Source organism: Oryctolagus cuniculus, chromosome 10, assembly GCF_051225735.1.
Source record: "Oryctolagus cuniculus isolate XC-2025 breed Fujian yellow rabbit chromosome 10, ASM5122573v1, whole genome shotgun sequence".
In the NCBI taxonomy this organism is placed as follows: domain Eukaryota; kingdom Metazoa; phylum Chordata; class Mammalia; order Lagomorpha; family Leporidae; genus Oryctolagus; species Oryctolagus cuniculus.
The window spans coordinates 77,271,590-77,415,478 of record NC_142876.1 but is presented as its reverse complement, the minus strand read 5'-3'; the positions used below and the strand labels follow the sequence as shown (position 1 = coordinate 77,415,478).

Genomic DNA, 143,889 nt, shown 5'->3' with positions numbered 1-143,889 from the left:
GGAGCTGGGCCATCTTCTACTGCTTTCCTAGGCCATAGCAGAGAGCTGGATCGTGAGAGAAGTAGCCAGGACATAAACCAGTATCCATATGGGATGCTAGTGTCTCAGGCAGAGGCTTAGCCCACTATGCCACAGCGCCAGCCCGCATCAGTTTGCTTCTGGTTTTATCACTTAGTCCTCCCATTCTGGTACAGCAGGCTGATTTTACAGGTGAGGAAACTGAGGCTGGGGGTCAGGGGGAGGGATGAAGGGCTTTGGAGAAAATCTCATTATTGAAGGAGATTTGGGTCCATATTCAGCCAACGCACGTGCAGCCTGAGTACCTCTCAGTCAGTCAGTACGAGTCGAGCTCGCCCAGTCTGCTGCTGAATGTGCAGTCTTGTCGCTGCTGTGGCTTCTTAGGCCACAGAACACTGGCCTTTGAGTCAGAGTGCTGTGGACTTCCGGCTCTCACGCTGCCCTCGTGTGTGATCCTCCTCAAGTCACTGGACTTCCCCGTCTCATATTATTAAAACCTACACACTGGCTCAGTCAATCTCACTACACAGGACTAGATGAACACACTAGAGGCTTTTAGTAAGGGACAGACACCATGCAGATGACGCGTAAACTCTCCCGATTGCTATGATCTGCCTATATTTGCAGAGTAAACATTAAACTCCGCGTGATCGCCAGTCCTAACAACCTCCATGGAGTCATGATGTCACAACAGGGCTATTGTGGTGGCAGCACTGATTTGCTTAGGAGTTCTGTGGGGCCAGGAACTGTTTCCTTCTTGGGACCCCAGGAAGTTTGGGGTGTCATCCTGTTGACAGGAGTCACTGAACAATTAATCCATCATTAATAGCTTGTGACTAACCTCATTGCTTTGCTCATGTGTGGCCCTGAGCATCTCAATTCCCCATTGTTCCTCCCTGGTCTCTTGTGAAAGGATTTGCTGTGCTCTGTGGCAGTTCTGTCCCGGAGGAAGACGTTTTCCTTATTAAAAATGAAAAGCGCCTCTCAGATGTGCTTTCCAAACACAGCCCCTTCTCTTGCTCAAGATCTGTAGGCCTTAGGTGCCAGGTACAGCAGAATGCTTCTTCTGTCGTGCTCTGTTACTGTCTGCATAACGAGAAGCATTGTTTACGTAACTGACTGTTTCCCTCACCAACCTGAGCTGCCAGAGGTCAAGGGTCCCTCTCTTCTTTACGGGATTGCCCACACCACCTTGCAGTAAAGTTTGTTCGAAATGAATTTTACTATTGATTTGCTTTGTCCAAAAGAAAGACTGGTGGATTGTGATGCTCAGTTGGTAATCACTGGGAAGTTTCGTTTGTCAGATCAATTGGTTGTTTAATGGCATGGGGTGAGTGCAAGGGACTTAGCTCTTGCTACGTAGGATGGTACCAATCCGTAAGCACAAGTGGGTGAAATCGCGGTGTTGAAAGGTCCCAATACTTTATGACCACAGTTACCAAAATGCCTCTGAGATGATTTTGGAAATCACCTTGAATTGGCTTTGGATTTAGGAAGGTCCTGGAAGCAGAATCTTTATGTATTGAGTATGAGGGAATTTTTTAAAAAGATTTACTTATTTATTTAAAAAAATAAAGTCAGAGTTACACAGAGAGAGGAGACGTAGAGAGAGAGAGAGAGAGAGAGAGAAAGGTCTTCCATTTGATGGCCCACTCCCCAGTTGGCCTCAATGGCCGAAGCTGCGCTGATCTGAAGCCAGGAGCCAGGACCTTCCTTCCGGGTCTCCCACGTGAGTGCAGGGGCCCAAGGACTTGGGCCATCTTCTACTGCTTTCCCAGGCCACATCAGAGAGCTGTATTGGAAGTGGAGCAACCGGGTTTTGAACTGGCGCCCATATGGAATGCTGGCACTTCAGACCAGAGCATTAACCCACTGTGCCACTGCACTGGCCCTAAGTACGAGGGAATTTTTAAAAACACAGACAGTCCTTGATTTAGGATGATTTGCCTTAAGGTCTTTTTGCTTTTACTATGATGTGAAGATGACAGCATTTGGCGGAAACCATCTTGCAGATTTTGAACTTGGATCCTTTCCTGGGCTCGTGCTGATCCTCTCTGGCGACCCCGGTGGCAGCAGCAGTGAGTGCAGCTCCCAGTCAGTGCAGTCACCAGGGGACTCCACCAAGGCTCTACAGTGTGCTGTGCAGCTAAGCTCTGCTGTGTGGGAGCTTAGGTGTCTTAAATGCATGTCCAACGTACAATATTTTCAACCTTACGAGGGGCTTAAGGGGACATGACCTCATGGTAGGTTGAGGGACTTCTGTGCAGGTTTCTGGGCCCTACCCTTGGAGATCAGTTTTCAGTGGGTTTGAAGCAAAGCCCAGGAATCTGCCTGTTGAACACTCCAGGCATTCAGATGATTGCAGCTTGAGAAACACTGAGATTGCCTCCTAATTCAGTAACAAAAGGGAAGCTGAGCATAGGAGTTGGTGGAGGCATTGAGATTTCTGAGGAAGTACTAACAAGTCTCCTGACTCAGGTAAGAGTAAAAACCTGCAACCTGAACTTGGGCAAAATGCGTGTTTTCCCAGTGTTCTAGTTATCTACTGCCTACTAAACTACTCTGTTTGTAAATTAAAATAATAGTTTTATTTTGCTTTTGATTTTGTGGGGCAGGAATTTGGGAGGGGCTTGGTTGGGCAAATTTGAGTCTGATCTGCAAGTCATCAGCTGGGTTCATAGGGCTAGAAGATTCCCTTCCAGGGTGGCCGTTTCAGTCACAAGTCTGGGGCCACATCGTTCCTTGGCACCTATCTATCTATCTATCTACCTACCTATCTATCTACTATCAATCTATCATCTATCTAATCTATCTTCTATCATTTCGCTGCCTATCTACCCATTATCATCTATCTACCCATCTATCATCTTTCTCTTTACCTATCTACTCATCTTTCATCTATAGTCATCATCATCATTCTCTTTTTTTAAATTTTTTTTTTTTTTATTTTTTTGACGGGCAGAGTAGACAGTGAGAGAGACAGAGAGAAAGGTCTTCCTTTTGCCGTTGGTTCACCCTCCAATGGCCACCACGGCCGACGCGCTGCGGGCGGCGCACCGCGCTGATCCAATGGCAGGAGCCAGGTGTTTCTCCTGATCTCCCATGGGGTGCAGGGCCCAAGGACTTGGGCCATCCTCCACTGTACTCCTTGGCCACAGCAGAGAGCTGGCCTGGAAGAGGGGCAACTGGGACAGAATCCGGCGCCCCGACTGGGGACTAGAACCCGGTGTGCCGGCGCCGCAAGGCAGAGGATTAGCCTAGTGAGCCGCAGCGCCGGCCTCATTCTTCTCTATCCAGCTATCATCTACCTTCATAATCATCATCATCCTTTATGTGTCTATCTACCAAATCTAAGACTTTCCATGGGGCTCTGTTTCTCAGACTAAGATGGTCTCTGGGTATTTGTATTGTGTGCATTGCGGCTAACTTTCAGAAGCAGGAATTAGAAGCTGTGAGCCAGTCAAGGGCATTGTGTGCATCTAACACCGTGTTGGTTTTGTTGTGTTCCCTGGTTGAAGCCATAGTGGGTCTGCTGAGATTCAAGGGAGTATAGACATCGATTCTACTACTTGTGCTGCAAGAGCATATGGGCCTGGGAGTGTTTTTGAAGCCATCTTTGGCAAATAGAATCTGCTGCTTGTGGCACATCTAAGATTAAGCAAAGAAGCCTCATGAGAACCTGTGTGCCTAGGTGGGAGAGTCCCATTATATGTGTCATTTAGAAATAAAAGCATTTACTTGGAATGAGAATGTGGGTGGCTGACTACTGTAGCATGTCCATGTTTACACCACGCGCACACTCAAGTTTCTTTGTGGATTTTCTTGTCATTGGTGGGAGCAGTGAGCCCATGCCCCACACATGTTTCCATGCTTGTCTTTGTCCTCTGCACATTGTTCCGAGTGCGTCCCGCACCATGACGTGTGTCTCCTAATTATTGCATGCTCTTGTAATGTTCACATGTCCTCTTGGGTCAGTGTTAAATTTATGTATCCACTGACTTTCCTTGAGTTTTAAAAAATTCATACATCCTTGTCTTAGCTCCTCCGTGGTGCTTCCTCTTTTCCAATAATACTTTAAAATCCAATTTCTTGGCTCCCTCAGATGTGGTCCTTCCATTCTGATTCCTGCGTTTTCACCCTTCCGCAATTGGTGCTATCATAGCGGTGACACTAACTAGTGGTTTTATTACACCACAGCGTGAAAGAATTGCATTTCCTCTACATATTTAAATGTCTTACCCACATTGAGGCTGTGCATACATTTCTCTGAAATGCCCTGAACTTGTTAGTTGATCCACAAATAGCTCCTCTCTATATTTATGGTAATACTTTATGCCGAACAACAATTTCACACTCAGAAATGTCCCTGTTGGCTTGTCTGTTTTAAATGTCATCTGCTCATATTTATAAATGTGGAATGAGCTGACTTAAATTGGATTTCTTGGGTCCAAGACACTTCTGATTTTCCTAATGACCAAATAACCAAAAAGCAGAACAGATTAAGAAGAGAAAAAGAAATCTTAGGCATACACAATTTCCAAGCAGTTTCCAAGGGTTTGTTTAAAGCTGCTTTGTTCGGCAGCAATGGCTAATAAAAGAAACATTTCCCCAAAGAATTGTTGTGGTCTTTAATTAAACTCCTTTTCCATAGGTTTGTAATATAGCCTCGAACAATATTTGGTCAGTTTCTCTCCCTGGCTTTCGTAGTCACATGCTGGACTTTATTGGATCCTGGGTCCTAAGGGAACATTAGGAGCGGGGAGAGGCAGGCCGCATCAAATGAAAACTTAATTGTGTTTAAGCCACGTTGGAAACCAGCCTCCCGTGCGCCTTTGCCAAGCTAAACACGCAGGTGCCTGGTTGTCAGGCTGAGTCCACAGCAGAGAGTTTATCTGACGCAGAGGAAGGCACAGCAGCCCAAAGACGGGTGACCACGAGAGAGGCCAGCCCTGGGCCTCTTGGGCTCAAGGACAGCGGACAATGGGGCATTCATTCTGCTGGGGATGGCGGTGGGGGTGGGAGTGGGGGTGGGGTGGGAGAGCTGGAAGTTGGACTTTTTCTTCGGGAAAGGAGAGCTGCTGGCGTCGCAGTTCATTAAGACCCAGAACTGTCTTGTGGAAAAGCCGTGATGAATTGCTCTAAATGACCCAGGAGCTAAGCCCTGGTGGAGTTGTTGAGGAAGTGCTTCATCCGGCTTTCTGCCTGCCTGCGAGTTGGCAGTGGCTATGTCTGAGCAGACACAAGCACTGGTGAGCCTGGCACAGCTGACGTCTAATGTGGATCGTTTGTGGGCTGGAGTTGTGACGTGGAGGGTTAAGCTGCTGCCTGCAATATTGGCATTCTGTCTGTACGAGTGTGGTTTCGAGTCCTGTCTGCTCTACTTCCCATCTGGTTCCCTGCTAATGTGCCTGAGAAAGCAGAAGATTGTTCAAATGCTTGGGTGCCTGCCATCCATGTGGGAGACCTGGATAGAGTTCTAGACTTCTGGCTTCGGCGTAGCCCAGCTCTGGCCGTTGTGGCCATCTGGGGAGTGAACCAGCAGATGGAAGATCTCTCTCTTCTCTGTCTTCATCTTCCTTTTTCTTCCTATAATTCTGTCTTCCAAATAAATAATCAATCTTAAAATAGTAAGTAAAGGGGATAATTTTCCGCAGAAATACCCTCATTCATCTTGTCTGCGTCAAGGGCATCCCCCCTGCCTGTGGCATACCCCTGGGCCCACGTTGTTGGGAAGGGAATTTGGGGATCTTTGGGAGCATTGATAACACTGATTTCTTCATTTGGGTGGTAGTGACATATCTGTTCATTTTATAATTATTTATTCAGCCGTTCATGTGTTTTAGTCACATGACTCTGTGATTTAGGTTAAAACATGAAGCTGCTAATAGTGGGCCGTTTCTCCAATGATAAAAGTCGCAGTTTGCTGTGATTCAGTATATATTACACAAGGATGTCATAAAATTAGGTAGCGGAAATGTCATCAGATATATCAGCCATCACAGAAGTATTTAGGTCCCGAAGAGGCATTTGTGTGATTTAGGCATTGCTGGTAATTATAGTAGCTACTCCACTAAATAATGATCTTTATTTTTTAAAGAGTCTTCAAAAAGTTCATAAAAACATATTCTGACAAAACTAGGCATGGATTGCAAAATTTTTGCACCAAAATAAATTTCCCTCTTTCTGCAAACATTTTGAAGGGTCCTGCTAAAGTGTGGTGGTCAGTGCTTTCTCTCCACAACCAGCCAGGCATGGCTTTCACCTTCTACCCTCGCAGGTACCAGCTGGATGGCCTTGAGATCCCTGTTTCTCCATGGGAAAATGAGGCTGGTAAAAGAATCTGCAGCCCGGGATGGCTGGGGAGACCGTGTTTGCTAGTATCTTCCTTTCCAGCTGCGTCTCCCACAGCTGGCAATCCTTGGGATTCGATGTGCTGCATATTCAGGACTTCTTTTCCCTTCTCTGGGTGAGCAGGTGCTCCCTTGTGTCACTGTGTCTCTGTGTATGCTGCTTTCCCTTTCCAGAATGTTCTTCCCCCATGCATTTGTCTCCCCGCGGTGGAGATCTCCTGTGTCTTGATTTCTTACTTGCCCTTGACATCTTGAAAGGGAGTCACAACTGTGGACCCTTTCACACTCTTGTGGAGCCCTGGCGCTTCCCTTTGTCACATAGCTGTAAGTCAGAGGAAGTGGCAGGATGGCCTGAGCTGGGCAGGAAATGTTCCACCTGGGCAGGAAACGAGAATGTTTTTGCCCATCATGGGCCCAGCTCATAGTTGGTGCTCCAGGAATATTGACGAAGGAAGAGTCTTGCAATCTGGTAGTTCTTACATTTTAAGGCTTTAGTGAGAGACCCGTATTTCTCATAAAGTAATGAAGTGGGAGGGCAGCACTGTGGCTCCATCGGTGAAGCTGCTGCTCGTAGCACTGTTACCCATATCAGAGTTCCAGTCCCAGCTGCTCTGCTTTCTTCCCATCTCCCTGCTACTGCGCCTAGGGAAGCTGCAGAAAGTAGCCCACACACTTGAGCCCCTGCTTCCTGTGTGGCGGACACGGATAGAGTTTCTGGTTCCTGGTACCAGGCCCAGCCCTGGCCATTGTGGGCATTTGGGAAGTGAAACAGTGGATCAGTGGCTGGAAACCTCTCTCTCATTCTCTCTTTCTCTTCCACACAAATAAAATAAGCCTTAAAAAACATGTGTGCACATATGTTGCATGAGAGTCATTGACAAGCCCATCAATTTTTGAAAACTTTCCCCTGAGTATTTTGTGCAAACTACTGGTTAGAGAGTGTGGTACAAAGATTAAGAGCAAAAATCCTGTCATATGTCTCAATTCATGCTCAACTTGTCATGTGTCTGCTCTGTGATCTTGGAAATGCTACTTTTTCTTTTTTTTTATAAAGATTTTATTATTTATTATTTGAAAGTCAGAGGTACACAGAGAGAGGAGAGCTAGAAAGAGAGAGAGAGAAGTCTTCTATCCGCTGGTTCACTCCCTAATTGGCCACAACGGCTGGAGCTGCGCCGATCCGAAGCCAGGAGCCAGGAGCTTTTTCTGGTTCTCCCACAGGGGTGCGGGGGCCCAAGGACTTGGGGCATCTTCTACTGCTTTCCCAGGGCACAGCAGAGAGTTGGATCAGAAGTGGAGCAGCCGGGACTTGAACCGGCGTCCATGTGGGATGCCAGCACTGCAGGCCAGGGCATTAACCTGCTGCACCACAGCCCCGGCCCCGGAAATGCTACTTTTTCTGAACTTCAATTTCTACACTGTAAGCTATACATTAAAAATAATACCTGACTGCCATGGAATTATGTCCTCCCAAAATTTATATGCTGAAATCCTGACTCCCTGAACCTCAGAATGTGACCTCCTTTGGAGATTCTTTACAGAGATGATCAAGTTCAAGTGATGGTCTTAGAGTGGGTCCTCACCCAGTTGTTCTGGTGCTCTTGGAAAGAGGGGCGAGCTGGACACAGGCAAACAGTAAAAGGGAAGACAACTGAAGAGACACAGGGAGCAGATGACATTTCATCTCTGAGCCCAGGAGAGAAACGTCCAAGAGCTCCTTCTCCTGGAGCCCAGGAAAGAACCAAGCCTTCCTCCACCCTGACTGCACTTCTGGCCTCCAGCACTGTGACGGGGAAATTTCTGTTGCTTACACCACCCAGTCTGTGACATGTTGTTTCTGCTGGATTAGTCAGCTTAATATACAATGACGCTATGTCTTGCATCATCCCATAGGCTCAGTGACTTACAGCAGAAAGAAAGTATTTCTGTTTCTTGCTCATGGGCTTGTGGGTTGGCTGCGGTTCTTATAGACTCTATGCCAATCGAGTTCAGATCTACTCCTGTGTTTCTGTCATTCTGGGAATGGCAGCCATTTGGGGCATGGACCCCTCTTGGAAGAAGGCAGAACAAGAGGCCAAGGTACATGAGGCAAGCCCACTGCAAATTTCTCATGGCGTTATGCCTGCCAAGTTAAATCTCCTAGCCAAGCCTGCTACAAGTAGGAACACACACACTCTCAACTCTAGTGGGAGATGTGGAAAATCCCAGAAAACAAAGGGGATGACAATAATCCAATTGACCACAGCATGTAACCACCACAGGACTGTCTTGGTTACATTAGATTTTCCACATGGAGCTCTTAGCAAAGTACCTGACACTTGATAAATGGTTGTGGCTATTATTATTGTTGTTGTTTTTATTCTTGAACAAATTCTGGTGTTTATCTTCCATTGCAAGTCTACATGGATATTTTCTTTCCAAACAAGCAGAATTAGCTGAGCGAATTGCATTAATATCTGGTTAAGTAAAAGTCTCTGTAGACCGCGTTCTTGCAGCTGTGATTAATTCTTTTAAATTCTTTTAAATTGCATGTCTGCTTCACTGGATTGGAACAGAGATATGATTTCAGGCTTATGTTTCTCGTTAGGACATTGAGGCCACAATTAAATGTCTTTTTTTTTCCTTTGAAAAAAAAATCAAAGACTCTTAAAATGGATTGTTGTGAAAGGACACATAAATATGTTTTAATCGATATTTGAATTCTCCAAAGCACCATCAAGACAGAGTGTTAACTGTTCTGATTAAATTTGTGATTGGTTAAGCTAGAAATCCATGCAGTTGCATGTCACATGTATTTAATAGATAGCATGTAAGGTATCTTAATTGTACTCATCTATCACTTCCCTCCATTTCTAGATGTATAAAGTTATCAAAATCTGGAAACTCAAACATTTTCATTTCCACAGGCTTGGGTAGGCTTTGTTCTCTGGCTCTCTTGCTGCATTGGGTCTGGTTTTGAGTTAAATATTTCTGACACAACCTTCGTGACTCATTTACATTTAAATAGTAACAGGAAATCTCTTTGCCAAGAAGGCTATTGAAATCAAATTTTAGACCAGATCTCATTTTTTTAAAAAAGGCTTTATTACTTATTATTTTGTACATAAAAATACTCTTTGCTTTCTTCTTTGCAAATCTAAGCATTATAGGCAGTGTACAAGTTTTCCATTTTTCATCTTGGCCACTTATTGCTTCTGATGCTCATAATTTATAACAGTTGCCATAATCTCAAAAATTAGAAATGGTGTTCTGAGATGTTCATTGCTTCAGCTATTGAAATTTTGTGAAAGGGAGCTTGAAGTGTAATGCATGCCCTTGAACTTGTTGTTGCAAGTTGAATAGAATCTCCTCGTAGGAGAGTCTATAATTATAGGAAAGGTGATAAAATCAAGTAGATTCCTAATCAGCAAAGTGAAGTGTGGCTTATAAACAGCCGGATGATGAGATGATCAAGAGCAAGTCTTTATAGCTGGGAAGACAAGAATCTTCAAGAGAGGCTCAGAAGGCAAAAATTCCCAGGCCTCCAGTTGGATTTCACCCGACCACACTGCCTCATATCCCCAGGAATTCTTTTGGAAAGGAATTAGAATCAGAAGGCATCTTCCCAGCTTGTAAACCAACGTCAGTGGCATCAGTTTAGTTAGACGTTGTTATTCTAGATGTCTGTGGGAGGAAGAACAAACTCATTGTGTGCTGAGATCTCGTCATGATTCTCCCTGGATTAGATTTTTAGAAAATGCTTGATAAGATCTTGCTTAGTAACTTGAATTTATTGAATATTTCGTCTGTAGCAGGCATTCAGTGCCTGCACCATTTAGTTCATTGTATTCTTTTTTTTTTATTTATTTATTTATTTATTTATTTTTTTGACAGGCAGAGTGGACAGTGAGAGAGAGAGACAGAGAGAAAGGTCTTCCTTTGCCGTTGGTTCACCCTCCAATGGCCGCCGCGGCCGGCGCGCTGCGGCCGGCGCACCGCGCTGATCCGATGGCAGGAGCCAGGAGCCAGGTGCTTTTCCTGGTCTCCCATGGGGTGCAGGGCCCAAGCACCTGGGCCATCCTCCACTGCACTCCCTGGCCACAGCAGAGGGCTGGCTTGGAAGAGGGACAACCGGGACAGAATCCGGCGCCCCGACCGGGACTAGAACCTGGTGTGCCGGCGCCGCTAGGCGGAGGATTAGCCTAGTGAGCCGCGGCGCCGGCCCTCATTGTATTCTTTCCAGAAGCCATTGGAAGTAGATCATATTATTCCCATTTTCAGAAGACAAAACTGAGGCCTGAGGAGGCTGGCCGCTATGCCAGGAGAGGGAGCTGAGAGGAAAACCTTGGCCGCCACCCTAGAGAGCCCACGTTCTTAATTACTACGCTTGTTCTCAACCATCTCCTGTCTGTCCTTCCCGCAGCACCCCTTATTTTTTCCCTCAGGTGTTTATGTAGACATCAGGGAGGGCTGCAGAGTCCTAGGCTCGGGGGATAAAGCCGGTTTACTACAGAGAGGGTGGACGCTTGTCTTCAACAAGCTGATCATCTCTTGTAGGACACAGACAATAAGCAAGTAGGCAAATCCTGATGGTGTGACATACTATCACAGTGAAGCCAAATGAGGGGCTAAAGATCCAGGAGAACACTGGTGGCAGAAATACTTTCAACGAAGAATACCAAGGTCTTTAAAATCTCATAGACTCACTTGCTGGGAAGCCAGTAAGTGTGTTCTACCCATGTCTAAGCTCTAATCTGGAATGTTCCAGAATGTTCTAGGTCTTTTTACCCTAGCGGATACAGATGTAGAAAGTGTCAGCCAGTAGACAGCATCTCTAAGGACCACAGGACCAACCCTGGAACTTTTTTGCTTTGTTCCTGTTCTCCCCCTCCTCCCACCCTCCCTTTGAAAGTCCTGGCTGCAAGATGCAGTGAATCAGTGGCTTTCTCCCTGATTGGAAAGGCTCTGTCCTGGGGTTGCTCCTCGAAATACTGACCAGGAACAGCTGCCATTGAGAAGATTAGGTAGGGGACTGGAAAAAAAAGACTGTTGGGTGAGAGAAACTTAATATCAGCCCCTTAATACTGAAAAAAATATATATAAGATGCAAACTGCGCCACTCACTTATTACTTCCTTTTCTCATCTGCCCGGGTCAATGCCATCGGCCCAGGTCAACTCCAGTCAAGGCTGAGCGTTGTTAGGGTGGGAATTTAGCCGGGGAGGGGAGTGACTGGTAGTAGACGCTACCCCAAGTGCAGGCTCTGAGCCTCCTTAGAGGCTGCTCTGAGCACGGTTCGAGGATTCTGAGGTCTCAATGGGGCTTGGAGGCAAGAACGCTGTAGTCAGTGAGCACCAGGCAGGCAGAGGGCTCTGGGAAACGTGTGGTGGAAATGACTACACTCTGACTCCTGTGGCGTGATGGAAGCACAGTCAAGCGGTATCACTAATGGACTTAAAGTAACGACCTTTTTTTCCCTTCCTCCCTCTCTCCCTTTCTCCTCTTCCATTTCCTCCTTACCTCCCTTGTCCCTCCACCCCAGGCAGTACAATACGACATGGAGAGTACAAGTTCCGGAGTGGGACTCCCTGGCTGCCGATTCTGGCTGTCACATTCTGCGTATGTGATTCCTGTGCTCTTCTGTCTTTGGCTTCCTTCTGTGCCGTGTGTACAGTGATGCTTTCTCGAGCCTCTCAGATTTGATCTCCAAGAATGTTCCCTTGAGGACTATCTCTCAGTATGTGACACACATGCCACCGGTGGTAAGTTTAGTGACATTAGGTGTTGTGCCAATGAAGCATTACATCACACTACCCTCCAGAGAAATATGTTCGTCGTCTTTTGTTGTTTCTGTTGGAATCCTTCTAAGAACTCAAGGGGAAATCCTGAATGTAGAATTCTTCCCTCTACCACCTCTTAACCCTTGCTTATCTACTGTAGTAGGCTCAGCGCTAATAGGCTATTAGGCTCAGACCCTCAGTCTGGTAGGGCCACCTCTAGCCTGAAATGAATGATGTCATTTGCACCTCATTGCGTTTTGGAATTACTTTCCTTTATGGCAAGCAGGACTAGTTTTATAGTGAGGGAGACAGAGCCAAGTTTCCTTTCACGTTCCTGTATAAACACAAAGAGTGAGTCTATTTAAGGAAAACATTCCCAGTACAAGCAGAAGAGGAAACTGTGGCCACTTTGAAATGCGACACACAAATTGGCAGTGTTCTGGTGTGTGCGACAGGTGGATGGGGAAGGACACCAGAGATGGGGCGACAGCTCAGGAGCAGGTCAGGACAGGGTTGTCTCTGTGCAAGCCACATTGGGCCTTCCGTCCCTGCCACTAGTGAGGCACTCTGTCCCACCTGAAACTTTCCCCTGGCTCTAGTTCTCGGTCCCATTTCCATGTCCCTTCACCCCTTCAACCAACTGTGTCCGTGTTTTTCTTATTGGTTCTCCTAGGGTGGTATTCGATGTCCGCTGAGCTCATATCGCAGGCTGATATTGGCTGGATTGTGTGAGTGGCGGCTGCGTACCTGTGGGACCACAGGCCCCACACCACAACACAAGCCCCTGTATATGTGATTTGGTGTCACTCTTTGCCTTTCAAATAAATAAAGTAAATCTTTTTTTAAAAATAACATTATAATACTTATCTCAGAGTGAGCCTTCCATGCAAAGTGCTTTATAAAGTACTGAAAAAGACTGGGAATAGAGATTTGGCTTTAGTAGAGGCCAGATGTTTTGATTCTCTAGGGGTCTGTGTGCTCACAAAGAGGGGTAGATGTGCTAGAATTCCATGGAGACCTGCTGTCATTGTTACACACCTGGGTGGAGGAGCCATGAGACCTGTAGCTCTCAGTCACCTCTCCACACTGAAAGAGCTTAATGGCTGTTAATGGCCAGTTGCCTTCGATTATCTCACAGCAAGAGAGCAATAAACACGATGGTTGAAGAAGGACCTGAATGGAAGAGGCGGTGATGAGTTAAAGAATACTGAGATGCCGTCAGCAGTTCTTGGTGATTGATTTATTTGGATGTGAAGGAGGAGGCCAAGACGACCTAGGTGTGGGTCCTGGGAACAGGTTTTGAGGTGTGGGTTAGTTGAAGGAGGCTTATTATTCCGTCTTGTAAACCAGGCAAGTCCTTGGATGTATTAGGAAGCAGACAATGTTAGTCTTTGATAACCTCTCACCTGTCTTTCACTGGGTCCCATTGTCTAATCCGCCATCCTCAGGCCTCTTTCTTAAATTACATCCTACCTGTCTGCTGTGCGGTGACCTCTGGCCCCTCATCTTCGTCTTCCAGAAAAGGCACTATGGTGCCGTCTATTTCCCCAAGTTACGTTGGGAAGATGATGGCAGGAAGTCCCACAGCGCCCCAACTCATGTGAATAAATCTGTGGTTTCTAATAAACTTTAACCGTTGACTGAACTTTAGTCCTTATTAGAAATTCACTGACATTTTTCCCTCTACCGACATTTTTCTGTGGGGATCCCACCCAGATTACCTGGGCTGCAGGTAGTGGTCAGTGCTCTTTAGTCTCCTCGCTCTCCGGCAGGTCTTTGGTCTTTTCTTGCTTTCCACGACCTTCACACTTCTGAGGAGTACTGGTCAGTTATTTACAGCCCTAGATTTGGGTTTCTGTAGTATTTTCTTGCAGTGGAACGTGGTTTACATTTTTGGTAAGAACGTCACAAAAACATTGTGTCCTCTGTTGATCTAAAGAAGGTGTTCATGATGATGGGGTGTCATTACAAGAGATGCTTTCCTTGATGGCAAGGTCAAGCTTCTTTGCTTGTAAAGTTGCTCTCCCCTCCCTTTTTTATATTATTTTAGGCGTTATAGGTATTTAAAAAATATATAGCATTTAAGCCTCCAACTTAAAACTTAATTCTGCCACACAATGTTTATCTCTAATCATTTAAGTTACTGAAGAGCTTTCTTTCACTACGGTGAAGGGAAATAGCATGCAGCCCTTGGATTTAATGTTTTGTTTTGTATAGCATATACATGACAATTTACTTACCTCATATCTCTTACTCAATCTTCTCAGTCTCTCCATCAGACCTAAATATTTCTGTTAATATATTTTATTTGAAAATTTAATTTAAATTGGCATAGAAAAATGGGTTGGGACACAGTATTTTAATACATTTTTCCCCAAAGAAACCTTTATTTAATGAGTACAAATTTCGTAAGTACAACTTTAGGAATATAGTGATTCTTCCCAATATACCTGCCCTCCCGCCACACACCCACCCCACCTCCTCTTCCCTCTCCCATTCCCAGTCCCATTCTCCATTGGCATTTATTTTCAATTAACTTTATACACAGAAGACTAGCTCTATACTAAGTAAAGATTTCAGCAACTTGCACACATAAACACATACCCATAAAACTGTTTGAAAACAAGTTTTACAGTCAATTCTCATAGCACAGCTCATTGAGGACAGAGGTCCTGTATGGGAAAAGTTAAATGCATAGTGACTCTGTTGTTAATTTAACAATTAACACTCTTTATGTATGATGTCAGTGATCACCCGAGGCTCTCAACATGAGCTGCCAAGGCTATGGAAGCCTTTTGAATCCACAGTCTCCATCAGTATTTAGACAAGGCCATGACAAAATGGAAGTTCTCCCCTCCCTTCCGAGAAAAGTACATCCTTCTTTGATGGTTACTTCTTTCCACCTGGGCCTCACTCACAGAGTTCCTTCATGTAGGACATTTTTTTTGCCACAGTGTCTTGGCTTTCCATGCCTGAAATGCTCTCATGGACTTTTCAGCCAGACCAGAATGCCTTAAGGGCTGATTCTGAGGTTAGAGTACTATTTAGAGTGATTGTCATTCTGAGTCTGCTGTGTGGACTGCTTCTCATGTTAGAACATTCTCTCCTTTTTAATTCTATCTATTATTATTACCAGACACTTGATCATATTTATATGATCCCCTTTAACACTTAATCCTATCTATATGATTACTTTAACACTTAATAGGATCACCTTAACACTTAAGATGGCATTGTTACCACCCAGCTTAATGGAATTTGGGGTCTCATGGCAAGTTTTTAAACTGTACCCTTAGAAGTAAGACTGTAGGAATGTATGCAGAACTATACAGCTTTAGAGTTACAAACGTCCTCCTCCCTCTCTTATTCCCACTCTTATTTTTTACTGAGATCTAGTTTTAATTGACTTTATGCACATATGATTATCTCTGTATTAAGTAAAGAGTCCCACAAATAGTATTAAGAAGAAAAAAAAACTATTCCTTGACAGTCAAGACTAGGACTATTCAATTAATTGCTTCTCAAAATGTCAATTTCACTTCTACATATTTCCTTTTTAGGTGCTCTATTAGCTATCACAGAACAGGGAGAACATAGGGTATTTGTCCCTTTGGGACTGGCTTATTTTACTAAGTATGATGTTTTCCAGTTTCATCCATTTTTGCTGCAAATGACTAGATTTCATTTTTTGTTTTACCACTGTGTAATATTCCATAGAGTACATATCCCATAATTTCTTTACCCAGTCTTCAGTTGACGGGCATTTAGGTTGATTCCATGTCTTAGCTATTGGAACTGAGCTGCAATAAACACAGGGGTGCAGATAACTTTTTTTTTTTTTTTTTTTTTGCTGATTTCATTTCCCTTGGGAAAATTTCCAGGAGTGGGAAGGCTGGGACATATGTTAGGTCTATATTCAGATTTCTGAGGTATCTCCATACTGTCTTCTATAGTGTTTTACCAGTTTAGGTTCCCACCAGCAGTGGGTTAGGGTACCTTTTCTCCCACATCCTTGCCAGCATTTGATGTTTGTTATTTTCTGTATGAAAGCCATTCTAACTGGGGTGAAGTGAAATCTTATTGTTGTTTTGATTTGCATTTCCCTGATGGCTAGTGATCCTGAACATTTTTTCACATGTCTTTTGGCCATTTGGATTTCCTCTTTTGAAAAATGTCTGTTTAAGTCCATTGTCCATTTCTTAACTAGGTTGTTTGTTTTGTTGATTTGGAGTTTCTTGATCTCTTTATATATTCTGGTTATTAATCCTTTATCAGTTGCATAGTTTGCAAATAATTTCTCCCATTCTGTCAGTTGCTTCTTTACTTCCCTTTGTGTTTCTTTTGCAGTACAGAAGCTTCTCAGTTTGATGTAATCCCATTTGTTGATTTTGGCTTTGATTGCCTGTGCCTCTGGGGTCTTTTCCAAGAACTCTTTGCCTGTGCCAATGTCTTACAGGGTTTCCCCAGTGTTCTCTAATAATTTGATGGTATCAGGTTCTAGAGTTAGGTCTTTAATCCATTTTGAATGGATTTTTGTGTAAGGTGTAAGATAGGGGTCTTGCTTCATACTTCTGCATGTGGACATCCAGTTTTCCCAGAACCATTTATTGAAGAGTCTGTCCTGCTCCAGGGATTGGTTTTAGCTCCTTTGTCAAATATAAGTTGGTTGTAGATGCTTGGATTGATTTTTGGCATTTCTATTATGTCCATTGGTCCATCCATCTATACCAGTACTAGATTGTTTTGATTATAACTGCCTTGTAGTATGTCTTAAAATCTGGTGTTGTTTATGTGATCCCTTTGACACTTAATCCTATCATTATGATCAATTATGAACTGAAACTGATCACTTTGACTAGTAAGATGTCATTGGTACATGCCACCTTGATGGGATTGATTTGGAATCCCCTAGCACATTCATAGAGATCTTTGATATCCTTGGTTAAATTTATTCCAAGGTATTTTTTTTTGTAGCTATTGTAAATGGGATTGATCTTAGAAGTTCTTTCTCAGTCCTGCATTGTCTATGTATACAAAGGCTGTTGTTTTTTGTACTGATTTTATATCCTGCTACTTTACCAAACTCTTCTATGTGTTCCAGTAGTCTCTTGGTGGAATCTTTTGGATCCCCTATATATGGAATCATGTCATCTGCAAATAAGGATAGTTTGACTTTTTCTTTCCCAATTTGAATCCCTTTGATTTCTTTTTCTTGCCTAATGGCTCTGGCTAAAACTTCCAGACTATACTAAATAGCAATGGTGAGGGTGGTCATCCTTGTCTGGTTCTGGATCTCAGTGGGGATGCTTCCAACTTTTCCCCATTCAGTAGGATGCTGGCCATGGGTTTGTCATAAATTGACTTAAGTGTATTTAGGAATGTTCCTCCTATACTCACTTAGCTTAGAGTTTTCATCTAAGGGTGCTGTATTTTATCAGATGCTTTCTCTGTATCTATTTAGATAATCATATGGTTTTTGTTCTTGAATTTGTTAATGTGATGTATCACATTGACTGATTTGTGAATGTTGAAGCATTCCTGCATACCAGGGATAAATCCTACTGGGCTGGGTGAATGATCTTTCTGATGTGATGTTGGATTCGATTGGCCATGATTTTGTTGAGGGTTTTTGTGTCTGTGTTCATCAGGGCAATTGGTTTGTAGTTCTCCTTCTCTGTTTAGGAATTAAGATGATGCTGGCTTCATAGAATTTGGGAGGATTCCTTCCCTTTCAATTGTTTTGAATAACTTGAGAAGAATTGGAGTTAGCTCTTTTTTAAATGTCTGGTAGAATTCAGTAGTGAATCCATCTGGTCCTGGGCTTTCCTTTGTTGGGAGGGTCTTTATTACTGGTTTAATTTCCATCTTGGTAATGGATCTGTTTAGGTTTTCTGTGTCTTCATTGCTCAATTTAGGTAGGTTATATGTGTCCAAGAATCTAACCATTTCTTCTAGGTTTCCTAGTTTGTTGGCATACAGCTCTTTGTATTAATTTCTGATGATTCTTTTAATTTCTGTGGTGTCTGTTGTTACATTTACTTTTCCATCTCTAATTTTATTGATTTGGGTCTTCTCTCTCATTTTTATGGTTAGTTGGGCCAATGGTGTGACAATTTTGTTTATTTTTTCTAAAAACCAGCTCTTCATTTTGCTAGTCTTTTGTACTTTTTTTTAAATTGTGTTAATTTCTTCTCTGATTTTAGTTGTTTCTTTTCTCCTACTAGTTTTGGGTTTGGTTTGCTGTTGTTTTTCTAGATCCTTGAGATGCACTGAAAGCTCATTTATTTGGTGCCTTTCCAGTTTCTTAATGTAGGCACCAATTGCTATAAACTTTCCTCTTAACAGTGATTTTTCTGTATCCCATAAATTTTTTAAAGACTTATTTATTTATTTGAAAGTCAGAGTTACACACAGAGAGAAGGAAAGGCAGAGAGAGAGAGAGAGAGAGAGAGGTCTTCCATCCACTGGTACACTCCCCAGTTGGCTGCAATGGCTGGAGCTGCCATTCAAGTTTTCAATATTCAGGACATCTTGTTTGTACAGATTGCGTGGTGAGGAAGAAATTCTCCTGAAATTTTGTGGTCCTCGTTCCTGGGTGGAGGGTGTGGTGAGGTGGCCCCTGTTATTGATGGGCGCGTGTGCAGGAGGCAGGGTGGCAGTTCCCTGCTTACTTACTTTCTTTTTTATTTTTTTAATAGATTATTTATTTATTTGACAGGCAGAGTTACAGACAGTGAGAGAGAGAGAGAGAGAGAAAGGTCTTCCTTCTGTTGGTTCACTCCCCAGGTGGCTGCAACGGCTGGAGCCGTGCCAATCCGAAGCCAGGAGCCAGGTGCTTCCTCCTGGTCTCCCATGCAGGTGCAGGTGCCCAAGCACTTGGGCCATCCTCCACTGCCTTCCCGGGCCACAGCAGAGAGCTGGACTGGAAGAGAAGCAACCGGGACTAGAACCGGCGCCCACATGAGATGCTGGCACTGCAAGCGGAGGATTAACCTAGTGTGCCACGGTGCCGGCCCCCCTGCTTACTTTCCAAAACATAGACAAACAAACAAAATGGCTTCTCCCATCAGGCTGCCATCCAGCTGGAGCAAGGTGGGGAGGGAGGTGGGCAGGGATGGGAGGTACCTGACCTCTCTGTTCATTCCTCTAATACCTTCTCTTTTCCTGCATGGAACTTCAAAAGCAACTCTCCAAGCTCTTCCTCCCACTGCTATTTGCAGCTCTGTGGTCTGCTGGGGGCTGGCTCCAACCTCCCTGGTCCGATCCTCTGCTGCTTCCATTTCTTATTTTTTCTTTCAGCATGGACCTGTCCAATCTCTGTCAGTCTCCTGGGCTTCCCATCACGAATTTCCCACAGCTCTATCGCTGGAGCATATCTTCTCCCCTTTTTAACTATTTTGCCCCGTGTGACTCGGATTGTCCAGTTGCTGTATCTCCCACTCTTTCCCTTTGCAGCTGGCAGCCAAACCTGTGATTTTTAACCTGGGACCCAGGCAAGGAGGGAATCCACATTTTGTACAGGAGAAGCCTCCTCCTTTTCCCAGTCTCCACTTGTCTGAATCGCGTGGCTTGTCCTTGAAAACCTAAGCACAGTGGTTGGTGTGGCTAAAACAAGGCTGTTTTTTGGCTGCTTGGGTGGCAGTTTTAAACTAATGACATCTCCTTTCTCTACTGCTGCATAGGCAAGACCTTTCTGCGATCACTTGCTTTCCTGATGACAAATGTCTGGTGGGTCACAAGCCACTCTAGGACACGTCCCAGCTTCCTGGTTTGCCGCTTGAAGCTTCTGGTGTAGGACAGCAACCTGCTTTCCCATTGTCTTTCTTTCTCTCTCTGCCCCCAGCCTCCACTCCCAAAAAACCCATGTATCAGCCACAGACACCACAAACCATGGCCTGCATTTCTGTTCTTGCTTATGCTGTTCTCATGGCCAGATCACCTCCTCTGTTCTCACCTCTCCCTTGCTCTGGGGTGGACGTTAGGATGCCTGTGTCCCATATTGGAGTCCCTGGGTTCAATTCTTGGCTCTGGCTCCCGACTTAAGGGTCTTATTAATGTAGACCCAGGGAGGCAGCTGTGATGGCTCAAATAATTGGGCTCTTGACACCCATGTAGGGGAACTGGATTGAATCCCTGGGTCCTGCTTCAGCCCTGGCTGGGCCCCTGCTGTTGCAGGCACTTGGGGAGTGAATTAGCAGATAGGTGCTCCCTGTCTGTCCAGCAAAAAATAATTTAATCAAGCCTCAGTTAAAGAAACAAACTAAAACACTTGTGGTCTCTGTTAAACAACTGACTAACCAAGCAACCAAACCAAAATCCTTATTGTTTGGAGTAACATAATTACTCCATGCATTCAGTGCCAGTTATTAAGCTGTTGTCTCTATTTCAAAGCCACCCTTCTGTGCTCTGCTCATCACAGTGCCGAGGCTGAGACTCTCCAGCCACACTGCTGCTCTTGCCAGCTGCCGGCTGTAAGTCTCTGCCAATGTTATGGGTAAACAGCAACAAAGAAAATCAACCTTGGTTCTCGTCTCACTTGGAAGGAGAATTTCCACGTGGACAAGGCAGTGAGAAAAGCAAGATTTATTTAAGTCAGAAACCTCCTGCTGTAGCAGCCAGGAGGGGGGCTCCAAGAGAGGCAGATCCGAGAAACTGTGACACTTCAGTCTTTTGAACACAATTTTTTTTTGGGGAAAAAGAAAAAAACAGAACAGCAGCTAGCAATCCATCAGACAAGACCCATCAAAAGGCTAGGATCATAACCCAGTCTAGGTTGCTCGTGATTAAAAAAAAAAGCCATCAGAAGAGTGTGATTGGTAACTTCTTATTCTCCTGATAAACTAAAACGCAGAAGGGTGGAATCATTACTTCCTTGCTATTCTCGTTGTAAAACTGGAAACTTAGAGGAGTGGGATTCAGCACTTTTATCTTGCTAAAGGCAGCTTTTGGGGAGAAGCAAGCATTTTGCAACCTCTTTTTAAAGAGACGTCCCCTTTCCTCATTCCTCCTGGGACCGACCTAACTGCCTATTAGTCCATCTACCTCCTCATACCAATATGGGGGTTAGAGAGGATGCTGGAAGATACTTGATTCCTTTGAGGATCACCCCAGGAATGCTGCTTCATCCCGACCATAGTAGCCCTGCAATTCATCAGCAGGGTCCCCCGCACTAGCAGCACGGTGGCTGTTCAGAGGCACCTGGGCTGGCTGGCTGTTGCTGCCGTATTAGAGCTCTGGGACCCAGCTCTGCGACACTCCCTCCTCTGAGCTCAGAGTTGGCAGCCCCACCCAGGCAGTGCTCTGCTCGACAGGTCTGAGTTTTAGTCTGCAGAGAACCTCTCTGAGTTCTAATCCCAGCCTCTTCCCTGGGTTCCTGCAGCCCCAGGTGAACTTCCTGCAGTTGCTGCCTGTGTGATGACGTAGTGTTCTCTTTTTTGCCCTAGAGAAGCATAAGAACCTTATCCTTAGATGACTCTTATTTGTTATTGAATTCTCTCTTCCCTGGTCTGAGAGAGAGAGAGAGGTCATGAAGTGTGGCTCAGAAAGCAGCTATGGGAATGGGTGATATGGCACAGTGGATTAAGCTGCCTGTTGGGATTGCCTGCATCCCATACTCAAGTGCCCATTTGAGTCCCAGAACCTCTGCTTCTGACCCGGCTTCCTGCTAATGCTCCTGGGAGACAGCAGAGGATGGCTAAAGAACTTAGGCCCCTGCCACCCCTGTGAAGGATCCATATGGAGTTTCTGGCTCCTGACTTCAGCCTGGCACTGCCCTAGCTGTTGCAGGCATTTAGGGAGTGAACCAGCAGATGGATGATCTCTGCGACTGTGTTTCCTTCTCTCTTTATCCCCCTACCCCTCTCTCTGCTGCTAGATAAGATGAAGATAAGTAAATAAACCTTAAAGGAGAGAGAGAGAGAGAGAGAGAGAGAGAGAGAGAGAAGCAATGGCCAGGTGGGTGACATGGCTGCCCAAGTAGACGGTTACTTCCCAAAGATGAGGGTTCTGTTGTTTGAATGTGCCCAAGGGTAGGGACAGTGCCTTGGGGAGGAAATGTAGTGTGTGGCCATCAGGGGGACAGGAGAGGACTGGAGGAATACTTTGCTAGCTCAGTCTCTAGAACAGTCTGCCCCTTAAGCCGAGAGGGCTTCTGGAAGATCTGGGAAGAAGTTGTTTCGTGGGGGTACTCTTGAGTTTCTAGGCCTTGAGAACAGAGCAGGACCCCGCGCCAGGGGAATGGGGGACATCTTTCCTTGCCTGTGTGGAGCTCAAGTGCTCAAGCCCTTTCCTGCGGCAGGGACTTAGGCAGTGGCACGCAGAGCCGTGGGCACTCTGAGGGGCTGTCACCTTGGGGAGAATGAGGGCGATGGCGCCCCAGGCAGGGGAGCCGTTCTGCAGTGCGAGGCTCTGGCTGCAGCAGCAGTGGGGCAGAGGGGCGATGGGGGGGCTCCTCCACCCAGTGGTGCCAGCCAGGACTCCAGAGAAGAAAGACACATCAAAAGGACTCCCCGAAATAATGGGAGCTTTTGAAGTGGGGGCTGCGGGCCGGTGTAATTCCAACGTAAATGTAATTTCATTTGTACTCTCCCTGGTGAGGTCTGTGATGGCTCAGGTTACATTAAAGGCTGCCTCACGACTTTTTTTTTTTTTTTTTTTTTTTTTTAATCAGCATACTTATTCCCTGGCATTTGCTTGTGGAAGGCTCTTTCCCCTTCCTGAAGATGTAGGTATTTGTAACTCAGGCCAAGCAAGTGAGGAAGCAAGCCCCGGCCACAGTTCACCCCCAGGCTGCTTCTGTGACATCTTCTCAGGGTTTCCAGGAGGCTGCCGTTTAGCAACTAGGAGCTTCCCCAGAGGCAAACTTTGGGGTTTGTCCTTGGCAGGCTTGGCCAAGCTCACCGTGAAAAAACTCGTGACTTGCTCTACCTGTTGTTTGAAAAAGGCAGTGTTGAGACACTTTGAATATTTGGCTGTGGGGGTTTTGGCAGAACATATTTCAAATGGGGGAAGGAAGAGAACAAATGAGGGTAGAGCAAATGGCTCTCCCGTGGAGGATGGCCAGCGAGGACTAGGACGGAGGCCTGTGTGGGTGTTTGGAGACCCCATGGTTCTCCTTTGGAAGCCCTTGCTTTACTATTCATGGCTTCATTACATGCAGTTTTATTCACGTGCACATCCCGAGGTGGGGCTGGGGAAGGGGGGCAGGTGCTGGGTTTAGTCTTCAAAATACAACAAACATAAAAGTCATCATATATTTTAGAATTATAGGTGCATGCATCTCCTTTTTTCCCCCATCAAATCTTGCTTTCCATTTAGCCACATAAATGGTTGTCATAGTGACATTTACTTCTCACCTCTGCAGCTTTGCTCAGATGGCATCCGGTAGCCGTAAATTCAGCTCTGGCTGTCCTCTTCACACTCTGAAACCTATCAGCTGTGAGTTTGCCTGGGAGCTGCTCCTGCTGTCACCGAATGCGTGAAAAGTAAGGTGAAATTAGGATAAAACAGACCCTTTATCTGAATGGCTTGCTCAGAATGCTGTTGTTCATTGTTAGAGAAAAGTGTGAGGCTTCAGCATTTTGAAGAGGGGTTCGCCAGTCAAAGCCAGGATTTCTGGAGTCCAGCAGTAAAGCAGGCGTTTAATTCCTTCTAACAGTTTTTGTATGTCTTGGTTCTAGAATAGACTCTTAAAGGTTGTCAGATGATTCAAAAAAATAATTTCGTTAAGTGGACTTTGTAAGGTCACCACAAAACACACCAAACACCGGATTTAAGGGAAAGGGCTTATTGACGGGGAAATTTGACAGCCGGAGGGAAGAGGTGAAGAAGAGCAAGAGAGAGAGAGAGCACCTGTGCGGGAAGCAGGTCCTGGTATACCCTTGCCGGGGTGAGGGGGCAGGGAAGTAGGAGCAGCGAATCCCATTAGGATGGCTGCCCATTAGAGCCAACAGCTATGGTTGGGCCATCTGGTCACCTGGCTTCCAGCAATGGTGGTGGGGGCTAGAGCCTAGGATGGTGTCTGGAACCAAGATCACGCCACAGATAAGACCATGCCATTTTACTAACAGACTTCAAACCCTCTTCTTTTGTAGCATTTTGCTAACGTCACTTTGTAGAACCTTTGTGTATGTTAAGATTGAGCATTGTTGCTAAAGTTTCTTTTTTTAAAAAGGATATTTTTAAAACCTAGATTTAAGGGCTGCTGAGGTGGTGCGTTGGGTTAAGACACCACCTATGCAATGCCAGCATCCCATCTTGGCATATCAGGGCACCAGTTTGAGTCCTGGCTGCTTCACTTTCCATCCAGTTTCCTGCTAATGCACTTGGGAAAGCAGAAGAGAATGACCAAAGTACTTGGAGCCCTCCACCCATGTAAGAGACCCAGATGGAGCTCTCGGCTCCTTGGCTTCAGCTTGGACCAGCCCCAGCTGTTGCAGCCATTTGGAAGTGAACCAGTGGATGGAAGATCTTCCCCCAACCCCAGTAACTCTGTCTTCTAATGAAATAAAGCAGCATTTTATTTTTTTAAAGACTGATTTTTTTATTTGAAAGTCAGAGTTACACACAGAGAGAAGGAGAGGCAGAGAGAGAGAGAGAGAGAGAGAGAGAGAGAGAGAGAGAGGTCTTCTAACCACTGGTTCACTCCTCAGATGGCCACAATGGCTGGAGCTATGCCAATCTGAAGCCAGGAGCCAGGAGCTTCTTCTGGGTCTCCCACGCCTGTGCAGAGGCCCAAGGACTTGGGCCATCTTTTGCTTTCCCAGGCCATAGCAGAGAGCTGGATCAGGAGAGGAGCAGCCAGGACTTGAACCGGCTCCCATATGGGATGCTGGCACTGCAGGTGGCAGCTTAACCCGTTATGCCACAGCACCCGCCCCTAAAGCAGTATTTAAAAAAAAATGGATTTTAGTATATTTCAGAGACAAAGACTTCAGGAGCATCTTGGCTGATGAAGTTTCTGAATCACTGAGAGACTGAGTAAGACCACAGAGCGGAAACTATTTACTGAGGAGGGGGTGGAAAAGTGACTTCCCCATCCTGGGTCTGGTTGCACTCCTGTTGGAGAAGGAGTGGACATCTCCCTCAGGCTTCTCCTGGGAGTCCCGGCCGAAGCCAGTCCAGCATCCATCAGAGAGGCTAGGCAGCTGTCGTGTGTGGCACAAAATATATAGAAAAATAAAGAAGAAAGCCGAAGATGAGCTGTGACAATAAATCATTTTGGATGCTTTGGCTTCAGTAAAAAAAAAAACAGCACTTGAAAGTGTCTCAGTCAGTTTGCAGTCGTGAAGTAGAGAATTGCAGGGTTGGCTCCACAGTGATCTCACCCTTCCCTCCTGGTGTAAACCACTGCAACTCCAAGGCACATCCTAGGGCTGTGGCATCCACGTTGGAAGGAGGAGAGGACAAACACGCTCTGCTTCTCCTTCCTCCCTCTCCCCCTCTCCCTTGCCCATTCCCGCCCTGTCTTTCCTTTCCAATCCCAGCCACCTCCCTACCTCTGCCTGAGTCCACTAATGTGTAGAGCTGCATCACACGACCACCTCGAGATGCAAGGAAGGCTGGGGAAGCAAGTGCCTGGCGTTTTCTGTCTCTCTTGTGGGAGGTGGGGGAGGGAGATGATGCCGCCTGTGGAGTAGAAAGGAGAAGTCAGCGGTTGCTGCTTTCAGTGACCAAAAGCGTCCACCACTGATAAAGTTTGGGAGGCCATAGGACTTATGAATGAACATCACTCTACTGCTCCAGTCAATGACCTGCCCACAGGGCTTGGTGTTAGATCCAAGACCTGTCTAGAGCTTCTACAGGACAGAAATGAGGATGATGGTGGTTGACATTTGACTTTCTTGTGACAGCTGGCATAGTGACGCCTTTGTTCAGCATGTATCACCTCGCTTAAAATTTGCCTTGAGCCCTGGGGGGCTGCCGGCGTCTCAGAGCAGAGGGTGCATATGCCGTGGCTTTCCACCGCTCCCGCTGAAAAGTGGGCACTCATTTCTTCCTAATTAAACATCAAACATTATTTCAGATGGTCCCCTTCCTAGGATGTCACGGGGGATGCTCCTGGAACCTGTCAGCGGTGCTGATCATGTTGTCATTTTGGCAACTGATTCCTGGTCTGAATAATAAAATTATCATAATCTCGCAGCAGAGGGAGGGTGACCAATTTGTAAAGTCCATTAAGAATTGAGTCAAGGATTGTCCTCTAATGAGATGGAGAGCGTCAGGGAGACAGTTCATCAAGCCTCAGTGTCACAGACACACAAAGGCATCCTGGAGGAGGGGCTCCCAGAATGCTGGCAGACGGTGGGGGGTGGGCTGTCTGGGACGCGCATCTGCATATTGTCATTGATCAGCTGCGGGAGAAGCGGGTGACAAACAAGGCATCGCGGGGTCTTCCGTGGTAAGGCCGGGTGTGTTGGTGCCGCCCGTGACTCACTCCCCACGGGGCAAGAAGCATTACTCACCATTTCCCCTAGTGCCAGGAAGAGAAATGGAATCAACGGGCATATCATCTCCTTGTTGGAAAACGACAGCTCCCTTATTATAACCCCCCGTAAATTGATGGAAGAGCTGTTCAGACTTCATGGATATAAATGTTTCCTGGGATTAATGGGAAGTTATTCCGAGAAACGACGTGCAGTTCAGGAACCCATCTGTGGGTTGAGGTGCTATTTGTCTTTGTTCCTTCCAGATGCTGGGGTCACCCTCAAAGCAGCCGAGCACAGATGGCCAAGGCTTCCTATTCCCCCCCTTCCCTGACCCCCAACTCCCCCCCACTTCCGGTGGCCAAGCATTTGTCGTTTTAGAGAGGCTAAATAGCCCCCGCCTTTGGGAAGAACTTTTCTTCCTTAGGGAAGTCCTTTCAAGGGAACTTGAGATTTATAAATCTACTTGTCACGTGTGGGATAAGCCATGGAGATATAACTGTTACCTTGTAGCACAAAAGCAAACTGCTTGCTGTTGTATCTTAAATAATTAAACTAATTTGTTTTCAATAGATGTCTCAGACTTTCAGTTTTCAACATCCTTTGTAAAACAGGATATTGAGCCTCTTGCCTGACACACGGGCAGGGGGTTGGACCAGCAATGGCCTATTTTCTGAATCATCAGAGTCTTCTGTGATGTGGTCTCGAAGGGCCATCTTGGGACTGCCATGTAGTATTTATATTAATGTTGATACTCTTATTGAGTGAGTGCTTTCATAAGTGGAAGTGAATCTTTTGTCCAGCACTAGGAGCGTGTGGACACTTAATAAATACCAATCAATAGCTTTTGCCGATATTGGAATCGAGGCCTCTGTGCTTCCTGGATGGCTCCGTGGGGAAAGATACATTTATAGCTTGTGCTTTATTCTGAAGGAGACACTGAGGGCTGCCGTCTGGATTGCCTTTGTTTGAAGCTGTGCTGGAAGTGACATCCTCCTGTGCAATGCCACTTCTGTCAGCCACTTGCTAGGGGCTGGGCTGTCAGCCGCCCTTCCACTTGATTTGCTATGTTTTTAGTTTATCCCAAGAGTCAGCTGGCCAGGGAGGAGTGGGGTGGAGGGTGTTTCTCAGCTCGCCAGTCTTCTAAATTTCCTCACGCCCACACCCCAGCCTTCCCTGTAGATTTCCAAGAAGTGGCAGTGGGCCATTCTGCACATCCACATTTCGAAGTGGGAAGCATTCTGCAAACTACTACTTTCTCACCATTTCTATGGGAACCGATTCATTTGCCTACCCTGCCCAATGTCCCACTGACACGCTTTGCTGAATCCAAGGACAACTAAGGGAGAAAAGGGCCTGGGGAACATGTTACATCGCACACCAGGCCTTGCTTCTTCTCACAGGGCCTTGGTTTTCCTCACCAAGTGTGTATGCATGTGCGTGGGGGTCATCTCTGGTGGTCACTCCTGCCAGGTTGCCACTTTCTCTTCTCCTCTCTACTTCATCAGTCAACAAATACGGATTGAGTTCTACTGTGCATCAGGCACTGGGCTGATGCCTGGATACGGAGCACCAGACTGAACCCCAGCCCTGATGTTCCAGAGCTTGCAGTCTGTGGCTGAGGGATGCAGAGAGAGGAGACAGCACACAGCACACATGTGTCTGGTGGCTGTGGCGAGGACCAGTGGGTAGAGACCTGGCATCTCTGAGCAAGATGAATGGCTTCCCTAATCTTTCACAGTCCTGCACTCTCCCTCCCCGACAAGCTCACTAGGAAACCCCAAACTCCTGTCTCCGCTTCTTACCCCCCCACCTCTGTAAACATCTTCCATCCTTCCTTCCTTCCTCTCCTTTCCCTCTCTGTGCTTTGACCACTTCCCTCTAGATCCCAGGTTTTGGACCCTCAACCTTTTCAGCCCAAGGCAAGTGCTGTCACCCGCCATATGCAATACTGTGTGTCCTTATGGGGGAACACCTGGCAGATGGCTTTATGTGTGAATTGCAATTATTTCCTCCCTAAACACCATTTCAGCATCTTTTTCTCCCCAAACCATGGGATGTCCACAGTGAAGGTGTGATCGTTGTGTTTCGATGGCCTTGAGAGAACATTAACAGCTCAGTTCCTAGTGATGCAGGTGTCTTCTCTTTATATAGATAATGTCCGTTATGCCTTTTATTTTTCATTATTATTCATGTTCTTCTTCCTACTCACCAGATGGCAAAACTGAATGCTTACCAGTTACATGATTTTTGTGTTAACAAACAATTTTTTTATAGTACTTGTCTTGTTCCAGACACTATTCTAAGCACCAATTATAAATTAATCATCTCAGTTGGGTCAAGGAGAAAAATCTCAATGGGGTGTTGATAGGACTTGGTAATTTTCCCCTTTTATTTTTTTATATTTAACTTAATTTTAAAGGCAGAGAGAGAGAGAGAGAGAACTCCCATCCAGTGTTTCACTCAAATGCCTGCAACAGTTGGGGCTGGGCCATGCTGAAGCCAGCAACTGGGAGCTCAACCCAGGTCTCCCAGATGGGTGATAGAAAGCCACTCTCTTGAGCTATCACCACTGCCTCCAAGGGTCTGCATTTCCAGGAAGCTGCAGTCAGGAGCCAGACCCAGGAATTTAACTCAGCTACTCAGATGTGGGACACTGGTTTCTTAACTACTGTGCTAAACCCCTGCTTCTGTATTTTTCTCCTTTTAGCCTATGGCGAGCAGGACTTGGGTTCAGAAGCTTTGGCTTCTAACTCTTTTGTTTTGTTTTACTATCTTATATTTAAGGTTCTTTTCTATAATAGCAATTGATCCAAAGCTTCTTTTTGAAATCTAAATGACTCTAAGCTTCACCATGATACATAATATAATGAATATGTAGGTGACAATATTTCTAACAATCATGGGAAAAAATGGAATAAAAGATAAGTTTATATTGGTGCAAAATATTTTTTGAGATTTATGCATAGCTTTTTAAAAAATTTTATTTATGGCCGGCGCCGCGGCTCACTAGGCTAATCCTCTGCCTTGTAGCGCCGGCACACCGGGTTCTAGTCCTGGTTGGGGCGCCAGATTCTGTCCCGGTTGCCCCTCTTCCAGGCCAGCTCTCTGCTGTGGCCAGGGAGTGCAGTGGAGGATGGCCCAAGTGCTTGGGCCCTGCACCCCATGGGAGACCAGGAGAAGTACCTGGCTCCTGCCATCGGATCAGCGCAGTGCGCTGGCCGCGGCGGCCATTGGAGGGTTAACCAACGGCAAAAGGAAGATCTTTCTCTCTGTCTCTCTCTCTCACTGTTCACTCTGCCTGTCAAAAAAAAATTTATTTATTTGAGAGGTAGAGTTAGAGACAGTGAGAGGGAGAGACAGGGAAAAAGGTCTTCCAGCCACTGATTCACTCCCCAAATGGCTGCAGCTGTTGGAGCTGTGCCAATCTGAAGCCAGGAGCCAGGAGCTTCTTCCAGGTCTCTCACATGGGTGCAGGGGCCCAAGCACTTGGGCCATCTTCTACTGCTTTCCCAGGGCATAGCAGAGAGCTGGATTGGAAGAGGAGCAGCTGGGACATGAACTGGCACATGTATAGTTTTATAATAAGCATAATCCATGAACTTTTTTTTTTTTAAGATTTGAAAGTCACAGTTACAGAGAGGGAGAGACAGAGAGAGAGGTCTTCCATTCTTGTGTTCACTCCCCAAATGGCTGGAATGGCCAGCACTGGGCCAGGTCGAAGCCAGGAGCCAGGAGCTTAATTTGTGTCTCCCATGTGGGTGGCAGGGGCTCAAGTGCTTGGGCCTCACCCTGCTGCTTTCCCAGGCACGTTAGCAGGGAGCTGGATTGGAAGTGGAACAGCCTGGCCAGGAATAAGCACTGTTATGGGAATTTGGGGTTGCAGTTTGTGGCTTTACCAGATACAGCACAACACTGGCCCCAGTCCCTGAATTTTCTGTAGACTCCTTTGTGTTAGTGTGGATGGTGCCTGGATCTAGCCAAATCACATGGCTGATTGGACTGACTATGCTCAGATGACCTGCTAAGGTGCACCTGGACAGATGCTTAGAGGGGCAGGCCTGCTGCAGGACACCAGGGGCGGGAGCAGGGATTCGGGTCAGAACACCTGGTTGGAATCTGGGTTTTGCTGTAGTACATCCACACAGCCTTGAGAAGTCACTCTTCTCTGAGCCTTGGTTTCCCCTCCCACCAATGATGACAAACACGGGCTGCCGTCCAGATGAAATAAGAAAGAACTGGAATCAGTTCCTGGCCTGGTGTCTGGCTGATGTTTGATTTCAGGTTGAGATTGCACATTTCATTGAATGAAGAGTTGTTGTAACAATAAAAAAGACTGCATGATGAACAGGAGAGCGGGCCCCGGAGCTCCCAGAGCTCCCGATGGCTGGGTGGGAAGTGGAGCAGCCGGGACTCAAACGGGCAGTGCAGACAGCGGCTTTACCTGCTACACGACAGTGCTGGCCCCTAGATTTTTCATAACATGCATTTTTTTTTTTTGACAGGCAGAGTGGACAGTGAGAGAGAGAGACAGAGAGAAAGGTCTTCCTTTGCCGTTGGTTCACCCTCCAATGGCCGCCGCGGCCGGTGAGCTGCAGCCGGCGCACCGCGCTGATCCAATGGCAGGAGCCAGGTACTTCTCCTGGTCTCCCATGGGGTGCAGGGCCCAAGCACTTGGGCCATCCTCCACTCCACTGCACTCCCTGGCCACAGCAGAGAGCTGGCCTGGAAGAGGGGCAACCGGGACAGAATCTGGCGCCCCGACCGGGACTAGAACCTGGGGTGCCGGCGCTGCAAGGCAGAGGATTAGCCTAGTGAGCCACGGAGCCGGCCGCTCCCAGAGCTCTTGTGCTGTGAGACAAAGCCCTGTGAATGGCGATTTCCTGAGAGAGAGCCCTGAGTCTCCCACAGAAGACAGCGGGGGCTGCGGGGGCAGGCGACAAGCTGGCCTCACATGTAGTGTGGCATGAAAAAGATTGACCTGAACGATCACAGCACGAGATGGCCTGAGCTGAGGCCCGCGGAATGTGTAGGTGTCAGGTTGGCAGAAAGGACAGGACGGGGGACAGTGCTGTGGACAAGGAGCCTGTCCTTGCGCTCAGGACTGTCACGCTGAGTGCAGCACGCAGAGCGGCTGAACTCTCCCACCAGGAAACTGAGTTTATGGCCCCCATAAAAAGGTGTCATCCATCCCCGAGTCCCATGGCAGCCCGTTTACAGTGGCGATCCGTCTTCCCGTTTTATAGTACAGCCAAAGCTGTTCCTTTTCCAGATGGCCTGCAGCCTTCACAGCGTTATGGCTCCTCGGGCTTCTAGAAATCAGCCTTGGTTCCTAGCCCTGGAGTTCTCCATCCCCACAGGCCTGATACTCACCGTTCCCTCATCTCCTCCACACGCTTCATTGTCTTGGAAATGAGACCTGTGTTCTGGGATTACTGGTTTTGTTTTCCTCCTGAGTCGTATTTGGTGAGGACCACAAGACCCGGATTAAATGCTCTGGTAGACAGTGTCTCTGTGCGTGCCTTTGGTTTGAAGAGGAGCACCTCCCTCAGCATTCAACATCATGTAGGTACCTGCAGGGAAGAGCATGTCAGAAGCCAGGCCCACATTGGCATGGGGAGTTGAAAAATGTCCCTATGAATGTGCTTTTAATCACTCTATATGTAAAGGCGACTGGACCGGAAGGGATGATTTCACTAGCATCTGCTTCTGACTTGCTGCTTTCTCCATGCCTGGGACTCTTGCTGATTGTGCAGCTTTGTGTTTCTGCTTTTTTGCTCTAAAATACCTCCGGTTCTGCCTGGTCACCTCATCCCTTGCTACCTGCTGGCGCTGAGTAAGATCTGCAGCACACTTCTTTTTGTTGACTGAATAATCCTTTTTTCTGCTCATCTCTTGAATTTGGCATGAAGTGACTGCTCCTGAATATTCTCCTCTGCCACCACCCTGGTTCACCTGCATGGCTCCTTCTGGTCTGAACTGCTGTAAATTTCTGGAAAGTTCTCTGGAAATGCAACACAAGTTGGCGTCTCGTTCTCCTAATGTGCTCATGTAAAATTGTAGTTCTTCTCTCAGGATACTCATTGCAACCGACTATACTTGCCTAATGACTTCTTAGTCTGCCGTCCATTCTGTTGAGTTCGGGGAGCGAGACACCACGTTCACAGCCCTGTACCTAATTAGTGTTCAGTAAACACCTAAGTCAATGGATGAAATAATGAATGGACAATGCCAGTGTCATCTTTTGGGCTTGGTTTTGAGTTCAGAATCATTTAAATCATAGAATTTTCCCAAGTCTTCCACCAGGTTTCCTCATTTTTCACCCAAGAATATGTTAAAGATAAAATACTCGCTTGGTTTCACACGCTCTCCAATGCTCACAGCAGTCCTGCGATGGTGTCGTCTTCCTTCCTGTTTAGATTACAACTGGCCTGATTCAGAATAGCAGAGCAAGTGCTATTTTCTAGAAATAGAAAGATCTCAAACAACTAATTCTGCTACTGAGGCAAGAATGTTGAGAATAGAATATAATTATTCAAGCCCTGATTTACCCCTGGCCAGGAGATTTATGATCCCTAGAATTCTCGGTCCTTCATCTGCAAAATGGGAATTTTAGTAATGCCTACTTCACAGAGTTGATGCGAAGATTAAGTGCTAAGTATTTGAAAGAGCATACATAGACAAAGGGGACTGTAAAATAATCCTCAGAGCAATGGCTGTTCCCGGCAGCTTGTGTGATCCGTACATAAAAAGCTCAAGTTAATCTCAGATAGCTATGAGACGATGCCAGGCATTGGTCGAGTCCTCAATAAAGAGTCGTTGCTTTGTATGAGTTTATGAATCACTTCTAAGCTTGCCTCTGCCTGAGGCACTAGGGAACAAACTGCTGCTCCGAACTTCTGAGGGTGACAGCTACAGGAACAGCACCACCCCCAGCCTGCTGCCTTGAGAAGTCCTTGTCAGAGAAGTTTCTAGCATGTCTCACATCAGCCACCCCGTCACTACTGTCTCTTTTGCTCTCGCTCATGGCAACCCAGGGACTGAACCCACCCAGTAACAGGGAGATGGTGACAGTTGGCAAATGATTGTGAAGAAAAACTCTTGGGAAGAGGTTGAAGATTAACACGTGCTTTACAAATTTCCCTGGAGACACTCATCAGAGAGTTTCAGCCAACTGACATTATTCATGATCTAGCGTGAAAAATCGCTGCTGAAGCCACTTTGAGCTTTGAAGTTAATTTGAGCTTTTTATTTTCTTTCATAGCTTCAAGACACTAGGCCACTTTTAGGGATGTTGTGGAACTTGGAACAAGTCTCTTTGACCCCACGGCAGTATTCACAGCCAATCAGATTTTTTTTTTGATAATTAAATACTGTTGATATCTTTTTGGAAATCACCTTCAGACTTAATAATATGGTTATATGCTCAGTTTTCATGGAAGTGGGCTCACAATAGCATTTGATTCTTCTGCCCTATATGTTCATCTTACTGAAAGTAGAAGATGGTGTACCTTGCGTAACTTCTGTGCCTCTACAGAAGTGAGCATGCCTCGTGTTTCTGAGATTTGACCAGTGTTGTGTTAATACTAAATTCGTGCTTTATATAGCTTATTATAGCAATCACCACAATGGAAATTAAAAGATTAGCATGTGTATTTGTGCATTTGTCTATATGTTCTGAGATATATGTGTGTATATATATACACACACACACACAGGCATCTACAGGTGATATGCATGTGTATATATGAATATAAATACATATCTAGCCAGAATTGCAGTTCAGTGTTTTAAAACAGTTGTCACCTGCCAAGGTATATAAATGACTTAGAACCACCCTTTCGACTTGTAAATTATGCTTGGGACTGACAGTAATGTGAATGTGAGTAGCCATTCTGACCTTTCCCATCCTGCCGCGGTTGATGGATCAGTCTGTCATGACTTCACACTCATAGCCTTACAAATCATTCCATTGCCATACTCTGTGTGTAATTACAATGGGGGTAATTTTAAAATTGAATTATTGGCAGCACTTCCAGGTATAACTGCATAAGCAGGTAAGTGACTCCTTTTCCCAAAAACCACCTATGAAGCTAGAAAAAAAGGGGCAAAATCATCCATTTCAGTGTTCTGGAAAATAGCCAATGTCCTACAATAATCTGAGACACATTTATGCTGGACAGCTGCTGCAGTTTGGGTAGGAACAGTGGGAATCTGTGGTGTTTCAACTGGAACTGCTACCCTTCGTGGCTCAGCTGCAGTGGATTGTGCTGCAACTGTCAAAAAGGGCTGTTTGACCCAGGATTCTCCAGAGAGACAGAACCAATAGGGATATATGCAAGTAGATAGACAGAGTATCAGAGATAGAGATAAAGGTACATGGATGTATATATCAAATATATATAATGGGATTTATTAATAAGGAATTGGTTGATACAATTTTGTTTTTTTTTCTTTAAAATGTAAACAAAATTTATTTGAACTGCAGAGAGAAAAAAAGGGAGAGGGAGAGAAGGAGAGAGAGAGAGAGAGAGAGAAAAACTCCTATCCATGGTTCACTCTCCAGATGCTTTCAATGGCATGGGCTGAGCCATGCTGAAGCCATGAGCTGGGAATGTAATCTTGGTCTCCCATGTGGGTGGCAGGAACCCAATAACTTGCGTCATCATTGCTGCCTCCCAGGTCTACCTTAACAGAAAGCTGGAGTCAGGAGCTGAAGCCAGGAATTGAATGAAGGCATTCCAAGGTAGAATGTAGGTGTCTTAATCACTAGGCTAAATGTTCACTCCAGCTGACACAGTTTTGGAGGCTGAGTCCCACAAGCTACCATCTGCCATTTGGAGAATAATGAAAGCAGATGGTGTAGTTCAAAGGCCTGAAGCCGTGGACTAATGGTGAATAATTTGCTCCTAATCTGAAGACTTGAACATGGGCAGAAGATCCATGTTCCAGCTTAAGAAGTGAAAATTCGCCTGACATATTTTGACCTCCCAAGAAACTTATATTTGTATCAGTATTGAATTTTGGCTAGTGCTTCAATTAGTTATTGTTTTAAAATAAAGCAAACCTTTATTTAAAAAAAAAAAAAAAAAAAAAAAAAAAGAAGTCAGCCAGAGAGAAAATTCAATCTTCTGTTGTTTTGTTCTTTTCAGGACCCCAACTGATTGGATGATGTCCATACACTCTGTGAGGGTCTTTTGTTGAATTAGTTCACCAGTTGAAATGCTAACCTCTTCTGGAAACACTTTCATAGACACATCCGGAAATAATGTTTAACCAGATATATGGATGTCCTATGACCCAGTCACGTTGACACATAAAATTAACCATCACAGGGGCCTCCTTAACTTGAAACAGTAGATGATACAGAGGTGTCATTGGTGGAAGTCACGACCTTGGTGACCAGCAAATTCAGAGGGCTGATAGCTCTACTATCCTAAACTTTCAGTTGTGTTTGAGGCAAACGTGAACCTGGTTGAGGCTCTTCATATGCACAACAGAGACTGGAGAGAGTTTAAACTACCCATATCTGCTCATGGCCAAACCTGCAGCTTTGCACATAGTCACAGAATATATAGAATGGCCTGGCAGGGAGCAAAAGCTGGGATAGATTTGAGAATAGCCTGAAATTTGAATGCCCACTTACACTCTTTAGTATCGTTAGAAGATAGAGACTTACTGGTTCAGGCATTTGAATACAACTTTTTTCCAATCAGGAGCTGACTGTTAAGCCATGATGATACAGGAGCAACCCACAAACTTGCGTAGAGTCATCAGCGGCTACGCACTGTGCAAGAGACAGATTTATAGATTTAGCATCTGCATAAATAGACAAAGTACACTCAGAGGGGAAAAAATCAGAATCCAGAATTATTAGTATATGTTCAGTGTTCAACAACAAAAATATAACGAGATATGCAAAGAAACAGGATAGTATGTGGAAGAAACCAAAGTTAAAAGAAATTGCCTCTGAATTTCTCCAGGTTTTTATAAATATGTTTCAAATTAGTTATTGTAAATATGTTCAAAGGACTAACAGAACCAGTGTTTAAAGAATTAAAGGAAACCATAACAACAGTAAGCCAACAAATAGAGAGCCTTCTAATAATGAAATAGAGGGGCCAGGCTGTGGCTCACCTGGCTAATCCTCTGCCTGCGGTGCTGACATCCCATATGGGCACTGGGTTCTAGTCCTGGTTGCTCCTCTTCCAGTCCGGCTCTCTGCTCTGGCCCAGGAAGGCAGTGGAGGATGGCCCAAGTGCTTGGGCCCTGCATGCATCGGAGACCAGGACGAAGTACCTGGCTCCTAACTTTGGATCAGCGTAGCTTCAGCCGTGGCAGCCATTTGAGGGGTGAACCAATGGAAGGAAGACCTTTCTCTCTGTCTCTCTCACTGTCTCACTCTATCTGTCAAATAAATAATAAAAAAACAAACAAAAATAATGAAATTGAAATTATGACAAAGAACTAAGTGAATATTCTCAGTTGACAAGTACAATAACTGAAATGAATAATTCAATTGAGGGACTCAATAACAGATTGACAATGTTAGAAGAAAGCCTCAGTGAACTTAAACTTCATCAGAAGTTATCCAGTGGGAGAAAAAAAGAGTAAAGAAATATGAACAGAGCACCAGAGAGAACATACGACATTAAACACACCAACATACCTATAAAGACAGTCCCAAAAGAAAGAAGACAAAAAAGGGGGTAGAAAAGATATTTGGTTAAGTAGTGGCTGAAAATTTGCCATACTTGATGAAAAAATTAACAAGCTTAACAAACCCAAAGTAGAATAGAAATAGGGACATTTTCATATAGATACAAGGTGGCCAAACTCTGGAAAGTGAGAGAGAAATCTAAGAGTAGCAAGTTTCTTACTACATAAACAGGAACATCAACATAATTATAACTGATGTCTTATCTGAAATAATGGAGGGCAGAAAACAATGAAATGACAGAGTCAAATTACTAAAAGGGGAAGAAAACCTATAAATTTCAGAATTTTATGCCCCTCACAACTGTCCTTCAAAAATGAAAGCAAATAAAGACATTCCAAGGTAAAGATTCAGAAAATTTGTTGCTAGCAGACTAACTGACAAGAAACATTAAAAGAGTCCTATTGGCTGAACAGACAAGACCCTAGACATAGCTTCAATCCACAGAAGAAATAGAAAACATTAGAAGTGATACATAGGGCCGGCGCCGCGGCTCACTAGGCTAATCCTCTGCCTTGTGGCACTGGCACACCGGGTTCTAGTCCCGGTCGGGGTGCCGGACTCTGTCCCAGTTGCCCCTCTTCCAGGCCAGCTCTCTGCTATGGCCCAGGAGTGCAGTGGAGAATGGTCCAAGTGCTTGGGCCCTGCACCCGCATGGGAGACCAGGAAAAGTACCTGGCTCTTGGCTTCGGATCAGCGCGATGCACCGGCCGTAGCGCGCTGGCCACGGCGGCCATTGGAGGGTGAACCAACGGCAAAAGGAAGACCTTTCTCTCTGTCTCTCTCTCTCTCACTGTCCACTCTGCCTGTCAAAAAAAAAAAAAAAAAAAAAAAAAGTGATACATATAAAGTAATACAAGAAACTCTGTAAATGTATTTTAGATACTCTCTTGGTCTTTCTGAAAGGCAGATAAATGAGTTATGCATAGGTACAGATGTATACATATTATATATATATATATATATATATATATAAAATAGCATTGGTCGTAACAGGCTTATACTGGAAGAACCCCAAACGTCCAGCAGCATGTAAATGGGCTCACAAAAAGTGGTAAATCCTTGCAATGGAAGGCTGCTTGGATATAAATAGGAGCTACAACATCAATGAGCCTCAAAAACATTACACGAAGTGAAAGAATACAAAAGACCACATGTTGTATGATTCCATTTATATGAAGTGTCCAAGAAAGGAAGGCATATTTAACAGAAATACATAGCAGAACAGTGGTTGCCTTGGACTGGAGAAAAAGGTGGAGGGGAGAGAACTTTGGGAGGTAATGAGTGGATTTTATGGTATATAAATTATACCTCATTGATATGGTTTTAAAAAAATATTGTCACAAAATAATTATCACTTAGACGTTTCATTAAACAATTCAGATAAGGTTTCTGAGCAAATGAGCAGATGTGAGTGAAAGCAGTTTGACTTTGGACCCAAGATTCATCCACACTCAGAAGTATATAACAAGGCCCCTGCTCTCTCCACTGCTCATGTTTGTGGGATGTCATTGGTCCCAAGTGTCTTGATGAGTGAGGACCCTCCTTTAAGGACATACCTTGATAAATGCCAACTCATCTTTTAAACAATGATGCTTTTTTGGATGTATTTTCAAAATACACTAATGGAAGGCCTCACTGATGGTACATTGTTAGAATATAAACAAATTCTTGCCTATAATCTGCATGCTATGTCATTTGCTGTCATCCAACTGTGTTTGGCAATTACAGTGCTGAGTGCTGCTGTGTGTATCAGCCAGTGACTGCTCTCCCACATTGTTTTGAGTTGAACGTGTTCTGCAGCATGTGTTGTTTATCATCCATAGCCTCTGTTTCTGCTGTTTTGTGTTATTGAGAAGAGTCGTGACTCAGAATGGAACCCAAGGCACACAAGTGCCAGCACAGGGCCCACTCCAGAGAATCAGTAATCAATGGAATAGCCTCTGGCTGCTGGAGATGTAAAACTTGAATTTAGTTCAGTGTGACCGATGTGCTTGTAGGGAAATGCTTGAGGAAATGCAGTCAAAACCAGCAGGCAGGGGGCAGGCGTTGTGGAGCAGAGAATTGAAGATGTTGCTCGGGATGCCGGAATCCCATATTGGAGAGCCCATTCCAGTCCCAGTTGCTCTGCTTCTGATCCAGCTTCCTACTGAAGCATCCTGGGAAGCAGCAGGTAATGGCTCAAGTGCTTGGGCCCCTGGATGTAGTTCTGGACTCCTGGCCCATCCCTAGATGTTGTAGGTTTCTGGGAAGTGAACCAGCAAAATGGAAGATATTCTCTCTCTCTCTCTCTCTCTCTCTCTCTCTCTCTCAGGTAAATGAAAATAAATAAAAAATAAGCAAATAAGAGATTAGAAGGCACATGGGGACAAGTGGGAGTCTGTTGATCTTATGAGTAACTAAGTTCATTGGCTGGACTAACCAACAGTCATATGATGCATTTCTGGGGGAGAAAACTCCAACTGAAGATTGCAGCATCTTCAAAGACTGAAGAAAATGAGTATCACACGATTCAGGAACTTATCTCCTTGGAGGCATTCTCCCCCCGCCCCTTTTTAAGATTTCTTTATTTGAGAGGCAGAGTTACAGATAGAGAGGGGGACACACAGAGAGATATCTTCCATCCACTGGTTCACTCCCCAAATGCCCACAATGGCCAGAACTGGGCCAATCCAAAGGCAGGAGCCAGGAGCTTCTTTTGGGTCTCCCATGTGTGTACAGGGACCAAAGCACTTGGGCCATGTTCCACCGCTTTCCCAGGCTGTTAGCAGGGAGCTGGATTGGAAGAGGAGCAGCTGGAACATGAACTGGAGCCCATATGGGATGCTGATGCCACAGGTGGTGGCTAACCTACTGCACCAGCCCCATGGAGGTTTTCTAGAACACCTCAGTGTAGCAGAGATTCAGGAAGTGTTGCTCTGTCTCCCAAAGCCTTCTGACTCCCAGTCCTGTTGCATGGCTGAGGTGGGGTCACACGTTTACACTTTATGGAGAGAAGCCCTCGGTCGTTCCATCCTCACTGATAGTGCCCCTGCCTCCTTGCACCAGGACTTGTGGTGCCCTGCATTGCAGTCTCAATGGTGTTTTGAAATGGATGTTCTGACAGTGCTGTTTCCCTGCTTGAAGCAGTAGAGAATCCAACTCACCACGATGAGCTGCAATGTCCCACCTCCCCATCCGGCCTCATTTCCCACTACTTCTGCTTCTCCTATTCCAGCCTTCATGCATCTGGTTCCCTCAGTTTGGATCACTTTGGTATTAGCCCCACACCCAGCCAACTCCCCTTAAATGCACACATACCAGGCGACTCTTCCTCATTTCCCAAGGCCCAGTTTACCTGGCTAGGAAACTCCCCTGACACGCGAGGGTATGTTACTCGCCTCCCTTAGTGCTCCCTCAGTGTCTCGTGCTTCCTGGTTTCTTACACTCACCACACTAATGACAGGCACTGCTGATAACCTTGCCAACATTCTGTTCTACCTTTCTTTGCATTTTTCTCAGAATCACAACGTGCTCTGCTAAAGTATGTACCTACCCAGACTCCTTTGCAGCAGTGTGTGCTCATGTGGCCCCGTGCTAGCCAATGAGATGCAGGGGATGTCTATTGGGCAGAATTCCCAGAAGGTCATTGTTTCCATGTAAAAGGAAGGAAGGTAGACTTAACTGTGCATACGTCATTTTGCCCTTGTCCTTCACTGCCCTCCTCTGTCCATTCCAAATTCACTTCTGAGCCCTAAAAAGCAGCAGGCACTTTGTGAGAACAGAAAGGAGGTCAAAATGCCAAGAGTGGCGGGAAAACAAAGTTCAGGAAAGATCTAGGTGTCTGTGGCTTTAGCAGCACGAGGGAGCTGCCTTGCATGTCTGGGGCTGCCCATTTTTGGGTTTCTTTGTACCCGGAAATGGATCTGGTTAAGTTAAATCCCTATTTGAACTGAACTTATCCTAATCGATGGAGCACAATTCTTCAACTGGGGATTTATTTAACTGCCTTCATTTCTAATGAGTGACTTCCACAAAAGGCAGCAATTTTGTTTTGTTTACTTCTGTATTCCCAGTGACTATTTTAGTACTTGGCACAGATGCTTTAATAAAAGTTTGCTAAATAAATAAATGGCTTAAGGACTAAATCCAAGTGAAAAATGTACGGATTTTCCTTTGATTTGTATCGATTCTCCTGCACTCTCTTTCCCATATTGATGGGTGGGTGGGTGGGGGTTGTTGATATTTCCTTAGAAGTTGTGGCACGTTCCTCACAGCAGGATTTCTTAGCCTGGGCACCATGTATATGTGGACCGGATCATTTATTCTTCATTATGTGGGAAGGTGCCTTGCACTGCTGGGATGTGAGCACCATGCCCGGCCCCTGCTCACCGGCCTCAGTAGCATGCCAGCCCTCATCCAGTTGTGACAACCAACAACGTGTCCACACATTGCCAAGTATCTCCTGGGCTCAAAATCCCCCCCGCCCCTGGTTGAGAATCACCCCTCTTGAGAAGGGATTCTGAAGGGGAGTTCTTTGAACTACCGGGTAGTGTGTGTGTATGTGATTCCTCTAACATAAAATGAAAAATCTGCTTTGTATGCATGCTTTGCTTTGGGAACGGGACCTACAGCTTTCATTATATTCTCAAGGGGGCCAATGGATCAGCAAGATTAAGAGCCATTGCTCTAGAATGTTCAAGCTGTTTCTAAATTTCCCACCGTGTTCCTCTTAACCTCCTCCACACTGTGGAAGTTAATAGGCAGAGAGGCTGATTAAGACCACTGCTTAATGACCATGCAAGTTTTGATCAAGTATTCAAGACTAATAAATTGGAATCACTATGAGGCCCACAAAACAAGCCTTTTGAAATATTCTGGAGAGCTGCTATAAATATGGAAATCAAGGGCACTATTCTTGTGCCTTATAAGCTAACGGTCCATCCACTTAACAAAGGAGAATCAAATTGCAGTTCGGAAAGTCTAAATGCAGCAGTAATTGGATGAAAAGTAAGAAGAGAAACTCTCATAAACAGATTACTTAAAAATAGTCTCAGGTGAATATCTACCAGCAGGAAAATTTAAATTATAAAAAGGACGGAAGATGGATGTAAGCATGACTGAACTGAATTTAATGGTTGATGTTCTCACTTACTTAATCACATAATGCCACTACTTGGGACTCTATATTACTGAAGCAAATCATTTGTTGCATCCAAAGGGAGCTATAATAATGCAAAATGTGCCATGAAATACCCAATTAAATTATTTTAACACGTTGGAGAGGGTGGGCTGTGTGTGTGTCCTAATCGTTCCTCGGCCTGACAGTCTGGAGGGTATGATCTGTATTTAATATCTGGTTTGTGTTTCTCTGCTCCCGTGTGTGTGTGTGTGTGTGTGCGCGCGCGCGCGTGCGTGCATGTGGATATGTGTATTCACTGCTCTGCTCCGGCTATAGACCTGTTTGAGCACACAGCACAGCCAGGAATACAAAGAATAAAAATAATCTGTAAATAAGATAGTCGCCTTCCTGAGCACTCCTGGGGGAAGCTGGGAATGAGGCATGACTGGAACTTGGAAATGAGGTTTCCTAAACTTTACACCGTAGCAGAGGCTTATTGCAGGGGACCTGCCAGGGGCACGTCTCTCGCTAACTGATGAAATAGAGTTGTCTGCTGGGAACAAAACATTCCACCTGCTTCACTGGTTCCGGGGAGGGGTGGGGGTAGCATGTGCACAGTTTCCTCTTCACTGATGAAGAGTTTGAATAAATGCGGCCTTTTATCATCCTGATTATTCTGGAGTATAACTGAGCATGTCGATGAACTACTTTGAGTCTAAATCTGTATTTTCTGAGTATGAAGGATACGCATTCACGATAGAAAAATGTAGAGACAAAAATGAGAATTTACTATAATATCGTCACCACATGACAACTCCTCATTGTTTTTCTTCTTGTTGTGTGCTCAGATCTTTTTTTTTAAAAAAATCTCACTACTACAGAAAGTAAAAATAGCATGTAATTCACTACTACAGAAAGTAAAAATAGCATGTAATTCTTGGGTCAAGAGATAGCAACTGTTCTTTTTTTTTTTAATTATGTATTTGTAAGGCAGAGTGACAGTGACAGAGAGATCTTCTAAACTTTCTAGTAAATTGGAATTCCATCTGCAGATTCACTCCCTCAAATGCCCACAACAGTCAGGGCTATAGGCCAGGCCAATGCCTGGAGTCAGGAACTCAATCTGGGTTTCCCACATAGGTGGCAGGAACGCATGTAATTGGGCCATCGTCTGCTGCCTCGCAGGTGCATGAGCAGGGAGCTAGATGGGAAGCATGGAGTAGCCGGGACTCAAACTGGCACTCCAGCATGGGATGAGGAAGTCCCAGAGGGCAGCATAGACTGCTGTGCCAAAACACCTGCCTCAATCATTCTGTGTTCCAATTTCTCCTCCCCAAAGACCCTTGCACACATACATATACATATATGGAATGTGGTTCACCTAATATTCTATCATAGATCTCCTTCAAATAGTCATGCCTATGTTGCACGATTAATCATGGTTTTTTTTTGTTTTTTTTTTTTTTGTTTGTTTTTTAGCATTTATTTATTTATTTATTTGAGAGGCAGAGTTACAGAGAGAGAGGAGAGACGGAAAGAGATCTTCCATCTGCTGGTTCACTCCCCAAATGCCACAACGACTGGAGCTGGCCACACCGAAGCCAGGAGCCAAGAGTTTCAACCAGGTCTCCCAGTGTGGATGCTGCTTTCCCAGGCATATTAACAGGGAGCTGGATTGGATGTGGAGCTGCGGAGACATGAGCCAGCACCCATAGGGAAGGCCGGTGCGACAGGCCATGGCTTAACCTGCTGTGTCACAGCGCTGGCCCTGTGTTATTGCTTTCATACAAAAACATGATAGCTGGTGGTGATGAGGGTGGAGGTTAGAGGAGGAAGGGAGAAGTGGGGGTTCACAGAAAGATCAGAGACAGCATAACGTAAACATGGCTTTGCCTTTAAAAACATAGATAGGAGCATTTACTCAGCTTTGCATGAGTGAGCACCCACTGACTGTTCCAGAGAGCCAGCTGTCCTCTGAGCTGTGCAGATATAACAAAGCCCACTCTTCACCTCTGCTGCAGATTTCTCTCCCTGGTTCTGTGCAGAGTCCTCACTGCTCAAACACAGATGGCAACACTGCCGTCTGACCCTTGGAGTTCCTCCCCTAGACACGGGGAGAAGACGCCTACGCAGTGCACACGAACATCTCTGTGCAAGAGCACTCTCTGCGCTGCAGGCGCTGTCCTGAGAGTCTCGTAAGGACTGAAACAGTGAGATAGTAAGTGCTATTATTTTGTCCATTTTATAGATGAGAAAACGGAGGCAGACAGCAATTAGGTCACTCGTCCAAAGTCACCCAGGTAGTGAGTGGCAGCGCTAGGGGTTAAACCTGGGCGATCTGGCTCCTGAGCCTGGACTTTTAATCACTCTGATTCTGACAAATCCCTTCAAGGCAATTTCTGTTTTTCCTGTTGAAACAATGTTGCAGTGAAGGTGATCATCTGATTGTTTCTTTAGGATAATTTTCTGCTTAGTTTTTATTTAATAAACTCTATTAAATCTCACCAAATGCCTGACCCTGCTGTAAGCACTTTATAAAAATTAATTCATGCGATCCTCATAGCAATGTTAGGAGTCAGGATTCATTATAAACTTCGTGTCACAGAGGAGGCACAGAGAGGGTAACCAGAGCAAGTGCCAGGGCCGGGATTACGAGCCGCGGGCCCTCTGCTCCTGGGTGTTTCCTTGATGTCAGTTGTTCAACCTGGCCTCTTTCTTCAGGGATCTTCATGGACCATAATGTGGACACAAAACTTGCAGAAGACGCTGACAAAAGAGTGCTCCAGTGTACACCCCTATACTTAGAGAATTTGTTCTAACCATTTTTTCTATGAACATCAAAATGTAATTAAGAGTATACTGTAGAGGCAAATTTTCCAATAATTAATCTCCTTATTTAAATATTTAGAAAAAATATAAACAAATTAAATTTCCAATGACTTATTGTCCAGAGATAATCATTAGTGTTTGCCGTAGGCTTTAGAGTATTATTTTTGTGGAAGTGTAAATATACACTAAGTATAAAATTTTTATCCTGTGGCAATGGCAATGATTGTTCAGGCTGGTGTTGTAGTGTAGCAGGTTAAGCTACTGCTTGTGATGTGCCATCCCATATCAGAAGGCCAGTTTCAGTTCTGGCTGCTTTGCTTCTGATGCAGCTCCCTGCTAATGTGACCGGGGAAGCAGCAGAAGATGAGTTAGGTACTTGGGGCCCTGCCACCCTCCTGGGAGACTGGGACAGAGTTCTAGGCTCCTGGTTCTGCTTGCTCCAGGCCTGGCTGTTGTGAACATTTGGAGAGAGAACTGGTGGATGGAAGATCCGCCCCCCCCCCCCCCCCGTGACTCTACCTTTCAAACAAATCTTTAAAAATAAAAAAAAAATGATTTTTGATGTGGAATAGTATTTAAAAATACAGCTTTTATTGGTTGTATAACAATGAATTGAAAAGCTATTCTGTAGTGTGTTTTACAAATCTACTATGAATATTTTAGGGCTCTGTAGATATCCTTTTATTTTTTCTAAATGTATAAAATTGTTCATGAACACCCTTTTACTCTCTGAATAATAGACAGGTGTACAGGTATAATCATTATACTCCACTTCATCATTTCACTTTTGTTTGAGGACTAATTTTTTGGAAGATTTACTTATTTGAAAGGCAAAGTGTGTATGTGTGTGTGTGTGTGTGTGTGTGAGAGAGAGAGAGAGAGAGAGAGATCAATCTTCCATCTGCTGGTTCACTTAGCAAATGACTGCAACAGCCAGGTCTGGGCCAGGCCAAAGCCAGGGGCCAGGAACTCCATCTGGGTCTCCCACATAGGAACCAGGGCCCCAAGCACTTGAGCCATCTTCTGCTGCCTTTCCAGGTGTCTCAGCAGAGAGCTGGCTGGGAAGTGAGCATGTTGGGTGATGACTTCTCTTTAGAACGGTGTTGATCATTTAAAGTCAGTACCCCCTTTGACGGATGTTAATACTCACACCTCCTGGGCCGGCGCCGCAGCTCACTAGGCTAATCCTCCGCCTTGCAGCATGGCACACCGGGTTCTAGTCCTGGTCAGGGCGCCGGATTCTGTCCCGGTTGCCCCTCTTCCAGGCCAGCTCTCTGCTGTGGCCCGGGAGTGCAGTGGAGGATGGCCCAAGTACTTGGGCCCTGCACCCCATGGGAGACCAGGAGAAGTACCTGGCTCCTGCCATCGGATCAGCGCGGTGCGCCACCCACAGTGCGCCGGCCGCGGCGGCCATTGGAGGAGGGTGAACCAACGGCAAAGGAAGACCTTTCTCTCTGTCTCTCTCTCACTGTCCACTCTGCCTGTCCAAAAACAAAACAAAAAAAAAAAAAAAAACAAAAAAAAACCTCACACCTCCTTTGCTCTCATTTTTGGGCACTTTTTTTATTTTTGATCTCAACCAAATCTTTTACTTTTTGTTGTCATCAATTTTATTTATTCAAGAGAGAGAGAGCGAGCGAGAGAGCGCGCTCCCATCTGCAGGTTCACTCCCCAAATGCCCTCAATGGCCAGGACTAGGCCATACTGAGATTGTGAGCCAGGAACTCAGTCACCCCATTGTGTTCCATGTGAGGTCTGTGCTTTCTGTCATGGCTGCTGGCACGTGTGTCATTTTGCACACTCATGTTTTACTATGAGCATGTCATGAGCTGTGTAGGTCAATCTAGGTCAGGCTTGGCCCCCTAAACTGGTATGAGCTGCAGCCAGGCAGGGGATCTGTTTATCTCCAGAGCAAGGGGAACCAAGCCCATCTCCTGTAGGTTCAAGATCATGGGAACTATTCTCTCCAGGTGGCTGAACTGCTGCCCCACCTTCCCGTCTCAGTAACAGAGGAAGTACATAGGCATATGATTGGTACTAGACATTCAGGGCACTGAGGAAATAGATGTACTGGTCTTTGCATGTTAGATGGTCACTCTTAATCTTTGATTTGCATGAACCCTGCCCTTGGCCTGTCCTTGATTGGAATCACGGTTTAAAAAGGAGCAGTAATCAAATTTCTAATTCTTCCATCCGGATCAGGTGCAGCTGGCTTGTGCTGGGAGAGCTGGGAGCGAGACTGGAATCCAGGGAATCTATTAAGGAAGGATGTTTCTCCACGATAAGGAGCTGAGTGTTGAAATTTAATCCTCCAAGCCTCAGCCTCCCCAGGACTCCATTAAACTGTTCCTATTAGCGTGATTACACCCAGATACTGAAAGAGCAAGGGAAATATTTGAAAAGCTGGAAATGAGGGGCGAGATATTGGAAGCTGAGCCTCCGTCATGATTTAGGAGTCTCGCTAAATCCGTAAGTGGAAAGTCTGACAGCCTCGGAGCCGGAAATCGTTCATCTTCCCGGTGGAATACAAGTTCGCTTGTGCAGTGAAATGAGAACGGGTGGTGAGCACGGCAGTAAAGTTCACGTCCCCTCGGCAGCGGGGTTGGGCTGAGAGCATAATTACGCGTGGAAATGCTGCCCGGGGCCTCGTTTCCCTAAGCAGCTGCGGGAAAGGCAGCATCTATTACCTGATTCTAGGGCAACCTGCACCAGCTAAAGGTTTCTCATTAGCACCTTTTATTGCATGTGGAGTTGCAGGCTTTCCATGGGCGTCCTTCAGCGGGGAGTGGGTCTTCTCTGGAGCCCCTGCAAAGGAATTCAGCTCCAGAAACACCTCTCCTGCTGGACTCCACCTGCAATTAAGGAAAACAGGTTTCCAGGGTGGGAGAACCCTGGTCCAGGCTGTGACTTGCAGAGTGGTTTCTGTTGCTATTTCTGCGTTGAGGTGTCTCTGCCACAACCTCCTGCAGGCCGTGCACTGATTACCTCCTGGTGGTGGTGGGGTGGGAGAGGGGGAGCCGTTATCTTCTTGTCACGCTGTCAGAGGTGGAGACAAGGAGTTGGTCCAGGCAACAAGTGTGGAAACAGCGTCCAGAGCTTCCAGAGTATTTTGCGCCACTGAACAGCACTACCGACCCAGAGTCCCTGGCCATCTCCTGTGGGCTCCCACACAAAGCCCAGAAGTTAATTCTGGGGGTGGTTTGGGGAGAGTTAGGTAGGAAGTCAGATAGGAATAAATGACCTGTGAGATTTTCCCACACTTCTGCCCCTGGAGCCCTGTACTGTATCCCTACCCCCTTGCAAACCAATCCAGTACAGCCACATTTTCATGATGCACCTGCTTTTCCTACACCCTCGTGTAGGCACTGTGAAACTGCTGGAACACCTTAGGCGCACTAAACCCTGTCCAAACTCCACCCATTTGCATATTCAATTAGGGGACTGCCCCCTACCCCATAAAGGGAACCGCTGTACTTGGGAGCAGCCCTTTTGGCTTCTTGCCCTTGCCTTTGTTCCTTCTCTAACCTTTTTGCACATTCTTTCCTCACAGGCATCTCTCTGGCCCTCTTGTGGCAGGTGTCTCTCCTCGTGGTGTGGCCCACACTCACACGTGAATGTTTCCCATGCTCTCTCTTTAAATGAACCCTGCTCTCATTTTTGCACTGTATTTATGCCCCTGCTTTGAATACCTATGTCACACGGGAGCAAGGACTTGGATTAAAAGCCAGGAACCCTATTTTCATCCGCTAGTTCACTCCCCAAATGGCCACCATGGCCAGAGCTGGGCTGATCTGAAACCAGGAGCCAGGAGATTTTTTCTAGGTCTCCCATGTGGGTACAGCCAACTTCCGCTGCTTTCCCAGGCCATTAGCAGAGAGCTGGATCAGAAGAGGAGCAGCTGGAACACGCCGTTATGGCATGCTGGCACTGCAGACAGAGGCCCAGCTTACTACACCACTGCGCCAGCCCAAGGAAGCCTATTCTCTCAACACGAAGACTCAATCTTGGGACCGCGCCAGGGGCCTCTCACTGTTTTCCTGTGGCAGTCTCCTCGCTGCCTTCCTCTTCTCAGAGCTGCTGGTGGTGCAGCAGCCTCATCAGGCCCCGCAGGCCCCGCTGCCCCTTCGAAACTTCCCCTCTGGGCGCTAACGTTGCTCTCCTGCATCTCTGGTATGACGGGTCCCCATTGCTGTCTGCCTGTCTGCAGGGTCCCCTCTCCAGTGCCTCTCATCAAGTGACCTGTGTGCGCACAGAGCTTCATGAATTTCTTCCAGAAAACAACCCCTACATGTCTTCCAGGCTACCTCTCTCAGCAGCTGTGGTTGGCACGGTGGAGTCGTTTTTGCAGATCCTGAGGCCTGGGTCTCAGCCCAGGCCATGGAGTTAGGATCCCATGGGCTGGGCCCTGGCCTTGTAGCTTATAAACTAAGGGACTCTGATATGCCAGGCACAGGTCGGAACCTGACCTTGGGCTGGGCTGGGCATTGCCCGGGAGGCCGGCAGATCTCCCTCCTCCTATACCATTTAGATGGATGTCCTTCCAATTTGGCCAGACTTTTGGATTCCACTACATTCCTCAGCATGTGTAAGTGACAGTGTCAAGTACTTCTTTTGCTCATGTAGACAACTCTGGTCTGAAGCCTTGGGCTCAATGTCATATAGATGGAGAGTAAAATGGGTGGGAGCTTCACAATCAGTCTCTGGCTCTGTGACCTTCAGTAAGTTACACTCGATTTTCTTACCTATAACAAGGCAATAGTGCTGTCTACTGGGGGGAGCCATTGTGATGTGTGACTTAGCTGATGTATGAGTAAGCACTCTGTGTCAGACTGCATGGGAACCTGGCTCTGTATTATTATCCAGCCGCCTTGCAGACCTGGGACTTGAACTTATGGAGCTGAATATCCCTGGCTCACTGTGAGTTCACCACCACCCTTGGAGAAGCCGTTCTGAGCACAGCCCTAGTGATGAAAACCCTGAGGAGCAAAATTTTCATTATTGGTTAACTCAGGGATCCCCTGTGATAGCTCTGGCCCTACTGACAGCCTTGTTCATGTCTCCCAGGACTAGGAATTTGGCCTTGGAATATTTTCCTTCTTCTTCAGAAAGGTGTCTTTTAGACCAGAGAGCCTCAATTCTTAGTGGCCTCAGAATCACCTGGAAGACTTAGGACAGATGGCCAGGTTGAGTAGGTGTGGGTGGGGTCCTGCATGTGCATTTTCAACAGCTCCTAGGTCGTGCAGCCGGTTCATGGAGCCCACTGGGACAGCTGTTGGGGAGACGTTTTCTACAGGATCTCTGGGCAGGAATTACCTGGGGAACTTTGAAAATTCTGACTGCTGGGTGTTGCCCCACCTCAGCCAACTTGGTCTGTGGAGGTGAGGCCAGGACCTGGCTGTGTTCTAAAGGTGGTTCTCGTGTGCAGCTGGAGGTGTGAACCCCTGGCTTGTCCTGAGTCCCATTTTCTTGCTTCCAGTCTTGGAACTTCTAAGAGCTTCTCCACTCAGCCATGGGGATGGTTTTATAATTTTTTTAATTTTAATTTTAAATATTTATTTGCTTGTAAGGCAGAGTTACAGTGAGGGGGAGAGAGAGAGAGAGAGAGCACAAGAGAGAGGTCTTCCATCCACTGGTTCACTCCCCAGATGGCCGCAATGGCTGGAACTGTGTTGATCCGAAGCCAGGAGCCAGGAGCTTCTTCCAGGTTTTGCATGCGGGTTCAGGGGCCCAAGCACTTGGGTCGTCTTCTGCTACTTTCCTAGGCCACAGCAGAGAGTTGGATTGAAAGTGGAGCAGCTGGGACTTGCTGTGCCACAGTGCCAGCTCCAGCGATTGTTTTAAAAATGCAGATGATGGTATTTCTCTGCTTAAAACCACTTTAGGTTGTGGACGTTTTCCCCAGTGGTTAGGACACCAGTTGAGTTGCCTTGTATCCCTCATCAGATGGCCTGAGTTTAAATCTTAGCTCTGGCTCCTGACTAACTTATTGCTAATGCAAACCCTGGGCGGCATCAGGTTAGGGCTCAAATACATGGGTCCTTGCCACCCATGTGGGAGACCAGGACTGAGTTTCCTGCTCCTGGATTCGGCCTGGCCCAGATCCAGCTATTGCAGGCATTTAGGGAGTAAACCAATGGATCAGAGCTGTCTGTCTCTCTGTGTCTCTCAAATCAACAATAAAAACATGTCATTTACTTCCCAACATGCTTAGGACCAAGTCTTAATTCTGGCCCATGCCTGTGGAGCCTGTTGCACCTGCTCCCTCCCTGTGGGACCACCTCACCCTGCTGCCTTTGCCTCTCACCCATGTGCTGGCACCCCGGCCTCCCTCCTGTTCCTCCAACAGGCCTGGCCCTTCTGCATCCCAGACCGTGGTCCTTGTCCTCTAGGGCCGTGATGCTCCTCCCTGACTCCCAGCACTGCTGCCTCCTTCCCGCCCTCAAGCCTCAGCCCCAGTGTCTGCTCTTCAGAGAGGCCTCCCTTGGCCATCCTATAAACATGGCCCCCAAATGAATCTTGCAGTTTCAGGACCGCACAGCTGGAGGGAGGGGACCCTCTTGACATCACAGCCATTGCAGATGTATGGACTCATGGATGGATGGCAGTCATGTGTCCAGAGTAAGGGGTGAGTTTTGCCAGTTCTTATGAAGCAGCTGCACTTAGTAATGATGGTGTTGCCACTAAAATAAGCTCTTTGCTGTCATTCCCCATCACACTTTCATTCTCTTATTTGTTTACCTTCTGCACAACCCTGATCGACCTTGAACCTCTTCTTTGTTTCTTGGATTCAGCATATCGTCCGTCTCCTAAACTAGAAATAGCCCCCCCCGCCCCCCCGAGGGCAGGGGCCTCGTCTGCCTTGTTCACTGTTGTTCCAAGGGCCTGCAGGTAGCAGGTGCACAGTTTATGAGGGAACTTCAAAAGTTTCATGGAGAAATGGAATTAAAGGATCAGTTGTTTTGGTGTAAACTTTTTTGACAGCCATGCATAGTTTTCCCACAAGATGCACGGTCCATGAAGTTTTTGAAGTCTCTTTGTATCTGTTGAATGAATGAGTCCTCCAAATTAGGGGCTTCTGGTACAGATTCTGTTCTGGGGCTCTTTCTGCAGGATAGCAGCAACTCTAGGCAAAGCCCGTCCACTCAGAGGTTCTTGCAGAAATGTAGGCTTGGGCTACATTGGTGACACAAGAGGCCAAGCCAGTGAGTCCCCTTGAGCTGGGTTTGCTTCTGACAGTCTGCCCACGGTGGCGTAGGTCAGACACCAGTGGGAGGGGCCGGGCGGACCAGCACCTGTCCTGCGTTTAGCAGGGAGCCCTGCCAGGTGATTAAGTGGCCCTGGAATCCACCGAGGGGCGGAACTGTGGCATGGCAGCAATCGATAATTGCCTGTTTTATATGGAGGGTTTATAGGCTAATCTCAATGAATTGTTTCTGAAAGAGTAGTAAAATTAGGCCAGGGGATGACTACTGGCAAGGGGCAGCTGTGCCGACAGGCAAGATTAGCATCGTGGAGCTCAGATCGGGCTGGACGTGAAGGACGTTGTGTGTTCAGAATGGGTGGAAGTGAGGTCAGTCATGGAGGTTAGGTGGCCTGGGAGGGTTTAGCATCCAGATGCAGCAGAGGGCTGAGAGGCTGCAGTTCTGTGCTGTGGGGTGAGTGGGTAGAGTCACCAAGGGGCCGATGGAAATTCTGGCACTCAGAGCCAATGGGCTGTGTCCCCAGATTCCCAGGAATAAAGAAGTCCCCAATCGATCCAATGCCCTACTCTTTTGGCAGGTGCAATGTTTACCCCGTAGCTTCACATGAAGTGGTGTGTTATACATATTTCAATGGGAAACTGAAGTGAAATGGGGGAAAATGTACAAATAATTGTTCTTGAACTTCAAAATAACTGGCAGTGTTGTTCAAAACATAAACTCCAAGACTCAGGGGGTCAGTGGGACGGTGTTAGGCACATGCAGGTATGTTCCTTATTTAAAATTCTAATAGTAGGGTAGAAAATACATAACTGGGACATCAGACCTGTGTGTTTTTCTTCATTTAGGTGGTATAAACCTCCCTGTACAAGTAAATAAGTAAATTTAGGACAAAAAGTATGAGCTGATGTTCAAGGAAACTATTATAGGACAAAAGCAAGGAGATATAGCAATCACTCTGTAAGGGCTTGAGAATTACAGGGAACTGGGAGTAGGGCACCCAGACCTAAGCAAATGATTAAGTGTTGTTTTCCTCTTTGAGAGATGGAAATGTGAGGAAAATTGGTTTTGCTCAACATCTTCAGGATAAAAATAAGAGGAGCGAAATTAACAGGCATCTTTAGCCACCTGTTTATTTTTCGAATGAACTGGAGGGTTTCCCTCGGGAGGCTGGTGGAGGTGGGGAGCAGAGCAAGGCGCCTGCTTCCTCAGCTGAGCCGGCCACATAAACTCTGGCTTTCTCATCACTAGAATTACCCATGGAGGGAAGAGTGTGCACCTGCTGGCCGCGCAAAAACACTGACGATTGCCTTCCTTGTGGGAACACCTGCCCCACGCAGCTTGGTAGTATTTTCAGATGGTCCCAATGTGACCCCTGTACTCTCAACAACACATCAGTAGTTGCAGGAAGCTGCTCTTGGCCCATTCTCCTGATGATTTTTACCATAACTGAGGAGAGAAGTGAGCAGGAGAATTCCTAAATACATAGCTCCTTTGTTGTTGTAAGCCTAGGCCATCCAATATGGGAGCCACTAGCCACACAGGGCCATTAAATATAAATTAATTAACATGGAAAATAAAATTCAGTCTAAATTTAAAGTTTATAGCTCAATATAAAATGTGAAATTCTTATTTGTACTGGCCGTATTCCAAATACTTACAAGTATCCTGTGGCTAGTGCTTACCGTGTGGGATAACACAAGCATGGAATATTCCTGTGAACAAGTATTTTCTGGGACTTTGGAACAAGTCAGCCTATTTTGGAGGAAAGTCCTGGGGGATTTGGGTGGGGTAGGAAGCACAGTTGGCAGTTAGCAAAGTTCGTCAATTTTCCAAATCCTAGCCATTTCTTAGCCTGCTCGAATCACCCCAGGAGATGCCTCTTGTCAACATACTTACTCCATCAGCGGCTGATTGGCTTCTCCACGTGAGTTTGATGTCTATCCTAGGTTTGCTAATTCAGAAGAATCCTTGCCATTTCTGGAGAGGGTCAATACGCTATAAATCAAAAAGAAAAATCCCAAATAAACCCAGTCTCCAGGGTTTCCCTTACTGATGATTTTCACAGTGAAACAGCCAGAGGCAATGCTTGCTGTGTTTGGCAAAGAGGAAACTTAAAGAATAAGGAGCAAGGAGATTTAGAGGTGCAAGGAAATTTATTTTGGAATTTCTCTGGTGGGGGAGGGGGCTCGAAGATTGAACTAGAAAACAGCACTGGCTCCTGGAAGATCTGGATGTTTCTGTTGAGAAGTATTTCATCCCTGTGACACAGATTCATGGCCACCCTTGGAGTGATGCAGGAGAAACATCGATTGAGTGCTAAGAAAACAAGTATCTCCACTCAATTCGAGAAAATACAATGTGCCACACGCTTAGTGAAAATCAATAATGCAGGGAAATTTACTGGCTCTTATTCAAATCTTAGCTCGCCTAATTGTAGGGGCTGGCAAAGGCATGGTTTTTGAGGTTTCGAGCTGAGGTGGTAAGTACCAATCACTCGCTTTGAGGGAGACCGGGAAAGAGTCTTAATTGAGTTGTTTTCTATGATAATGAGAGGAGAAACGATGGAGAAAGCTGGGTGCAAACAGGCTGGAGGCTCCCGTAGCTTAGAGCTGCTGCTGATGGCGTGAATCTCGCTGTGCGGAAGAGGATAAATAAAGAAGCGCTTTAAGCAGTGCTTCCTGAAGTTGGAGGCTCACCTGTCACTTACGCTGTCCACCTGGCCCCAGGTAGGGTGGAATTTCTGACCCTGCTTTGGGGAAACCTAGGTGTTGCTTAAAAATGGGCCAAGTTGGAGACAGAGACAGAAAGAGAGACATGCAGAGACAGACACTGAGGAACCCAGGAAGGGAGCAGCTGGCTGTTGAGGTCAGAATTTGTCCATCCCTTCACAAGCCTACCAAAAAAATGGCGTTTAGAAACAAAACTGTGGAGTGCAGGGCAGGGGAGGGCTAGCTGAAGGGTGTGGAAGGACTGATGAGAAACCATAACTGATATTGAACTCTAGGCAGTAATACGGTGAATTATAGCCCTAGCCCATGAGTGAGGCTGAAGTCATCAGTTCTCTCCGTTGTACTCAGCTGTCACTCAAGTGTAATGTTAGCTGAAACAGTAACTGCTGCCTCCTGCACAGAGGGGGCCAGCCCTGTGTGCTCTGTCTCCACCCTGGTGGTATTGATTTTGCATGGCTGGATGGTGATTCATGAGACACCCCCACCTTCTTTTTTCCAGCTCTGGATTTTTGAGTCTCTTGTGCATGGCACCTGCAGTGCCAGCCCACCATGAAGTCTCCTCCTCTAGGCAGACTACTGCTGGGGATTTGGGGGAGAAGGAAGGACTAGAAGGAAGGACTTCTTCTCACTAGAAGAGCAACCAACATAGAGTGAAATAAACAGGGCAAGCAGAGGGCAATGTTTGGAACCTCTCAGGGATGGTGGGAAATGACCCTGACCATCGCTGCCTGCCTTGGACTCAGTGGCACCCCTCAAACTTGGCTGGCGTTGAAGGGTGATGTTGGAGAGAAGGGAAGTTTGCAATCTGATGCCTTGACCTTGGCTTTGACCTAGGAATACAGGGGCTTAATTCACTGTAGTTCTGTTCTATTCTGCTTTTCTCCACTCTATTCCCTTGATTTTAGGCAATATATGAGTAGAGAGCTTTCATTTGACACATGAGATAATAACATATAATATAATTGTTATTATATTAATATTTTACATATGCATTATATGAATACATTATATCCTAATTAATGGAATGGAATGGTTATTTTAGCACTGATGCTACAATAATAATTTTTTTCCCTGCTAACGTTTATTAAACCTCTGCTATGAGCAGCTGCTGGGCAAGCACTTTTCACGTATCATCTCATTTAGTGCTCACAAAGCCCAGTAGGTGCTATCATTGTTTTAGCTATGTAATTGATGAAGCAGACTGAAAGTTACAACATTTAAGAGACTGCCCCAGGGAGCAGGCATTGAGGTGCCGTCGCTTAAGCCTCGCGTATCTGAGTGCCAGTTCAAGTCCTGCTCCTCTGCTTCTGGTCCAGCTTCCCGCTAATGCGTCCTGGGAGGCAGTAGGTGATGACTTGAGTGCTTGGGGTCCTGCCACCATGGGGGAGACCTGGATGGAGTTCCTGCCTCTTGGCTTCAGCCTGGTCTAGCCCTGGCTGTAGTGGGCATTTGAGGAGTAAACCGGGGCCTGGAAGATGTCTCTTTCTGTGCCTCTGTCTCTTTCTGTCTCTGTCTCTCTTGCTCTGCCTTTCAAGTAGACAAAAATAAAAGAAAAAATAAACATTTAAGAGACTTCCCTGGGACATACGGCAGGACAATGGCAGAGCTAGGCCTTCTGCCCTTATTTGTCACCTCCACCTTCGCTCCTGCCCCCACAAACACTGCTCTGTGACTTGGTGTGGCATGACAGTGCCTCCAGGCACAAGTGGTTTCTGTTCTCAGGATGGAGAAGCCCGTTCCAGCCTCTGGGAGGATGTCATTTTCCAGGGAACTAATGATGCCCTGGCCTCCATTAGTTGGCTGGCACTGTGCATCTCAGGGCAGCTGTGTAATGGGTCGTGGAATGAGCTGGCTTCTGGACTGTCCCTCGCCACTGACCCCTGGTGATACATTTATAGGTGGGTGTGGGGCTGGTTCCCCGGTAGGTACAGCTCCTGGGGCAGTGAGGTGAAATCAGATCTGTTGATCAGCAAAATCTTCTCCCCGGTGCTGGCTGCCTCATCTATGCACCATGTGACGAGCTGTGCAGGAGCCATGTGATGATGGATTACGGCTGGCGCTGGGGCTGGAGCATGGCAAAACCAAGTCTGTCTGGTCTTTGTTCTCATTGTCGAGAATAACGGATCCCAACTGCTGGAGATGGAACCCTCCACCTCCATCCCATAGCAACAGAAAGGCCTGTGTTTGTCTTCTTCATTCCTGCTCCGGGGTGCCGCAGTCAGCCCACAGTGCAAGATCAAGCAGTCGGATGTTGAGGCAGAGTCGGGAACACCAAAAAGCAAGCGTCTGTACTTTGTTATGTAACAGCTGTGAACCTACAAAAATACTGTCCTTTTAGCTCATTCTGGGGGCCTATGGTGGGGAGTGGGCCCAGAGGCCCACAGACACGTATGAGAACAACAGAGAGAGAGAGAGACAGTGTTGCCTAGAGGCAGAGGATTGCCACAGACACTTCGGTTGGCCTGGGGCAGGTGCAGCGTGCACCTGCTGTCCTGTCCTGTGTCCCTTTTGCTCTCCAGCTTGTCCTGTAGGAAGAGAAAGCTAGTGGCCACTTGAAGATGTGTTGAAGAGTATCGGCGCCAGAGTCCACAGCCAAAGTGTGAATCTTGGGTCCTCTCATGACCGGCTGTGGGGCCTTGGACACAGCTCCTTACACAACTTTGAGAAGGTCAGCTTCCTCATTTCTAAAATAGGTAGAATAATGGCTATTGTTCTGAGGCTTAACTACAATAATACTGTAAAGGGCTCAGTATGAGAGGCCTACAGGCCAAACAGTCCATGAAAATTGACTTTTGTGAATTCTGAAGTGCAGGAAATGAAGACTGGCTTGTTTTCTGTAACATAACCTAAATTCCAGGTTGGACACCTCCACTATTGCCCCCCCCCCCCAGCACCATTTAAATATCTGGGGTTGGACCCAGGCTGAAACCGAGAGCTGGGTACTCAATCCAGGTGTCCTGGAAGGGTGGCAGGCACCCAGTAACTTGAGCCATCAGCACTGCCCCCCAGGATCTGCACGGGAGTCAATAGCAGGAGTTGGGAATTGAAAGCAGGCACCCCGAAGTGGGATGTGGGCATCCTAACCACAAGGCTCAGTGCCAGCCCTGCCTGCTTACTGAGATAGGCAGCACTTAACAGCCTGTGAGCCTGTGTTCACGTTTTAGCCCGGCCAGTTCCTGGCTGTGCCACCTCTCGCACGTTACTCGTAATTCCTCTGGCAGGGGCCTCCTCTGTAGGTTGCACTGATTGTTGCAGCGAGTGTGAGAGCTGCAGAATCTGGAGGCCAGCTTCTACTTTCAGATTCCGGGTTGTCCTCCTCGTAGCTGTGCGACCTTGGAGGAGCTCTCCTCCACCGCTTTGGTCCACAGTGGGGATGGAGCTACACCATACAGAGTGTCAGGAGGATCAAACCTCCTTAAACCATGCCCAACACACTGGGCACTCCATGCGTGCTAGCTGCACAGTCTTCCTTTTCCAGGGAGTTACAAAGAAATTAAAAACTGACCATGATTCACCATTCAGAGATAGTCACTGTTAAAATTTTAGTGTCTTTGGGGCTGGCGCCGTGGCTCACTTGGTTAATCCTCCACCTGTGGTGCCGGCATCCTATATGGGTGTTGGGTTCTAGTCCCAGTTGCTCCTCTTCCAGTCCAGCTCTCTGCTCTGGCCCGGGAAGGCAGTGGAGGATGGGAAGGCGTGGGAGACCAGGAGGAAGTACCTGGTTCCTGGCTTCGGATCGGCACAGCGCTGGCCGTGGTGGCCATTTGGGGGGCGAACCATGTTAAGGAAGACCTTTCTCTCTGTCTCCCTCTCACTGTCTAACTCTGTCAAATAAAAATAAATAAATAAATAAAATTCTAGTGTCTTTCATTTGTATTTTCTTTTCTCTCTCTCTTTTTTAAGATGTATTTATTTACTTGAAAGCCAGAGAGAGAGAGAGGTCTTCTATCCACTGGTTCACTCCCCAGATGGCTGCAATGGCTGGAGCTGCACCGGTCTGAAGCCAGGAGCCATGAACTTCAGGGTCTTCCATACGGGTACGGGGGCCCAAGGACTTGGGCCATCTTCCACTGCTTTCCCAGGCCATAGCAGAGAGCTGGATGGGAAGTGGAGCAACCGGGACTTAACTGGCACCCATATGGGATGCCGGCATTGTAGATGGCGGCTTCACCTGCTATGCTCCATTTGTATTTTCACATGTAATTTTTAATATACAGCCAATGTGTAGATGCTTGCTACTTTTTTCTTCGCTTACGCCTTAGTCATTTCTCCAATGTGGATGATTTTCAGAGACCCAGTCTTTCCTAGCGGTATTATAGCCCCTCCCATGAGGTAATTTATTTTTTATTTTCCTATTGTGTATTTGTATGACTTCTAACTTTTTTTGTATGACAAGTACTTTTTTTCAGCAAATAGCTCAGCAAATTTCTGAACCATTTCTTTGGCTACTTCTGTTGGCTAGTGTTCTACCTGCACAGACAGTGGCTCAAAGGTTATGCCTATTTTAAGGTTTTTGAGAAATCCAGTTAAATCGTGTTCTAGAAATAGTACACCAAATTTATGTTTGCAGCAGCCAGGTGTAACAATGCCCATTTCACTGCCTTTTTTTTTTTATTCACTCAAGGGCTTTTGTAAACACCCTAGACCATGTTTATCTCTAGACCAATGCTATCCATGGAATTTTCTGCAATGATAGAATTGCTCCAGACAGAATAGTGGCCACTTAGTCACATGGTGCCATTGGCCCTTGAAATGCGGCTGGTGCCAGCAAGGAAGTGAATTTCTAATTTCATTTAAATTTAAATAGTACTATGTGGCTACTCTATTGGACAGTTCAGCTCCGAGCTCTCTTCACCATGGCCAAAACAGAGCAGGGTGGCATGTTACTATCCCAGGGCTCACAGAGCTGTCTCTGCTGGTCTGTGCTGGGGGCAGTGTGATGTCAGAGGATGATGGCCAGGGGTGATACTGAGAACCAACCCTCCTTTTTCTCCTGTGTTACTCAGAAGTGACTCAGTAGTCCAGAGAGCTGAGGCCACTTCTTCCGCTAAAGTAAGCTAGTTGCGTACTCAGTAAGTGGTCCTTGTCCTGCCCCTGTTGTCCAAGGTTGCTCCCTCCCAGACCTCTGATTTTTAGCCCCATCTATTTCCAGGCTGATAGAGAAGCCCCAGAAAAGCTGTCTCTCTGTTGCCATGCCACCTGGCTCACGTATCTGCTTGGAAGAGGAAGAGCTGGGATCTCTGCTTCTTCCTGCCCCTTCAATAATAGATGACACTGCTAACTCAGCGCAGAGGAGGCCAGTTTTCTCGCTCCTCCAAGGCTTAGCTTACAATGCATCCTGTTGTTGCTGTCCTGGCCATGTACCTAGCAGCACAGTGTGGCTCACTGAGGGGCTGAGCTCAGTGCCTGTGTGATGGAGAACCCGCTGGGTCCTTCTGCAAAGTGCAGCTCCATCTGCTCAGCTCTGACCACAGGGCCAAAATCACACTAGGCCAAATCGCCCAAGGAAGCAGCTGCCAAATGGCTCTTGGCAGACGTGGGGATGCCCCATGGCCTACTGCTGACCACATCAGAAGGGAAATTAATGTCACACTGTATCGTCTAGTTGTTTAATTCTTGGCAAGCCCAAGCTACAGATAATCTCATCTGTAAATAGATCAAATGGTTCTAAACCCCTAAAAGAAATAGTAAACAGGTTTGAAATCTTGCTAGATGCAGATGATGACATTCTGACTTGCCCACCATTCTAAGAGTTAGCCTGCCTGGCCTATGGTCGCCTTTTTTGATCATAACTTCTCGTTCCACAAACTGAGAAGCGAGCAGGAATTTGCATACATTAACTGCTGGCCATGAAGGCAAGTTCTTTCTAAAGCAGCTGGGATGGTGGGAGGCAGCCTCTTGGATTTGGGTTATGTGTTTGCTGAGTGCCAGGCCTGGTTCTGGATGCTTTATGTGGGTGATTTCACTTCATTCTCACAGCAGCTTCCTGAGACGGTGGCACTTTGAGTCCCATTTGCAGATGAGGAGGTTTTAAGGGTGGCGGCTTGCCCCCAAACTACCAACTGAGTAAGTGAAGAAGCTGGGATTGTCACCCAAGCAAAGCTGACTCAATGGTCTATGTTCCAGCCTTCTGTACTATTCATACTGCTGGTGTCGGTGTGTGTGGGGTACCTCCATGTGCCAGGAACTGTGCGAGACACTTTGTGGGAATGAACAGATTCCTCTTCTCCCTCCTTCTCTTCCCCTCCCTCTTTCTTCTTCCTCTTCCTCCTTTTCCTCCTCCTCTTCCTTCTCGCCTCCTCTACTTTCTTTCCTCCTCCTCCTCTTCACCTTTCTCTTTTCTCCTCATCTTCTTTCTCTTCTTCTTCCTCCTGTCCTCTAATTTATAGATGAGCAAGTCAAACAGGAGGAAGGTAGTGGAACAGGGTAGGCCACGTGTGGACTCTCCCCAGAGCCCACATCCTTAGCTACCAGGTTATACCCTTTCCCTTCAAGTTTGAAGGTTTGTCCTGGGAGGTGACCGCAGTGTCATTTCCTAGTGACTTCCAATGGATAACACAGCTGTAGCCTGTGTTAGGGTAGTTCCAGAGGCCTCTGGTGCTCTGATGGGAGAGATTTAGTGCTAGAGATCAGGGTTTCTCTAACTAGTAGCCACAGAGAAGGAGCAGGTTTTATTTTTTCTTCTCTTCCCCTGGTCCCTCCCCTCTTCCTCCTCCTCCCTCCTCTCCCCTCCCCCCATGCTTCCTCCTGCCCCTTCTCCTCCTCCCCCTCTTCCCCCTGCCTCCTCCTGCCCCCCTCCCCCCCCACCCAGTGCAGGGGCCCAAGCACTTGGGCCATCCTCCCAGGCCATCAGCAGGGACTTGAACTGGCACCCATATGGGATACCAATGCAGCAGGCGGAGGCTTTAACCTACTATGACACAGCACCGGCCCCAATCAGGTTTTATTTCTAACCCACCACGGGCCAGTCCATAGCTGTTCTGGCTGACTCCTGATGCACCTCGGGCCACACACAACTTTCTGAGAGTTAGCAACACCTAAGATGACTTCAATGGAGCAGATCAATGAGACAATCCAGAGATCTCTGCTTTGATGTCTTAACAGTGCCAACTTGCTACAAAGTTTCTTCTTTTATTCTTTTTTATAAACCATTTAATGGATTGATTGATTTACTTGATAGAGAGACAAAGAGAGCTCTCACCCACTGGTTCACACCTCAGATGCCTACAATGGCTGGGACTGGGCCAGACCAAAGCCAGGAGCCAGGATCCCAATCTGGGTCTCCCATATGGGTGGCAGGAGCCCAAGTCCTTGAGCCACCACTGCTGCCTCCCAGGATGTGCCTTACCAGGAAGCCGGACTTGGGCCATGAGCCAGGAGTGGAACTCAACACTCTGATATACCGTGTGAGTGTCCCAGCTGGCAGCTTGACCACTACTCAAGCTTAACCACTGCACACCAGCCCCTACCTTTTCTAACCTCTGATTCTCCATTTCTGCAGGTAACAAAGCATTCCCACACTGGTGCTGGCTGTGGCTCACACTTGGAGAATCATTTCTAGATAGCAAAGCTGTCAGGTCCAACACTCAGGAAGCCCTGATTCGAACTGCCTGTAGCTTGCTGTGTGCTTTCAGCAAACTCACTTTCCCTCTCTGAGTTCGGCTTCTTCATGTCCATGGATGGGTTTGGGGCAGGCAAACACAAGGTGCCTGCCAGCTCTGAGGCCCCATGATACTGTGTTAATGGGGTCTTCTGGGCAACAGCTGCCAGCCACTGGGAGCACAGGAACAGCAAACACGTAGGACACATTGCAAATGGTCTGCTTCTTGTCAGCCTGGCACGTGGGAGTAGGGAGCAGGAGTAATAGAGGGCTCTTGTGATTGTCAGCCTGTGACATCTCTTTGTGTGACAAATGAATTTCAGGGGCACCAGAGTAGGGTGAAAGGCTGAAAATCAAAAAGTGTGCACGATGTGCCAAAGTGGGCTGCGTGAGGTAACTCTTTGAGCTTAATTACAGCGGTAGTTAAAAATAACAGAAAATATAATGAGGTTGTTGAAGTACAATTCCCTGGTTGGCTGTTAAGTGAGGACTCATGGGGTACTAGCAATGTTTTTTTCTTAATTTGAGTGTTGGTTATCAGTGTGCTCAGAGGACCAAAAACTCATTTGTCTGTACACTTATGTGCATTTTTTTGGGTATGCATATTGTATTTCAGTAACATGTTTAAATAAAAAAAAAACAGCATGGATTCTTTCAACACTGGCCTGGAAACCAGAGCCAGGATCCTCAGCTCTTACATCATTAGTGTTTGAGAAAAGTGGTTCAAGGGCCTCTGCTTATATTGTAGCATCTGAGGATTTTCTGTGTCCCATGTTTTCCGAATTCTTGCCATCCGAGGAATTGTCTGCAACCAGCAGCCTTGCAAAGCTCCTGGATTTGGGTGGAAATGCAGAGTCTCAGGTTCCACTCTAGCCGAGTGACCTGGACTCTGTATTGTAACAAGATGAGCTGTGTGCAGTAAGCATTGTGTAAGAGCAGCTCAAAGCCACCAACATCACTGTTAGAAAGGGGGAAATAGAAGACTTGGTCATTCCAGAATTCACACTCGATGGCCTGTGGTATGCCAGAGCACTGAGGGGGACCGATCTGATGGCCTTGTCATGGAAGGCCAACACAGCCGTTGATGTCAAACTGGAGTCACTGGGATGGGGTTTGGCCATGTGTGGTTCCACGTATGATGGAGGTCATGTGATATTTGCCTTTCTCTGCCTGGCTTATGTCACTCAGCATGATATCCTCCAGGTTCCTCCAGGTTGCAAATGCCAGCCTTTCCTTCTTTTTAAAAACTGTATAATATTCCATAGTCTGGCTATCTGCAAAGTCATTTATTTTCTCTCTGCTTGCATCCCACCATCTGTCAAAGGAGAATGATAACAGCGCTGGCGTTAGCCTCACAATAGTGAGGACTAAATGAGTTGATGGATGTGAAGTGCACAGACTCTGGGGCACGTAGTTTCCCTGGAAGTTTCCGGGGGCTCCTTGTCAGGAGTCATTTTCCAGAGGCAGTAAACTGGCCTTGGTACAAAACCTGCATCTCCTGAACTCTTAGCTAAAGCGGGGCTCCTGGGTCCCCTGTCCCCGTAACTGGGCAGTAGAATGCTGGTGCCCACAGATTGTGCTGGGGTTCAGGTGGACCCTTTTGCTTCATCCATACTTGCTACTTGACTCCCAGCACTCCTCCTGATTCCGAATTTTAGGTGAACTCCATGTGGCTCAAAGAGCTCCACCAGCTTGGCTGAGGTCACCTAGCCGAGAAATGGCAGAACAGGGTCCAAACCCAGAGGGCTGTGTTCCAGCAAATCCTTGCGCATGGCCGAGTGTCACAGGCGAGCCTGGCTTCTTCCTCCAGGGGCCCTTCTGTGGTCATATTCTTCTGGAAGAACGGGCTCCCAGCTCCCAACAAGGACACAAAGCTCGTTCCCCCTCTGCAGGAGTGGCCTTGATGGCCTCTTCTCCCTGGACACACGGTGCAGGGAGATCTGGATAGAGGAAGTGCCAGAAGGACAGGCCAGGCTCATTTCCCTTGAACGCTTTGCTTCTTTGTCTGTGTTCGACATCACTGACATTGAACTTGGCGCAGCTAGAATAGCCTTTGGCAGCCAACTAGCTTGAGATCTGTCTGGGGGCTGGGAAGATAAGAGAACACTATGTGGGAAATTGAATTGTCAAGGTTACTTATAGAGGTAAGGGCAGTCCAATATCCACATACCTGTAGGAAAGTTCCCATAAGACGCCTAGGGAAAAATATTAACGTGCAATGAAGAATTGCTGGCAAAAACAAATATATAATTTCTTATCATCTACATTTCAGGGTGAGGCCTCTTTGAAATAAGGCAGGCCTGAGATGGATGGTTTACATAAAGCTAATCCTTCCTTGTTCAAAGAATTACACAATAATAAGAGACGCTGGTTTTCCCATGCAGTTCAGCTCAGGACTTTGCAATTACTTTCATCTTGATAACATCCCCGGCCAGGTTATTTTTATTATTGCTTGCAAAGAAGAAGTGCCCTCAAGTTATCTAAGAAAAGTCAGTCAAAGCCACGTTTATAAAGGTATTGACCTTAAGACAATAATAAAGCATGTGGTCGAGGGAGTGTGAAGCATATTGAGTTGGTGCGGGGTGCAGGTGGGAGGGAGTTATCAGGAGTGGAAGGGTAGAAGAGAAACTGGAAGACTGGAACCTAGCAAATGATAGGAGTGCATTTGGATGCCTTTATTTGGTCCTGACTTCAAGAGGCCAGAGGTAGTTACAGATCATAAATATTCCCTGTGGTCACTGATCATGGGGCTCTCCTCAAGGCAGTTTCAATGGTTTGGAAAGAGCAGGAAGAAAAGAACACAATTTAAAATAAAAATACTGTTAGGAAATAGCAACAGGGTACTTCAAGGGTAATGCAAAAATGATATTAAAAGAGAAGTTTATTTTGTTGTAGAAAGTTTGAAATCCATGTGTATTTTTTCATAATAGGCATTTTCCCATGAACTTTTAAAATTTTTATTTCTTGCAAGATTTATTTATTTGAAAGTCAGAGCTACAGAGAGAGAGAGAGAGAGAGAGAGAGAGAGAAACAGGGAGAGAAGTCTTCCATCTGCTGGTTCACTCCCCTAGATGGCTGCAACGGTCAGGGCTGGGCAAGGCCAGAGCCAGGAGCCAGGAGCTTCCTCCAGGTCTCCCAAGTGGGTGGCAGAGGCCCTAGCACTTGGGCCATCTTCCACTGCTTTTCCCAGGCCTTTAGCAGGGAGTTGGACTGGAAGTAGAGCAGCTGGGACACAAACTGGTACCCAAATGGGATGCCAGTGATGACATAGGCTTTAACTGCTAAGCCACAACACCAGCCCTATCCATGAACTTCTTTTTTTTTTTTTTTTTTTAAGACTTATTTATTTACTTGAAAGGCAAGTGATGGAGACAAAGAGAGAGACAAAGACAAAAATATCTCCCATCCACTAGTTCACTCCCCCAGATGCTCACAACAGCCAGTGATAAGCCAGGCAGAAGTTAGGAGCAATAAACTCCATCTGAGTCTCGCTTGTGGGTGCTAGGAACCGAACGTGGGCCATCATCCACTGCCTTAGCAGGAAGCTGGGTCAGAAGCATAGAGTAGCCAGGTCTCGAACCAAGCACTCCAGTACAGCATGCCTGCCCCTCCTATGAATTTTTTTTTTTTTAATCTTTTTTTTTTTATTTTTTTTATTTTTTTATTTTTATTTATTTATTTTTTTTTGATAGGCAGAGTGGACAGTGAGAGAGAGAGACAGAGAGAGAAAGGTCTTCCTTTGCCATTGGTTCACCCTCCAATGGCCGCCGCTGCGGCCGGCGCACCGCGCTGATCCGATGGCAGGAGCCAGGAGCCAGGTGCTTTTCCTGGTCTCCCATGGGGTGCAGGACCCAAGCACCTGGGCCATCCTCCACTGCACTCCCTGGCCACAGCAGAGAGCTGGCCTGGAAGAGGGGCAACCGGGACAGAATCCGGTGCCCCGACCGGGACTAGAACCCGGTGTGCCGGCGCCGCAAGGTGGAGGATTAGCCTATTGAGCCACGGCGCCGGCTCTCCTCCTATGAATTTTTGAAGCCTCCCCCGCCCCCGCCGGCACAATTATTTCATCCACAATCCTAAGTTCTCCATATAGTGTTTTCCAAGAAAGATATCCAAGAAGACAATTTTTAAAATTTTCTTATCTATAAAGTGGGAATGGGATGTGGGTTGCCAGAACACTTCACTCTAATTTTGAAATCATCCATAAACATTCATAAGGTTGATCTAATGAGGCCATGTATGCAGAGCACTGCCATAAACTAAAAAAGCACTCCGTTTACAAACATTAGTTATTCTCAGAGCACATGCTAAGTGCAATGGATGTGATGCCACTTGGGACATCTGCATTCCCTATCAGAGTGTCTGGGGGTTGAGTCCTGCCTCCATTCCTGATTCTGGCTTCCTGCTGGTGCACATCCTGGGAGGTAGTGGGTGATGGCTCAAGTATTTGTGTCCCTGCCACCAATATGCGAGACCCAGATGGAGTTCCAGGTTCCTGCTTTCGGCATGGCTGCTGTGGGTATCTGGGGAATAAGCTAGCATATGAGAGCTCTCTCTGTGTCTGTCTGTCTTTTTCCTTTAATCTCTGCCTTTCAAATAAAATGAAAATTATTTTTAAGATTTATTTATTTATTTGAAAGGCAGAGTTACAGAGAGGCAGAGGCAGAGAGAGAGAGAGAGAGATCTTCCATCTGCTGGTTCACTCCCCAAATGGCTACAACGGTTGGAGCTGGGCCATTCCAAAGCCAACAGCCAGGAGTTTCTTCCGGGTCTCCCATGTGAGTGCAGGGGCCCAAGGACTTGGGCCGTTTTCCACTGCTTTCCCAGGCCATAGCAGAGAACTGGATCATAAGTGGAGTGGCTGGGTCTCGAACTGGCGCCCATATGGGATGCTGGCACTGCAAGAGTAGCTTTACCTGCTACGCCACAGTGCCGACCCCAAAATAAAAATTTTAAAAATATGTAGAAGTAAGAGTCACGTAAGAAAATGATGAAAATGGCTTGCCTCTAGAGAGAAAGACCCAGGAAAGAGAAAGTGACTTTTGGTGAACATTTTACTATTTTAGTAAGATTAAAAATTAAGTGAAAATGGAGCAAAATGAGACATATAGGAGTTACTAAACAAGTGAGGGTAGGGGAAATACATCGCAGACTTGGGCTGAGTTGTGGGCTCCTGGTTCTGCCTGGCCCAGCCTCAGCCATTATGGGCAATTGTACAGTGAATCAGCAGATGAGAGTGGATTTTTTTTAAAGATTTGTTTTACTTGAAAGGCAGAATTACAAAGAGAGGATGAGGGAGGGAGAGATAAAGAGAAAGAGAAAGAGAAAAAGAAATATATATATATATATATATATATAGAGAGAGAGAGAGAGAGAGAGAGAGAGAGAGAATCTCTATCTTCCATCCACTAATTCACTCCCCAAATGGCTGGGGCTGGGCCAGGTTGAAGCCGGGATCCTGGACCTTCTTGCAGGCCACCTTCTTGGGCACCTTCCACTGATTTCCTAGCAACATTAGCAGGGACCGAATTGGAAGTGGAGCAGCTGGGTCTTGAACTAGTGCCCATATGAGATGCCGGTGTCACAGGCAGAATTTTAACCTACTACACTGCAACACCGGCCCCTCTCTCTGCCTTTCAAATAAATAAATACATTTTAAAATTAGTTGTGGTTATTGGAATTTATTTTCACGAAACATATTGCCACTGTTTTCTTCAATACACCTATTATGTACTCCAAATCATTGTAGAAACAAGATAGTGAGATTAATTAAACAAAGAAATGTTGCTCTTGAGGACCTCGGACACTAATGAAGGAGACAGATCTATAATCAGCTCATCTCAGCAAGTGCTGAATGTGTAGAATGGGTGGTTAGCCCAGCAGTAAAGATGCCTGTATCCCGTACCAGTGTGCCAGGGTTCCATTCCAGCTCTGGCTCCTGATTCCCGCTCATGTAGAGCCTGGGAGGCAGCAGTAATGACTTAGGTAACTGTGTCCCTGACATCCACGTGGGGGACCTGGATTGAGTCCCTGGCTTCTGGTTTTGGTCCCGGTCCAGCCCTGACCACAGCAAGCATTTGGGGAGCAGCAGATTTGCAAGCATTTGGGAGATCTCTCCACCTTCCTTGTAAAATACATAATTTTTTTTCTAAAAAGTGTTTGATGTGGGCCGGCGCCGCGGCTCACTAGGCTAATCCTCCGCCTAGCGGCGCCGGCACACCGGGTTCTAGTCCTGGTCGGGGCGCCGGATTCTGTCCCGGTTGCCCCTCTTCCAGGCCAGCTCTCTGCTGTGGCCAGGGAGTGCAGTGGAGGATGGCCCAGGTGCTTGGGCCCTGCACCCCATGGGAGACCAGGAAAAGCACCTGGCTCCTGGCTCCTGCCATCGGATCAGCGCGGTGCGCTGGCCGCAGCGCGCCGGCCGCGGCAGCCATTGGAGGGTGAACCAATGGCAAAGGAAGACCTTTCTCTCTGTCTCTCTCTCTCACTGTCCACTCTGCCTGTCAAAAAAAAAAAAAGTGTTTGATGTGTCAATAGAGGCATATGTTAGGGACAGTGGGATCCCAGAGCAGGGTCCTTATATCAAAAGAAAATAGAGTGAGTGTGTGGGTAGACAGGTCTGGACCATGGAGAATGGAGACAGCTGATAATGCACAAACTCCTTTTGATCTGAGGTTTTAAGCAAGATGGCCTTGCATTTTGTGGCATTTTATCATACAGAAGAAATGAGTCTCCACAAAGCGTCTAAATCTGGAGCACAACGTGCAAGTATTGAACACGTTCCAGGAGCAACTACATAATTACGAACAGAAGGCGAGGTAGCCACTTGGGCATCATCTCTCTGTTGCCCTCCAACCAAAGCCGAGTATCCTCCTCTCTCCTGCAGAAGCTGCCTCCCAACAAATCAGAGATCACGTGCTGCAGCTACAGAAGCTCTTGTACTTAGGAGTTCTCGACCCGTGAACACGAACATTTGTCCAAAACAGCCTCACAGTCCATCAGCGCTTCCCTCGGCCAACAGACGGCAGCTGCAGTTACCTTCCAGCAGGGGTCAGCGAGTATGACTCGTGGGCCAATGCAGTCCCCTGCCTCTTGGTGTAAATAAAGTTTTATTGGAAATCAGCCATGTCCATTATTCTCTTATGGTTTATGGCTGCTTTGCACCACAGTGGTAGAGCTGAAGGGTTGTCACAGACACCGTATGGCAGGCAGGGTCTGTCCCCTGATGTGAAAAGCCTGCCAGCTCTCTTTACAGTGTCACAGTAGCCTTCAGAAGAACTGGACGCGTATCTGCCTGCAGAAGCCAAGCAAGTAGACCTGTTTGTCTATTAAGTCTTTGCAAATCAGTCTAAGGACGTGACCCACTGACATCCACCACTCCACATAAGGAGACCCTGCTGCTCACTTAACTCCATAGCAGCCCATGCTGATCAATGGTGCGTTCTTTTTTTTTTTTTTTTTTTTTTTTTTTTTTTTTTTTTTTTTTTTTTTGACAGGCAGAGTGGACAGTGAGAGAGAGAGACAGAGAGAAAGGTCTTCCTTTGCCATTGGTTCACCCTCCAATGGCCGCCGCGGCCATCCTCCACTGCACTCCCGGGCCATAGCAGAGAGCTGGCCTGGAAGAGGGGCAACTGGGACAGAATCCGGCGCCCCGACTGGGACTAGAACCCAGTGTGCTGGCGCCACAGGCGGAGGATTAGCCTAGTGAGCTGCGGTGCCGGCCCAATGGTGCATTCTCTTCTCCTTGGACTAGAGGTGACCTCCAAACCTTTCTCGGCACAGCATTTTAGTCATCTACCACCAAACTCAGAGTTATCCAGAGAAAGAAACCCGTCTTGGCATCTTGTGTTATGTGATCTCAGAGTGGAGTTTTGAGAATCATCTTGAGTGTTCTAAGCCACATGGAGCCCTGCAGCATAGGCCCACGTCCACACCTGTGGACCAAGCTGGCCTGATGTTCACAACGTTTGTTTCATGAAAGGAGTAGCGTGTCCCATAGCACTTCCTCAAGTAAGTCTGCAGCTAATCTGCAGCCTGAGAACTGAAGCTCCATTCAGAACCATCTGACTGGGGGTGGGGGCGTTTGGCACAGCTGTGATGTCACTGCGTGAGATGCCAAATTTTGTATCATCAGAGTGCTGGAGCTACGTCCTCTCCGCTTCAGCTTCCTGCTAATGCCTGCCTCAAGTGGTTCTGCATTCAGTTCTCAGCCCTTGGCTTCAACCTGACCTTGCCCTGGCTGTCGGGAACATTTGAGGAATGAACCAGCAGATGGGAGATAACTGTTTCTCTCTATCTCTCATCTTTCTCTCTCTCTCTCCTTCCCGTCTCCCCCTCTTTCCCTCTCTGTCTCTCTTTCTCTCCAAGATTTCAACACAAGGTCAGTGTCAAAACCATGAGCCGTTACCTCAATCGCAGCCTTCTCCATGGTGGGAAGGAACCCAATTACTTGAGCTATCTCCACTGCCTCCCAGGATCTGCTTAGTGGGAAGCTGGAATGTGAAGCCAGAGACAAAGCTGAACCCAGGAACACTGATATGGGATGCAAGTGTATTAACTTCTAGGCTGAAAACCCACCCCACCCTTTCAGCACTTACTGAGATGAGCTGACTGTCTGACTCCGTCATGAAAGTGAAAGTTCCTTAAGAGCAGCGTTTCTTTCCTATTAACATGAGGGTCTCGCTCATGGAGTACACAGTAGGCGCGTTGAAGAAAACCCTGGTGATATGTTTACTGAAAACAAGTCCCAGTAGCAATAGCTAATGTATTTAAACATTTATTTATTTATTTATTTTAAAAACAGAGAGACAGACACAGAGAGAGAGATCTCTAATCTGCCAATTTGCTCTCCAAATGCTTGCCAAGTGTCCTCCCATTTCTGGTTCTACCTCTGTGGTTGCGGACACATGAAAAGTTTGCAAACATGTTGTCTGTGAGTTGCATGCCATCTGCCTTGAGAATTAATCATAGGAGAGTTAATGGAACAGTTCAGATATCTGGCTCTTGAAAATTGGGGAGGGGGGTGGCGCCATGGCTCACTTTGTTAATCCTCCACCTGTGGCACTGGCATCCCATATGGGCGCCGGGTTCTAGTCCCGGTTGTTCCTCTTTCACTCCAGCTCTCTGCTGTGGCCTGGGAAGGCAGTGGAGGATGGCCCAAGTGCTTGGGCCCTGCACCCGCATGGGAAACCAGGAAGAAGCACTTGGCTCCTGGCTTCGGATCGGCATAGCTCCGGCCATAGCTGCCATCTGGGGAGTGAACCAGTGGATAGAAGACCTTTCTCTCTGCCTCTCCCTCTCACTGTCTATAACTCTACCTGTCAAATAAAAAAAAAAAAGAAAATTGGGAAGATGTAGCCACACCAGGCCTGCCAGCACACATGACAGCAAGGGTTGCCATGTCTAGAGGTTGGGGAACTTTGGTATGTAAAGAGCTGGGTTGTGAATGCTTTAGGCTTTGAGGATCAGGAGGCAAAATCAAGGATATTGTTTCAACTCTAAAACTAGCTCATGAGCCATACAAAACCTGCAGCATCTCAGAGTTGTCCCAGGGCTGTGCCCGGCTGTCCTTGTGGCCTGTGATGTGTATCACCCTCAGGGACAGGACACCCTCTCTTCAGTTTCCCCCGGGGCAAGACTCCTCCCCTAACCTGGCTGCTTTCTTTGCTGACATTACCTGTCGGGGACCTTTGTAGGCTACTAAGCTTGCAGTTTCTGGGCTGTGGAATGAACTCTAAAGCATGAACTTGTCCTTCAAATACTTAGGAGCTGGGGAGAGGGGTGTGAGGAGGATGAAGATGGCCACTGGAGGATAAGGAAGCATTAGGAGCTGAGAGAACAGGGTGAGGGGGCTTAACAGGTGGTTCTCTTAGGATGGAGTCATTCTTTAGAGCCAAGCCCGGGCCTGGCTCTGCAGCGTTCAGTGGCTGTGTGACCTTGGGCTAGCCTAGGCTCTCTGAGCCTCGGTGTTCTCATGCAAATAGATACTGACACCTACCTACCTGCTCCTGCTAAGACTCCGTTCGGTCATAGGCTTTTGTGACTTGAAGTTGTGTTGGGAGGCGCGGTGTTCAGTGTTTTGTTTTTCTCCTCCTTCTGCATTCACTGACTTTTACTTTGGTTCATGAGAGATGTATGTGAAGGGGATTTGAGACTGGGGAGACTGACAGTGGGGAGCGCCCTTTGACTTTTGTTTAGTTTTAGCAGTGACGGCGAATGTCGCCATTTTGCAGGCAGTTCTTGAGGAACGGCTACGGACAAAATCTAGCAGCGGGAAATGTCCACTTAGAGACTCAGCAGGACAAGGACAGGGTCTGGCCCTCAGCCGTGAGGACGCGTGATTGCCTGTCCTGGAGGGCCTTCCTTGGTCACATCGACCAGGCCACAGATCTGTCCATTTCTAGTGAAAATCATGACTGCCACAGAGGGGAACATGTTGTGCCCAGAGGATCGTCTGCGTTTCTTCCTCTTGGCAGATCCATGTGGGAAGGCAAGCTTGACCTGGAGGGCTGCTTGGGGGTGAGGCACTGGTGCCAGGGAGTTAAATGAAGGAAAAGCCCACAGGCCTGAGGCAGAGGCAGCTGGGTTTTGTCATCTCCCAAGTGTCCTGGCATGGCTTTGCTCATGAAACTGGAAAACTCAGTCTGTTGCCTCTAATCTTTCTAAGTTGCCTTTCACAAAGAAAAAATATGTTATATGTGTGTGTGTGTGTGTGTGTGTACATAGACATAATATTATTGGATCAACATTTGGAAAATGCAAAAGAGCATTAAAAAATAGAAATCATCAGTCATCCCATTAGTCAGTTAAAAGTCAATGGATAGGGTTTTCTATATATTCACATACATTGTTAACCAAAATGCTGTCACATAATACTGCTTCAGACTTACTTTTTCGACATCTCATGTTGAGAACATTTTTCTCATTTTATTTTGTAATCTCGTGCAACACCTTTTAAATTATACCATATTTGAATGAACCATTTGAGCATTGTTGGAAATTCACACTGTCATTGACCATAATGATGCACTTCCTGAAAATCCTTCTTGAAACAAGAGAGGTATACGTAAAGAAGGGATATGCTATGGTGACCTCACAAGGGATCAAAGGCATTTCCCACAACATGTTCTGTAGCCCTGCTACCCAAGGTGGCTCTTGAGTTGACTTTATAGGCCAACTCTTGCTGTATTGCCTGAGACTCCACTACATAGATCTGATGTTGATGCCATCCTTCTCTTTCCCAACTGTGTCCCTAACATCTACCACAATTTCTGGTGCAGAGTAGGTAAATTCCCCTGTGTTTCTGGCCTAAAATCACACAGCCCCCAATTATTCTATGCATGCATTCTGTTTGTTTCATAGCATCTGCTGCTATCTAAACTACTCTTCCTCACTTATTACTGCTTTCTGTTTCTTCCCAACTAGAATGGAAACTGAACAATGAGACCATTGGACCTTATGCACTTAGTACACAGATAGGCACTGAGTTAAGAGTTCAGTGAACAGTGGATACACGAAAAACAAATAGTGGAATAACTGTTTCATAAAATTTTTTTTTTAGTTGTTAGAATCTAATTTGTTGACCTGGAAGGAAAAGTTATGATTTTCTAATACTATTAATAATAAGAACACATATGAACCATATTTTGATGACTTTTGTCTCAATTAGACTGTGAAGTAGTTTTTGTTTTTAGGCGATCTGCTTGAATACACTGGTGGTATTCTCTCAAATAAGATTTTGGGAAGCATCTCCTATAGAGTGGTCCCTTCTTCTTCTTCTTCTTTTTTTTTAAGATTTATTTATTTATTTGAAAGACAGAGTTACAGAGAGGCAGAGGCAGAGAGAGGTCTTCTATCCACTGATTCACTCCTACTGCTTTCCCAGGCCATAGCAGAGAGCTGTATTGGAAGTGGAGCAGCTGGGACTCAAACCTGTGCCCATATGGGATGACAGCATTGCAAATGGTGACTTTACCTGCTACACCACAGAGTCAGCCCAGTGTGGTCCCTTCTTGTTTTGTTAAGCTTGGCATCTCTGCCCTTTAAGCCCCCCACTCCCGTAGAAGGCTGTCTCTGCACCCTGGTGGAAATCTTTGTTAATATCTGTGTGTGGGCCTTGCCCACCCCATCTGCTGGCACTTGGGTGTAAGAGGGTTGTGGAGAGAGGTGACAGAGAAGGCAGAAGGAGCTTGTGCACAATCCTGAAAGAACTTTGGGGCCTTCTTGCATTTGCCTCCATAAACCCTCTTGGTTCCAGGGAGCAGGTGCCTTCTTTCATTGCAGGGACTAAAATAGAGCCTGCAGCATAGCTGTGCTGGTCACATAAAGCTGCCATGCGGGCTTGGTGCTGCCACAGTGATGGCTTCTGTCTGGCCACGAACCTTGTCAATGACATCTTGTGGTCTCCTGTAATGTTGAGTTGAGTTCTACTGTTTTCATGGACCAGGGTATCTGGACTGTACTAGGATCAGCAGAGTCCTAGCAAAGGGCAAGAGAGTAGATATTTTCTTCTTCTTCTCTTTTTAAAGATTAATTTATTTATTTGAAAGTCAGAGTTACACAGAGAGAGAGGAGAGGCACTCCCCAACCAGCTGTAACGGCTGGAGCTGTGCTGATCCGAAGCCAGGAGCCAGGAGCTTCTTCTGGGTCTCCCATGTGGGTGCAGGGGCCCAAGGACTTGGGCCATCTTCTACTGCTTTCCCAGGCCATAGCAGAGAGCAGGATTGGAAGTGGAGCAGCCGGGTCTCGAACCAGTGCCCATATGGGATGCCGGCACTTGAGGCCAGGGCGTTAACCCGCTGCGCCACAGTGCCGGTCCCAGAGAGTAGATATTTTCAAGTTTGCAGGCTGGGGGGCTTTGTGGCAAGTACACAACTTGACTATTGTAGCTTGAAAGCAGCCTAAGACAGTATATACACACATGGCATAGCTGTGTTGCAATAAAACTTTCTATATACAGACAGAGTCTGTAGTTTGCATGAGCCTGCACTGTCGCAATTAATTGCAAATGTGCTTCTGGAATCCAATGCATGGTGTAAGATGCCAGCTCCATGGGTTTCACCCCTTGACCTTGACTCCCCTGAACTCTACCTGCTATTGAAGTCAGAAGCAGTCAAGTGGTGAGGAAAGGCTGAGTTAGAGCTGTTAGCTCAGAGAAGTGATACCAGAACATTCTACCTGTTACTTAGAGATGGATCACTTCAGGGGGAAAGGACTTTGCACTCTAAGGAAGAAAATTAGACCTTCCTGTTACGTGGGCAGAACATGAGCCACATGAAAGCTTCAGAAAGGAACTCGATCTATGGAGAAAGATCCTATGATTTCAAAAGTAGAGAATAAACCGGCCTGTAACCGGCATCCTTTAAAAACTCTTAGGGTGACTGTTATGGTGGCTTGTGTTATGCTGCTGCTTGTGACATCCGCATCCCATATCACAATGCCTGGATCGAGTCCTGGCTCCTTTGCTTCCATTGCAGCTTCCTGCTGCTGCACCTAGGAAGGCAGAAGATGATGGCCCAAGTATGTGGGTTCCTGACATTCACTGAGTTTCTGGTGCCTGGCTTCGCCCTGGACCAGCCCTGGTTGTCGCAGCCACTTGGGGGAGTGAACCATTGCATGGAAGACCTCTTTCTGTCTGTCTCTCTCTCCCTCTACCTTTCAAATAAATAAACACTGGTTTTAAAAAATTAACTCTTTTCTCCCGGCCAAAATAAAGAGGTTTCTAAGATTGCATTTCCCTTCACGTTTGGCACAAAAGGTGCTTGCAAGACTCAACAGTCCCAATGTGGCCACCAAGTCTCTTGCATGTGGTCTGGGAGAGCCCCTCATGACTGTGGCTGCTCAGCAGAATCCAGGGCCTGCTTAATGAGGGGTGAAGACAATATGGACTAAGAGACGCGGCCAGTTGCCTTTTCACAGTCGGTAGGCAGTGTTGCAGGTGCATTCTCTTAATGAGGGTTAATTTGTCTCATATTTTAATCTGACAGAATCTGGCCATGTTGTTATGTATTCCTTGGAGGTAGCTTGGTTGTTCTCGGTTGTCATAAAGAGAGAAAATGGAGTATAATTTGAGGGTTATTGGAACGATAAAGCGACGAGCTGGAATTTGTAGGAAATCCTGCCTCTCTGGTGCTCAGGGTAACATTTACATGGAGGAAGAGCTGTTTAGAAAAAACAGTGAAGATGAAAGAGAGCTAATTTATGTTTCTAGAATGTAGTTTGCGATGGTTTGCAGAACAATGAACTGAATCAAGCAAACCCACTACAGGTGCAATTTTGCACGTTGTTGTTACCCCTGCTTCAGACACCGCCGCCCATGGGGTATTTAATGGTTCCTACCTTAAGAGTGAACACAGATTCTATTTCTGAAAAAACAAACAAACAAACAAACAACATGCATCCAAAAGCCTCTGTGTAGGTAGTCATGGTATTTGGGTGTCTGCCTTCTGCCTTCACTTGCAGAAGGCAGAAACCCACCTCAAATGAGTGTAAGGCAACGTGAAGTCAATACGTGCTTCTATTTTTGGAAAGTCCAGGATGGATGTGGATTCCAGCTTGATCAGATTCGGCAGTTTCTGTGAAGCCTCCCTCTGTAGCTCAGCGTCTCCATCACCCAGTTCTTTTTGCTTCCTTCCAATCCACTGCAGTTGGACTTCCTTCCTTGAAGGGAGAGACGCTCACCTTCACCCCAAGACACACAATGCACCTGTTTGATGCCCTCCATCAAGGAAAAAGTTTCTTTATCCAGGTAAAATCAGCCTCTGGGGAAGGACTTTGACTTGTTGTGCTTGGGGCCCGTGGCTCTGGGTCACCTCTCACCTTTCTGACTGAGGGGTGAGTAGGTATCATTGGGACCTGTGAACGACAGATCACATGAATTCCAAAGAGAGGACGTGGCCGGTATTAGAGAAACGTGTGGAAGAATGCCAGTCAGACATTTGTGCAGTGCACACACGCACATACGTCTTCATCTAAACACCAAAAAGAGAAATGCACAGTCTCTACTATTTCTTTTTCACTGTGCACACACTTTTGCATGTATGTGTGCTCTCATATCTTTTTTTTAGTACATTTATTTATTTATTTATTTACTTGAAAGGCAGAGCAACACAAAGAGAATGATCTTTCATCTGCTGGTTCACTCACCAAATGGCTACAACAGCCAGGCTGGACCAGGCCAAAGCCAGAAGCCTGGAACTCCATCCAGGTCTCCCACATGGGAGGCAAACACCCAAGTACCTGGGCCATCTTCTGCTGCCTTCCCAGCAGCCAGGATTCAAACTGATACTTCCATATGGGATACTGGTGTTTCAAGCAGAACATTAACTTGCTGGACCACAAGGCAAGCCCTAGTTGTTTTTTTTTTTTTTTTAAGTTATATGTATTGTATTCTTTTCTGTACACTTGCTATTTAGCCAAAGCCAAAGCCAGAGGAACATCCGTTTAATTAAAAACAATCAAATAGCCTCCATCCTGGAGCTCTGACAATTTAGATCTGCATATTTCCTGTGTGTCTTTGATAACTATGCCAAACTCCTAATTTCATTAAATAGATCTTAAAAAAGAAAGAAAGTAGAGATTTCTGCATCTTCAGAAAAATTTGGCTGCTGCCTAACAGCCTGGAACTTCACTTCTGCTGCTCCTTTCCCTTTTGCTTGTAAAATGAGAACCTTAGCCTTGGAGGGTTGAGGATTCCAGCACTGAATCACATTTAGCCCTAAGGCAAATGGATGTCTCTGAGCCTATTCTGCACATGGAGGATTTGGTAGGAGGGGGAGGGAATCCTGGGTCCCTGGGAGCAGGAGAGGGCTCCCATGGACTAGGGGACAGGGAGGGGTGGGGGAGGGACGTAAAGAGGGGTGGGGATGATGCCCACCACAGGGGTGGTGCAGGAGACACATGGGAGCTCATTTGGTAAAAGGCAGAGATCCCCTTGCCCCTTGGGGATGTGACTCCTTTTGTGCTAGGGTCTGTAAGAGCCCAGCGTCCTGTCCACAGCCCCTGCCTCTCTACCTCTACACCGTCCAGCTGTGCTTGCTGCTGTTTTTGATGGAGGGAACCAGGAGGGAAGATTTGGTCGGGATAGGCGAGCTGGAATTTCAGCCAGTTTTGCACTGTTACTCCATCCCCTTACCTGTCGGTTTGATTCACCCACCTTCCCATGTTGCACCGGTGTCTCATCTGGGTCCAGGAAGGAGAAGATGCCATGATGGCCACAGCTCAGTCAAAGTCCATGTGGAGATGCCATGAAAATCCCCCCAAAGCCCCATGCATGCTAAACCCTACCCGATTTGTATATTCAATTAAAGCACCACCCTCTCGCTCATGATAACATGGGAGGGATTCTCTTTTGCTCTTGACCTTGCTTGGGAGCCTTCTCAGGTCTCCTCCTACCCATCTCTCTCCTCATAGGCAACTCTCTGGCCCACTCATGACAGGTAGCCCACACTCAGGCGTGAATGTATATGTACTCTCTCTCTCTTTTATATAAATCCTGCTTTCCTGTGTGCACTGTATTTATGCCTTTGCATTCTTATCTCCATGGGGCAAAGAACTGGGAATCAAGATTAAGATACACAGGCCTGTAACAAATAGGGCTGGGCTGTAGAGAGTGCGGGGAGCCCTGAGGCAGACCGATGGTCTAGGCAAGAGCATACCTGGACAGTAGCATACCTGAGCCATGTCCTACATGGGGTCAACTGGATTCAAGACTGGTTAGATTCAACCGTGGAGTTGGCCTCCATTCATTCCTTCCCGTCTCCATTTATTTTTATGATTTCATGACTGAGCTTTAACACAGGCATGTGTTTTTCTGATCACTGGTGACTACTTTCAAATGGCAGCCAAGCAACCACCTCAGCCAGATTTGTGGCCTTGACAAGCTCTGGTTCCCAGGCATGAGGGCTACTTCTTTTCCCGTGGTGCCTAGGAGAGCTGTCGCCCAAGAACTATGAAGGGAGCCATTGCCCTTGAACTTGTTTACTGTGAAGGTGAGAGCTAAGAGATACAAACCATATATGGCTTTGGAAGGAAAAGACTCTCTCGGGCAAAGTGGCAAACAGTTCTCTGCAAACAGTAGCTCTCCCTGATCACAAGGATCATTCCAGGACATGTCACAACAGTGCTATCGAACTCCCCCAAACCAGATGGAGGGGTGGCTACAGAACCCCTCAATGCTGGATCCATTCACCCGATGTGCTCCAATCCAACCCTGACACCAGGGTGGTGGTGTTATTGCCAAGTGCAGAGCAAGGAGCCAGGCAGCTGATGCTCCGTTCAGTTTACCGCTGGGGATGGGCAGTGTATGACCTGCTCCCGTGTGCACCTCTAGTTGGTCCACACCTCTGGTTGGTCAGTGATAGAAGCCAGTGGGTTTTCTTTGGAGTGGCAGTTGTGGGCTCCAGTCTATCTGGGTCTAAGGGTAGACTGCGTATTCCTTTGTTTGATCAGGGCCTGTGAGTTCCTGTAAAGCTCTCAGAATAGAGGCTGACATTGACATACTAACCATAGGGGCCATTCCAGTCTTTATAACTGAGGGTCTCTTACCCTCGGCTCCCTGTCTTAACTTAATGAGTTGATCTTTACAGAGCAACTGCCAGCTAAGGAAGCCATATTGGGGCCTGATAAAGTGAACCCTAAAGGCATTAGGGGTAAGGTGCTTGGCTTTGGTTGCTGCAACGTCAGACAGATCAGCTCCTTGGTCTTGACACTGCTCTGATGCCTACTGCAAATGGTAGGATGGTTGAAAGGGAGGCAGCGTGAACATTTGCAAGAAAAAGCATTGGACAATGACATAAGAAACTCTGTTCAGACAACACTCTCAGGACCCAGAGTTCATTGTTTTGGCAGAAAAACAAGGGCTCCCAAATTCCCCCAAATCTCAGATGTGAACACCGAGGTTCCCTCCAGGCTGTTTCAGCTAAATTGCGTGACGGGCACCTCTTTGACTGGCAACCCAAGTCTCCAAAGGCTTAGCCTTGCAGGAGATTGCTCCGTTCCCAGACAACTTGCCGGGTGTCAGAGGAGCCAGCCTGGCTTCCCCCCCCCGCCTCTGCCTCAGCTCTGTAGGCAAAGCCTCCTGCCTTGTTCCACTCTTGAGTTTATTTATAGTGGGATGGATGCAGCCCGAAATTCCCAATTTCTGTTTACGTCTGATTTGAGCCATGTTTATCAGACTCATCACTCCTTAATTATGAAACAGTGAGGTGGACCTTTGAAATGGAAGCCAAATCTTGTTAAAGACTTAATCACAGGTCTTCGGGTCCCATAATTGCTTATGATCTCTCTCCTCTCTCACTCTCTCTTCCCACTCCAGCTTTTTCTTTGTAGCTACGCGAAGCAAGTTCTGTAAGGACCTTTGGGTGCCAAGAGTCAGGAGTTAAGGTGAACCTGTCCAAATGGCAAAGAAAAGTGAGTGTGTGTGAGGAGAGGGATTCTTTCGGTGGCATGTTCATTTAATCTCTTTAGACGTATGTCAGCATCATGAAGTCCAGACGCAGATGGCTTTCCCTGGGCAAGCCCCGGAAACATGGGGTCTTGCAAACCGCACCTGCTCTGCAGAACGATCAGCCCGCATTTGTGGCCTTCAGTCAGGAATCTGACTGTTGTGATGTGTTTTGCTTGTGTTATGGCTACTGTAGATTTAAGTACATTGGCATTTTAATTATGATTAATATGACTGCTCTGACAGCACTGAGTCCATCTTGAGTTTTTTCTAGCAACAAAAGCTGTAATGGAGCCGAGGGGCTGGCTGATAGCAAGGAGGCCCCTTCCTTCACTTGGTTGACTGACAGCCACTGAGACAACTGTGTAACCCTCCGCAAATGGGTTCGGGACTATTTCCTCCAAGGCTGACAACTAGAAGCTCAGATAATACACCTTCCGGGGCAATAAATGCTGGTGTCTGCTGTTTGAGACACATCTTGCTGTGACTCCATTCCCCTTGCAAGGGCTCCCTCTGCCAGGCATTGGCCATCAGAGGCTCTGCTGGCCTGGGAAACCCTTTACTTCCTTGCAGAGGGCTGGATGGCATCCTCCAGGGGCGAGTCTGCCAGCCATCTGCAAAATTCCCCCAAGCACATAGGGTTGGGTTCATTACCAGAACTCGGTGCTCCAGCAATTTTCTCGTACCTTTTCCCACCTGCCTTTTCATATATTGCCCTTTGCTTCTTCTGCTTTTATGCCTTGTGGGTTACCGAGTCCTTTGGAAACTACCTTTGCCACACTTTGTTACGGGGAACTCCATCCCTGACTGGGCTTGTTCCAACTTCTTGGCTCCTGGCAAGAAGAGAGTTCAAGGCAGAGACGTGTAGAAGGAGAGCAGGAAGGAAGGCTTATTGAAAGGGAAGAACACACTCAGACGTAAGGGGAACATCTCTTTGTGAGCAAAGAAAGGCTCCTGCCCCCTTCAGAGTTGGGGTTCTTTTTTATTTTTTAAAGATTTATTTATTTGAAAGTCAGAGTTACACAGAGAGAGGAGATTGAGAGAGAGAGAGAGAGAGAGAGAGAGAGAAAGAAAGGTCTTCCATCCAATGGTTCGCTGGCTGCAATGGCCAGAGCTGCGAAGCCAGGAGCCAGGAGCCAGGAGCCAGGAGCTTCTTCCAGGTCTCCTATGCAGGTGCAGGGGCCCAAGGACTTGGGCCATCTTCTACTGCTTTCTCAGGCCATAGCAGAGAGCTGGATGGGAAGTGGAGCAGCCGGGACTAGAACCGGCACCCATATGAGATGCCAGCGCTGCAGGCAGCGGCCTTACCTGCTATGCCACAGTGCTGGCCCTGGGGTCCTTCTTTTATAGGGTGGGAGATGGTACTGGGGCAGACCTGCAGGAAGCAACCAGTTGAGGCCAGTGTTGCAGGTCAGCTGTTGCAACATGGAGTGTCACCTTGGTGGTACTCCTGGAGTGGCAGTCCCTTCTTAGTCAAGGTGACTGTTGCCCTATGCTTGCAAGGGAGCAGCAGGAAGGACAATCTCTGTTCCAATATGGAGTACAGTTCAAGAAGCAAACTTGGAACTGCACTGTTCTCTCAGGGCGCGTTTCCTGTGGTCCAAGATATTTTCCCAGATAGGTGTTTTGTATCTCTGAGGAGCTGGGGAACCTGCACTGCCTTTAGCTTAGGGACTCCACCAAATACCCTGGTGCCACCTTCCACACGAAGGAGGTCGAGTTTGGGTGGGGTTTGAGTACTGTTAATTTCCATGTCTCTCTCTCTCTTTTTATTTTTTATTTTTTGTGGCTCTTGTGTGTCAGGGCATCTGGTGACCATGGGTCTGGAGCACACAGCCGACCATCTCTAGGAAGTGTTATCGTCTCATGCATGATGGGAAGTGAGGCTCAGGTGCATGATGGGCAGTGGGTATGCTGAGCCTGCAGTCATGTTGGATGCTTCCAGCCAGTGGCCACAGAAGGGGGTGGAGCTTAGGGTACACACCTGCCAGTAGCTTGGGTGCTGTCAGTCTTCAACTCCTCTTCACTTAGTAGCTACCTACCTGTCCAGATCAACTTGACTTGTCATTGGATTAAAGAACAAAAGGCCTGCCCTCTTGGGAAGATGATAATCCTTGAGGTTGAAATTGTCACTTGGCATTGGGGGAACTTTGTCGCCATGGATGGCCCAGCATGACAATGTAGGTTTGTGGGTTTCTCTTCCAGTGGACGTGGGGAGGGGGTCTTTTCATCTCATTCCCAGTGGTCCCTAAGGTGTTTCTCAATGAAACCAAGAAAGTTTCCCAAGAAGAGTAATATTCAGGTGTGCCTCAGGGCTTGTGTGTGAGCGAATGAGAAAAAACAGGAGAATGGTACTTATTGAACAAAGCTGCCTGTCTCCAGTGCATCCAACCGTGGTTGAAATCAGATGCGGGAACAATGACATGGGAGCATCTGCTTGGTCCTGTTTCATTTCTGGGCTTTGCCTGCTGTAGTCAGTACTTTTCCTTTGCCCACTTGCCATGTCACATGCGAGTTACCCCCGTTACCCTCGCCTGTGATTCACAGCTCTGACAAAATCAGACTGCCCTTTATTTTGACTGTTTTTCATCAAATACAGATGCTTACAAATACACCAAGGCATAAGGGCAGAAATCAATTCCATCTTCCTAAAATTGCTTGCGTGCAGTAGACTGCTGCTCCAGGGAGCAGGGTTCAATATCTCATATTTTACTCCTAGAGATCACTTGTTTGTCTTCCTAATATCGGGAACCTGCTATGGGATATTTTCCCTTATTTGCTTTTAAAGCAAAGAATTCAAAAGTGCTTGATGAAAGGAGACTAGATAGCTTGGGACACCACAGTGTTTAAACTGTGTTCAAATACATCACTTGGCAGCAACAGATAAGCAAGGTGGACCCTAGGTCTCTTATCTGGGTTCTCGCGTAGCTGAGGATTCTGACACAGGGTCTAGGAGCCCTTACTCCCAAGTGATATTGGTGCAGTGTGTCAGCCACATCTCTTCCTTTCAAAGTAGGTAGTTGTTTCTTCCTACGATTAAACTAAAGCACTTGTCAGGAAGAGCCTTTCATTGACAGAGGTCTGCCTTCCTGGTGAGCTGTGTGGCAAGTGATTTGATCCTCATCATTATTTAAAGTACCAAAGTCATCCAATTACAAATGACTTTCAAAAGGAAACAAACGATTTCAAGGTTGGAGCTGGCATTGTGGTGTAGTGGGCTAAGCTGCCACTTACTTGTGTTGCAAGCATCCCACATCAGGTCGCTAGCTGGAGTCCTGGCTGCTCTGCTTCTGACCCAGTTTCCTGCTAATGAGCCTAAGAAGGTAGAAGGTGATGGCCCAACTGTTTGGTCCCCTGCCCTCCATCTGCGATACCAGCATGGAGTTCACAGTTCTGGTTTTTACAGCTATTTGGGGAGTGTGTTTCTCATACTCTGACTTTCACATCCATCCATCCATCCATCAGTCTTGAGAAAAGCAACTTCACCCAAACCCTGATAATTTTCTAGAGTACAGTGTCTCAATACCTATGGAGGATTGGTTCCAGGACCCCTGTGGATACTAAAATCTACGATGCTCAAATCTCTTTTAAAATGGCATAGTATTTTCATATGACATACCCACAATCCTCCTGTATGACTGATGAATTTCAGTCATCTCTAGGTTAGTTATACCCAATGCAATATACATGCTATGCAAATAGCTCTTACACTGTACTCTTTGGAAATGGTAAGCAAAGGTCTCTACCTATTCAGTGCAGGTCCAATTTCTTTTATTCAATATTTTCTATCTACAGTTCTTTGAACCTGCGTGTGTGGAACTCATGGGATGCAGGGCTGACTACACAATTCACTCACTTTCCTACTGTCTGTCCAGTTGTCTGTCCATCCACTGTGTGCTGAATACCAGCTGTGTGCTAGGCACTGTGGTAGGTGCTGGGCCACAGTGGCAAAGGAGGAAGGCTGTCTTCCCAACTTTGTGAAGCCTAAGGTCTATCGGGAGAAAGACAATATGGTGAGCAAGATATTAATACACAATAAATCATGTTAAAAAGACAATGGAGGCCGGCGCCGCAGCTCTCTTGGGTAATCCTCTGCCTGCGGCGCCGGCACCCCGGGTTCTAGTCCCAGTTGGGGCGTCGGATTCTGTCCCGGTTGCTCCTCTTCCAGTCCAGCTCTCTGCTGTGGCCCGGGAAGGCAGTGGAGGATGGCCCAAGTCCTTGGGCCCTGCACCTGCATGGGAGACCAGAAGGAGGCATCTGGCTTCTGGCTTCGGATCAGCGCAGCACCGGCCGTAGCAGCCATTTGGGGGGGTGAACCAATGGAAGGAAGACCTTTCTCTCTGTCTCTCTCTCTCTCTCTCTCACTGTCTAACTCTGCCTGTCCAAAAAAAAAAAAAAAAAAGACAGTGGTCATTCTAACTGCCATAAATTAGATGAACCAGACAATGCAGCCAAGGGGTGGAGGCGGAGCACAGCCACTGTTAACAGGATGATCAAGAAAGGTTTTCCCGAAGAGTCAACATTTGCACTGTAGACTTCAACTATGAGAAAGGTTAGGCCAAGTAAAGATTTGGGAAAGAGTGGTGGCGAGAGGCAAGCAGGTGCAGAGCTGGGAGGCTGGAATCAGCTTGGTATGTCTGAGGAAGAGGAAGGGGCTGATAGGGAAGAACAATAGACTAAGAAGCGGGCGGCAGCGCAGAATGGTTTCTAAGAGAATGGACTCTGAAGCTGTCTTCCCTGTGCTGAAGTCCCAGGTGCTGTGTGACCTTGGATATGTTAACCTCTCTGTGCTGTGCTTTTCTCATCGATAAAGTGAGACTAGTGATTGCCCTGCATCATTGGGTTTGTGTGATAATCAAATGAATTGACATTTCTGATGCACCTGGAGCAGTGTCTGACACATGGCAAGCCTGATATAAATACATGTTAAATATTGTTCAGAAAATTAGAGCAAGGAGAATTACACGAGATCTTTTTTTTTTAAAGATTTATTTATTTATTTGCAAGTTAGAGTTACGTTACGCAGAGAGAGGAGAGGCAGAGAGAGAGAGAGAGAGAGAGAGGTCTTCCATCTGATGGTTCACTCCCCAGATGGCCACAACGGCTGGAGCTATGCTGATCCGAAGCCAGGAGCTTCTTCCAGGTCTCCCACGTGGGTACAGGGGCCCAAGGAGTTGAGCCATCTTCCACTGCTTTCCCAGGCCATAGCAGAGAGCTGGATTGGAAGTGGAGCAGCCGAGTCTTGAACCGGCGCCCATATGGGATGCTGGCGCTTCAGGCCAGGGCATTAACCTGCTGTGTCATAGTGCTGGCCCAACACGAGATTATTATTATTATTTTTTTGACAGGCAGAGTTAGACAGTGAGAGAGAGAGAGAGACAGAGAGAAAGGTCTTCCTTCTGTTGTTTTACCCCCAAAATGGCTGCTACGGCTGTTGCGCTGCACCGAGCCAAAGCCAGAAGCCAGGTGCCTTCTCCTGGTCTCCCATGCGGGTGCAGGGCCCAAGGACTTGGGCCACAGCAGAGAGCTGGACTGGAAGAGGAACAACTGGGACAGAATCTGGCGCCCCAACCAGGACTAGAACCCGGGGTACCGGCGCCACAGGCAGAGGATTAGCCTAGTGAGCCGCAGCGCCGGCAGTGGGATTATTTTTATGCTTAGTAAATATGCTCATTTCATAGGTACACACCTTACAACATTGTGGGTATCGCTATAGAAGGAAAACCAGTTAAAATGCTGAATTGCTTCAATATCCTCATTTCAAGAAGAAACTGATGTTCTTTAAGCTTCCATTTAAGCCATTTATGAAGCACAGCATCTCCGACAGTGTTCCTGTTGTCAGCTGTTCCTATAACGCCGCCAAAGTTGAATTCTCCGCTGTTCTGTCCGTTCCACTGCCTTCCCTGGAGATCAGCTTCTAGCCCTGCTAACGTTTTCCTTCCCATTCACATGCTTAAGTCTTACGTGCAAAACGCATATGCCTTTGTGTAAAATACCTAAATATCTAAAATGTATACATTGCCTTTATAGCTGAGATCAAGAACAACTTTTTTACCACTATGTAAGATGCACGTTACATTAAATTTACCATCTTAGCCATTTTTAAGTGTGCCTTTTAGTGCGTTCCATTGTTGTGCTAGAACATCTTGTTCTCCAATATGCTGTTGCTTTTTCACTTTTCATTTAGATTTAATTAGCTAATTTATTTTTACCTAGCAGCGCGTCTTGGAGATTTTTCTTCGGCATTTGCGTAGCTTTTCCTCCTTCCTTCCACCTCTGCCTGGCGGTTCAGTGTTGTAAATAGTCTCCTGAATCATTTCCATATTAGCAGCCACGGAATTGCCTGCAATATTTTGCTGTTGCAGGGAAACTGAGTCTTTAAAATATTTTTTTCCTCTTTATTGCTAATAAATCACGAGCCCCTCTGATTTGGCAGAGAGATGTCTGTAAATCAGAAAAGCAAGTGATCGGCGATTACTCTGGAATAATCACCTGGTCCAAACGGGGCTCTGCGCAGCGACTGGCGGAGGGGCAACGCCTTGGAAATGAAGCCCACCTGCGAGAACTGCCGTCTGCTTTGTCCCCTGTTTGTTTGCCTTCCTTCATAATGGGAGGGACGCCCAGATGCGCCCCGGGAAAGAGCGGCCCTGTGGCTCGTCCCAGACACCTGCCCCTCCATGGCAACTGTTGGGATTCACAAGGGTCCCACTGCATATGGCCGGGGCTGGCAGCCCAGAGCACAGCTGAGCCACCCTTTCATGCCTGAGAGTGTGCAAGAGTCAGGCTTCCCCCAGGAGGAGGAGGTGTCCTTGAGCCTCATGGGGGAGAGGGGGTGGCGGTTGTGCAGCTGCTCTGCTGTATGGGCCGGGCTTCCTGGTGCAGGCTGGGTGTGCTCTGCCATCAGCATTTTCATAGCAGGGGCTGTTCCGAGGAGGACACACAGTACAGGTGAATTCAAACTGACAGCCACAGTCTACATAAGATTTATGCCTTTGATTGTCTGCATTGAGTGTTAGCATTCTGATGGCTGTTACTACTTTCTGGACTTGCTTTGGGGAGGCAGAGATGATTGGATGAGCTTCCAGCCCTTCTTCAAATAATCCCTCCCTGGTTCTGCATTTACCCTTGCTTATTTGTTTGCCAGCTATGTCTCTCTGCCACCTTTTACTAGTGGGGGGGGGGGGCACGTGACCCAGATCCCTCCTTCCTACCTCCCTGGATGTGCTAATACCGATTCAGTTTGAAACCGTAGGATTCATTTTAAAAGATTTACTTTAGATTCCAAAAAGTGATGGTTCCATCATCATCATTAACTACCCCAGGGACCATCTTTGCCACCTACTGGGGCCATGCTCTGCCTGCCCTGTAGCTGGCCAGCTCCAGACTGTCTAAGGATGGTATTACAGTTCAAGGACCCCAGACTCACTTGCATGTGGGGTGTCAGATTGCCAGTTGCCAAGACAACCAGGTAACTGTCAACAACCTTGGAAATGCCCACAGCCTGGTGTAGGTCTTGGTGAGGACACTGGTGCCTTGGTGCTGCCACTGAGAAAGTGACCTTTGTAGTTCAGGTTAAATCTCCCAATTGACTTTTCTGGGAGACTGGCCACCTGCCAAACCTCACAATAGGCCCTTCTTATGCATCGGCTTGTTCCATGGTAGGTAAATAGTGTTATTATCTCATTTTAATGCTAGGGAAAGTGGAGAGCAGAACAGATATCTTGTCCCAATTCACGTGATAGATGTCACTCCAGGGCTGCCACTCTGAACCAGGGATCAGGAAGGGATGGCACTTGGGCCAAAGCCATCCCCTACCCATTTTCCTCCTCACATGAACAAAGAATTTTTAAAATAAAACTAATTGATTGGGGCCGGTGCTGTGGCGCAGCAGGTTAAAGCCCTGGCCTGAAGTGTCGGCATCCCATATGGGCGCTGGTTCTAGTCCTGGCTGCTCCTCTTCTGATCCAGCTCTCTGTTGTGGCCTGGGAAGGCAGTGGAAGATGTCCCAAGTCCCTGGGACCCTGCAGCCACATGGGAGACCCGGAAGAAGCTCCTGGCTCCTGGCTCCTGGCTTCAGATCAGTGCAGCTCCGGATGTTGTGGCCATCTAGGGAGTGAACCATCGGATGGAAGACCTTCTCTCTCTGTCTCTACCTCTCTGTGTAACTCTAACTTTCAAATAAATAAAATAAATCTTTAAAAAATTAACTGATTTATTTTAAATGAATTTGAAAGGCAGACAGAGGGAGAGAGAGAGAAAGGATGAGAGATCTCCCATCTGCTGGTTCACTTCTCAAATGCTTGCAACAGTCTGGGCTAGGCCAGGCTGAAACTAGGAGCCTAGAACTAAATCCAGATGGCCTGTGTGAGTAGCAGGGACCCGACTACTTGAGCCGTAATCTGCTGCCTCTTAGGGAATCATGAGAAGGAAGCTGGAATGGAGAGTAGAACCGGGACCCCCACTCGGGCACTCCATTATGGGATGCAGGCATCCTAAGTGAGAACTTAACCATTAGGCCATGTAGCTGCTCCAAGTACTTACATTTTCAAAGAATTTTTAAGGATGGGCATTTGGCTCAGTAGTTACAATGCCCATTGGAACATGTGTCCCAAATAAAATTCAAATGTTGATGTCTTTAAACAATGACTTGTTGAAATCACTTGTCCATTGTTTGCTTAGATATTGTCTAGGATTGTTCCTTGCACAACAGCAGACATTCAGAGTAAGATACTGCACAGGAAGGCACAGTAAGATATTCACTCTCTGGCTATTTACAGAAAAGCTTGCAGCCCTCCTCTTGGCTATAGTGCAGCTACCTGCCTGCTAATCATCACTGATAGTAACAGCAACTATTTTTATTTCACTTACCATGTACCAGACATGGTTCTAGGCGCTTTCCTTAGGTTAGCTCAAGAATAGCCCCTTGAGAGTGAGCGTTGTGACACACCTTGCATCACTGGCATCCCACACCAGAGCTCTGGCTCAAGTCCTGGCTTCTGCTTTCTGTTCAGCTCCCAGTTAATGCACCTGGGAAGGCAGTGGGAGGTGGCCCGAGTACTTGGTTCCCTGCAATCCTCGTGGGAGACCCAGATGGAGCTCCTGGCTCCTGGCTTTGGTGTGGCACAGACCTGGCTATTTTGGCCATCTGGGGAGTGAGCCAGCAGATGGAAGATCTCTCTCTCTCTTTCTGCCTTCCAAATGAATAAATAAATCTGAAATACAAGAGTAGCCCTTTCAATCAGATATTGTCATGAACTCCCAATTTACCTATGAGGAAATGAATGAAGGCAGGAAGAAGCATGATTTTGGGCAATCTCCTTGCCCCATTTGACAGATGAGAGAGACCTGGAGGCAGAGGTCAGATGATTTTCCCAGGGCCATGCAAGAAACCGGAGGGACACAGCTCCACCCACTCCTAAACTCTGTGCTCTGCTTAAACATTTTTCTTTTTATTTGAAAGGCAGATAGACAGACAGTGTGGTGGAATGAGAAGGCCGTGCCAAGATGGCATTGGCGAGCGAGACAGACATGCGTTGTTACTCAGGAACTGGTGGTGGAACCCACCTGGCAAAGGAGCCTGCCTAGCAACAGGCAGTGATTGGTTACGGCATAAACTGCCCCTTGACTGGATTGGCTGCTTCAGCTATATAAGCTGCTGCTTTCACCCGACTCCCGGTGTCTGTGCTGTGACTCCGCGCCTCTTGCCCCCACCGTGCTTCTCCTCTCATTCATTGTCTCACTCCTCAGATGCCCCCAACAGCAGGTGGGGCTGCGCCAGGCTGAAATCAAGAGCCAAGATTTTTATCTGAGTCTCACGTGGGTGGCAGGGGCTGGAGTACTTGAGCCATCACCTGCTGCTTCCCAGGGTGCACAGTGACAAGAAACTGGGACTGGAACCCTTGTACATTGCCACAGGGCTGTGGGCTCCCCAAGCAGCATCTGTTTTTAAAAAATATTTATTTATTTATTTGAAAGGCAGAGTTGGGGGAGGGGAGAGAGAGAAAGAAATATCTTCCATCTGCTTGTTTACTTCCCGAAGAACTGCAATGGCCAGGGTGAAGCCTGGAGCCAGGAGCTTCATCCTGGTCTCCCACATGGGTGCAGGAGCCCAAGCACTTGGACCATCTTTTGCTGCTTTCCTAGGCACATTAGCAGGGAGCTGGATCAGAAATGGAGCAGTAGGGACTTGAACAGGCGCCCATATGGGATGCTGGCACTGCAGGCAGCTGATTAACCTACAGCGTCACAGCACGCCCCCACCCCCCCCAGCAGCCCCTTAACCACTGTGCCGCATGAAGAGGACACAGGGGCCAGTGTGTTTTCATGGAGGCGTGAGCATCATGTGACTAACAGGCCAGGTTGTCACCTCACTCAGGTCACTCCACTGGCCTATTTCAGACTGGTCACATCTGTCATTTACCCTGAGAGAGCCGGCTTCCTTCCTCCCTTATGTGGAGCCCCCGTCTGCCTCTCAGCCCATCCATCCACCGTCCATCCATCCACCCGTCCATCCATCCACCCGTCCATCCATCCACCCATTCATCCCTGGGGACTGAGTCTCAGTAATGATCTCATTTGCATCTGGGAGGGAGGAGAAGATTTAGTTCAAACCCGCATGGGCCCCAGCGCACTCTGGTTGCACGCGGCTCTAGCCGTGCGCAAAAGCGGCTCTCGGTAATACCGTCTCTCCCTCCCACGTCTCAGTGGGACCCTCTCCTTTCAAGTCAGACAAACGGAGGTTCACATGGCATCAGTGGGAATAGAGCTGATGGTCTCCCAAGGTGAGCGCCCCGTGCTTTTCCTTTGAAGACGTTGCATTTTTAGGACTTCTGGCTGAGTCCCTGTTAGAATAAATTTAGCTGGTGCGGCCGCTGTGGATGCATAAGCAGGGCACGTGTTTTGGAGGCATGAGCAGGAAAGAGCACTTCTCATATCCTTCTCCATCCTTTTCTCTCTCATGCTAAACTACGCTCTCCATCCTACCCATCGATTTCAAGCAAATACTCGCTAATCACCCTTTGCAAAAAGCAGCTCAGTTTAGGGTTGGTTCATTTTTGCTCCTAGAAATATTTGCCTCCCTTAACATAGCTAAGCAAATCTGAGAACTCCACAAATGCAGGGATCTGCTGTGGGGAACCCGTATGCATAGGTAGGGTTTGGGCTATAGGGATGACAGGCACGCGTTGAAAGCAGAAGGCAAAACGTTTTAAAAATGCACTCCAGGAAAGCCAGGATGGGAGGCACTCGACTATCTGTTGATGTCCATGGACTCGTGAGCGCGAGGGGAAGTATTAGCAATTAGCATTCAGAGTGGGCGCCTGCGGGCAGCTGGGGGGGGGGGCGGCTCTGAGATGGAGGTGGGATTTGCAGCTGGCTTTGAAAAGAGAAGAGGTTTCGCAGGCAAGCATGGAGTATGGATTAGCAACAGGAAATGGGCAACATCGTTTCAGAACTTAAAAAAGAAAATGAAGAAACATGCTTGAATTCCTGAAGCTGGCTGCTGAAAGCTCACGTGGTCCGAATCTGTCCCACGGGCTGGATTTTGCAAATAAAGTTCTGTTGGAGGACAAACACTCGCGCTGGTTTGCATGGCAGGGATGGCTGCTTTCGCCACCCAATGGCAGTGAAACGGTTCAGCCTGTTCCCCTTTTAACCAAACCCAGCGTGCCTGCTACTCACAGTCCTGACAGCTGTGCTTTCCATGGGAGTGCGGAGTCACAGCACAATCACTGTCAGCCGGAGGAGCGCTGTGATAACAGCTTGCCCCGAAGAGCTCAGTGTAATATAAAATTCAGGAGTGAAAATTCAGAACCCCAGAGAGACACGGGATGCATGAGTAAGTGCTGCTCGTGGCCTGAAGGCCTTCGCATTAGCATCCTACCTGACAAGCCAGGGCAGCTCACCCGGGTTAACTTAGCATTTCCTCGCCTTCTAGAGGATTCTCTGGCATTGCAAGGCAGGTAAGTTAGGGACATGCTGAGCACAATAAAAAATCAGACCTGTAGACCTGCGCAGGACTTCTCAGAGCCTTCAGTATGGCTCAGGAAGCCCTGGGAGCAGAAGATAAACTGCTTCTTTCTCAGAAGCATTTGACCTGTATGCACTGTCACTTTTTTTTTTTAATAAAGCAGGTAGATTATGAAACCCATATTGGGACAATGTGGCCTAGGCATAATTTTTTTCAAAGATTTTATTTTTATTTATTTGAAAGACAGAGTTACAGAGAGAGGTCTTCCATCCTTTGGTTCACTCCCCAGATGCATGCAACGGCTTGGAGCTGTGCTGATCCGAAGCCAGGAGCCAGGAGCTTCCTCTGGGTCTCCCACATGGGTGCAAGAGTCATCTTCTACTGCTTTCCCAGGCCATGGCAGAGAGCTGGATTGGAAGAGGAGCAGCTGGGACTAGAACCAGTGCCCATATGGGATGCCGGTGCTTCAGGCCAGGGCTTTAACCCGCTGTGCCACTTCACCGGCCCCCTAGGCATTATTTTTAAGATAAGTATATATATTCAGAGTGAGACAGAATCTCTTATTTTTTTAAAAGATTATTTATTTATTTACTTCAAAGGTAGAAATACATGAGAGAGGAAGAGACAAATCTTCCATCTGCTGGTTGACTCCCTGGATGGCCCCGGTAGCAGGAGCTGGGCCAGGCTGAAGACAGGAGCCTGGAAGTCCATCCAGCTTTCCCAAGTGTGTGCAGGGCCCAAGCACTTGGGCCATCTTCTGCTGCTTTCCCAGGCCATAGTAGGGAGCTGGATCGGAAATGGAGCAGCCAGGACTTGAACTGGCGCCCACAGGAGATGCACATGGCTGTGTAATCCATTGTACCACAATGCTGGTCCATCCAACAGGAAAGAACCTTAAAAGTCATATAGTCCCATGTCCTCATTATAGTGTTCTGAATCTTCTTGGGAGTTGTATAAAACCACATGTAGGCTGAAAAGAGAGTTTGTGCTCTTGATATTAATGTTGGTCTTGGAAATCTATTTATGGCATTTGGGTGTAGAGATTGTCTAATTGCAATTTATAATCAAGTTCCAGTCTCTATTTCTATCGTCCTCTTGGCCCCTGGATTTTTCTCCCTCCCAAAGCAGAAATGGCAAAAAGGGGGTAAAAATGATACAACTTTGTAATTGGATGTTTACAGATCAGCCACTGGGGGGGAAGAAAAATAAAAGAACCAGCCTGTTCTTCTATGGTCATGGATGATGAGTTTTGATTTAGAAAAAAAGAATCTTGTATTTCAAAGACAGCATAGACCCAGCCCTAATCGCCTGTACCGTGGGCTTCCAAATGAGTGTTTGGAAATTGGCAATCAGCACAAGTCCACATCTGCTGTGATGAACTCCTGACTCCGCGGGGTCCTTGGTCACGTGAGGAAGCTCCCCAGCAGCACTGTCACTTCAACCCAGATTCTGCATCCTCTGTGACAAGCTTTGCAAACAAGGGAGAGCTACCCTAGGGGCTGGCAGGCATTGTGCCAGCTTTGACTCAAAGCGCCAGGATACACCCAGTGTCTTTTGCTGGAGAGTAATTTATAAATAACTTTTTATTGAAGCCTAATACACATTCACACACACATCTATACAGAGAAGCACACATTTTCTGCTGGAGAAACTAAAAAATGTCCACACGTGGAACGGACGCTAGAAACAGCAGTTTCCATCATGAGCTTTATATTAAAGCAAGCAAGCACGGATACATCACCAATAGTATGACTGATGTTTAAGAAATATCAGACTTTCTTTCATTTTAAAGTTATTTATTTATCTGAGAAAGAGAGAGAGAGAGAGAGAGGAGGCATATGGAGATATGGCAGGAGAGAGAGAGAGAGAAAGAGAGCGAGCGAGCGAGCGCTTCCATCTGCTGATTCATTCCCCAAATGCCTGCAGCTGCTGGGACTTGGGTGAGAAGAAGCGGGCGCTGTAGACCCAGTCCAGGTCTCCCATGTGGGTGGCAGGTACTCACCACTCCTTCCCAGGGTCTGTGTTAGCAGGAAGCTGGAGTCAGGAGCCAGAGGCAGGTCTCAAACCCAGGTACCATGCAATGGGAAATGGGAATATGCATCTTAACTTGTGTCTTAACCACTAGGCTGAGCACCTGCCCTCCCTGTGTTTTCAACAAGTCATTTACTTATTTGAGAGACAGAGAGACAGGATCTACAGACAGAATGAGCTCCCCCAGTGCCCGTATTGTTTGAGGCTGAAGCAGGGATGTGGGAACTCAGTTCTAGTCTCCCACACATGGTTGGAGGGATCCAACTACCTGAGCCATCACGGCTGCCTCCCAGGGTGCACGTGAGCAGGAAGCTGGGCTCAGAGGCCAGAACCAAGGCTTGAACCCAGGTATTCAAATGTGGGATGCAGGCACCTTCACTGGTGTCTTACCTGCTAGGCCAAATGCCCACCCCAAAATCTTAGACTTTAACTAACAGTCAGTTCTTTCTGCGTCACTGTAGGCTCCGTCTCCTGCCAAGATGCTTTTGCTTGTCTGGGAGATCAACTGCCATCTAGTTGATGCTTGGTGAAAAAGTTTGAGAACTGACCAGACCAGGGGACGAGGTCATCATCACTCACTCTGAGTCCTCGCCCTGGCTTAAGCACTGGGCACTCATCACCACAGATGTTCACAGCGAGCTGTGGGTAAGCAGGCCACACACTGGAGGTCCGGGAAGCTTCAGGGAGCAGCGTTTCCAGGGCCCAGGGCCCTCCCTGCTGAGTCACACACGCACCCAGGATCCCAGCTCCCGATGACCTCTCTGCTCAGCTGGCCCCGTGGCGTTTGTGTTTCCTTTGGCTTGGGACAAGTGATCTTAAAAAGGGGCTCTGTGTGTGTGTGTATTTTGAATGGATCAGATATCCCGACTTCTTGTTGTCGTTCTCCGAAAGCGGACAATTCATTTTGAGGACGAAGATGCACAGCGACGATCGTGTTGCATAACCCACTATCGGTTGTAGCGGAAAAGCAATCCGAGTTGAATTCGGAATGAATTACCTTCAAATGACCATGCTTTGCACCGTGCGACTATAATCTGGGATATTGCAGGGCGGCTTAATGTGCTGGGTGATGACACATGTGACCATTATGTGGCTTTCTCTCATTGCATGCGTTGGGCACAGCCCAAATCATAAATCTGCCAGCAGACAAAACATAAAATTTACATGCAAGAGCAAATCTCCCCTGTCCTGACTTTTACACCAGGGTCACCCGTGGGTAGTAAATTAAGATGGAGAATGAAAGTTACCTGCAGGTGCTCGGTCACTAGACCATGTCAGGATCACAGAATTTGCTTTTGTTAATAACGCCATTGCTTGTCGCGGGGCCTGGGCTTATCTAAGCCATGGGTCAATGTTTGTATAAGGAGAGGTGCCCTTTGTCCCTCAGAGATTTTGCATTTCTTCTGTCAAATGCAGTTACATTGTTTTCCCCGCAGTAGGGTCTCTGCTCCTAAGATCTGGGTGTGAAAGCTAAACCTAGGGGACCAGACGTGCTCGGATGGCCCGTGGCACCAGTCAATCTCTTGGTCCCCAAGAAATGACACATATATTTTAATTTCATTAGCTTGCAAGAGACACTAATGGGCACTGAGGGCCACTGACAGCCACTGGTGCACGCTGTGCTGCGCAGTGAGGGTGGGAACAGGAGCAAGACAGTCCTATTGAGAGTGACCACTCGGGGATCAGTGCAGGAATCAGAACTCACACCAGGTATTTTAAGGAGGTGGTGAGTTCAGGCAGCCTACAGAAGCCTGGGAAGTGGCCAAGGACACGTTTCAAGGCCTGGCCTCCATGCATGTGTCTCTGAGCACCTGAGATACAGTCAGGTCGATGAGAGCCCTTTGCTGCCGATGCTTACAACTCTGCGGCCTCAAAGAATTGAGAATGTCTTCTTGCCTGTTTCCGTGCAAGGCCATGAATTACTGGGTAGACTAAAGCACGTCACGTTTTCCCGAGAAGACCTGGAATTATCTTAGGTTGCGTAAGAATGTTCTACCTAGAGTGAGAGAGATGTCCCAGGGCCACGTGTAGACCTTTGTCTTCCAGCTGGCCTAGAAGGTGCAGCGCTGCCTCAGCCCGGCCGCCCAGGAGCCTTTCCTGAGGAGTTCCTTGCTCTCAGCACTGTGCTACACGCTCTGAAGACTAGAGAAGACGTGAAACAAGTGACTTCCATAGGGGTTTGCACTGCTAATGCCTTGCAAAGGCAGAGTCTTGAAAAACACAAAGTTTGCCGGCGCCGCGGCTCACTAGGCTAATCCTTCGCCTTGTGGCGCTGGCACACCGGGTTCTAGTCCCAGTCGGGGTGCCGGATTCTATCCCGGTTGCCCTTCTTCCAGGCCAGCTCTCTGCTGTGGCCCGGGAGTGCAGTGGAGGATGGCCCAAGTGCTTGGGCCCTGCACCCCATGGGAGACCAGGAAAAGCACCTGGCTCCTGGCTCCTGCCATTGGATCAGCGCGGTGCGCCGGCTGCAGCGCTCCGGCCGCGGTGGCCATTGGAGGGTGAACCAACGGCAAAGGAAGACCTTTCTCTCTCTCTCTCTCTCTCTCTCTCTCTTTCTCTCTCACTGTCCACTCTGCCTGTCAAAAAAAAAAAAAGAAAAAAGAAAAAAGAAAAACACAAATTGTTCCTGAACAGATTTTGTCCTTTGAGATTGCGCACCTGTAGGGCTGGGTGGGTAGCGGGTTTCCCAGGAGCAAAGTAACAGTGAGTGGTCTGCATGTCGGCTCCCTCCATCCATAAAGCCACTTGCTTCTGGCTTCTAGTTTTCCATTTAGTGGAACGTGATTGCAGAATGGAAACTGAGGGGAGCAGTGCCTCTGCCCTTCCTACTGCTGCTTGCCTAGACTTCTCCTAGGGAAAGTTGGCGTGTGCACAGGCTGGCTAGCACACTGGAGGAGGTGGCTTGGATGAGTGTGGGTGATGAGGGAATACGGGGTTTGCATCTGTTGTGTTTGTCAACATCCCCATATCTGTCGTTCATAGGTGGCAGGCTCCTTTGGATAGAGTGGAAGTAGATGATCGTCTGTCTTCCTCAGGTGACTTCAGGGCAGGGAGGTGTGGGGGAGGCTGGAATTGGTATAAGGATGCGGTGCAAGGAATACAGGATTATTCAGCCAGGTGCCCCTGTGCCAGGCCACTGTTGAAGACTCAGCAGGAGTTCCATCTTCTGACAGGGCTCCTGCAACTATGATAATAGTAATGATAATAAATGATTACAGTAAAACCCAGTAATAGTTATTGAGAGCTTGTCACATCCCCAGGCACTGTGCTAAGAGCTGTACATCATTACTCCTTTAGTTTCTTTGATAAATTTTAGTTTTTTGAAATTTGTAGATATTAGAGTCGGGATTCAAAAAGCACAAATAGCGGCCAGTGTTGTAGTGTGGAGGGTTAAGCTGCTGCCTGTGATGTTATCATCCCACATGAGCCTGGTTCAAGTTCTGGCTGCTCCACTTCTGGTCCAGCTCCCTGCTAATGCACCTGGGAAGCCGGTGGAAGATGATGTAAGTGTTTGGGCCCCTGCCACCCCAAATGGGAGACTCAGATGGAGTTTCAGGCTCCTGGCCCAGCCCCAGCTGTTGTGACCATTTGAGGAGTAAACCAGTGAATGAAAGATTTCTCTCTCTCTGACTCTGTAATTCTGCATTTCAAATAATTTTTTTGACAGGCAGAGTTAGACAGTGAGAGAGAGACAGAGAGAAAGGTCTTCCTTCCATTGGTTCACCCCCCAATGGCCGCTTCGGCTGGCGCGCTGCGCTGATCCGAAGCCAGGAGCCAGGTGCCCCATCCTGGTCTCCCATGCGGGTGCAGGGCCCAAGGACTTGGGCTATCCTCCACTGCCTTCCCGGGCCACAGCAGAGAGCTGGACTGTAAGAGGAGCAACCGGGACAGTACCGGTGCCCCGACCGGGACTAGAACCCGGGTTGCCGGCGCCACAGGTGGAGGATTAGCCTAGTGAGCCATGGCGCTGGCCTCAAATAATATTTTTTAAATAAAGCAGAAATGGATATCCTTGGCCCCTGGACAACTATGCAATTATTTATTTTGTATATTCTTGCAGGAATATTTTATGCATAGATGATCAGACTTCAAAAATTCATGGAAAATAGAATAAAAAATTTATCTTCCTTAAATTTTGAAGTTCATGGATAGATTTTTCTTTCCTTTTCTTTTTTAAAGATTTATTTATTTGTTTGAAAGGCGAGTTACAGAGAAGCAGAGGCAGAGAGAGAGAGAAAGGTCTTCCATCTGCTGGTTCACTCCCCAGATGGCCACAATGGCCGGAATTGTGCTGGGAGCCAGGAGCTTCTTCCAGGTCTCCCACGTGGGTGCAGGGGCCCAAGGACTTGGGCCATCTTCTGCTGCTTTTCCCAGGCCATAGCAGAGAGCTGGATGGGAAGTGGAGCAGCCAGGACTCGAACCAGCACCCATATGGGTGTCAGCAGTGCAGACGGTGGCTTTACCTGCTACACGATAGTGCTGGCCCCTAGATTTTTCATAACATGGATTTTCACGAACTTTTTGAAGAGCCCTCGTATATATGTATTTCAAAAGTTTTCTGTACCCAAAAAAGCTCATCTCTTAATTCCATTTTCCACAAACCTTTCAAAGCATCCTTGTATAAGCAAATATCTGTATGTATCTGTACCTCCATAGTTTTAAAATTTTTAAAAAGATTCCTTATTTATTTGAAAGGCAGAGTGAGTGAGAGAGAGAAAGAGAGGGAGAGAGGTCTTCCATCTGCTGGTTCACTCCCAAAATGTCCACAAGGGCTGCTGCTGGGCTGAGCGGAAGTCAGGAGCCAGGAGCTCTATCTGGGTCTCCCGTGTGGGTGCAGGGGCCTGAGCACTTAGGCCATCTTCTATTGCTTTCTCAGGGGCATTAGCAGGGAGCTGGATGGGAAACAGAGCAGCTGGGACTTGAACCAGTGCTCATGTGAGATGCTGGTATTTCAGGCGATGGTTTAATCCTCTGCAGAATGCTAGCCTCTCTGTTTTTTCTTTTTCTTTTTCTTTTTTAAAGATTTATTTATTTATTTGAAAGAGTTACACAGAGAGAAGGAGAGGCAGAGAGAGAGAGAGAGAGAAGTCTTCCATTTGCTGGTTCACTACCCAGTTGGCCACAATGGCTGGAGCTGTGCCGATCTGAAGCCAGGAGCCAGGAGCTTCTTCTGGGTCTCCCAGATGGGTGCAGGGGCCCAAGGACTCAGCCATCTTCCACTGCTTTCCCAGGCCATAGCAGAGAGCTGGATCGGAAGTGGAGCAACAGGGACTTGAACCAGCGCCCATATGGGATGCCGGCACTGCAGGCAGTGGCTTTACCCTCTACGCCACATCGCCGGCCCCTGTTGTTTATTTTTCAAACCCAGATGAGTGCATTCTGCACCGCTTCACACCGAGTATTCACACTGTACTTGTGATTCTACTCAGATCAGAACATAAAAAAGCATGTTTGTGTTTGTTTATTTGGGAAGGTCAGTGTCATAGCCCATTGTTTGGATTAACATTATTTATTCAGTTTTCCATTAATAACCAGTGAAATGGGGGCCAGTGCTGCGGCGCAGTAGGTTAAGCCTCCACCTGCGGTGCCAGCATCCCATATGGGCGCTGGTTCGTGTCCTGGCTGCTCCTCTTCTGGTCCAGCTCTCTGCTATGGCCTGCGAAAGCAGTAGAAGATGGCCCAAGTGCTTGGGCCCTTGAACCCCTGTGGGAGACCTGGAAGAAGCTCCTGACTCCTGGCTTCGGATTGGCCCAGCTCTGGCTGTTGTAGCCGTTTGGGTGTGAAGCAGGGGCTGGAAGATCTGTCTCTCCTCATTCTTTACCTCTGCCTTTCCAATAAATAAATAAACCTTTTTAAAGAAAATGGCCAAGGAAATAATTTCCACTTGATTGCAAATACAAATAAAGCTGCGATGAAAAATGTTGCATGTAAGTTCTTTTAGCTTTTTGTGACCTTAACTAAAATACCCAAGAGGAGCTTTTTGGGAAGGAAAGGTTTGTTTCGGCTGACAGCTTGGAGGTCAGGGTTCAGAACTGGGTCGCCCAGTTAGTCTGTCATGTGCTGGAGACTGGCCGTGGCAGAGAGGCGATCATGTGGGGAGCCAGGAAGCAGAGACACAGGCAGCACACTTGGCTTCTGTAATTCACCTGTCGGATAACCACATTCGTTCAGAGGGCTAGCCCTCAGGGACCTAAAGATGGCCCACCAGATCACCTCTCAGAAGTCATATTAGCTCATCAAGTCTCCATCGTTAACCCAACAACCATCAGCACAAGACTTTGGGTTTTACACATCCCCATGAGTTGGGGGAGCCAAATCGTGTTCCATCTGCAGCAGGTCTTTTCCCAGAGCAGGTGCATTCTTTAGGGTAAAGCATTGGGAATGGAATTCCCTGGACACGGGGTATGTGTCTCCCTCGTATGGGCAGAGATGGCCAAAGTGTCCTGCTTGCTGGTCATATCCATCTCCACGGCCTACAGCCTCTTCTCCATTCCCCAAGCACAATCGGTTATCCAGCTTCGGCACTGTTGTCAATAAGCCAGTTAAAAACGGCTGCCTGGTATAATTACAATCGACATTTCTCTTATTGTAAGTGGAACTCCTTTTGTGTGCGTGTTTGGTCATTTGCATTTGGCATTTATATTTTCTTTCTGTTGTGGATTGCCTCAGCTTCAGTTTCTAGAAGTTCTTATTTATGAGAGAGGCCAGCCTGTGTTCGTGATATAAGTTGCTATCACTCACAGTTTGTCAGTTTGTCTTTAAGCTTTACATCTGTGGTTTGTCCATGCCAATTGAAAGAAAATTCATAGAAATCAGTGTTCAAGTTTTATGCTGCACATCAAGGGGGTGTCTCCCACTGTGATCTCACAGAAACCTACTCTCACATTTTTTTCCCACTACTGCTATGCCTTTAGTTTCGTGTTTCTGTCTTGGAGCCATTGGAGTTTAGTCTGGTATGAGGTTTATAGACATAGGACTTCTTTGTGTAATTCTGATAGTTACCCTGCTATCCCACTACCATTTATTGAAAGCCTGGCTTTCCCCTGTCTCACCTTTATTTCATGTAGTACTCATGGCAGTTCTTTGAAGTCAGCATTGGCCTTCCAGATCATGCAGATGAGGAAGCCAAGGCTTAAGGAGTAACTTAAGTCACACATCCAGAAGTGGAGCAGCCCTGGTTGGAGTTCAGGTCGCTCTCCTGCCTTCTAGTACAGCTCCGGTACCCTTGTGTCCTTGCCGCCCAGCTCTTGTGTGTTGGTGGCGTCGGCATTGCAGCTCCGACCTACCAGCATCTCTCCTGGCAGCTTTTGGGCTCAGATAATTGAAGGGGTTATTGATTGGATCCACACACTGGAGCCATGCACCGGAACACTCCTGGTGGGCGTTGCTGTCCAGCCAGCCCACCACCTAGGCCTCGTCCAGCTGGCTGTTTATTAGATCTGCTGCCCATCCCACAGGCCAGAGTCAGGGAACAGGGGCCACCTTGTGTCAGCCACCTGCACAAGGGCGCCCTCTACTCTTGGCTTCCCAGAAGGGGCAGTACTTTGCTCAGCTGTCTGCGGGTATGACTGAAGCCTTGGCGTCTTCTCTCTGTCACTCAGCTCTCTTTGGGTTGGGAGTGATAGAGACCCAGTGCCAACTAAAATAGGCCAAGGAGCCACTCATGTTCTCTCCTAATTGATCCCCAGTGAGGGCCATGGTCTCACTGGCCTGGGGATCCCAGGATTCAAGAACTGCCCCATGTCTGTCTGTCTTCTCCCCACTTCTGCCTCCCTCTCCTACTGCAGCCTCATCCATCCAGAAGCAGCAGCAAGAGCTAACAGTTTGACAAGGCACAGCAAACAAGGGACAGATTCTGGTAGGCCAGTCTTGGGTCACAGGCCCAACAATACTGCAGCCAAGGGAAGGGAGGTGTGGGACTTAGGAGTGTCCAGGTGGCCACCACCGGGGTGAGGCTGACATGGAAAGTTCCCTCAAAACCACGTGGTGGGAATGGCAGTGACTTTCAGCCAAGGAGAAGGAAAAGGTTTCTGGCCTGAAAAAAGTACAAATCAGCTCTGCCTTTGTTTTGGAGTCAAATCAAAGTACTTTTCATAGTATGTAATTTAGCACCAAACATTGCCTATGATTGCCTTTTTATCTCTGCCTACAAGTTCCTGTGAACTGTATTTATTTTTATGTATTTGAGAAACAGAGAGAAAGAAAGTCTGAGAGAGAGAGAGAGAGACAAACAGACACACACACACACAAAGAGAGATCTCCCATCCTCTGGTTCCCTCCTCAAATGCCTGCAACAGCTAGGGCTGGGCCAGGCAGAAGCCAGGAGCCAGGAACTCCATCCTGGTCTCCCATGTGGGTGTCAGGGGCCCAGGTATTTGGACCACCTTCTGCTGCCTTCCTAGGTGCACTGACAGGGAGCTGGATCACAAGCGGAGCAGCTGAGGCTGGAACTGTCACTCTGATACGGGACGCCAGCATCACAAGTGGCAGCTTAACAGGCTGTGCCACAGTGCCAGCCCGGGGAACCAAGTGCCTGAGCCATCACTGCTGCCTCCCAGGGTCTGCATGAGCAGGAAGCTGGCATTGGGTGCTGGAGCCGAGACTCAAAACTTAGTCCTCTGATGTGGGATGGGGCATCTTAACCTGTTTCTGAAACACCAACCCTTATTTATAATACTTTGTTTTCTTTTACTAAAATATTAATATGTATAGATGTACATCAGCTTGCAAAAATAGTTATGTGGCATTTCATAATACACTTACTCCTTCCACTCACGGGTATTTTGGTTATTATGAATGTTTTTTATTATGAGCGATATGCTAATGATGCTCCTTCTCCATGTATTTTATGAATACCTAAGAGTAGAACTGCCAGGTCACAAAGTGAGCTCTGCCTTAGATGGGAAAGTAGCAGAACTGGATAGCAGTAGCCCGGTGATTACGCTCCTCTCCTACCTCCTGGGACACACGTACAGGCGTTTGGAGAAAGTCCGCTCTGAGTGCTGTCAGGCTGGCCTCGTAGGTGCTCCCTGTCAGCAGGAGTTTGCACCAGGCCGCTGGTGTGATCGGTGGATTTCTTTGCTCTCACGCATCAGTTTGTAGCCTAAAGCCCTATTCTCCTGCTGTGGCAGGCACAGCCCCAGAGACCAGATCAGCCCCTGCTCAGCAGATGAGTTTTCCTCCTCTGTTTACAATTTAGCTGCAAATTCCTTTCGTTCCTATTTCTGGGGTGAAATCTTGCTTGTGAGATAGCCTGATCCCGCTCCAAGCCCACACTGGGTGCTGAACAGAGCCGGTGACAGGCCTACCATGGCCCAGGAGGTGGGGGGCAGGTGGATTTTATATTGAGCGGGATAGGCAGGGGGATTTTCTCCCTGCCAGCCACCCATGAACCAAATAAAAGAGCAGCAAGAGATAAATCAGGTGGCCTTTCACTCTCAGGGAAAAGGTTTTGGTGTTCCTATTCTAAAGGTCTTTCTATATTAAACAGAGGGATTGATGTATGGCGTTTTATTTAAACTGGTATTAACTCATTATGTCTCCAAACTCAGCTTTTAAATCACCTGCACATGACGGATTGTAAAAACCAGGCGGTTATGATGTCTGGGGGAAAGACAGCCTCCCAGGATGTTTGTAGACCTCTAACTCCTGGCTTATTTGTCTTTGGGTTTATGGAGCCTGCAGAGCAGCTCTATAGGGAGGGAGAGGACGGCTGCGGGCCTGTGGGCGTGCACCCACATGCACACCCACACTCGTGCAACTAGCGTGTCATCAGAGCAGTTGAGCCTGGGTCTAGGTGCACAGCTTCTTAAGGTCTCCCCTGCAGATTTTTTTTTTTATTATTATTTTGTAAAGTGCCCACACTCACAAATTGTACTCCCTGCAATACATCCTGAGTTTATTGCAATTACTGACAGGCTCTGGTTTATGACAGGCATCCATCATCTTGTGGACCACAGCGCGTGCAGCTGTGGCGTGATGCAGAGGCCAGGGCACAGCAGGCCCTCCAGGTACGGGATGGGATGGCCTGGGGGCCAAGAAGAGGTGCTGGCAAAATTTTTTTTTTAATGTGTGTCACAGGATGTGATGGAAGAGAAACAGGTTAAGGGAATCGAGGGAGATTCTTCAAAACATATCCAGGGACCAGCATTGTGGCACAGCAGGTTAGGCCGCCACGTGCGACTCCAGCATCTCTTGTTGAAGACCAGTTCAAGCTCTGACTGTTCCACTTCTGATCAAGCTCCCTGTGAATGTGCCTGGAAAAACTGCAGATGATGGCTCTAGGACTTGGGCCCCTACCACTCACAAGGAAAACTGGGAAGCATTTCCAGGCTGCTGAGTTTAACCAGGCCCAGTCCAGGCCATTGCGACCATCTGGGGAATGAACCAGCAGATGAAAGATCTTTCCCTCTCTGTCTCCTCCTTTCTCCTGGTTGCTCTGCATCTCAAAGAAATAAAATTAAATTAAATTAAAATAACAAAGCAATGCATTCAAGATGTGTTTGGAGAAGTATTAAACCACATTGATTTCATAATTCAGTAGGTATATCATATGTGCCCAGAATTTGCTATGCATGAGCTCTGAGCTAAATGCTTTAAAGACAATGCCTTTCATAAATACACACAAATACCCTCTGTGGGATTATTATTATCCCCATTTCACAGATGAGTACACTGGGCCTGGGAGAAGTTACATAATTTTCCCCAGGATCACAGAGCTTATCTCAAGGAACTGTTATTCCTACCTAATTCGCTCAGATGTCTTGGGCGTGGTCTTTTAAGGGCTGTGGGGCTCACAGGTGACTTTTGACAGGTGACTTCTGATTTTGGAAAGAATGTTTACCTCAAGACAGTAAATAAATACAAGATGAACACTATTCCATCAGCAATATGCTTCTTCATTCATTTTTAAAATTTTTAAAATTTATTTATTTGACAGGTAGAGTTGTAGACAGTGAGAGAGAGACAGAAAGAAAGGCCTTCCTTCCATTGGTTCACTCCCCAGACAGCCGCCATGGCCGGCTCTGCGCCGATCTGAAGCCAGGAGCCAGGTGCTTCCTCCTGGTCTCCCATGGGGTGCAGGGCCCAAGCACTTGGGCCATCCTCCACTGCCTTCCCGGGCCACAGCAGAGAGCTGGACTGGAAGAGGAGCAACCAGGACTAGAATCTGGCGCCCATATGGGATGCCGGCGCCGCAGGTGGAGGATTAACCAAGTGAGCCACGGCACCGGCCCCAGTGCTTCTTCATTTAGAAAAGTATTTGAGAGGCAGAGAGAACAAGAGAGAATGAGGGAGAGACCTCCCCATCATTTACTTCCTGAATGCCCATAACAGCCAGGATTGGACCAGGGTGGGAGCCAGGAACTCAATCCAGGTCTCCCATGTGGGAGGTAGGAACCTATGTAAGCCATTGTGCTGCTTCCCGGGGTCTCCAATAAGAGGAAACTGGCATCAGGAGGCACAGCCAGGAATCAAACCCAGTCTGATGTGGGATGCAGGTGACCTAATCACTAAGCCGAACACATGCCCTGCTTCTGCCTTTTAATGGCGGGAAAATGCTTCTTTTCTTCTTGGGGTGAGATTATAGCAACAGTTATTTGTAACAGCTTGAGTTGAGCGCGGCCTAGGGAACAGCCTTTGCACTAAAGCTTTGTTGTGTATTATCTCATTTAATCCCCCACAACAACCCTAAGAAAGAGATATTAGAATCCTACAATCTGTAAACACATGGTTTCTTTACTTTCATTTCAATCCCCAGACCTCCATCCAGAAACTGAGCTTCACGCAGCAGGGCTCGCTTCTGCTGGTTCACCAGCATGTGGCTAGTACTTCACTAAACGCTGAGCCAGTCGTGCAAAGTTGATGAATCACTGTTGGATCCCTGAAGGCACCGGGGTTGCAGAGAGGAGGCAAGTGGAGCCTGATGAGCTTGGATAACCTGCCCCAGATCTCAGGGGACCCAGCAGTGCTTTGACAATCTATCTACTCCAGGTAAGAGTTAAGAACTTTACTTGCTGACTCCAAAAGGACTGATCAGGATGGTTGTAATCAGGGAAAATCAGACCTTTAGGAAGTGAAAACGTGGTCCTCTCCACCTTGGGGAAAGTGATAGTAGTGTGGGCCATCCATGAAATTCCTGTAGCCAGTGTCCCTCCTGGAGGCAGGGCTGCACAACTGTGGACAAGGTCACCTTACTGATGATGTCTGCGGAGCCTCTCTGGATGATGCCCTAGGCTGCCCTCGTAAAATCCACAGATGGGGCAACTTCAGCAATGGGAATTCATCTTCCCACAGTCCTGGAGGTCAGGAGGCATCCAAGCTCAGGTGTCAGCATTGCTGCTGTCTTCTGAGGCTGCCTCCCGGTGCGTGGATGGCCGCCTTCCTGCCGTGTCCTCACATGGTCTTCCCTTTGTGCTCAGTCATCCTGGTGTTCTCCACGTGTCCAACTCTCTTGTTTTCATGAAGGCAGCAGCCAGATTGGATCTGAGTCCCCTCATATGGATCCATGTGGCCTTTTTTTTAAAAAAAAATTATTTATTTGAAAGGCAGAATTACCAAGGGGCAGAGGCAGAGAGAGAGAGAGAGAGGTCTTCCATCCAGTGGTTCACTCCCCAGATGGCCACAACGGCCGGAGCTCCGCCGATCCAAAGCCAGGAGCCAGGAGCTTCTTCCAGGTCTCCCACGTGGGTGCAGGGGCCCAAGGACTTGGGCCATCTTCTACTGCTTTCCCAGACCATAGCAGAGAGCTGGATGGGAAGTGGAGCAGCCGGGATTCCAACTGGCGTCCATATGGGATGCTGGTACTGCAGGCAGTGGCTTTACCTGCTACGCAACAGCACTGGCCTCTCCCTTTGGTCTTCATGGCCTCTTGAAAGACTTTGTCTCCAAATATATATCACAAATACAGTCACACTCTGCACTGGAGAGCGATAGAACTCTGACATGGATTTTGTGGGACGCAACCCAGCTCATAACCATTGGGTGTCCCTATTCCAGCTTAGGAGTTGGAGCCAACTGTGCTTTATTCTTTCTTTGCATCAAAATTGGAAAACATCAGGGTTCTTACTGGAAGACTGTACAAGCTGTTTTTGCAAGGAGAACCCTAGTTTCCTTGACATTTCTTGCTCTGAAATTGTTCTTTCTATGAAACCATGATAAACCCTGCCCTGTGGGTCTGCAGCCAAGACCATTGTCCCCAGGCCCATCTTTCCACACAATGATTGGGGTAGGTGTGGCAGCAAGGTCTCTTTAACCAAGGCTCCAAGCTACTGTGACTGAGTGACCACCTTACTTGGGGTCAGGGGTCATTGGAATTGGATGGGCCAAGAAGACACCGCCCCCGGCTTCAGAACAGAAGCAATCAATTTGTTTTTTTTTTATTTTTTGACAGGCAGAGTGGACAGTGAGAGAGAGAGACAGAGAGAGAAAGGTCTTCCTTTGCCGTTGGTTTACCCTCCAATGGCCGCCATGGCTGGTGCACCGCACTGATCCGATGGCAGGAGCCAGGTACTTCTCCTGGTCTCCCATGGGGTGCAGGGCCCAAGGACTTGGGCCATCCTCCACTGCACTCCCTGGCCACAGCAGAGAGCTGGCCTGGAAGAAGGGCAACCGGGACAGAATCCGGAGCCTCGACCGGGACTAGAACCCGGTGTGCCGGCGCCGTAAGGCAGAGGATTAGCCTAGTGAGCTGCGGCGCCAGCCAAGCAATCAATTTGGAAATCAGCAGCAGGTCCTTTTCTCCAGGTCCCTTCCAGCTCTCCTGCTTGAATACATTGAGCTCCCTCTGAATGCTTTCTCTGGAGCAGACACAGTGCTAAGTCATGGTCTCACAACGTGGTCACTAACGACATTCTGGACTAGATCATTCTGTGTTGTGGTCGGCCATCTGAAGCATTGAAGGGTGTTTGGTAGTAGCACGTAGGACCTCTATCCCTACGAGAGGCTGGAAACGCCTTCTTCCAGCTGGGACAACTGAAAATGCCTCAAGACAGTGCCAAATATCCCCCTAGGATCCTGTGGGCTTGTCCTGCGAGGCCCAAACTGTTGGGATGGATGGTAGGGCAATGGCGTTCTTTGTTAAGAAGCACTGGAGACAGTTTCAGTTAACGATCAGGCAGAAGCTTTTATAGGACAGGCAAAGGAGCGTAGCTAGTTCAGGGTAGCAACACTAATTCTATAGGATAAAGCTGATACTGGCGCCTCTACGCTTCTCCAATCAGCTTGAAGGTCACATAGCCTACGTAGCCTTCCAGGTGGTCTTATGGGTCTGGGCCACACCTGGGAGCTGTTACCTAGTTGACAATTACAAGGCCCTTCAGCAGGAAGTGGGGGTGGGGGAAATGTGTCTGGGGCTCCTGCCACCTGCCAGCAGTCAGGTCATGGATGGGTGTTAGTGCGCTGAGCCCCCGCCCCACCATGACCAGGGTGTTTCCCAGGAGGCATGGTGTGCCATGCCCTCTTAACTTCCTGCATGGGCTAGGCAGGTCTCCCAGCCAGGCACAGGATTACCCACAGGATCCAAATCGCCCAGGCAGAAGGGGCAGTGGAGAGTGACATGCATCATAGCATCCAATCCTCCTCAGCCTCTTAGCCAGTATCCTCCAGCTGCAGAGCTGGAGCCAGAGGCGTAGGGAAATAAAAGTATGCGTCTAATATCTCCACCCTAGACTGCAGCAGGGCTGCAATGTGTCCCAGAGCTGGAGTGTTCCACTGCCCCATCTTCCATCTCCCTGAGAAGCACAGGGGGTCTAACCAGAAACCTCTGTTGCTTACCTGAACTGGGTGGTTTCTACCACAGGCTTCTAAACGGTTCCTTTGCTTGTTTCTTCAGTTGCACTGCAGGTATTTTTGGAGCTCATACTAAGTGCCAGGTATCTGTTTAGGGGGCTGGGTGGGAAGCTACAGGGACCGCAGCCATGCCAACCCTTGCCTGGTGGATTGGATGGACACATGGGAGCATCTCATGTCTTGAGCCCTCAGGATACAGGAAAGGACAGTGTGGCCACAGCATCGCAGACATGAAGGGTTACTTTGACACCTGGCTTTCCTTTCTGTTATTTCTTCAGATGTTTGTTTTTCTCCCAATCCTGATCTCAGCCTAATAAGTGCTTTACTGCAGTCAAACTTTGAATTCAGGGGAATGGCAATTCAGATACTAAGATGCTCTCCGCGGCCTTCATACAGACTGAAATAAGGTTCAGGATGGGAAAACTTATGTATTTTTAACGCAATGTTGCAAAATAGCCGCTCAGCATTTTTTCAGTTCCAATCAGTTAAATTTTCTCTCCTCTCCTGGGTAAACGATGAGGTTTTCATGTTCTTGCGAGTCATTTAATAATAAAGGCTTCCGTCTAACCCATTTCACCTCCCTCCTAATGGGCTACACTTGATGTTGTGATTTTTTTTTTCAAAAAAGAGAATTTTGTTTCATTTTAGGTCCAATGTGAATTCTTCCCATAAGAGCACACATGTAAGTTTCTAACACTTATGGAAGCCTTTTGATAAATGGTGCTATAAGCACAGGTAATTTTCTACAGCTTGTTTGTGGGCTTTTGAAATTTACAAGGTTTCTCTTTAATACAATTGTCTACGCCAGCCAACAGGCAGTTTTATAGTCTCTCTGTATTTATCATTAGGATAAAAAAATACCCTCACCTTAGATTCTTTATTCTCAGAGGGACATAAATAATTCCAAATAACCAGCAATATCTGGGCCACTATTTGATTAGATCACTCTGGGGGAAATAGCTCCTAGTTTGCCAACTGTTAAATGGCTTTCTGTCTGGCACATTTCTTTGAGTTTTGAAAGGCCTGGGAAAATTCTAAAATGTGTGATGTGAGTCTGACTAATGTATACAAAAACATCAAAATGCAGTTTTAACACAATCTTTTTTTTTTAGATTTATTTATTTATTTGAGAGGCAGATTTACAGAGAGAGAGAGGTCTTCCATCTGCTGGTTCATTCCCCAAAAAGCCGCAATGGCCGGAGCCAGACCGATTGGAAGCCAGGAGCCAGGAGCTTCTTCTGGGTCTCCCACATGGATGCAGGGAGCACTTGGGACATCTTCTACTGCCTTCCCAGTCCAAAGCAGAGAGCTGGATCGGAAGTGGAGCAGCTGAGACTCAAACCAGTGCCCATATGGGATGCTTGTGCTGCAGGCGGAGGCTTTACCAGCTATGCCACAGCACCGGCTCCTTAAGTTATTTTTAGAATAGATTTTGACTCCTACTGTAGTTACATCTAACTTTTCCCAGTGTGTTACAAAATAGAAAATAATAAATATGTGTGTAGCAGGAGATATATTATATATGGATACTTTAGTATGGCTGTAGATAACTGGTGTTAAAAAGTAAGCTGGGGCCAGTGCTGTGGCACAGTGGGTAAAGTTGCCACCTGCAGTGCTTACACCCCATATGGGTGCCGTGCCTTCTGGCCATGAGCTCTCTCCTGCAGTGCTCTCAGAATGTCCTGGGGATACCTGGGGACATCTCAGGACAGGGAGGGGTGAGGCAGGACCGCAGGCCCATACCTTTCACTGTCCTGTGTTCTCTCCTACCCTAAATATTTCTTATAGAAGAATGAAGCCTCTAGTCCATAGTCCTTGGGGGCCAGTGGGGTGCCTGCCCACTGTTTCTGTCACTTTCTCCTCTCTGGGTGTAGCCCTGAGGGTGGGGGAGGGGGAAACGGGCCAGGGGTCCAGTCTGCTCCCTATGACCCTGCATATCCTTGCTTTGAGGTCTCTGTCACCTGGGGGAAATGGCCTTGTCCTTTTCCTGGCTTGGTCTCAGTAGTGAAAGGGCTTGGTCATGGCAAAGGAAAATATCCGAAAAATGTTCTTTGGACTTAAGAGAAGCAGGTTCATTTCCTAGGTCAGAAACAACATTGCATTGTTGTGTGTGTGTGTTTTATTAGCGATGTCACAAAAAATCAATGGTCAGGAGCATCACATTAACAAGAATCCTAATTAGGGTTTTTTTTTTTTAACAACATTATCAATATACGACAAGATAAGAAGGTGCACTATTTTAAGAACAATGCAGTTATTGAATTTTTTTTAAAGTGTGCATTTGGCCAGTCAAGGTGCCTCTTGGGATTCTCCTATTCCATAGTTGTGTGTCTGGGTTTGAGTCACCTTTGAAGGCAAAAGATCACACCTCAAGATGCTGTGTTGTAGGAATGTGTTTCCCATTTTTTTATTTTTTAAAAATTTATTTATTTATTTGAAAGTCAGAGTTACACAGAGAGAGAAGAGGCAGAGAGAGAGAGAGGTCTTCCATCCGATAGTTCACTCCCCATTTAGCTGCAATGGCCAGAGCTGCACTGATCCAAAGCCAGGAGCCAGCAGCTTTTTCCAGGTCTCCCATGTGGGTGCAGGGCCCAAAGGCTTGGGCCGTCCTCTATTGCTTTCCCAGGTCATAGCAGAGAGCTGGATGGGAAGTGGAGCAGCCAGGTCTCGAACTGGCGCCCATATGGGATGCCGGCACTGCAGGTGGTGGCTTTACCCGCTATGCCACAGCGCAGGACCAGCTGTGTTTCCCATTTTTATTCCAAGTCCTTGGCCCTGTGTGGGATGGTAATTCAAAGCAGAGGCATTATTTAAAGTGGGAGGGTGAATATACACTGAGAGGTGAGGGCATGCACCCCCACCAGGAGAGCATGAGAGAGAGCTGTCTGCAAGGAGAGAGCAGGAGAGAAGGCAAGGGAAGGGACCAAAAGGGAGGGCTGGCCTGCTCCCAAGTCTAAGAGTCCCCTTTAGGGTGAGTGGAGCTGTAATTGGGGTGGAGTTTAGGCGGGGGAATGTGAGGTTTTTTGGGAGCTTCATGGTGTCTGCACAAGGGTCCATCAGTGGTGTCTCCTCTTGCCTGGTGTAGGAGATGCAGGTGCATGACAGGAAGTGGGCGTACTGGATTGATATGTAAGGGGGTGGAGCTCAAGTGCAGGGCTGCTAGAAAGATATTGTGGGGAAAATCTTCCAGGTAACGTGTTCCCTACTGCCACTCAGTTGGGTTCCTGCCACTTACGTGGGAGATTTAGATGGAGTTCCAGCCTTGGCTGTTGTAGGCATTTGGGAAACAAACTAGCAGATGGGAGATTCTTTCTCGTTCTGTCTCTCTCTCTCTCTTTTTTTTTTTTTTTTTTTTTGGACAGGCAGAGTGGACAGAGAGAGAGAGAGAAGAGAGAAAGGTCTTCCTTTTCTGTTGGTTCACCCCACAGTGGCCGCTGTGGCCGGTGCACCGCGCTGCCAGCATCCCAACCGGGACTAGAACCCCGTGTGCTGGCACCGCAAGGCAGAGGATTAGCCTATTGAGTCGAGGCTCAGGCCAGTAATTCAGCTTTTAAAAGTGCTGTATTTTACTGCTATTGGTGTTTCTAGATCACCAAATGAATACATTAGCGAGTGAAAGAACTGCAGACAGACCTGAAATTAAGAACACAGAAGAATGCACAGTCTCACCACTAGTCTTTTGTTAAAACGTCAGCTGCTCTTTCCCTTTGGCGTTTTGATTGTCTTGATTTAAAGTCAGATGCCCCTCCTACATTTTTTTTTTTTTGACCCTGCTCAGAAGTCAGGTGAAATTTACAAGTGGGCCTTGGGAAGTGCTTGCTGCAGGGAGTTCTCAGCACCTTGCCCCGCCCCCTGGCCCCCCACCCCATCTGCTCAGAGTCCGCCCCTCCTGCCTCACATCAGCTGCGCCCCCTTACTCAGTGAAACTGGGGGAGATGGTATGCTTTCTAAAGCAATAAACATTTTCTTTATCTTTGCCTTCTTTCCTTGTGGCTATTCATTGTAAGTTTTTGTGGTGTTGAGAGCAGTAAAAAGGGCAGTAAACTTGTTCCAGCGAATTGTGGGGCTCTGGGCTGTGGCATTTATTTGTTTAGATATTTGTTTATTATTTAAACTAATTTTTTCCCTTTAAAGGTCTAATAAGTCTGCTTTAGAGACTCTGGGTAGCCCCTCCTTTTTTTATAAGGTGGCCAAATATGAATCTAAAGATTAATAAAGTTCTGCTGGGTTCCTGGGGCTGTACAAGGTACTGTGACTTTGGGTCATACTTAGCTCATTTTTTTCCCAGAGAGGAAACTGCCTTACGATTTCATAAGAGCTTTATTGAAGTGTAACTGGAATTTCGAAGCTTTATAATTCATCCACCTAAGAGAAATGGCTGTCTCGGTATTACTGGTGTAATATTTGCTGGGTTTTATTTGTGGCAAATGTTTGCTGTTGGGGGGAAGGCAGGCTGTCACTCCCCTGCCGGGGCTGTTGGAAGGAAGGATCCCTCTGGGCCATCTAGGATCCTTTGGGGAGCTGGAACTTGTCCAGTCTACCAAGTCTTAGACCACATTTTCAAGCAACCTGAAGGGGTATGAGCCTGACTCCCAGCATCTTAGTGTAAGGAGTTAAATGGGTAATAGACAGTCAGGGTGGTCCCCTGGTAGAAATTTGGAATTTTGAGGTGCTTACCCCCCAAAAAGTTATCTTAAGCAGAGCAAAGTATCCTGCTTCCTTATGAATCTCTCCATTATCTTTAGCAAGGTATCCCGTTCCCTTAGTAATCTCCAGATTTACAGATTTACCATGAAAACAGCAAGGAGGTGGTGATTCCTCCCCCACCCTTCTGGGATTTTTTTTTATCATAAACAAGCCAGACAGGGTGGAGTATGATAAATCTGGTCCTTTTTGAGTTTGTTACCACCTCCTCATTGACTGGCAGTTTGGTCTCCAAGATTGTACTTTTTTTTTTTTTTAAGATTTATTTATTTATTTGAAAGAGTTACACAGAGAGAGGAGAGGCAGAGAGAGAGAGAGAGAGAGAGAGAGAGAGAGAGAGAGAGGTCTTCCATCAATGGTTCACTCCTCAATTGGCTGCAACAGCCAGAGCTGCACCGATCTGAAGCCAGGAGCCAGGAGCTTCCTCTGGGTCTCCCACATGGGTGCAGGGGCCCAAGGACTTGGGCCATCTTCTTCTGCTTTCCCAGGCCATAGCAGAGAGCTGGATGGGAAGTGGAGCAGCCAGGACTAGAACCGGCACCCATATGGGATGCCCGGCACTTCAGGCCAGGGTGTTAACCTGCTGCACCACAGCGCAGGCCCTGGAATATATCTTTAAAAATGAAAATCCAAAGTAGAACAATTCTCTGTAAATCACCTTTAGAAGTGTTACTGGAGAAGCAAAGGGTCCTTGTCTTCGCACAAGAAAGAATTCAGGCATGAGACAGAGAGCAGTAGAAAGCAAAATAGCAAGGTGTATTAGGGTAGGGACATCATAAAAATGGATGGGCAGCTCTCCAGACAGGACCTGAGAGAGAGAGAGTGCCTAGTTCACATTAGGCTGGGTTTTTTTAAGCGGTGGGTCTTGCCTTCCTGCCTTTTCTCTCCCCCTCTCCTCATTCTCCTCCGAACAAAGGACTTGTTGGGTGTAAATATGAAAAATTCCTTTCTGAGTTTTTCCCCCTGAATTTCTCAGACAGGGGAAGCCTGGCTGGGGTTGCCCTCCTAGAGAAAGGATGCTTATCAGGCCAGGTAGAAGGGGCAAGACCCCCTGGAGGGTCATCAGGATCTGGGAGGTATTTGAAGTGCAGATACTAGGTTGCACCTAGAAGTCGGGGTGACTTTGAGATGCGGATGCTGGACCCCGGTAGATGTCAATTTCTTAGGCCCTTCTCATACACACATAGGCTCAATTTCTTACTTCCTACCTAACAGAAGTAACCACTATTCTTTGCTATATAACAGATTTTATGGGTTGTAAATGACTTGGAAAACTGGGAATGGGAGGAGGTTGGCCGGTTTATGCAATGAAGCCAAAGCACAGCAGGTGGTCACTGTACATCAGCGATTCCCAAACCCTGGCCATGTCCTCTGAGAGGGAGATCTCACTAATTTCTGGTGAGATGAGAAAATAAGAATCATGCAGGTCTGTCCTGTTGGTTTCTCTGGTGTTAACAGATGTTAATCTTTTTGCAATGGTAATTGATAAAAATTAATATTGTTTTCTTAAGTCCTTTCTTGAGGTTGTAAATTGGGCTATCATTCAAAGAATCTGCTGTCCCTCTCTAAAGGAGTATCATATGAGGGATCTTCAAAAAATTCAAGAAAAATGCATATTATAAAAAACTTGCACCAAAAGACACCAATCTTGTGACTATGTTTCCATGAACTTTTTGAAGTTCCCTGTCCGTCCTCTTTAGCAGCCTCCCTGGAGCCATCAGGTTTAGCCATGTGACTCACTTTGGCTGTTTCATTGGTCAAATGTGCTGTCTCTTAGCAGAATATTTAAGAGGTGGGATATGTCTCTCTATTACCTTTCTTCTTTCTTCTGTCCATACTACCTATTCTATCTGCCTAGGCTTCAGAGAAAAAAGAGAAAGCAGTGGACTGGCATCCAACTCATACTGGGCATGTTGTATGAGGGTGATGTAAAGTTTTTTGTTGCAAGCCACTGAGATTTGGAGTTACTTTTTTTTTAAGATTTATTTTATTTATTTGAAAGTCAGAGTTACACAGAGAGGGGAGAGGCAGAGAGAGAGAGAGAGAGAGAGGTCTTCCATCCTCTGGGTCACTCCCTAGATGGCTGCAATGTCCAGAGCTGTGCTGATCCGAAGCCAGGAGCCAGGAGCCAGGAGCTTCTTCTGGGTTCCTCACATGGATATAGGGGCCTTGGCCATCTGCTGCTGTTTTCCCAGGCCATAGCAGAGAGCTGAATGGGAAGTGGAGCAGCCGGGACTTGAACTGGTGCCCATATGGGATGCTGGCTCTGCAGGCTGCAGCTTTGCCGGCTATGCACCATGCCGGCCCCTGGAGTTGCTTGTTACTGCAGCACAACTTAGCCTACACAAACTGCTACATGACTGCATCAGTTTCGGGTAACCTCTAGGGCTTCATAATGTATTTTAAATTTTATAAATAGATGAAGTCCTGGGACTCATTACTTTATGTTTATTTAAGAAAAGAAAGGTAAATAGGAAGCAGTTTTGATTTTATTCTAGTTCCACGCTGTCCAATACAGTGGCCACTTAGCCATGTGATATGCTTTAAGTATAACATACGTACCAGCTTTTGAAGAACATGTAATATCCCAATGTTTATACTGATAGAAGTTGAAAAGAAAATATCTTCAATCTATTAGTTCAAAATCAAATAGAGTAGTAGCATCAATTTCACCTGCTCCCCCCCCTCCCTTTTTAAATGTGGCTACTAAAAATTTTAAGTTACCCACATGGACCACCATGTTGTGCTAGATTTTACTGGGGAGCTCTGCTGTAGGCATTGGAGTCAAACAGACAGTGGTTTCTACCTAAGCCCTGGTGGTGTCTCCCTGCGACCTTGAAGAAGTTGCTTCATGCTTTGCATCCACTCCTGAACTGCAAGGCAGGGGGACATTGTGTGTCTCCTTGGGATATTAGGAGGACTAAGTGAGATAATGAACATAAATTGTGCCACGCATAATAAATGCCCTTCTTTTCCTTCAAGGTCATACAGTGATTTTTTTTGAAGCTTCCTTTTGAATTACAATTGGCTCATCTTTTCTGTTGGGGAGCCAAGTTCATTTCATACCCTCCAACAGTCTGTGGGCTTGGGAACCTTGGAGTCACAGGTGAGCTGAACTGGTTAAGCCAGAGATCTGCTCTGAATAACTCGAGAGAGAGCTTTCTCATGCCACCTGTGCACGTGGGCTTCTCTGGAGGGTTGGGATTGCTTGGGGTTGCTGTTCACTCTGACTTCATTGTTCACATCTTTAGAAAATGCAAATGGACTGTGCACTCTAACGGATTACATGGGGATGCTCATCTTAAAATCGTTCATCTTTATTGATTCTGTTGACATAACACATTTGGGGTGCCTGAAAAGCGACTTCCCTGTGGACTACAAATTAATTTGCTTTATGAATCTCCACAAAGATGCCAGGGTTTTCTTTTTTTTTTTTTTAAACTGATGACTGATCCATAGGATAGATTGAGCTATTTGAAAAAAAAAAAAAAAAAGCCTTATTGTTCAAGGTATTTATATGTGAAGTTTTCCCCTACTTTAATTAGACATCCAAATGAGTCTATATACATTAGAAATATCTGGAATCCTTTTGACAGCTCTTTGCATTTGTGTGTGGCAGTTCCTAAAGTCTTGAAGCATCTTTAACATCATACACCTCTTTGTTAGTGGATTGTTCGATGCTCTAAGCAGCAGATTATGAGGTTGTAAACTCCATTCTCTGCAACCCAGGTGTCACATAGCATCCTTCTTTGTGGTTTATGTGGTGTCTTCCGGAAAGGGTTTACTGTTATTTCCATCAGCAAGGATGGAGGTTGGATCTGTCCCTCATGGGGAGCGCACAGGAGATCCAGAGATGACACGTGTGACTTTCATTCCCAATGCCACCATGAACCTGAACTCTGATCCATGCAGGGCACAGTGTGGAGCACTCCCCTAAGTTCCTCATCTCCCCCCAGTCCCTGCTCACTCATCTCTTTGCTTGGAACCTCCTTTTCTCCAAAAAGCAGCCTGGGATTCTGGGCCTCCTTAGTGACATTCATTGCTTAACTTCAGGTTCAACTGCAGTGAAGAATGACCCCCCCCCCACACACACATAGCAATGATTTTATCGAAATTGTAGTTTATTTTGTTTCTGTGTAAGCAAAACCCTCAGGTGGGCCGTCCAGACTGCTGGTATGCCCCTTCCTCCAGCCCGTGAAATCTCCAGGGACTCAGTTTCTTCCCATCCTCTTGTTCTCTACTTCATACTCCAAAGTGGCTGCTTGAACTCTTGCCATCATGTCTACAAGCCTGTCAGCAGCAAAGCAGCAGGCAGAAGCCTTTTAAGCAGAGTTTCCCGAAGTTGTTCACAACGCTGTGTTCATGCACGATTGGCCAGCACTCCATCACCTAGCGGCATCAAGCTACCCAGGAGACTGGGCCGCACCCTGTTTGCTCTTAGCATCCAGGTGTCTGCTAAAAAATGGAGGTGGAGAGTTTTGTGGGCCTTACTTTATAATACTCCATCAGCCCTGGCTCTCAACAAAACGAGGGATGTGATATAATTTCAATTTTTCAGATAGAAAACGGAAGTTTGCCTTTCTACTAAATTAAGGTCATAATAATAGCAAGTATTACTCTGAGACTTTGCTGTTAATTTTGGTCCCTCATTAACCTAGTGAGTTAGCTCTGGTAGTCCTTAGTCTCACAGCTGAGGAAGTGTTGGATAATTTGCCTGAGGTCACAAGCCACTGAATACAAGGAAGAAGGGCCGGCCAGCATTGTGGTGCAGCAGGTTAAACTACTACTTTTGACACCAGCTTCCAATATCGGAGTGTTGGTTCAAATTTCAGAAGCTTCACTTCCAACCCAGCTCTCTGCTAATGTACCCGGAAAAGCAGTGGAAGATGGCCCAAGTGCTTGGACCCCTCTACCTACCATGGGAGACCCTGATGGAGTTCCAAGGCTCCTCACTTTGGCCTGGCCCATCCCCAGCTGTTGGGGCCTTTTGGGGAGTGAATCAACAGATGGTAGTTCTCTCTTGCTCTCTCTGTCTCTCCCTCTCTCTGTGTGTCACTCTGCTTTTCAAATAAATAGAATAAACCTTTATCATTTTTTTAAAAGATACAAGCAAGAACTGGTGGTGGAACCCAGCCACAAGATCACAGCTCTAAATGCCTGCGCTGGAAATTCCCCAGCTCTTTTGACTTCCTTTGGTTTTCTGCTGCAGCTGAAACAGGTTGCCACAGGTTCCAGGCCTGGCACCACCCTTGTTCTACCAACCCTAAGTGCTGTGGGTCTAACTGGCTTTCCTACAACTCTGAAATCTCCAGGCCTGTAATCCAGGAAAACCTCCTTAATTGTAAGATTAGTTGATTGGGAAACTTAACTCTGCCCACAAAATCCTTTAACCATGGGATGTACCATGTTCATAGGTTCAAGGGATGAGGGCATGGACATTTTTGGGGAGGGATGACCATTATTCAGCCAACTGGGAAGCCCAGAGAGAGATGTATATTTTACATTGCAACCCGGTCCACGCATGAAATACAGAGAGCTGAAATGAGTTTCACCGAGGAATACTTACTTATTCTATTCTATTTTATTACTTCATTTTTAAGAAATGGTGGTCGTGACCCAGCAAATTGATTTCATGACCTATAGCTTGGAAGAAACATGGCAAAATGTTCTCCATCCCCATTGCTATTACCTCAATCTGGCCATTTTCCTCTCTCTTCTAGCTTGTTATGGGGGTAGAAGCCTCTGAAGTGCTGGCCATGCTTCTCAACTGTCCATCTTCCAGGACCTGTTGAAGAGAACCCATCGACCTCTGCACCAGGATCCACCGTGGTCACCCAGCTAAGAGCCCTGCTGGGCATTTCAGAGTGTCCCTGAGTGAGCTACCTTGGTTTACATAGCCAAGGCCATGGGAAAGACATCAACTGCAGAGTTGGCAGGTGGGTTACTTTGATCTACTGGTGATGCCTGAGACTCTGGGTGCCCTATGTCACAAAGACAGGCAGAGGGCACCGGTAATCTATTAGAGATGTCTGCTATAGACACAGGAGGGGAGGGAGACAACACAGTGGCCAGGTGCTTGCCACCTCTGGGGAGTCTGTATGCTGACAAAGCTGCTCTTCTAATTAGCAGAAGGACATCCTGAGAGGATGCAACCAAAATAGAAGAGGAGGACAATTTAGCAGGAACGGGTCTGAGTTTTGTTGAGACAATGTGATAAATAAGACACAATAACGTGTAGGAGGCTGGAGAAAAAAAATAATCCTTTTTGTCTTTTAGGAGTTTAGAAGTGGGAAGAATACAGATCACTTCTTTGGGCTAAAAGAATTCTTAGCTCACTGAAGCCTATTGTTGCTTCTGCAACCATTCTTAGAATCATCCAATTGACCTTTATCATCATGAGGAGGTCTTTGTGTTTTCCTGGTTGTTCTTGCTTTATCAGATCAGAGGTCAGAAGCTCAAATGCTCACACAGGGAAGACATTTGGTAATAATGGCCTTTGAGTGAGACTGTCTGGGTTCAAATCCCAGCTCTGCCACTTAGAAGTAGCTTGTTGCTATGCAAGGTGCTTAGCCTCATGGGGCCCACATTTGTCTTGGTATGCCATGACATCTGTGGGTGCCAGGACACTGGGGGCATTGTTATTGATGGTCTGTGGGCCATTTCTCCTCCCAGGAGCCAGGAGCTTCATCTGGGTCTTCCCACAAGGGTTTAGGAGCCCAAGCACTTGGGCCATCTTCTACTGCTTTCCCAGGAGCATTAGCAGGGTGCTGGAGCTCAAGTGGAGCAACTAGGACTTGAACCAGTGCCCATATAGGATGAAGCTACAGGTGGCAGCTTAACCTGCTGTGTCACAATGCCAATCCCGGCTCTGTCCTTTATGTCTTTGCTTCTAAGCATTTTGTTGTATCCTGACATGTTGAATTTTTGTTTGGTTATGAGTTTTTATCTGTCTACTTAGAATTAAAACACTGGGGTAAGCATTGTAGTGCACAGAGTTAAGTTGCTGCCTGGGGTACCAGCATCCTTCACCCAAGTGTAGGTTCAAGTTTTGGCTTCTCTGTTTACAAACCAGGTTCCTGCTAATGTGCGTGGGAGGCGGCACGTGATGACTCAAGTGCTTGGGCCTTTTTGCCCACACAGGAGACCTCGATGGACTTCTGGGCCCCTGGTTTTGGCTTGGCCCATCCCTGGCTATTGCAGGTATTTAGGGAGTGAACTAGCAAGTGGAAGATCTCTCTCTTGCCGTCACTCTGGCTTTCAAATAAATGAAAACAGATAAATACACGTTTTTTTTAAAAAAAAGAATTATAGCTCTGTTAGAGGAAAGACTTGGTTGATTTTCTTCATGGTTGTATCCACTGTGTCTGGAACTTTGTCTAGCACACAGTAGGCCCTCAACATTTACTGATTAGATGGATAAAATAGAACTCACCAACTGGATCTCACTGAAGACCTCACGTTGGGCTCCAGTACATACAAACTGAACTTGATTGGACAAGGTCTCTGCCACCTTGGAATTTTAGTGGCTGATTAAGGGACACACAGACAAACATGATTTCCCAAGCATGTGGAGAATATTATATATAAAAAAGAAACCAGAGGGGGTTCTGGGGATATTGCAGGGTTCCCATCAGATCTAGGGCTTTCCACCCTGAGAAGGATCAGTAGGATTTGAACTGGATTGAAGGTGGGAAGGCTTTCTTGACCCCCCCTCCCCCAAATTAGCAATATCCTGGGGATGGTTCTATGAATTGTGACAGGTACACTAGCCAGGATTTGGGGGCAACAACTTGGTTGAAAGAGGAGTGAAATAGGATTTGCAACAGTTTATACTTGGATATTATTTTTATCTAAAAATGACATATTTATTTAAGTATTAGAGAGAGAGAGAGAGAAACCACAACAGTCTGGGCTGGGCTGGGCTGGGCCAGGCTGAAGACAGGAGCCATGGGCAGCAGGGGCCCCAGAACTTGGTTTTAACCTGCCGTCTTCTCAGGTGCATCAGCAGGCAGCCGAATCAGAAGCGATGTAAACAGGACTCCGGATGGCACTTCCATGTGGGATGATGGCATTGTAGGTGGTGGCTTAGCCCACTGTGCCACCACACTGGTTCCTATTTTTAATTTTTGTGGGACCTAGGGATCTGAAGAAGACTAATGAAAGGCCAGAGTTACCATCAACCACCTGCTAAAGCCAAGGCCATGGACACTTCTCAGGGAGGCTGTCACAAGAGGTGCTGGAGGGTGATGTCTGAGACTATGCCAAATAAGGCATTTTGGCCTCCTCCTTGTCCACTCTGTCTGGGATCACTTACTGCGAGGGAAGCTGGCCACCAGGTTGTGGCAACACACAAGCAGCCCGTGTGGAGGCCCACGAAAGGAGGAACGCAGGCCTCCTGCTGGTATCCGGAACCATGTGAGTGAACTATCCCAGGAAGACGCCTCCTGCCCTAGTCCAGCCACAGCCCAGGCCGTCACCTTGAAAGAAACTTCATTTGTGAGTCCCTGAGCCAGAACCACCAGCTAGCATGGTCTCAGATTTCTGAAGAACAGAAACTACAACATGGGACCGGCGCTGTGGTGTAGTAGGTTAATCCTCTGCCTGCAGTGTTGGTGGAATCCCATGTGGACACTGGTTTGAGACTCGGCAGCTCCACTGCCAATCCAGCTCCCTGCTCATGTGCCTGGGAAAGCTACAGAGGAGGGTCCAAGTGCTTGGGCTCCTGCACCCACGTGGGAGACCTGGAAGAAGCTCCTGGCTTCAGATGGGCCCAGCTACAGCCATTGTGGCTATTTGGGGAGTGAAGTAACAGAAGACCTCTCTCCTCTCTCGGTGTAACTCTTAAAAAAAAAAAAAAAGAAAGAAAGAAAGAAAGAAAGAAAGAAATCTGCAAGGCAATCGATGTTTGTTTTCAGCTGCTAAATTTGAGGGTAATTTGACATTCAGAAAAAGATAACTAATCCAAAATTTCCCTCCTATTGCCAATATTCCTCTCTTATCCCAGCTTCCAGTTGGGATGTTATAGATTCACTCCAGGGAATAGATAAAGACATTGAGAAAAGATCTCCGTAGCCATTTTGTGCAAGTGATGTTGGTCTCATTTGCGTCTTTTTATTGCCCCAAGTTTGTGCCCTTGGGTGAGCCCTTACTTTGTACTGGGCTTCTCACATGAGCTGCTGGATACATGACCTTATTTCTTCTTTTTTAATTAATTTATTTCTTAAAAGGCTTTATTTTATTTATTTGAAACAGTTACAGAGAGAGGTAGAGACAGAGACACAGAGAGGTCTTCAATCCGTAAATTTGTTCACTCCCCAAATGGCTACAACGGCCAGAGCTGAGCTGATCCAAAGCCAGGAGCCAGGAGCTTCTTCTGGGTCTCCCACACAGGTGCAGGGGCTCAAGAACTTGGGCCATCTTCAACTGCTTTCCCAGGCCATTAGCAGGGAGCTGGATGGGAAGTGGAGCAGCTGGGACTCAAACTGGTGCCCAGATGCAATGCCGGTGCTGCAGGCCGGGACTTTAACCTGCTGCGCCACAGCACCGGCCCCACATGACCTCATTTCATCCTTTCTCCATGCCCTTGAAGTTGCTACTATTATTTCTGCTATTTTTAAATGAGAAAACAGGCCCAGAGAGAGTAAGGCCCTGAGAAAGATCACACAGCTCTTCAGAGGCAAAGCTGCTGTCTCACTCCTTGTACTTTTACCTCCACTCAGGGAAACCATCTGGAGTTTGGGGTTAGAGGCAGGCATGGGAGAGGTGAGAGTGACATGAGTGTCCTCCATGGTTTTCCAAACTTGAGTGTACATGCAGATCACCCTGGGGAGATACTGCGTTTCAAATGAACATCCACGCCACGCTGCCGTGGCTGACACAAAGCACACACTTTGATTAGCACTGGGGTAGGAGACTCAAGGTGTGAGATAAAACTTCTAAGGGGAGTCTCAGGCTCCAACTCCTCCCTTGTTAGAAAGCTCTGGAGATCAGATTCTTTGAGCTGTAAGTGCTGACAAAGCTGTAAAAGGAGTGGTGCTTGGGAGTTGCGTCTCATTTGGGAAGCAGTTAAGCCACTGAATTTGGTTCAATCATCTGGGGGAAATGCAGACAGAAAGAAGGCACACGGGCCCGTCTGCAGCGTGGTAGTTCAAGCTGCCAGGGCTCTGGATGCTGGGCTTTTGCTGATACTACGCGATGGATTTATACGTGGAATAAATATTCTTAAATCTTTATAAGGTGCCTAAAATATTTATGGGTTGTTTTAGTCTGGTTTGCATGCCATATTGTGCTCTTACATTAAGCATTTTTACACCATCAAGCTTTCCCATTAATCATTCCAGCCTGTTCCCAGCTATCTTAACCGAGGGAGATCTATTACACTCGGCGACCAGAGCCAAATGATCTAATTTCTCCTTTGGCTGTTTCACCGAATGCTTCATAAACCTATGGCTATTATTGTATTAGGAAGACACATTGTGGTTCTCCAGTGTCCTGGTGACATGTTTACGTTTCCTTTTCTTACGAGAAATCGTGTTGAAAACGGAATATTATTTCGCAGAAGATGTTTTCTAACAATGTTGGCCTGATGGAATTAGAAAAAGAGGGGAACATCAGGTCTCCGAAAAATGCTGAATTGGTTGAATCAATGTCACGAGCAGATGAAAACCATCTTGCTCCTGCCTTCGTTGTACATGGGATGATTTCAAGGAGGGTTGTTTTGCTTTTGCTTTATTTCTGAGGACAACTGTTTTCACGGAAAGACAGTAAGTGGCAGTGCCGTGTTTCAGGCAGGGACTTGGGGGCCAGGCAGGAGCATCTGGTTGCATTAGGTCTCTGTCAAACAAGAGTGCATACATTCTTGACAAATCGTTTTCTGGGTATTTCAGAGTCCACTTTGACTCTTGTGACTTTGATCTTACGATAGGCAAGGCCTTAAGATGACAGACACCATTTCTGAATTCATGCTAAAGGACTGAGAGAGCAAAATTGCCTCCAATAAATGTTGGCTTCCATTTATTTCTTTGGTGTGTTTTGTGTGTGTGTGTGTGTGTGTGCGCGCACACACACATATGTATGGTTCCTTTTTAGTAGGAGGAGAAATGGATATAATTATCCTTGCACCTAAGCCGTAGTTAGACCTTCTTAGAAGACCACAGATTGAAGCCAACGGCTCCTGCAAAGGCAGACCAGCAGCCCACCTGCTTTCATCCCGGGATGGGTTAGCTGTTATGGGAAAGGCAGCCCTCCGTCTATTAGATGATAAAATTACCTTAATTTACAAATCTTACCTTTGATCCTATGCAAGTTCAAAGCCAAGATGCTTCTGGAAGGATACATGGCATTCTCTATCTCACCGAGAAGAGAATTTGCAGAGAAAATCGGAGTGAGTGCAGAAGTTGTTTTTGTACGCAGTTGCCTTCATTTGCTGTCATTACTAGCGGAATATGCTTCACACACACACACACACACACATGCACACACACACGCACCAGCTCCTTTTGCAACCATGCACCCCGACAGCAATGTGCTGTCTCCCTTTGCTGTGGGCTGTCATTTTGCATTATTATAGACAGATATGAACCTCCCGTGCATAGCTATCTACCATGTAAACCCGATTAATTTGCCACGGCCTCCAAAAACACACATCGGCAATCAGGGAGGGAAATTCGCATGTAATCAAAACAAGTCAAATGGATTGAGTCACAAACCCTGGGGACTGTCCCGCCCCTCCATGGTCAGACCGCGTTTGTGAGTGCAAGATGTCATAGTCCCGGTTCTCTGTCAACTGCAGCTTTGTCGGTGATCTTTGCGGGAGAAGTAATGTGGTAAGGAGGACTAACCAAGGACCAGAGCTCAGCATTGTTGACCAGGATTCAAAACCCAACCTAAGTTCTATGTGCAGGTTGACAGCCCCAAATAGGCCATTCAGATTACATGACCGCAGATGGCTGCATGCAACGAAGTCCCAGTCTGTGTGATTTGCAAGTGCAGGTTCTCAACTGAGTTGTTTAAAGCTGAAAGCAAAAAGGAGTGATGTGGGGGGGGGGGGGGTTGGTGCTGTGATTTTGATACAGTTGCCCCTTACCTCTGCCCTTGCTGCTTCCTTCCCCCACCTCCAGGGTTAGGAGGATGAAACTCCGTCAGGCGAATCCCACAGGACCGTGATTAAATTCATGATAGCAGCGCTCCCCGGAGTGGCCTCATTGGTATTATAAAAAGCATTTATTGTGGTGAAAGCCTGTGTTTTTGGCGCTGGCAGTGAGGGCTGTGGAGAGGCAAGCGCAGCTGAGGTTATGATACGCATCGATTAATCCCATGCTTTCAACATCTCATCAGCCAATCAAAGTCGTCCTCGAATACGAAGGAAATTTCTAGAAGGAAGCGGCTCACATTCAGAGGGAGGCAGTCCACGCAGCCTGCTACAAAGAGCAGAGCTGCTTCTGATAAACAGTGGGGCAGCCAAGATGGAAGTGGAGGCCCTCATGAGACAGCTGTCGGGGTCAGAGGGAAGTTTCCAGAGGGCACTGAACGCTGCCGCTTGGCAACTCAGCCCCCCGGAGACACGACCTCAGCCCCTGGCTGGGGTTCTTGGCATAGGTTGGGGAAAGGGGCCCTACACAGACATCAAACCTCATGGGGTCTTGGGTCTTGTGGGCATAAGGCAGGCACGTATGTGGGCACTGCTCAGCAAGGAAGCAGGAAGTAGGGGGGAGGTGTGTTTGGTTTTCCCAAGCACAGAAATCTCTAAGGTAACCCACATGGATGTGCCTATCTCCGTGTACCCCACTGCGGAGCCACAGTGAACATTTTATCAGGGGCTCTGTATTGAGCATCTGCTACGTGCCAGGCACCACACTGGATGCCAGAGCTTAGAAGTGAGTGAGGCCTGGGCATTGCCCTCCATCCTAAGAGCTCACATCTTGGATTATTAAGGGAATGTGGTTCTTAACCTGTTGTTTACCAGGGACCCCTTTAGCCATCAGATGAAAACCTAGGCTCCCTTCTCAGAACACTGCTTTAAAATTCATTATTTGGGGCCAGCGCTGTGGTGTAGCAGGTTAATCCTTCGCCTGTGGCGCTGGCATCTCATATGAGCTCTGGTTCTAGTCCCGACTGCTCCTCTTCCAATCCAGCTCTCTGCTGTGGCCTGGGAAAGCAGTAAAAGATGGCTCAAGTCCTTGGGCCCCTGCACCTACATGGGAGACCCAGAAGAAGCTCCTGGCTCCTGGCTTCGGATCAACACAGCTCTGGCCATTGCAGCCATTTGAGAAATAAACCAGCAGAAAGAAGACCTTTCTCTATATATTTCCCTCTCACTGTCTGTAACTCTGCCTCTCAAATAAATAAATAATAAAAATAAAATAAAATTCATTATTTAGGGGCCAGTGTTGTGGTACAGTGGGTTAAGCTGCCACCCGAGATGCCTGTATCCCATACCAGAGTGCCGTTTCCAGTCCTGGCTGTTCCACTTCTGATCCAGCTTCCTGCGATTGTACCTAGGAAAGGAGCAGATGGAGTTCCTGGCTCCTGGCTTTGGCCTGGCCCAGACCTAGCTGTTGTGGCTGTTTGGGGAATGAACCAGTAGATGTAAGATCTCTCTCTCTCTCTGTTTCTCTCATTCTCTCCCCTCTGTTTCTGTGTGTCACTCTGCTTTTTCAACTAAGTAATTCTATAAATAGTAAAAAGATAAAATCCATTAATTATCTATAACCGCCATGCTGTGCCTTGGGTCTCCGGGAGATATTTGTCTTAAAACTGAAATGTGCGCCCTTTGACCAACGTCTCCCCATTTTCCTACCACCAGCCCTGAAAAGCACCTGCTGCTCAGTTTCTATGAGTTCAGCATTTTCAGATTCCACATCGAAGTCCGATCAGTGTGTCCTGTGTTCTTGAGATTTGCTGAAGCAGTAGATCACACCACAAAAAGCTAACTGTCAGGTGATGGATGTGTTAGTTGGTTGTGGTCATCATTCACAATGGATACCTAGATCAGAACATCCCGTTATCCGCCTTTAATGCAGTCACGCATAGCTTCCAGTGGGGATACACCCCGAGAAATATGCCGTTAGGGGATGTCATGGTTGTGCGAGCACCATGGAGTGCACTTGCCCCAACTCGGGTGTGATTATACCAGGCGGTGTGGTATCTACTGCTGTTTCATGCCGGGACCTGTCCAGCTTGTCATATTTTAACATCATGCTACGCATTTGTGTATCTACACATAGGAAAGATAGAGTAAAAATAAGGTATGACAGATTTAAAAGTGGTCCACCTGCAGAGGGCGCCTGCCATGGTTGGTACCGGCGGGATGGGTTCCTCTGGGTGAGTGCGAGCGAGTGGTGAGGGAATGGGAAGGCCTAGGGCAGGGCTGTCCACCGCTGCGGACTTCTCGTGCACTGTGCATATACAGGCTGCACTAATTCATAACACGTTTCTTTCTTCAGTAATCAACTAACCTTTTGTAAGTTTAAGTGCTTTAATTTTTAACTCTTTGATAATAACAGCTTAAAATACATATTGTACATCTATACAAAATATATCTTCTTTATATTCTTATTCTATGAAGCTTTCTCCCATTTTAAAACATTTATTCATTTGAAAGACAGAGCAACATAGAGAGAGGGAGAGACAGAGAGAGAAAAAGATCTTCCATCTGCTAATTCACTCTCTGGATACCTGCAATAGGCAAAGCTGGGCCAGGCTGAAATTAGGAGCTGGGAACTCTGACTGGTTCTTGAACGTGGGTGGCAGGGGCTCAAGTACCAGGCCACCATATGCTACCTTCCTAGGTGGATTAGCAGGGATTTGGGTTGGAAGCAGAGCAGCCAGGAATTGAACCAGCACTCCTATATGGGATGCTTGGTGTCACAAGTGGCAGCTTAACCTGCTGAACCACAATGCTAGCCCTCTTTTGTTCTATTAAAAATTTTTATTTTTTGTCCTTTAAAATCTTCTTTTAAAAACTAATGCACAAGGTTGAGCAGTTAGTGCAGTGCTAAGATGCCACTTGGAATGCCTGCATCCCTTATGCAGGTTTTGGGTCCCAGTTCAACTTCCAAGTCTAGCTTCCTGCTAATGTGCACCCTGGGTGGCAGCTGGAATTGGAAGTGTGGCTCAAGTAGTTGGGTCTCTCCCAGCCATATGGGAGACCTGGATTGAGTTCCTGGCTTTAGGCTTTCCACTGCCCAGTCCCAGCCATTGCAGGCAACTGGGAAGTGAACCAGCAGATGGGAGATTGCTCTTTGTCTCTCTGCCTTTCAAATAAAAGGAAAAAAATGAAGACACAGCACACACTGGAGCAGAGGCCTCCCCAGGGTCATGCTCATCTATGTCAGTGTCTGTTATCTACACATCTTTCCCACCGGAATGTCTTCAGGGACACACACAAGGCTGGCATCTCCTATGATAGCAATGTCTTCTGGAATATTCCTGAAGCACCAGATGGATATTATACTTTAAAAAGTCACATTATCAACTTTTGAAAAAACAGATGGAGTACACTCTAAAAGAATGATAAAAAGTATGGTAAATACATAAGCCAGTAGCACAGTTGTTTATATCATTATCAAGTATTATGTACTGCACATAATTGTATGTGCTCCACTCTTCTTAAGATTTATTTTTTATTTACTTGAAAGGCAGAGTTACAGAAAGAGTAGAGAAAGAGAGAGAGAGAGAGAGAAAGAGAGGTCTTCCATCTGCTTGTTCACTCCCCAAATGGCTGCAACATCCAGGGCTAGGCCAGGCCAACGCCAGGACCTCAGAGCTTCTTCAGCGTCTCCCACGTGGATGCATGGACTCCAGCACTTGGGCCACCTTCTACTGCTTTCCCAAGTACATTAGCAGGGAGCTGGATTAGAAACGGAGCAGCTGAGACTCAAACTGGCATCCACAGGGGATGCTGGCACTGCAGGCAGAGACTTAACCAGCTGCGCCATGGCACCGGCCCCTGTGCTCCACTTTTATAGGATTAAGTGCAGCAGGTGTGTTTGCACCAGCGTTAGCACACAGACATAGCACTGTGATGTGTTGTACTGTGATGCTCTGGTAGCTGGGACATCACCAGGTGATAGGAATTTTTCAGCTCCATTACCATCTAATGGAACCACTATCACCAGTGCAGTCCATTGTGGACTTAAAGATCCTTAGGTGGCTCTATACAGAGTTTTTTATTTGTCTATTATATGTCAAAGCTGGACAAAGCTTATTCAGTAACATAGGATCACAAAGGAAACCAATTATGGTAGTCATTGAAATGCTAAAAATCAAATCTGATATACTAGTAGATATGGTTCTTTATTAATGCATTCGAGCTGGTGGTGGAGCTAATAATTAATTTCAAATTAGAAATTTACATAAATGACATTTTTGCTGTATCTACAATAAGTATAATGTGATGTGAGAATATTTGCAATTTCTATTAACAGCAGTCTTAGATACTTGCTGCCTTTATAATTGAAGGGTGTTCAGTTTCTGGGAAAATGGAGGTGTAAGTTTATTTTACATTTAGGTTCAGGGACCCTTGAATTCTCTTCTTAGATAACCAGGCTAAGGAGTGGGCATTGTGGCGCAGCAGGGTAAGCCACCTTTAAGGATACTCTCATCCCACATGGGAGTGTTGGTTTAAGTCCTGGGGACTCCAGTTCCAGTCCGGTTCCCTGCTAATGCACCTGCGAAGGCAGTGGATGATGGCCCAAATACTTGGGACCGTGCCACCCACATGGGGGACCCAGCGAGTTCCCAGCTCCTGGTTTCAGCCTCATATTTTTGTGGCTACTTGGGGAGTGAACCAGCAGATGTAGGCTCTCTCTCTGTGTCTCTCTATGTCTCCCTGTCTCTCTCTTTTCTCTCTCCCTGTGTGTGCACATGTGTCTGTCTTTCAAAAATATAAATAAAGCTTAAAAAACAGGTTAAGGGGAAAAGATGGATAAGTCTGGTGCCATCTGAAGTAGTTGTGGTGTGGATGATGGGAGGGAGCAGGAAGGAGTCAGGAGGTGACATCTGGGGTGAAGGGTGAGGTAGCAGCCCCGGGAATGGAAGTGGAGAAGGGATGTCAGGGAGAGATGTGGTTTTCTAGCATTTTCTTCCAACAAATCCCTTCCTCCTTGGACTTTTTTTTAAAGATTTATTTCATTTTACTTGAAAGGCAGTGTTACGGCGGGGGAGGGGGGGGTGGAGAATGCTGTTTCATTTCCCAAATGGCAAAATGGCAGCAAAGGCCAGAGCTGGGCCAGGCTGAAGCCAGGAGCCAGGGGCTGCTTCCAGGTCTCCCATGTGGGTCCAAGAGCCCAAGGACTTGGGCCATCTTCTGCTGCTTTCCCAGGTGCACTAGCAGGGAGCTGGATGGGAAGTGGAGCAGCCGGAACTCAAGCTGGCACCCATATGGGATGCCGGTGCTGTATGCAGTGGCTTAAGCCACTATTCCACAACAGTGGCCACTGTCTTGGTCTTACAGTGCCATGCTCTTCTATTGATCTGGCACAGTGACAGTCCTGGCAGGTACACAGCCCAGGTAGCACTCTTCCCATCAAGCCACAGAAAGACATGGAGGAACCTTAAATGCATGCCATTGAGTTACAGGAGCCAATCTGAAATGGTTACAAACTATATTGTTCCAATTGTATGACATTCTGGAAAAGGCACAACTATGGGGGCAATAAAAAGATGGGTGGTGGCCTGTGGTCAAGGGGCCAGAGAAAGGGGACATGGAGCACAGAGATTTTTAGGGCTGTGGAACTATTTAGTAGGATGCTCCAGTGGTGGATTTTGTGTCATGATATATTTGTCAGGGCTCACAGACCATCCAGGGCCCTTGGTGTCAATAGTGGGCTCTGGTGGTAACGAGGGTCAGTGCAGGTTCATCAACTGCCACAGTGTGCCACTCTGGTTGGGGATGTGGAAAACAGGGGAGGTCACGCCTGGGTGAGGACGGAGGGTGTGTGACAATTCCCTGTACTGTTTCCTGCCCAATGTAGCCATGAGCCTAAAACTGCTCTAGATTAGAACATCTATCTACATGGTATAAAAGTTTAAAAGGGCTCTCAATTAGATGAGAATAAGGATGTGTAACAGCGAAATGTGGCAATGGGTCCTGGGTTGCATCCTGGACCAGAAAAAAAATGACCTTAACAGGCTACACAGCAAGGTGAAGGTAAGGGGCTCGAGGCCCCCATGTCAGTTAACAAACCATAGGTCAGGGGTTGGTCTTTGGGGGAATCTGGGCATAAGGTGTATGGAAATTCTTTATCCTATTTTTCACTCTTACAAATTCCAAGTTATTTTTTAAAAAAGAGAGAGAATGCTTTGATGGGGTGAGTGGCTTTTCCTCTTGGCTAGTGTTTTTAAAGGTACCTGGTTATATACATTTCTCATGTGATAGGCTCCTCTAACTTAATGGTTTTTCAATATCGGATCATCTTCATATTCTTGTTATAAATCTTATATCGCCATGTTTTTTAAAAAAGGAACAATAACACACAGTGTATTCCATGAGAACCAAATGTTCACTCTGCCTGAGAGCTCCAGACCCCAGGCCCAGCCTCTGGGGTTTAGAAGAAATGACAAGTATCACCCAGGTTTGAAGGACACACCTGTCTGTCCTCCCAAGACTTCTTCACAAAGACTGAAAGGGAATGGAAAAGGAAATAGTGTCCTCTCTGGTTTTTTTTTTTTTTTTTTTTAAAGATTTGTTTATGTATTTGGAAGACCGAGTTAGAGAGAGAGAGAGAGAGAGAGAGAGAGAACTTCCATCTATCTGCTGGTTCACTCCCCAAATGGCCATAAAGGCCAGGATGGGCCAGGCTGAAGCCAGGAGCCAGGAGCTTCTTCCGGGTCTCCCACGTGGGTGCAGGGGCCCAAGCACTTGGGGCATCTGCTGCTGCTTTTCCCAGGCCATTAACAGGGAGCTGGATCAGAAGTGGAGCCGCTGAAACTCCAGCTGGCACCCCTATGGGATTCCAGTACACCACAACGCCAGCCTCCTCTCTGTTCTTCATTCTCTGTTTTGTGATGTGCCATCAAAAGAGGCCTCATCCTGCCTGGAGGGGAAGGGTACCTTAGCACAGCCACCTGCTCATGCAAATGAAGTCAGATGGAGGAGCTGTCAGAGTCCATGAGATTAACAACAATCTTATTTCACAAAATCCGGGGAAGTGGTTACATTAGTTTTCTTTCTTTCTTTCTTTTCTTCTTCTTCTTTTTTTTTTTTTTTTTTTTTTTTTTGACAGGCAGAGTGGACAGTGAGAGAGAGAGACAGAGAGAAAGGTCTTCCTTTGCCGTTGGTTCACCCTCCAATGGCCACCACGGCCCGTGCACTGTGCTGATCTGATGGCAGGAGCCAGGTACTTATCCTGGTCTCCCACGGGGTGCAAGGCCCAAGCCCTTGGGCCATCCTCCACTGCACTCCCGGGCCACAGCAGAGAGCTGGCCTGGAAGAGGGGCAACCGGGACAGAATCCGGCGCCCCGACCAGGACTAGAACCTGGTGTGCCAGCGCCGCAAGGCGGAGGATTAGCCTAGTGAGCCGCGGCGCCGGCTACGTTAGTTTTCTTATCACCAGTGAGATGTCGCTTAACATTTGGCAGACGCTGTCACCTCAATCTCCTTGCTATTTCCAGAGCCCGATCTTTGTGGGTCTTGCAGAGATGGCTGGTGGGGGAGGGACCAGGATGGGGGTGCTCCTGTCCATCCCGGCATCTCCATGGTGTCAGGCTGAGTTCAGGCTCCCAGTCAGTACCCCCAGGTCCTATATGCTGGCTGCCAGGTCCCCCAAGAGCAAGTTTGCTTGTTGAAAAAACAGCATGGTTATACGGGTCTGGTCATCCATGGTGCAATTCTCAATGCTCGGGCGCCACCCCCCCGTGGGCTGCTACCCCACAGCCTCCAGGGGTTTCAGCAGGGGACGCTGCCTGGCTGGCTGAGCCCGGCAGGCGGGGGAGCGGTACCCTTAGCCCCTACCTGCTGGGGGGCAGGGACACCTCCTTCTCACTCCTCACCCTTGCCAGTGGCACACCCAAATGTTTCCCAATACAAGGAACATTGCCCTAGGGGTGAGGGAAAATCTACCACCGCCACCACCACCACCATCAGCACGCCTGTCGAGAAGTCATGGGTCTAACAGCTGAGTTTCTTGGTGAGCTTTGGGTGTGAAGCACACACCTGTGTGTGTCACCAGCACCGCACCGCATGGGCACTCCCCCGTGAGCTGGTGTTGGCTTGTTTACCCTGAAAGCCAGTGCCAGCCACGACACAGTTCATGGCTGCCATCTGCAATGGTTAGTGGCGTGAATGAATGTGACAGGCAGCGGGAGCCATTGTCAGTTCAGATGAAAAGTGGCATTAAAGGTGGGAGTTGAGGATGGCACAAGATGCAGCTTGTCCAATAAATGATAAGAGGATGCAGAGTGAGACAGGAACCAGGCACCCCAGGGGTGGAGGGAGAGAGAGAGAGAGAGAGATCTTTCAACTGCTGGTTCACTCCCCAAAATGGTGGAAGCCAGGAGTCAGGAGCTTCTTCAGGGTCTTCCACCTGTGTGCACTTGGGCCATCTTCTACTGCTTTCCCAGGCCATTAGCCAGGGAGCTGGATGAGAAGTGGAGCAGCCAGGGCTTCAGCCAGCTCCCGTATGGGATGCCGGCATTGCAGGTGGGGGCTGTACCTACTATGCAACAGCGCTGGCACCAACCTGGGTGTGTTAAAACAACAGGCATGTACTTGTTCACAGTTCTGCAGGCCAGCAATCCAAAATCAAGGTTTCAACAGGGCCATCCTCCCTGCCAGGGCTCCAGGAGCTTTTGGCTGTGACCACATCATGCTAGTCTCCAGCTCTGTCTTCACTGGTCCTTCTCCCTTTCTATGTGTCTTCTCCTCTTCCATCTCTTAGAAGAACACTTATTGGATTTAGGACTCAGCTGGATAATCCGCGATGATCTCATCTCAAATTCCCTGATTATTCCTATGAAACCTCTTCCCAGTAAGGTCATGTATGGCCCGGGGATCTGAAGGCCAGCACACGGACACATCATCTGGGGCTCACCCTAACGGGTCTCAGCTCTCCCTTCGGACGTGGAAGAAACTCAGTACTCCTGACAGTTCTAGCCCGTGCTGCATATTGGCTCTTGCATTAGGACGGTGGCCTAGAAGCGGGTGAGAGAGAAGTCTGAGTGGCACTGACCTGGAGGAAAAGACCTGTCCATGGAGGCTTTTATCGTCACCTGGTCTCACTGGCTGTGTCGAAGTGCCTGTCACAAAAACCAGTTACCTGACTCGCCATCTGCCTTTTCAGCTCTTAGCACAAGGCTTGCTTAGCAAAGCCATCCTGCCACTGCCTTGACATGTGGCTCACCTCAAAGCCAGAGAATTCTCCCTGGGTTTTCAGCTCCATTTCCCCATGAGCTGTCCCCTCAAAAATAAACCAAGTTATCATTCGGAAAACGCCGGCTGATGGCCTCCTATTTGCATATCCCAGATGAGGCTGCAAAGCCATTTATCTCTCAGGAGCAGCCTGCTGTGCTTCCTTTTATTTTTTTATGGGATTGTCCTTAAATGGCTGATTAGTTTGGGGTGATTTATAAATGCTTCCAGCTTGGCAATTTCCCCCTTAATGAGTGGACAGATTTGTGTCTGGCTTAAGCAGCCTTGCTTACTGTTGATGCAATGTGTGGCTTCCCGCGGCTTCCCACCCCGTGGTCGCCTCACTCCTCCGCAGTCAAGTCGGCTTAGCCTTCCACCAAGTTTTCCCAAGAGTTGAAAAGTGAATGTCTTTGGCCATTTACGTTTCTGCAAAGGCAGGAACACAGGTAAACAGAGTTTCTCCTACCCGTTCCCTTCTTCTTTGGGGACCAGAGAGAGAATGACACTGATCTTGGATCAGTTGTTTGTCTTGTCTGGTTTACTCGCTTGAAAATAGAGCTATGAAAGGATTTTGTTCTAATTCAGGGATTGAGAATGGGGTTAGGAAACTGGTCCACTCTCTGCTCCCAGGAAGCCTACTATAAGCCAGATTGCTCTTTTTTGTTTTTGTTTTTGTGATTTTAGTACAAACATTTCAGTTGCTTTCCAGTAGCAATTTATTTTCACTTTTCATAAGACTAAGACAGTAAGATGGTATCTTTGACATATGTAAGACAGTATCTTTGAACCATGTAAGTTTATTTTTTTAAGATTTTATTTATTTATTTGAGAGGTAGAGTTATGGACAGAGAGGGAGAGAGAGAGAGGTCTTCCATCCTCTGGTTCACTCCCCAGATGACTACAATAGCCGGAGCTGGGCCAATCCGAAGCCAGGAGCAAGGGGCTTCTTCTGGGTCTCCCACGCAGGTGAAGGGGCCCAAGCAGTTGGGCCATCCTCTACTGCTTTCCTGGGCCATCAACAGAGATGCTGGATTGGAAGAGGGGCAGCTGGGACTCCTCAAATCAGTGCCCATATGGGATGCTGGTGCTGCAGGCTGAGGCTTAGCCCACTACGCCAGGGCACCAGCCCGGAACGATGTAAATTTAGAACGGTCTAGGGAAGCTACAGGTGGACTAGATAGGGGAGCACTGGGCTTGCAGTGTATGGAAGCCTGGTAGTGCCAGGCTGGCTGACGTGAGGGAGGGGCAGGAGAGGGAGAGTTGGTTGAAAAGCGATCACAGCACAATTTCTGCTATACATGTACGCTAGTATCGGTGACTCCTTAACAAAGTGCTCAGGACATAGATGTTATGTAAGCTACCTGGATGACTTCTTTGTAATCCAAGTCTTATTAGAAAACAAGATGATAGGGTGCTAAGGCATGAGGCTAGCGTTACCAGTGAGGGCACCTTGAGCTCTGCGCTCCTGGACCTTATGATCTACTTGCGATTATTCTTGCCTGGCCTCTTTGTGGGGTAGCTTATCTGGGATAGGTCCAGCTTTCCGAGTTTCTGTGATGTATATCCCAGATTGTTCAGTAACTCTTTTAAGTCCTGTATTGTTCTGTTTTTCATTTAACTTTTAATCTTATTAAGGTAACAAATGTAAACCAAAAGTCACTTTCCCACTCCTGTATCTTTCTCTCCAGAGGCAAACCATTTTCATCATCTTTTGCTGTGTCTAAAATGACATTTACTGCTATATTTTTAAGAAATATACTGACATTGCTATGTCTTTAAACTCTTTATTGGCTTCCTAGAATGGAAGATGATAGATTTTCTTTGCTTTCTTATATCCCTTCCAACACAGACACAAATCCGTACACCAGTGTCACCTTTCTACATGCTTCCATTATTAGAGCCTCATTTTTAGTCAAATTACTATTCTGTATTTATATTATTTTTATTATGTAAATATTGTTCACTGCTGAGCCACAGAGTGTGCTATAGTTAACTTTCCCTTTACAATCTTTCCTTTTGATTTAAAAATTTTTAAAAGATTTATTTGTTTTATTGAAAGGCAGAGTTAGAGAGAAAGAGAGGGAGAGACAGAGATAGGGATCTTCCAACTGCTGGTTCACTCCCCAAATGCCCTCAACAACCATCAGGAGCCAGGAGCTTCTTGCAGGTCTCCCAGGTGGGTGCAGGGGCCCAAGCACTTGGTCCGTCCTCTGCTGCCTTCTCAGACACATCAGCAGGGAGCTGGGATTGGAAGTGGAGCAGCCAGACCCTGGTTTAAAAATCTTAATTGGCTTAATTTCTACATCCTTGATGATATATTTTTTTTCTCAAACACTCTGACAAAATAGCAAATTTTCTCAGCACCTCGTACACCATCAGATAAATACAACAGGTCAACCCCTTGGATCAGCCATTGGTTTCCTATCCAGGGATGCACTCCTCCTGTCCCAAGCTGACCTGGCTGACCTGTAGGCCAGCTGTGAATTGTCTGCCAGAGATTTCTTTCCACCTTCAGACGGGCGCTTCCCTCTGCCTCTTGAGACTGGCATTCTTTCTCCTGGGTCTCTCGAGTTATTCTTGGTTTACATACTCATTCTGGCAGCACACGTCCTGCGCTAAGGGTATAAGGAATACAAAATTGTTAACACTTCACGTGTCTGAAAATATAAAGACGTTTTCTCACTACATTTGAGTAGCGATTTATTTAGGTGTGTAATTCTGTGTTGGAAGTAATTATTTCCCGGAAAATGAAATTCCTTGCTCCATTGCTTTCTGGTTTTCAGGTTTGCTCTGGAGAAGTTGAACGCTAATTTCTGATCTTTTGTAGGAGACGTGTTGTGTGCATCTGCCTCTTAGGAGGTCCCACGTGTAAAGTCTATTCTCCATTCCTTGTGTTCTGAAATGTCCTAATCAAATACACGGGAACGTAGGCTTTTAGTCAGTTCCTTTTGCTGTACATCCTAAGGCTCATTTCATTCTAGAAACTTCGTGTTCTGCATCTGTGGCGTGTTCTATTGTTTTGCATCATTGATGGTTTCCTTTATTTTCTTTGTTCTTCTGAGCTTCCCATTTTGGAGTCTCTGGACTGACCTTCTAATTCTATTCTGTTACCCATATATTTGTCTTTTGTCTCTTTTTAACATTTTGAGAGATTTTTCTCAACTGTTTCTACCATTTCTAGTCCTTCCTTCCTTCCTTCCTTCCTTCCTTCCTTCCTTCCTTCCTTCCTTCCTTCCTTCCTTCCTTCCTTTTTAAGATTTACTCATTTATTTGAAAGAGCTACAGAGAGGAAGAGAGAGGCAGAGGCAGAGAGAGACAGAGATCTTCCATCTGCTGGTTCACTCCCTAAATGGCTGCAGTGACCAGGGCTAGGCCAACCCAAAGCCAGGAGCCAAGAGCCTCCTCTGGGTCCCCCATGCTGGTGCAGGGGCTCAGGGATTTGGGCCATCTTCTTTTGCCTTCCCAGGCACATTAACAGGGAATTAGATTGAAAGAGGAGCAGCCAGGACTTGAACTGGCGCCCATATGGGATGCCAGCACTGCAGGCCATGGCTTCACCCACTGTACCACAGCTCCAGCCCCTCTACCATTCCTTGTACTGATTTTTTTTCTCTGCAATCACAATTTAAATTTATAGACACTCTGTTAGTCTCAAACGTCTTTCCTTTTATGAAACCCTGTTCTTGGGGTGAGTGTTTGGCACAGCAGCTGAAATGCCACTGTGGACACCTGTAGCCCATAAGGGAGTGTCTGGGTTTGATATCCTGAGTCCAGCTTCCGGCTAATACAGATCCTGGAGGGCGCCAGATGATGGCTCAAGTAGTTGGAACCCTGACATCCATTTGGGAGACCTGCATGGATTTGCTTTGTCTTTGACCTGGCCTAATGCCCACTGGTGCAGGCATTTGGGCTGTCTTTAAAATAAACAAATAAATACAATGAAAAAGAAGAACCATTCCCTTGTCTCATGGATGTAGATCCTCTGAGTCTGGAAATCTTATTCTGCTCTGTGTGTCATCTTCTTCCCCTCTGAACTTCTCCTCCCCTCCACCCCAACTCACTTTCCACTCACTTTGCTTTTGATCCTTCATTTCAGAAGATAACCATGTCCCTGGGTATCTTGTATGGCCAATTCATATTTTTCAGAAACAGAAAAAAAAAGCTGCTTGGAAGTTGAGAGCGTGTTCGGGGTGTTTGAAGTGTGTGTGCCTGACTGGGACATCTGTGGGGTGTCTGGTGTGTGATACGGGTTTGGGGGATGCGTAGACTTGAGGTGTGTGTGTGTGTGTGATAGTTGCGTATATTGGTGCTTCTGTATGTTTGGTGTAGGTACAGATATGTCTTTGGGATCTATGTGTGTGTGTGGATTTGGAGGGTGTGTATCTGAGGAGTGTATGTGTGTATGTGTGTGTGTGTGTGTACATGTGTATGTGGAGTGTGTTTGGGCATGACACTCCACTAACATCAGTATCTGGGGTTTGGTTTTTTAATCTTCGGTGGGTTAGCTTCTCAGCCTGTGAATCTGTCAGTCTGTTGCCTCAGGGAGTGTAAGGCAGCTCCCAGGATGATTCTGGAAGCCACAGTGGGCAGAGAGACAGGTGGCCTCATTCGGTATGCAAACGTCTACTGCATCCTTGTTTGCTGCCTCATGCGGATCTTTGCTGAGCCTTGAGTTTCCATGTTTGGAAAACACATCTGGCTTGATTTCTCCAGATATAGAAGCCCCGTTTTCTCTTGGGGTCCGAATGGGTCCTAACCTAGCTTTACGGAGGTATTGGGGGAGGTCCCCCAGGAGCATGACAAGCCCTTCATTCGGCCTGGAACTCATCGCCCCCTTTTAGCTTTATCCCTCACTTTCCCTTTGGAGAGATCTGGCACCTTCCATTTCTGAGTTTTTCTGGGATTCAGCCGCACAAATCGGCATCCTGTTGGTTCTTGCCACTGCACATGCACATGTAGGGCTCAGCGTTTTGTGTTCTGAAAACGTTAGCTAATGTCTTTGACCTCTTGGTGTCCTATCTCCTGTCCTCTTTGTCCTGTGAGTTTATTTCCTTTTGTACCTTTACTGCCAGTTTAATGAAACTTTGGAAGGAGGCAAAAATAACTGTGTTCAAGCATTGCTTTCTAGAAGTCTCAATTACTCTTTGTTATCTTGTCCTAAACAGACCCCCACATCTCTAAGGAGTGTGGTGGTGGTGGGGGAGGGGCAATATTTTCTGCTTTTGCCAGGTTCTAATGCATTATGGCAGACTGCACAAATTTCCCCCTCCCTCCCTTCCTCTCTTCCTCCCTTCCTTCCTTTTTTAAAGGATTTTATTTATTATTTATTTGAGAGCTAGAGTTACAGAATGAGAGAGGGAGAGACAGAGAGAAAGGTCTTCCAGCTGCTGGTTCACTCCCCAAATGATTGTAAAAATGGCCGGAGCTGAGCTGATCTGAAGCTAGGAGCCAGGAGTTTCTTCTGGGTCTCCCATGTGGGTGCAGGGGCCCAAGCACTTGGGCCATCCTCCACTGCTTTCCCAGGCCATAGTGGAAAACTGGATCAGAAGAGCAGCTGGGACATGAACTGGTGCCCATATGCGATGCTGGTGCCACAGGCAGAGGCTTAGCCTACTGCACCACAGTGCCGGCCCCTCAAATTCATTTCTTTCAATGTATGTTTGCTGAACCTCTACCACATATCAGTCACTGGTGGATCCAGAGACTAACAGAGGACAACTTGTCCTCCAGGTGGTGGAGGGGAGGCAGGCTGCAAAGGAATAGGAAAAGCAACACTGTCAGGTGGCAACTAAAACAGATGAAAGTTGGAAAGCTATGTGGGCACAGTCTTGAGCGGGGTGGTCAGGTTGCGAAGGGGATCTTTCATAACCAGAGGGAGCCAACTATGCCAAAGACAGGGGGAAGCAGAACACGAGCACCGGGAGCAGCTGGAGCAGCAGTTCCCAGGTGGGAACTTAGAGGAGGAGAGCTGCGGGTGGGGGTGGGGATGCAGCAGGGCTCAGTGTGTGAGGGGCAGCGGTTTTCAAAGAGGCTCCTGGGGACTGGGCAGAAAGAGGCCGTTGGGCCTCTGGGCCAGATGAAGTGTCTGGGTCTTGTCTTAGGTACTGGGGGAAGCTGTTGGTAAGGTTTATTTTCGGCGAGGAGGGTGTGGGGGCGAGCATGACCGGCTGGCAGCCTGTCTGGGTTTGCTCTGGGCGATCTGATTAGAATGCACAAGAGGAGGACATTCTTTGGCTGGGCTGCCACAGCAGAGCGCCCCGGGCTGGGTGGCTTGCAGCACAGGAGCCCTTACGTTCACAGCTCTGGAGGCAGGAAGTCCGACACGGGGTAGCAGCAGCGTCATTTCAGGTGAGGGCTCTCTTCCCGGCTTGCAGGTGGCCACCTGCTTGATGTCTGCTCCTTCTGCTGTGACCTCTCTCCTGTGCGCGTTCGCTCTTCGTGGAAGGACACCAGTCCCATTGGACGAGGGTCCCTCAGGACCCCATGTGACCTCTTTAGAAGCCCTTTCACCAAACACAGCCACACTGGGGTTGTCACTTCAAACTATGAATTTGGAGGAGACACAATGCATTCCATAACAGGAGGCTACACTGGAACTGACGAGGCCTATGGGAAACTGTTTTAGTAACTAAGGGGGAGGTGCCAATGGCTGGACCAGATGGTGGGGAGGAGGCCAAGAGGGGATTTGATTGTTAGTAGGGAAGGCAGGACTCACGGTGGGATGGGATGTGGAACTAGATCAAGGATGCTGTCAGGACTGGGAGTTCCTTTGGGGAAGGCTAGAGAAACAGGTTTAGAGATGGCACACTCTTCCAGCTGTTCACTTTAATGCAAGTCCTTAAAAATGTCTTAAATTTGTTTGAGAGGCAGACAGAAAGAGAGACAGACAGAGGGAAAGAGTGAGCTCCCATCCACTTGCTCACTCCCCAGCTGCCCATAACAGCCAGGGCTGAACTGGGGTCAAATCAGGTTGTGGGGAACTCAGTCAGGTCTCCCATGTGAGTGGCAGGAAGCGTCACTTGAGCCATCACTGATGCCTCCCAGGGTCTGCGTTAGCAGGAAGTGAGACACAGGAGCTCAAGCTGGGTTTTGAGCCCAGGCACTCGAATGTGGGACGAGGCTATGTTAACCAGTGTCTTAGCTGTTAGGCTAAACACCAGCCCCAGGCAAGGCAAGCCTTTTTATTAAAGCATAAATGGCATTCAGCAAGGCCTAACCACCAGCAGGGATTATTTTTTTAACCAGTTGAAAACATTCGTGGAATACCATACAAATCAAGACACTTAACCTTACCAGTAGCATACTCATGTGTCTCTTCGATACCTGAGTAGGGGTTTTGAGGGAGCCATTGTCTATAAGTGGTATTTAAACCGGGGGCTGGTGCTGTGGCGTAGTAGGTTAATCCTCCACCTGCAGCACCAGCATCCCATATGGGCGCCAGTTCTAATCCCAGTTGCTTCTCTTCTGATCCAGCTCTCTGCTGTGGCCTGGGAAAGCAGTAGAAGATGACCCAAGTCCTTGGTCCTCTGTACCTACATGGGAGACCTAGAAGAAGCTCCTGGCTTCAGATTAGCACAACTCCAGCTGTTGTGGCCATTGGGGGAGTGAAGCAGCAGATGGAAGACCTTTCTCTCTCCCTCTCTCTCTCTCCCTTTTACTGTCTGTAACTCTACCTCTCAAGTAAATAAACAAAATCTTAAATAGTATATAAACCAATGAACTAGATGAAATTAACTAGAAAGCGACAATGGGTAGAAGCCAGAAAGTTTTCCTCTACTGCACCTTGAGCCGTATGGACGGCCAGATTTGGAGCAGAGGGGACAGCCTCATGTTAGCAAGATCATGTCTCAAGGAGAGAACAATCATATGTCGGAAGCTACGGA

The 143,889-nt window shown here is 47.2% G+C and overlaps 1 long non-coding RNA gene across 3 annotated transcripts; it reads left to right on the top strand.

The window, feature by feature from the left end:
• Nucleotides 1-54,742: 54,742 nt before the first annotated feature.
• LOC127492315 (uncharacterized) lies at nucleotides 54,743-143,686 on the top strand. Of its 3 annotated transcripts, none has more exons than XR_016214202.1 (4): nucleotides 54,743-55,124; nucleotides 106,924-107,156; nucleotides 120,377-120,592; nucleotides 143,480-143,686. It is a non-coding gene; the product is annotated as an uncharacterized LOC127492315 (long non-coding RNA). The 3 variants fall into 3 exon arrangements; XR_016214200.1 differs by lacking the exon at nucleotides 143,480-143,686 and adding an exon at nucleotides 127,790-127,977 and having other exon boundaries at nucleotides 54,745-55,124; XR_016214201.1 differs by lacking the exons at nucleotides 54,743-55,124; nucleotides 143,480-143,686 and adding exons at nucleotides 106,214-106,555; nucleotides 127,790-127,977.
• Nucleotides 143,687-143,889: the final 203 nt, after the last annotated feature.